This window comes from Astyanax mexicanus, chromosome 12, assembly GCF_023375975.1.
Source record: "Astyanax mexicanus isolate ESR-SI-001 chromosome 12, AstMex3_surface, whole genome shotgun sequence".
Classification (NCBI taxonomy): Eukaryota; Metazoa; Chordata; class Actinopteri; order Characiformes; family Acestrorhamphidae; genus Astyanax; species Astyanax mexicanus.
In genome coordinates, this window is record NC_064419.1 from 12,233,792 (window position 1) to 12,355,687 (window position 121,896).

General features: G+C 38.6%; 1 protein-coding gene across 2 annotated transcripts; it reads left to right on the forward strand.

Moving 5' to 3' along the window:
* Positions 1-23,218: 23,218 nt before the first annotated feature.
* On the forward strand, positions 23,219-120,892 carry prickle2a (prickle homolog 2a). Of its 2 annotated transcripts, none has more exons than XM_049485733.1 (8): positions 23,219-23,595; positions 86,206-86,359; positions 108,905-109,018; positions 112,839-112,976; positions 113,885-114,088; positions 116,048-116,234; positions 117,746-118,696; positions 118,886-120,892. In XM_049485733.1, the coding sequence occupies exons 2-8, from the start codon at positions 86,225-86,227 to the stop codon at positions 119,770-119,772; spliced, it is 2,616 nt and encodes an 871-aa protein (XP_049341690.1). In that variant the 5' UTR covers positions 23,219-23,595; positions 86,206-86,224; the 3' UTR covers positions 119,773-120,892. The 2 variants fall into 2 exon arrangements, with proteins under 2 accessions (XP_049341690.1, XP_049341689.1); XM_049485732.1 differs by having other exon boundaries at positions 23,220-23,595; positions 86,203-86,359.
* Positions 120,893-121,896: the final 1,004 nt, after the last annotated feature.

The following is a 121,896-nucleotide window of genomic DNA, read 5'->3' on the forward strand; positions in this document are numbered from 1 at the left end:
CCTCCTTTAGGGCAGAGTGAGAGAAGAACAGAAGCACCTACAGCACCAGACGTGATACTTACAGCTAACTTAGTACAACACCTGAAAAAGCAACAGAACCAATTCATTGGAAAAAAACAAGGCCAAATATGGTAATCACCAACAAAATGGAGAGATGGAAACAGAGAAATTATGATGAGCTTTAAGAGGGTTAATAAAGCTAAAGATACAAAGAGAGGACAGGGAATTTTTGATTTTCAAATAATTGTTTTCTAAGCAAAAAATTTTTTTTGATATTACAAAAACGTAGTATGGGAAAAAAGATCAACATTTGACAAAAATAAATCTAATGTAACATTTATTGCAGCGACATATTAACTAGTGTTTTAAAGTTGGGCTTAACGTATCTTTTGAAAGCAGGCAGTAAGACAGCCCAGAATTATGGAGGCCACTGTGCTCTTGGTCATTTCAGTACAGCGGAATTTTTGGTGGCCTTCTCCAGATCTTTGCAGTCACACAACCCTTTCTCTGAGGTCTTGGTCTTTGCTCTGGTTTGTGTTGTCAGTTGTGAGACCTTAGATATAGACAGTGGTGTGTCTTAACATATAATGTCCAATCTATCCACCACAGTCACTACAGAGTTCAATCAAGTTGTGGAAATATCTCAAAGCTGATCGAGAAAAATGCCAGGCCCCTGAGCTTCATGTGTCATAGCAAATGATCAGTATCGAGTACAGAATGTGTGGGGAAAACCTTATTTAAGCTCCAGACCAGAGCTAAACAAATTGTGACAAATGTAAAAGTATCTAAAAAGTTTCCATTGTAGCATAGCAAGGTTTCATGTAGTGCTTTTTTCCAAATGGATTCAGCTCTCTAAAAACATTAAGTTCATCAATATATTGTCATGGTGCTTCACGTGTCTCAAAGGATGCTTATGATCCTTCATTTTTCATCTTAATAAATATTTTTCATAGCCTACTGCCATGACATCATTCAGCCCACCCTGTTTGCAATAACCATCATCTGGACATTTTCAAACCATCAAGGCTAGCTCAGTGTATGCATGTGTGTATATGTTTGTGTGTGTGTATATGTGTGTGTGTGGTGAGTATGAGGACCATCTGACGAATGATCACAGAGCGGATTGTGCTGGACCCATTACAGTGTTTGAGCTAGCCAGATGAAACAACATGGCTTAAACACACATGCTGTTCTCCAAGCACAGTAAGACTGGAGCTGAGAACCAACTGTCGGGTTCAGAAGTGAGCTTTGGCTGTGTTTGGCTGCAACACTTGACCATGTGCTGTCAAATGGGAAAATAAAAATAATGTCTCTTAGAATTTGGGTTTTTATGATATGTTGATGTTATTGTCATACAACAGAATGACAGTGAGCAGATTACCCACCAATATGATACAAATCCTAACAAACCTTTAAATATTGGAGGCTAATGCTGTTCCAGTGATGTTCATATCTTGATGCAACAAGTGTTTTTTAAGGTGAAAAGACTTGACTCAAGGCAGGCTAGTTCTGCACTGAGACTCTTGTTGGGCACACTGCAAAATCTTATTTTTACATCTTATTTTTTCTCTGGTAAGATAGATGTAAGAGTTCATTTCTTATTTTAGAAATAATTATCTTATTCAGTCTAACTTAGCATTTTCACCTTATTTTAAGTAATTTGACTCAAAATATGCACAAAAAGTCAGCAGATTATTATTTTAAATTTAAGCCACAAGTCTTGCTTGATTCAAGACTTACTTTACTCATTTTTATACTTTGTGGTTGCTCATTTTAAGAAATCTTACTAAGAAAAATTACTCTTATGCCATTCGCAGATTTTGTTCAGTGTATACGTCTTTTGCCAGTGGATTATTTGCTGTGCAAAGCCATGCTGTTGGGATAAATGCAATATGCGGTTTAGCATTGTGTTGCTGAAATATACAAGACCTTACCTTAAAGGGACATCTAAAGAGTCTGAATGGGAGCATATGTTGGAATAAAACCCTGGCTAGCACTGCTGGGGCAGTATTAGCATTAGCCGCTAAGCGCTAGCTCTTTCGCCTTATAGAGGCGAATACTATCAGCCTGCAGCCTGCTGCTAACCCTGGTTAGCACTGCTGTAGCCTGTGCATTTACCATGTTAAAACAAGCTATGTGGGACAAACCACTAGCTGATACCGCCCTGGCTTACCGGAACACTCACGGTTCCTTAGTCTAGCCCTGTCGGGCAGTATTAGTGCTAATGCTGCTGCTAAGGCCAATGCTGCTGTGGAAAACTAAGCTTACTGTTAATAAACTGAAGCATATTTTATTTATTTATAGTTAGAGTTTATATATAATATTTTATCTAACCAAAGGAACTCTCTTTTCCTTAGCCCAGAGACAAATGTGATTGTGTTGACAAAATTCTTTCTTTTTGCATAATACAGCTTTAAGCCACATTTGTGCATTTCTGGAAGTGCTTCTAAACCCTGATTTTCAGTACAGAATCACGTGTATTTGTATTGCAGTGTCACCTGATGGCCTAGAGATCTCCAGAATTCAATATTGATTGTCAGCCTTGTCCCCTGAATACAAGGATTTTTCCAGAGTTTCTAAATCTTTTAATGATATTATGGGCTGTACATGGTGGGATACCCAAAGGGCCCTATTTTAGCGATCTATAGGTGAGCCATCAACCGCTCATGGCAGGGCCTGCTTTAGGGCATCTTTGCTATTGTAATAACAAGAAAATTCTCCTTGCACGGCTTGAAAAGCAAAAAAGGGGTGTAATAATTCTCTTAATTAATCATGGGAGTGTTTTGGGCGTAACATGAATTAAACCAATCTGTTTTCAATTGCCATTCTTTTTAAGAGCCAGTTGTACTCTGATTTTGGCGGATTGCTATTTTAAAGACGCAACGCTGGGGGAACAGCAATGTTATTTTATTTAGTATCCTGTTTTTTGTTGATTTAAAATTTGGATCTTAAATCCTGCGCAAGGCGTGTCACGCTTTTGCAAGTGTCAGAAAAGCTGATGAGCTGGATTCAGACATTTAAAAATATCCTGTTTCTGTGCTTTATGAAGCTCTTGGGTGGATTTAGTTGTATGTTTTGGGTCATTATCCACCATCTGTACTGTAAAGTGCCAGTATTTGACTGCATTTCACTGAATCTGAGCAAGAATTATAGCTCTATACTCTTATATAAGACATAATCCTGTTTCTTTTATCAGGTCACATCATCAATAAACACCACAAACAAAGTGCTTTAGGTCATGAGCTCTTCCATTTCTTCTCCAACCTCATGTTATTTCTTGATATAATCAGCCACAGAATCTTGTTCAGAACTAAGCAGGCTTATTTTAGATGTTTCTATCAGTCTAATCAGATCTATCTGTTCCTGAGTGTTTTTCCATTTTTAGAAAACCTGGCATAGCATTAAAAATATGAAATAAAAAGACTATATATAGAATAAAAAAGAAATATCCAATATGTGCAACACTCAAATCTAACAGTCAGAGTTTAAAGTATGGATGCACAGATCCGATATTAAGTATATATGTAGTAGAAAATCGTAAGGTATGATTGGCTAAAAACAATGCTAATACATACTTGATTTTCTTCTGTTGAAGCCATTCGGTTGTTGATTTACTTCTATGTTTTGGGTCGGTGTCCTGTTGCATCATCCTCCTCTTATGAGCTTCAGTTGGTGGACAGATGGTCTTACGTTTTCCTGCTAAATATTTTGGTAAACTTTGAAAAATCATTTTTCCATTGATGACTGCAATCCGTCCAGGCCCTGAGGCAGCAAAGCAGCCCCAAACCATGATGCTCTCTCCACCATGTTTCACAGTTGGGATGAGGTTTTGATGATGGTGTGCTGTGTGTGTTTCCTCCCAAACAACTTAATTTTGGCTTCATCTTTCCACAGTATATTTAGCTAGTAGCGCTGTGGTACATTAAGGTGCTCTTTTGCAAACTTCAAACGTACAGCAATGTCCAAAAAAGTCCTCCCATAAACTCCATTCTTGTTCAATAATTTTCTTATTGTAGATTTTTCAACAAAAATGTTAGCACATGCCAGAGATTTCTGTAAGTCTTCAGCTGACACTCTAGGATTCTTCCTCACCTCATTGATCATTCTGCGCTGTGCTCTTGCAGTCATCTTTACAGGACTATACGCCTAGAGAGAGCAGCAACAGTGCTGAACTTTTTCTATTCGTAGACCGTCTGTCTTACCGTGGACACAAGAACATCAGCTTCATGCAAGTCAACAATTCTTGAATGAGGTCTTCTGAGAGCTCTTTTGTGTGAGGCATGATTTGTATAAAGCAATTTTTAAGAACAGCAAACTCAAAACTGGTGTGTATTATTTTTTAAAGGGCAGGGCAGCTTTAACCAACACATTCAATCTCATCACATCCTGGATCTAATTAGCTCTTAGAAAAGTCATTAGCCTGGGGGTTCACATACTTTTTCCCCCCTCACTGTGAATGTTAACATGTTATGTTCAATAAAACCATGCAAACATATAATTGTTTGTGTGGTATTAGTTTAAGCAGAATGTGTTTTTCTATTGTTGTGACAATAGTAACAAATTTAATGACCAATTTAAGCAGAAATCCAAGTAATCCCAAAGGATTCACATACTTTTTCTTGCAACTGTATATTTCTCAACCTCAGCAAAAATAATCAAGTGAGAAGTTAATTGTAATCTAAATTAAGACACGTTAATGACATGAGCGCAGATGTGGCTGCTCGCTTGTAGCAGGCATGATTGGACGGCTGGGTGCTACTGAGGTTGCCTCAAACCAGCCAGGATCTCAGAAGCACTGGCATGCCTTACAGCAGCATTGGCACAATACTGAAAACCCTGCACTGCTTGACTGTGTGATCACTGTGGCAACTGCCTGAACGGCTTAATGATCCCACTCTGCCTGGTCATGCTGCTGTTCCAAAACATCCTCAAGAATGGTTCTTATCTGGGGGCTCCTCCACAGCCGTGCGGTGTTGGATGGGGGTTCAGAATTCGCTGGCACCAGTTCATCTGGCTTTTCCTTTTGAAGGTGACCCAGCAAAGTCTGACTCACTTACTGAATAATTTGATTTGAGTTAATAATTTAGTGGCAGCACTTTTTAAAAAGAGACATTTAAATGAAATTGCATATTTCAGTCCACAGCTTTATCCCAGCTTTATACCAGCACTGTGGTTTTAAAAGGAACATCTACTTGATATCCTTATAAACAGGCCTAAACTGTTGATTTAGTAAATGGACACAGTCATATAAATAAATCATATACTGTGAAGGAAATAATTATTTGATCCCTTTCTGATTTTGTAAGCTTGCCCACTGAAAAAGACATGAACAGTCTATAATTTTAAGGGTATATTAATTTGAATAGTGAGAGATATCAAAAATAAAATCCACAAAATCACAATGTGTAAATTACATTAAATTTATTAGCATTTTGCAGAGAGAAATGAGTATTTGATACCCTACCAACCATTAAGAGTTCTGGCTTCTAGAGATGAGTTAGACACTCCTAATCAACTCATTACCTGCATTAAAGACAGCTGTCTTAAATTATCACCTGTGTAAAAGACTCCTGTACTCAGACTCAATTAATCAGCCAGACTCTAACCTCTACAACAGGGGTAAGAACAAAGAGCTTTCTAAGGATGTCAGAGACAAGGCTGGAATGGGCTACAAAACCATAAGTAAGACACTGGGTGAGAAGGAATCAACTGTTGGTACAATAGTTAGAAAATAGAAGAAATACAAATTGACTGTCAATCGGCATTGATTTGAGGCAACATGTAAATTCTCCTCTTGTGAGGTATCCCTGATCATGATGAAGGTGAGAGATCAGCCTAAAACTACACAGGGGGATCTTGTTAATCAAGGGCGTAGGAGCGGGTTTGATATTGGGGGGGACACATTTGCTAATATGAACCAAAGCCCACCCAATAGTTTCCTAGAAAAACATTTGCAGAATTACTTTTAATCCCAAATAATCATTTTTTTCTGTATTCTGTTTATTATTAGTTACATCCAAGTAAAGGTGATTTTACAACCTAAACATGTTACTCCACATTACATTTACTGTTGCTAGAAAAAAATATACGTGAAAGGTCTGAATTATATACATATGACAAAAACTGATCAGTTATCACCTAATATTTAAAATAATAGAACAGATTTGATTATTATTATTATTAATTATGTATTGTATGTTGTATATTTACATTTTCTCCAAACTGACTAGCATTGTGTCCCGCACTTTTAATTGTTTCTACTGAAAGCACTTCTTATGATGGTGTCCTTTTATAAAAAAGAATGTCAGAAGTTTTGTCAGAAGTTAATATAAACGTTAGACGTCGGGACATGTGTTCTTACTGTAAACTACAAATGAACAGAAGTCAGATTAGATCAGTGTTTCTTAACCCTGTTCTTACATATTCTATTGCATACTCCCACTGTTCTGCATATTGTAGAGCTTCCTCTGATTTAAATGCACATAATAAAGTAATTGGTGGTATGATGTGCCTAATACACTGCTGGACATACATAATTATTGATTTATGATCCATAGGGGGTAAGAGATTTTAACAGGTAAACTCAGTAAAGGACTGTTTATTAGCTAATCAGTTGGATTTGGTGGAAAACACAATTTTAAGGGCAGTGATGATCAGGGTTAAGAAACTGCTTTAAACTACCAACATAAAGTACTGTACTAAATTCTAGCTATTATCTTCATCCAGCCTCTAGCTGACTAGTTATCTAAATGAATGAAAATTAAATAGTTATTAGCTAGTCAGGTACAGGGTAAGCTGAACATTATAGTTTTGTTTTTCTTAAACTAAGCTAATTCCAAAGTTAAGCTAACTGACTGTCACAGGCTGTATTTTATTAAGCGCAGAGTTGGTATGTTTTGATTAGTGCATTTTTAACCAGCTATCAGAAACATAGCAGTTTACCTGGTTAGCCTACCATTAACTTTCTTTTAGAAAAATCGCTGTATATCCATATCTGGTTTAAAATAATCTGCTGCATCCCGATCGCGCTGCTTAATCTCACAGCGGGGGAGGGGCTTCCCCCACCAGCACACTCTCCTGCGCACACCGCAAAACCAGCAAGCTGATTGGCTGTTTCTACTGAGAGGCAGAACTTAATTCCTGAACCGGCTTCGTGATTTCCCATTTACTCAGCGGTCACCTGTCTCCTCATTAATAGTACAGCTGATCTAAGCGAAACCATTTTATTTTGGGGGGGGACGAATACACCTTTTTCTAATATTCCCTCTAATAATCCCTCCCGGTTCCTATGCCAATGTTGTTAATGATCTCAAGGCAGCTGGAAGCACAGTCACCAAGAAAACCTCTAGTAACACACTATGCTGTAGTGGGTTAAAATCCTGCAGAAAGCACATGTGCAGGCCTGTCTGAAGTTTGCCAGTAAACCTGGATGATTCTGAGAGTGATTGGGAAAAGGTTATGTGGTCAAATGAGACATAAATTAAGATATTTGCCGTTAATCAACTCGCTGTGTTTGGAGGAAGAAAAATGCTGACTATGACAACAAAGAACACCATCTCCACTGCATGTCTCTCAAGCATGAAGATAGAAACATTATGTTTTGCGGGTGTTTTTTTGCTGACGGCACAGGACTACTTCATCGCATCAATGGGACAATAAATTGAGCCATGTAAAAAATCCTGAGTGATAACCTCCTTTCCTCCACCAGCACATTAAAAATGGGTCGTGGCTGAGTCTTCCAGCATGACAATGACCCAAAACATACAGCCAAGGCAATAAAAGAGTGTCTCAAAAAAAGCGCATTAAGGTCATGAAGTGGATAGGCAGTCTCCAGACCTTAATCCTTAAAAAAAACTAATGGAGGGGGCTGAAGCACTGAGTTGCCAAGCGACAGTCTCAACATCTTAATGATTTAGAGATGATCCGCAAAGAGGAGTGGACCCAAATTCCTCCTGACATGTGCCAAACCTTATCATCAACTACGAGTAACATCTGACTGCTGTGTTAGCCAACAAGGGTTTTTTTGCCACCAAGTATTAAGTCATATTTGCCAAAGGGATCAAATTCATATTTCCCTTTGCAAAATTCATATCATTTTATATAATTTAAACAATGTGTTTTTTTATATTCTGTCTCTCATTGTAAAAATTTACCTACCATGAAAATTTTAGACTTTTCATGCCTTTGTCATTATTTGGTTCACTATATATATATATATATTGAAAGTTAATTGTAAGGTAGAAACTATACATTTGATGGCATTAACCACTGTATCAATTGCCTAATGCCCTCAGACAATGACTGGTTATGAATTGAACGAAACGACAAACTTGAGCAATCAACGTCCCTTTAAATTCTGTCATGATTAATGCAGGAAAATACAACAACACTGTTATCAGAATCCCCCTCAAGGGGGCTTCTCCCACTGGTTACTGACAGTAGCCAGTCAGTCAGGTTCATCTTTCCTGCAGCCGGCAAAATAGGAACCTTCAGCAATCAAGAAGTGATGGAGTTATCAATCAGGAAGCCAGAAAAGAAAGAAAAAAGAAAGAAAGAAAGAAAGAAAGAAAGAGAGAGGAAGAAAATTAAAAACAATAAAGCAGTAAGTCAAAATTTACACTACATAAATTAACCCTACATGTAGCAGAATATTTTAGATAACATAAACTCCTCCTCCATATGGAGGCACATTATAATTCAGTTTAAAGTAGTTCACCGTTTACACTGGACTAAGGCCAGACTGGCCAAATTTGTCCAAAATTTGATTCCAGTATGTGAGAGATGTCAAACATAAATAGCAACACATGCTCACATTGGTTTTGTCCAAAATTGTCTGTCTTTTGGAATTTTGTCTTTGACTTTTTTTCAGGGGTTTTTGTGTAGCCAATCCAGCCTTCCCCTATAACCGCTAAGGAGGTTAAATTAGGAAAGAATTAAGGTGGTTGCTTTTCCCACATATTATTTAAGTGGAAAGACAAAAATCCTCCTTCTTTTAAAAACTGAGTATACGACGTAATGCAATTTTGATTATATCTGTGAATTTATTTATACATTTTTTTCCTTTTGGCTTTTCTTTGAACAAATAAATGTACTTACATATTTGTGGTTAAATTTATATATTATGTGTTTACTTAGTGAAGAGACAAGTTCAAGATTGATGCAATGTGGCAAGTAGAGGATTACGACTGGAGACCTTTTTTTTTAGGGGGGGTTGGGGGGGGGGTTTGTTTTGGGCTTGAACTGAACTTTTACAAGCTTTTACATTGAATTGTCAGAGAGTTGCACTTCGATAGTCTACCTATTCTTGAACTCATTCACTTGCAGACTTGTGAATGCTTTTACTTCAACCAATCAGACTCAAACATGCACTCAAGATCCAGAAACACACCGTGTGTTGTTGAGAGCGTGTTTCCTGCTGATTCAATGAAAGAGCTGAAAAACTGAAAAGAGTCATACGCATATTTCCTGTGTCGTCCGAGCTCAATTCACCCAATTTTCGTAGAAATGACACTAGATACAGGCTGTGGATACGCTGCCATTATTTTACATTTAGACAGAAAGTGTCAGAGAATAAAGAAAAGAAGGAAAGTGAGGAAGTGCTCTGTCTCTTTTCAGCGCGCCACTTACTGTATGCTCTTTGTTTTCTGACGTATTTATTGTTCCTTGCTGCAGCAGCCTTGAGACACTCTTTGTGACCATGTGTGCGATTGTGTGTGTGTGTGTTTTTGTGTGTGTGCACCCACGCTTTTGCGCATGTGTGAAAATTGTGCTTTGCAGCTGAGTTCCCAGCAGTACTTGTTGGTAGCAGGCAATATCTAGGATAACACTTTCTCCATCCCCTCCTGTGGTTGACAAAAGAGCCTCTTTCCGGCACAGACCTCCGCTCAGGATTCAGGAAGGAACACTGCGAGACGCGGCTAAAATCATTGCTTTTGCCTTCAGATGGCTGAAGGTGCGATGATGGCTTTCAGACGTCCATATGGACCAGGACTGTGACGTATTTACATGTTAAAAGAGCTTGCTTGCTTTTGAACGCTATCTTACACACTGTTACACAATGTTCATTGCTATCTTACATCTTACAAAAAAATCTATTTTTAAGCTTTCTGCCTGTGTCGTTTAAATAGCAACAGTGCTTCTGAATATATCTACACTGAGGGGCATGGTGGTCTGGAAGTGTATGCCGCCCTTAGTCACAACGCGAAGGCTGAGGTTCCTTTCTCACAGATGTTTAATGCAGAAAGTGTACAACACCAACATCTACACCGTAAAACTAAAAGTAAAATAGTGAATAACATAAAGTCCATCAGTTTCACAGTCTGATAAAATAACATATTTCGATAATTATTAATGAGGCTTTAGCATTTTTTAGCATTTTTTTAATAGTAGTATTAAAATGAAAAGAATATTTAATATTCCACTTTTGCCTGCTTGTGGTCTAAGAGATTGGTCCATCTTTTCTCTTTATCCAATTTTTTATATGGATGAAGATATAAAATAAACAGCAAGGAGACATCCATTTCTCCATGCAGAGGATAACAGGAAGAGGAAGTGACATACACAGAGGTATCTTGGGTAAAATAAACGTAAAAAATTATTTAACTCAAATATGTGACGAGTTAGTGTACACATCTAATTAAGTACTGAACAAAATTAAAATATTAAAAAATACATTAATTACATGGATCCAACATTCATAAAATACATGAGAAACAAAAGAAAAAATAGGTCTTTTTACTGCAAACACAAAGTGTTTAGGTACATTTTTGGTGTATTGCAATCTTGGCGGCAGAAAACTCAGTTGCACCACTGACCGATTTGAACCCTGACAACAACAATCACCTGTCATATGTCCATACCTATCTTAGCTACATAGTTGCACCGTATGTGCAATCCTTCAACAATAAACAGAATTTTAAATAAAATAGCATTGCTGTTCCCCTAAATGAGCTGCTCACACACCTTCACAGTATGAACGAGTAGGTCAGTGCAGAAGCGCGGCACTCTTAAAATAGTAATCCACCAGACTTAGAGTACACCTGGATCTTAAAGAGAATGTCAAGTGACATGCTGATTGGTTTATTTCATGTTATGCCCAAAACATACTCATAATTAATTAAGAGAATTAGTACATGCTTTTTTGTTCAGTTTGAGCCGTGCAAGGTGTACTTTTCCTGTCATTACAATAGCAAAGACGAACACACCCTAAATCAAGCTGTATGGTAGGGCCCATTTTTTTAAGGTTATAAGTCTTGAGGTGAGTTATAAGTCTTTTTAAAGATGCTTAGGCTATTATTTCAGCATTAGTTCTCCATCCAGTAAGCGTACAGTAGCAGAAATGAGAGTCTTTACTGCCTAAAACCTGTTTGCTGTAGAAAAATTGAATTATTGTGTGAAAATACATGATTCTTTTTTCTAAAATTAAATAAATATCCTCCCACAGTAGTTAAGATAAGTAAAATAAGAGCTCCTACAGGACACTTGGTGAAGCTGCCTGTTTCCTCTCAACTTCACTTAATAATGAAAATAAATCAGTAACAGGAATCAACCCAAATTCTGCAGGTTTGAAAATTGATGTAAATCTAGACACCCATAAGGAAAGTAAAGATTTGGAGGACGTGAACTGTATTTTATTTGTATTCAGGAAAATATTGATTTCTAAATAAAGTAAAAAAAAAAAGAGACAATTTTACGATTTTGTTTATTATATTTTTTTACATTTGCAGATTTACTGTTATTGACTGTTTTTCTATACTTTCTATTACAATTACAAGTATGCTTTTCAGTAACAATCCTTATCAAACATGAAAACTTTTTTATGTAATGCTTGAATATAAATCCTAAATTTAGTGGTGTAATGTTAGGTAGACCATTGACAAAAATCCTGGCCTGTTAAGGGTTTAAAGTGAGTTTTTAAAATACTTTTTTAGCTCTATTCATTCGCATTTTTTGAAGAACACTGAACAACTTCTCAAGCGCCTTCAAACATTTTGAAGTAACACTGTTCTTATAATAACAAATATAATATGCCACACTTTATAGAGTAGCATTTTATAAAGAGAAGACATTTTCATATTTTCATCATTAACCACATGTTGAAAGGAATCTACCAGAATTAAACATTTATTTCCTGGTATCACTGTTAGCTAATAAGGTAACCAGTAAAACATAAACCTGTTCAATTCAGTACTGGCTAATACTACTTATTTGATAGTAAAGATAATTTTTACTCACACACAGCTAGTGTTTTGTATGTGGGCAGGTCAGTTCAGTTTCACAGCTACACTGTTAATATGACTAATAACACAGATGACCAAGTGAGTTCTGAAGGTAGGAGGTCCACATGTTCGTTTGATTGGCTAGTATTATGAGGAATTACACTCATTGACAAAAAAAAAAATAACACGGCAAGAAGGAGTTGTTAGAATGGAATGAGTCTCTATCTGAGTGAACATCATAATGAATACAGTATTAGAGTTAAAGGATACGTTTGTTAGGAAAAAAATTTTACAGCTGAAAGAAGGCTCTGCTTTACAGTTTTTTTCCCCATCAAATGTATCTCTAATACTATAATCTTTATGATATTCCCTCTTGATCTGCTTCTAAACTGAATATAAGATGGAAGCAGGGTTCTGTATTGCATTCTGCATCATATTTGTCCACAGATGGTGCAGCTGGGCCTTTAGATCCTACACACTGATAGGTAGTTGTAGTTCGCATTGATTGGACGAGCATTATCCTGCTGTAAACGTCAGTTAGCAGCTCTGCCATCCAGTCTGAAGCAGTCCAAGTCTGTCCTTCACAATACCACTGTAATGCTAAGCTCAGCACTATCAATAAATTTCTACTTTCTGGTCTATTTTCATACATAAGGTGCACTTGATTATAAGGTGCATTTTGCAACACTAGTAAGAAACAGGGGTGTCACCATGTTTTCCTTCTAATTCAGCAGGTCTCACCGCTGGGTGGCAGTGGTGGGGTTGTAAAGTGCATCCATTTATTTAGAGTAAGCTTAGATTCCTAAATCTCTCCAGCACTAAGACTGGATCATTAGCGTTAGCCAATAACTGCTAGCACTAGACAGCACTTCACTGAGGACTCCTGAGTGTTCTGGTAAGTTAGGGCGATCCAATTTTTGGATTTTATGTGCACCTTATAGTGTGAAAAATATGGTAAACATTCACCTTCATTTCGTGTCTAACTCAGATATCCAGATATCCCAAGTTGCAAACATTTATTGCAGGAAGGTACCCCCAGATCTGGACTTGGACCCCAAGCCATATATATATATATATATATATATATATATATATATATATACAGGGGTTGGACAATGAAACTGAAACACCTGGTTTTAGACCACAATAATTTATTGTGGTGACGGACAGTTCTGGTGGAAACAGGAGAGCTGAGGTGCACATTGAATTCTGACGTGATTTGGGCAGTCGTGGTTTTATGTTTTTTGGATACAATATGGGTTAGCACCCGAACATCCCTTTCAGACAGCTTCCTCTTGCGTCCACAGTTAATCCTGTTGGATGTGGTTGGTCCTTTTTGGTGGTACGCTGACATACATATATACACATATGCTATAATCACCATTGCAAACTGTACAGTGTATTGTTTTTACATGGATATACTTTAGAGTAGTCAGAGGTGAAATGAGTTTTGATGGGAGCCATGATGCTCCTGAACGCATCCCGCCCACACTAAATGATTGTCTGACTCAGACTCTTTGCAGAGAACAGACCAATCAGAAACTTCTCTGTTTTGCATGTGCTTTGTGAATATGCACATCAGGAGAGCGCCTTTCTCTCCCTGTCCCTTTCTTCCAGAAGATTTTATCAGACTTGCAGGCATCAGGGAGCCGTTATTGAAATGGTAGACTCCTGCGACTTTCGGGAGACTTGGGAAGTCTGCTCTGAGAACTGACAACACTAGATATTAGTCACCAACCAATCATCGTCCACATTCTTGCGTGAGTTCATAGGTCATCGTGGAGGAGGAGCAAAGAATCTGACAATCATGGATATTGGTCAGCGCCAGTGAGCATGCCGCAGAGCATGTCAAACTAGGCCATAAAACAAACGGCCTAAAAAAAAAACGAACATGCTAGTCTTTTCATCGGATGATTTCCAATACCTTTTTGACTGTCATACTACATAGACCTTTGTTGCTCATGACACTGAAATGCAAAAGCGATGCAAAAAAATGTCGTCTCTGACTAAATCAGGTCTAAATCGGGTCTAAATTGGGTCTAAATCGGGTCTAAATCGGGTGAATTTGTTATTTTAGTTCCGGGCATAAACAGGCGATGGTGGCTGACTGATGGATGGCCTGGATCACTGTTTTTTAACAGTTTTTCTAAAAATAAATCTAAACAATATGAGCAATCTGTTAACAGTATCTGCAGAACTGTAGTGGTGATGGTGCTGATTGCACATTCCAGTCTGCTTAAGTACAGTTTCACTAACGCCAGACTAATCAAACCCATTCTGCAATCACCAGAACAGCCATTCTATACAGCTGTTATTGTAGTGTGTCATTTTGTCAAATATCTGATTAGATTAAATCATTTATTTATTTCTTTTTAATAATGATGGTCATGATACTTATTACTCGTAAAAGGTTTTTTTTATCTAATAGCAATATTTTTTGTTTGCTGCTATAAATGGACTGATTATTACATTTTGCTGATCTCACAGACCTGTATTTTACAGCGTCTCTCTCAGGGTAAGCCTTGCATATTTCATCAAGACAATTTCAAACCACATATCTGCTTCCATGATTAGGACAACATTCTTCTCCTAAAACTCCAACTCCAGGAGGTGCTACACAATGTGATGCTAAACCATGGCAGACATATCCTTATCTTGATATTTTGAAATGCTGTGCTGCTGTTAATTTCTAAATAAATGAATGTTGTTGCATTTATTTTTACACAGCACCAAAACCTTATCCTCTTTAAAACAGAGACGTAACATCTATTCTTCCTCTTTTTCTCTGTACTATATTCTACTATATTTCACTAGCTTTGAAAACAAGAGCAAAATCCCATTGCCACCTGGCCTAGCTGTGATTGCAGTCGAAATGGGGGTGAGAGGAACACAAGGCCTCTCGCAGGCAGAGTTCAGGCAGTGAAAATAGGCAACAAAACTACACTTCCCACGTCCTGAACACCCATGTCCCCAATGCCTCTACCAAAAAACTGCTTTTTTTTGGAAGAGTAATGTTGCCAAATGTCAAAATGTTCCTCTATTTCTTTTTTTATGTGCTATTTTCTTAAATGTGAAATTAAATACACCATCATTTTTTTATAATGGAAAATGCAGAATACCATTGCCTCACCACATTCATCTCTCCTTCTTATTCTCTTTATTTCATTTCTTGTCTCTCCATCCCTCTTTATACTTATCCTTACTCTCCCCCTTTCATTGTTTTTTATTCTCTCTTTTATTTTCTATCACCCTTGCTGTCTTTCTCTTCTTTTCTGGGTCTTTTTCTTTTCTTTTCCTTTCACAGTTCCTTTATCTCTCTTTTATATCCTCTTTTCAATCCAATCTCTCCTCCAATATTTTCTTTTATAGCTTTTTCCTGTCTTTTTCTCTCTCTTACTTTCTTTCTTTCTCCCTTTGTCCTGTATCCTCTTCTATAAACTTTTTTAAACCGTCTCTCTCTCCTCTCTTTCATTCCTGCTCATTGCCCCTCCTTCTTTTCTTCATTTCTTAGTATCTCATGGTGCTCTGGTGAGTTTCAGGTTTAGGGCCGTATTTGGATTCTGAGTGGTTCAGTGTTGAGTGGTGGAGTTTGGGGAGGGAGAGAGCAGAGCTGGACTGTGTGTGTGTGTGTGTGTGTGTGTGTGTGTGTGTGTGTGTGTGTGTGTGTGTGTTCACGCGTGCTCGTGTTTGACAGCACAGATAATGGACTTACACACGAGGGGCTTGCTGACATTATGAAACTCACTTAAACTACCGTGAGCCATCAAATTCACAAAGGCCACACGTCATTCAGCTACTGATAATCACAACTGCTGAAGAACTGAAGAACTCTCTCTCTATCTCTCTCCTCATCTCCCTCGCTATCCCCTCTTTCTCTTTGTTTACCTGTCTATTTCTTTCTCTCTTCCCCTCTTTTTCTTTCAACTCAGTTTAAAGAAACTGTATTTATATGGTCATATCTGTCAGAACACACACAAGCACACACACAAACACACACCTACAGTGTTTAAATAATATCAGTTATAGTTTTATTTTGAAGTTTATTTGGAGTCAAAATGTGTTTTGTCTTTACGACTTTACTATGATGTTAATCATCATAAATCATTTAAAATCTATATTTTAAGGAAGTGTTTAAGAAAACAACAGCCACAAACTGGAAAGTCAATTTTGTAGATAAATGTTGAATTGTTGCATTCCCGAACAGCCTTTCTCATCATGCAAATGAGTGTTGAATACATCTAAAGGCTTAGGCCCCGTCCACAAGAATCCGGATATTTTTAAAAACTGACTTTCTTGTCTCCGTTTTGGCCTTGCATCCACGTGAAAACAACATTTTCAGTCACCGAAAATAGAGCTTTTCGAAAACGCCTTCCAAGGTTGAGATTTTTTAAAACTTAGCGGAGAGGTGTGGACGGGGAAAACTGAGCTTTCTGAAAATGCTAAGATCTGCACGTCTGCTTTTTTTACATTAGCTTAGCCTGTTCAAAATAAGCCTGAAACACGAACAATGACTGGATTGGTTCTGTGATTTACGGATTAATAACAGCTTAATTTAATGTTATTTTAATGTTTTTTTTTTATCACAAAACCTTTCCGTACAAATCTTTCTGGATCAGGCCTGGACCAACAAACACTTGGTGGGACAGTTTTGAAAATGAAGTAATTGTTACTGAGGAGTGGCGAGAAAACCTCTGAATGTCTGCAGAAATCCTGTTCATTTTAGAGTTTTAGTGACTTCATGGCCTTGTCCATCTCGACTCTTGCTGTCTCTTTTTACCTTCCTTCTTTTTTCTCTCTTTCTTTTTATTATTTCTCTTTCTCTTACTGTTTCTTTCACTTTTGTCACTTACTTTCTTTCTTATTATTTTCCATTCCTTTTCTGTCTCTTACTTTCTTCTTTTCATCTTTTTGACTCTTCTGACTCTTTTTACATTCATTTTCTTTCTCTTTATTTCTATTTTGACTCTTGCTCCCTCTTCTTTTTCTAACTAGTTTTCTTTCTCTCTCTAACATTCCCTTTCTCTCTTTCTACTGGGTTTTCATGATTTACCTTCACAAACTCTTTCATTTTATCCTCCCCTCTTAATTGTATCTTGTATTATTTTCAAACAGTCTCTATCTCCTTTTGTCTCTTTCTGAGAATCTTGCTCTCTCTTACCGTTCCTTCTTTTTTTCCTCTCTTTCTTTTTATTATTTCACTGTTTCTTTTGCTATTTCTCATTCGCTTTCTTTCTCTCTTTTTAAATTCCTTTTCTCTCTCTTTTTCTCCCTCTATTTCTAACTCTTTTCATTCCTTTTCTCTCTCTCACTTTCTCCCTCTCATTTGACTCTTCTGATTTTTTTTACATTCCTTCTCTTTCTCTCTATTTCTTGCTCCCTCTTTCTTTTTCTATTCCTTCGCTTTCTATCTAGTTTTCTGTCTCTCTAACATTCCCTTTCTCTCTTTCGCTGTTCTCATTATTTACCTTCACAAACTCTCTCTTACTTTTACTCCCCTTATAACTTTCTCTTGATTTTTTTTACAGTCTCTCTCTCTCTCTCTCTCTCTCTCTCTCTCTCTTTCTCTCTCTTTCTCTCTTCTTTTGTCTCTCAATTATATTTTTGCTACCGCCCATAGGCAGAGTCGACACTGTCTGGTTAACTAAGGAGGAGCTAACAGCATTGTTTACACAGCTAGTGTTACAGTTTAGCCCGTGTCTGTCTTCTGTTTCTCCCTCGTTTGGTCTCTTGTGCTCCTGCCCCTCTGTTTTCCTGTCAAGTGTTCCCAGCCATGTGCTTGTGTTGTTGTTTTTGTCTCCACCATAGCTCCGCCCCAGCCCTGCCCTAGCTATTAGTGTTCTCACCTGTGTCCTGTTTGTAACCCCGCCCCCTCGTCATCCCAGCCCAGGTGTTTCTCACTCCCCTCCTGTATTTAAGCCCCTCTGTTTGAATGTTCAGTGTCGAGTCTTTTGTATTTTGTATCCTGTATTTTGTATCCTGTATCCGATATCCTTAGTCTGTATGTATCCTTGCTGCCCGTATGTTTCCTAGTTTTAGTTTCTTAGTCTGTGTTTGTTAGTTTGTTATTCCAAGTCTTGTTGTTTTGCGTTACCCGCGTTTTATTTGTTTTGATTTATCTTGTTTGTTTAAAATAAATATCTTTGCACTTACGTCCTCCTCCTCCTTCACACCTCAGCCTGACATAAGACTCGACCTAAAAATGGACGTAGCAAAGTGGAATGCCACGAGGAAGGCAGACCTGGAGTATCTCCGGTTCCTCGCGGAGCTAATTCGGGGGGATGAACCGCTCCCGGCGCCTCTCCGCGGGGTGGAGAGTGTCGGCCCAGCTCCAGCTAAGCTAACTAGCATGTTAGCTTCACCGCACTCTCCAGCCCGGCCGACTTCCAGCACTCCAGCGCGGCCGGCTTGCAGCTCTCCAGCGCGGCCGACTTCCAGCACTCCAGCGCGGCCGGCTTCCAGCTCTCCAGCCCGGCCGACTTTCAGCACTCCAGCTCGGCAGGCTTCCAGCTCTCTAGCCCGACCGGCTTCCAGCTCACCAGCCCGGCTGGCTTCCAGCTCTTTGACTCCGGCTCCGGAAGCAAGCTCCGGTCCGGTGTTTACAACCACGCCCACTGCTGAATCTGCAGCTCCTGTCCGGATCTTGGCGGAAGCCGCACTCTCAGCTCCCGCTGAAGCGGCTTCTTCGCCAGCGGTGCCAGCCGCCTCCAAGCCCGCGGTGGCAGCTGCCTCCACGTCAGCGGTGCCTGCCGCGCTCACGCCAGCAGGACCCACCGCCTTTGTTTCAGCGCTGCCCGCGGCTCCGGCCGCCTCTGGATCAGCGCTGCCCGCGGCTCCGGCCGCCTCTGACTTTGTACCCGCGGTGCCTGCCGCGCTCACGCCAGCAGGACCCACCGCCTCTGTTTCAGCGCTGCCCGCGGCTCCGGCCGCCTCTGGATCAGCGCTGCCCGCGGCTCCGGCCGCCTTTGACCCAGTTCCCGCAGCCCCGGCCGCCTTTGACCCAGTTCCCGTGGCCCCGGCCGCCTCTGACCCAGTTCATGCGGCCCTGGACGCCTCTGACCCAGTTCCCGCGGTTCTGGCCGCCTCTGACCCAGTTCCCGCGGCCCCGGCCGCCTCTGACCCAGTTCCCGTGGTTCTGGCCGCCTCTGACCCAGTTCCCGCGGCCCCGGCCGCCTCTGACTCTGTGCCCGCTGTTACCCCAGTTCTTGTGCCTGGGGGTCCAGCCTCTGCTCCTGTGCCTACTCACAGGTCACAAGCTCCTAGACCCGCCGCGCCTGCTCAAGCTGCACCCGCCGCGCCTGCTCAAGCTGCACCCGCTGCTACAGCCTCAGCTCCAGCTCAAGCACCAGCAGCTTCTGCTGCTCCAGCCTCAGCTCCAGCTCAAGAACCAGCAGCTTCTGCTGCTCCAGCCTCAGCTCCAGCTCAAGCTCCAGCAGCACCCGCTGCTCCAGCCTCAGCTCCAGCTCCAGCGCCTGCTGCCCCAGCTCCGGCTCCAGTACCTGCTGCCTCAGCTCCAGCTCCAGTGCCTGCTGCCTCGGCTCCGGCTCCAGTACCTGCTGCCCCAGCTCCAGCTCCAGCACCTGCTGCCCCGGCTCCAGCTCCAGCACCTTCTGCCCCAGCTCCAGCACCAGCAGCTCCCGCTGCTTCAGCTCCAGCACCAGCAGCTCCCGCTGCTTCAGCTCCAGCACCAGCAGCTCCCGCTGCTTCAGCTCCAGCACCAGCAGCTCCTGCTACTTCAGCTCCAGCACCAGCAGCTCCCGCTGCTCCAGCCTCGGCTCCAGCTCCAGCAGCTCCCGCTGCTCCAGCCTCGGCTCCAGCTCCAGCAGCTCCCGCTGCTCCAGCCTCGGCTCCAGCTCCAGCAGCTCCCGCTGCTCCAGCCTCAGCTCCAGCTCCAGCAGCTCCCACTGCTCCGGCCTCAGCTCCAGCACCAGCAGTGCCTGCCGCCCACGTGGTACCCACTGCTCCAGACCCTGTGCCCGCGGCTCCGGCCGCCTCTGACTCTTTGCCCGCGGCTCCGGCTGCCTCTGACCCTGTGCCCGCGGCTCCGGCCGCCTCTGACCCTGTGCCCACTCCCAGAACTTTGTATGCCCCCAGGCCTATCCCCAGGCCTGCTCCCAGGTCACGGGCTCCTAGGCCCGCCCCAAGGCCCCCGGACCTCTGCCCAAGAACTGTGCCCAGGCTGGCCCCTCTAACTACCCCACAGACTTTAGCCAGTCCTGGGCATCCCCAAGTTTTGTTTATTCCCGTGTCTCTCCCTGTTTTGGTCCCTGTCTCAGTTTGTGTCCCTGTACCCATCTCAGTCTTTGTTTCTGTTCCTGTCCCCATCACCATGTTCTTGTCCGTCCCTGTCCATGTATTTGTCCCAGTTCCCCTGTCCAGTTTTGTCCAGTCCCCGTCTTCTGTTCGGTCTGCTGCCCAGTCTCCGTCTCCTGTTCGGTCCCCTGTCCAGTCGTTTGTCCAGTCCTTGCCCCATGTCCAGTCTGTGTCCCCTGTCCAGTCTCAGCCCTCTGCTCGTTCGTTTGTTCAGTCTCAGCCCCCTGTCCAGTCTTTCGTCCAGTCTCCGTCTACTGTCCAGCCCTGTGTCCTGTCCCCTGTCCAGTCCCAGTCTCCGTCCCCTGTCCCGTCTCCATTCCAGGTCCTGTCCCCGTTTCGTGTCCAGTCTCATGTCCAGTCTCAGCCCCTGTTCAGTCGTTAGTCCCGTCTATGTTCCCTTCCTCTGTTCCCTCTCTCTCTCGGCGCCCCTGGCAGTGGCGCCGTTGAAGGGGGGTTATGTTACAGTTTAGCCCGTGTCTGTCTTCTGTTTCTCCCTCGTTTGGTCTCTTGTGCTCCTGCCCCTCTGTTTTCCTGTCAAGTGTTCCCAGCCATGTGCTTGTGTTGTTGTTTTTGTCTCCACCATAGCTCCGCCCCAGCCCTGCCCTAGCTATTAGTGTTCTCACCTGTGTCCTGTTTGTAACCCCGCCCCCTCGTCATCCCAGCCCAGGTGTTTCTCACTCCCCTCCTGTATTTAAGCCCCTCTGTTTGAATGTTCAGTGTCGAGTCTTTTGTATTTTGTATCCTGTATTTTGTATCCTGTATCCGATATCCTTAGTCTGTATGTATCCTTGCTGCCCGTATGTTTCCTAGTTTTAGTTTCTTAGTCTGTGTTTGTTAGTTTGTTATTCCAAGTGCGTTACCCGCGTTTTATTTGTTTTGATTTATCTTGTTTGTTTAAAATAAATATCTTTGCACTTACGTCCTCCTCCTCCTTCACACCTCAGCCTGACAGCTAGTTAACGTTAGCTATTTTGTGTAAGTAACTGTAGGTTTAAATCGTATCTCCACAGGGAGAGCGGTTTTCTTGGCCGCGGGACCGCTCGCTGAGGGTCTGAGGTTAAGTAAATTTTAAGGGTTAACTTTATCTAGCAATCAGTGTTATATCTTTACAACTAAGACTGTATCTCTGAAAACATTTTGTCCTTTGCATTTTAGGGCTATTTGACTGTGGGGGGAAGGCTGCTGCAGAGCTGTTAGCCAATCAGATGTTATATATATTTGCATGTATGAATATTCATGAGCAAGAGCGAAAACCTGTCGGCTCACATGGCATTTATTCATAAATTTTAAAATGACTAAAAAAACGATGGAATAAGACCTTTAAAAAAACTGTACTGTACATAAAATTGAGGAGTGTTTTTAGCAGGGGTGAGTGTATCATATGCAAAGAATTGAAGGTACATTTTTACTTTTTACATTTTCCCTTTACTACAAACTCTTTCTCTCTTCTCTTTAAATCTCCTCTCTCAACTCTCTCTCGTCTTTTCTTTTTGTTTCTTTGTCTGTTTCCATTCCTTCTTTCTTTCTGTCAATCTTGTTTTCTGTCTTTTCATTCATTCTTTCTTTTTTTCTTATTATTTCTCTTACTGTTTCTCTCACTATTTGTCACTCACTTTCTTCCTGACTCTCTTTCCATTCATTTTCTCTCTCTTTTTCTCCCTCTCTCTTTTTGACTCTTCTTACATTCCTTTTTTTCTCGGTCTCACTCGTGGTGTCTCTTTTTTAATTCCCTCTCTTTCTATCTCTCTTTCTAACATTCTCTTTCTGTGTTTTCATTGTTTACCTTCATAAACAATCTTTCTTTTACTCCTCCCATCTTAACTGTTTCTTGTATTATTTTCATGCAGTCTCTCTTTCTCTCTCTCTCTCTTTCTAGCTGTCTCTATTTCCATTCCTTTTCTCTCTCTTTTTCTCCCTCTCTTTTTCTGACTCTTTCCATTCCTTTTCTCTCTCACTTTCTCCCGCTCTCTTTTTGACTCTTCTGTCTCTTTCTCTCTATTTCTCAGTTTCACTCTTGCTGCCTTTTTTTTTCTATTCCTTCTCTTTCAATCTATTTTTTTCTTTTTCTATAACATTTCCTTTCTCTTTTTCTACTGTTTTTATTATTTACCTTCACACTCTCTTTTTTACATACAGTCTCTCTCTCTCTTTGTCTTTCTCTTCTTTTCTGCTTTTGTTTTTGCTGTCTTTATTTCCATTTCTTTTTTTTCTCTCTTTCTTTTTACTATTTCTCTTTTTCTCACTCGCTTTCTTTGTCTCTCTCCATTCAATCTCTCTCTCCCTCTCTCCATTCCTTCTCATTCTCTCTATTTCTCACTGTCTCTTTCTATTTGTTCTCTTTCTATCTAGTCCTCTTTTTTCTCTCTTTCACACACACTCTCACCCCTCCCTCTCAGTCTCTACACTCCTCCTACACTCCTCTTCTCTCTTACCTCTTCATGTCCATCTCTTTTATCTGGCTCTTTTTCTTCATTATACCTCCATTTCCCCCCTTCCTTCTCTCTCTCCCTCTTTCTCTCTTACATTTTCTCTCCCTCTCTCTTTCTCTCTCGCAGACACACACTCTGAGCCCCCTTGTGCTTCCAATTAAAGTCATTCAGCTGGCCTCTGATTGGCTGAGAGCAGATGACTCACACCTACAGGGCTTTTAGAGTTGGGAGGGTGCTCCTCCATCTCTCTCCTACAGGAGAGAATGTTTCACATCTACCATCCATACACACACACACACACATGCTTACACACACACACACACTCACACACAGACACACAGACACACACATGCTCAGTCTCTCTGAGGCAGACACAAGCTGAGCTGAGCGAAGCGTGAGAGAGGGAAAAGCCGCAGAACTAAAGAAAGACCACCGCATCCCCCTGGGCTTTCACACAAGAGGAAGAGTTCAGGCATCTCTCTCTCTCTCTCTCTCTCTTTCTCTCTATCTCTCTTTCTCTCTCTCTGTCCCTCTATCCCTCTCTTCAGCCTTATCACTGTACTCAGCCATCACACATCACAGGAGAGACAGCAGGACAGACAGAGCGAGGGAACAACAGCAAGAAGAAAAGGAAATTGGTGAGTGTGTCTGTATGCCTTCCAGCTAATCAAACTGCAGCATGGTTTGGGGGAGTGTGCGAGTGGGTGTGTATGCATTTGTTTGTATTGGTGTGTGTGTGTGTGTGTGTGTGTGTGTCGTTGTATGTGTGTGTGTGTTTATGATATTATGTGTGTATAAAATACAGTACACAATGTGTACATACAGATATAAGTATACGTAACATGTATAACACCCTTAACCTCACTATACTGTATATAGTATACAATACGCTATATATAAAAAAAAACATGGCAACAGGCAATGGTAACATGTTTTTGATTGACAGCAATAACACGTCCAAATACATGCACACTATATGGACAAAAGTATTGGGACACCTGCTCATGCATCGTTTCCTCCAAAATCAAGTATTAAAAATGAATGTATCAACTTTTTGTTGGTAGGCTTTCTTTGTTGATGTTATTTTGGAGCATTGCTGTGAAGATTTGACGGCATTCATCTATTCATCTATTCATCCATCTCTGCACCACATCTCCAGAAGTACTGGAGGAAGGACCTTCATTCAGGAGAACGTAGTTCCACTGAACGGGGGCTTTATACACCTCTAGCCCATGCCTGGCAGTAAACATCGAGGTGTCAGTAGGATTATGTACTGTATATCTGCTTCAGAGAGTTCTGTTCTATTGGCAGAATTTCTCTTCAGGGGCTAAACAAGCTGTGGGTGTGCGTTTGCACATTGGTGTCAGCAACAGACTTATGCAACTTAGCTAAAAGTAACTGAAAAAAAAGCTAAATTATGCTCTGTGTGTTTATTTCAAGGGGTGTCCATAAATATATGGACATATAGTGTATATTTAAGCAATATATAGTACATACAGTAAATCATATTAGTGTATTACCTAATGTATGAATGCAATATACATAATAGTGTATACACACACAGAGACGCACAGTAGCTAATATATTGTTATAATAGTGTATACACACAAACACACACACATGTAGATAATACAGTGTTACAATAGTGTATACACACAGAGAGAGACACACATAGGTAGATATAATGTTATAATAACGTATATACACAGAGAGAGACACATAGGTAGATATAATGTTATAATAACGTATATACACAGAGAGAGACACACAGACACACACACAAACACACACAGATAGATAATATAATGTTATAATTGTGTATACACACACGGATAGACACACACAGGTAGTTATACAATTATTATAACATACACACAAACACACACAGACACAGAGACACATACATGTACATCATATATTGTTATAATAATAATAATATATTGTTATTGTCTACACACACAGGTAGATATAATATTATAATAGTGAACACACACACATATACACACACTAACAGGTAAATAATATAATGTAATAATAGTGTATTAGTGACGTTTCAGGTTCAGATTTGCTCCAGTGTTTGATGATGTTCTTGTGGTGCGTGGATGATGGATGCAGCTGGAACCGCAGTGTGATGATGCTGCTGCTGCTGCTGCTGCTGCTTCTGGGTTTTGCTGAAACATTCAACTGGTTGTCGGGGTGGGAGTGTCTAGAAATCTCCAGAAAGTTTTTCAGGAAAGCTGTTGTGGCGCAGTTACAGTTCAGTCAGTGTGTGATGCAGAGAGAGAGAGAGGGGAGGGCGGGCGAGCGAGTGTGTTGTGTGTGTGTGTGTATGAGGGTGTCTATGCATTTTAGTGTGTGTGTTTGTGTGTGTGAGGGGGAGTCACATATGTACATGTGAGCGTGGGAATGTACACATACTGTACATAAGACTGCGTGTGTGTGTGTGTGTGTGTGTGTGTGCGAGTTTGTGTGTGTGTGTGTGTGTGTGTGTGTGTGTTGGCAGGTGCATACGCACATATATATTTTTGGGTCTGTGTGAGAGAGAGAGAGAGTGTGTGTGTTTGTGTGAGCAAGTGTGCACTATTATTTGTGCTTTTCAGCATAGTTACGTGTGTGTGTGTGTGTGTGTGTGTGTGTGTGTGTTAGCAGTTGCATATGTAGTACCTACCAATTTTGTGTAAGGAGAGGGTGCTCTCTCGCTCTCTTTTTGGGGGGGTCTATTGGTGTGTGTGTGTGTTTGTGCACTAGTGTGTGTCTACATTTCAGCACAGTTGTGTGTATGTGAGTGTGTGTTGGTTCTAAGCTTTCTCTGCTCTGCCAGAGCGTGGGTGGAAACTGAGAGATCTTGCTGCCTATGAGTGTGTGTGTGTGTGTGAGAGAGAGAGAGAGAGAGAGAGAGAGAGAGAGAGAAAGAGGGAGAGTGATAGAGTGTGTGAAAGAAAGAGGGAGTGAGAGGGTGAGAAAAAAGCGACAGTTGCAGAGGAGTGAGAGATGTATGAAAGAACAGTTGAGAGGGATGACTGTTAAAGCAGGTCTCTCTCTCTCTCTTTCTCTTTCTCTCTAAATCTCTCCTCTTCCTCCTCCTCCCTCTCTTGTTCTTCTCCTCCGCACTCTTCCCCTCTTTCAGCTGGAGGGGTATCTGCCTGGCTCTCTTTCAGTTTTTTCTCGCCTCTCTGTTGCGAGACTGAGCTACAGGAACTGACCGCAGACAGAAACCAACACAGTGACCATAAGATGACCAAATGACGCAATACACCAAATGTCAGTGAATTAGTCAAATCAGTTGATATGTAGGTGTGATTTTGTTCTGTCTTATCTGAACGGTTTCTGTGTTCTGCGAATGTCCTTCGAGATTTTTTTAAAGAGTAAAGAGCCATAAACAGCATTTTCTCCATTTAAATGAAGAAAATGAACAGTACTGTATATCATTATTGTCAGAAAACAGCTTTCTATCTCATAAACTGCATTTTTATTCATCTGTTTATCATGACATTTTGATACAACATTAATGACAGCTGCCAGATTGAGAGTAGAAGTGGGATAAAATATCATTATTGCGGTATATCATTTTTTTATGTTTACAATGATTATGATTTTTATTACAAGAGCATCTAACAGTTTTGTGTCAGTCAGGGTCATCACCTGGCCTGGGCTTCCGGGGCTTCAGCCCCGAATGATTATCCAGGAGCCCCGAATCGTTTCCCTCTGCACAGCTGTATTATTAATGAAGAGACAGGCCACTTACTGCTGTGTGAATGCGAAATCTCTTAACACCAATCACGGTGCTGGTTCAAGTATAAAGTTACGCTTTTCAGGAGAAACAGCCAATCAGCTTGCTGGTTTTGTGGAGCACGGAGGAGAGTCAGTGTGTTAGCAGCAGGTTGCATCTAGCTGACGTTAAAACAAATATGTTATACATATGATAATACAGTGATTTTTCTAAAAGAAATATAAAAGATAGCTTATATTTATAGCTGATAGCTGGTTAAAAATACACGAATAAAAAAAAAACACAGATCAAACCCACTGTGTGCTTAAAAAAATACTGTGACTGTGACTCAGTTATCTTAACTTTAGAATTAGCTAGCTAGATAGATAAAGATTAGATAAAGATAAAACTATATATGTGGTGTTAGTTGATGTCACAGTCAAAACTTCATAATCCTGGCTGCTGCGTCTATTAGCATCATGACTCCAACACTGCCATGGTCAGCTGTTAACATTGCGGCTGTATCTGTTTAGACTGAAGCACCCCAACCTTGCAGAGGCTATAAGGCTATTAGCATCGCAACACTAACCCTGCTAATCCCGAATGTTAGCACATCAGCTGACCTGCTTCTATTCTAAACATCCAGGCTGCTCCAGATCCAGATGTTAGCATTTGAGCTTTTCTGTTCCAAATTTCAGAACGATTATTTTTTCGTTTTAACATGTTAGACAACATTATTGTTTTAAAGGTGAATTTACCATTTTTTTTACTAGAACATTGTTACACTCAACCTTGCCAATGCTGATTGTTAGCATTGTGGCTAACCCATATTAACACTGCTTGAACCTGGGTACAGCTTTGTAAATTCCGACTGTGAATACTGTCTATGGTAGCATTGCTGCTTTAGCCATGCTGAGCCTGGCTTTTACATTATTGCTAATCTCCTCCCACCCTGCCAAGCCCAGCTGGTTGCATTGAGGCTATCATGCTGCAAACTTTTGAACAATGTATTGTATCAGAATAATAGTGGATGACTTAATGTATTTCATATAATGCATTTAATATATTTTACTTTTGAAACTAACTGAACTAAGCTGAATTAACTCATCAAGTACTCTCAGTTAATGTTCAGAGTTGGAGGAATGTTTTCATGGTTTCTTTTTCTTCTTTTGTGAAGGTCTACGTTTAACAGAGCAGGATTAATAGCTATGAACACAAATAGCACAGATCACAACACAAGAGGATGTGTGAATTTATTCTCTGCTATAGATGCCTTTACTCCACTGTATCTTTACAAAGATGTTAGTTGTTTGAGCTGTATTTGTATAATGTTTAAAATGTTGTTGATTTAATCCACGATTCATGAGCATTCTGAAATAATGGCTCCCAAACTGTGGAATGTTTTATCATAAGTTATTGAAAACCAAAGTAATACAAGTAAATGCATGTGGGTACCAGGGGATGTCCAAATCCTTGGCTCTTAACTCTAGAACGCCGGGTGATTTTTTACTCGCACAATATTTTCATGTGATTTTTATTGTGTTGCTGCTGTCTGAGCTGCATGGGACTTTGGGTATCTTTAGGGCTCATTGATGTCATTAATATTATGGTTGATCCCCTCATCCAATTTTTTTTTTTTCTAGAGGCATGCGTTAATTATGGTGTTACTAATTTTAACGTTAGGGTTCTGGGGTTAAGAACTTGCCTGGTTTCATTAAAGGCAATTACATATTTTCACTGGCATACAAACCACAACAATGAAAAGAGGAATATGAGTGCTTGAATTATTGGTTGCATGATCTCTCAGTCATGGAGAATCTGTTGTTTGTCAATGGCGTCAGAAAGTCCTCCACTGTTTTATTATATTGTGCATAGCGCCTTTGTTGCTAAAATTAAAAGTGCGTATAATATAATGTAAAGTTCATTGTAACAGCTGGATAGTGAGCTACACTTTAGATCTGTAACTTTACAGCAGGTATGACTGGCACACACACACACACACACACACACACACCTCGGGTCTCTTTATGACTGGCACTCACAGACAGGCCAGCTACAGGATTCACTGGCAGCCCCAAGTTAACACCACATCCCAGAGGACCCTGATTGGCTGAGTTGCTAATGACGGCTGATTTGATTGGCTAATCTGCTAATAACGAGCTCTAAGAGAAAGAGCAGCTCTGTGAATTCTACAGATTTGAGTCTGAGCTCCCTTGTGCGTATGCACACCCACGTTTTCACACATACAGCAAGGCACTCTCTCTCACACACACACACACACACACAGGAGCACACACACAGGCGCACACACACGTACGTCACACTGTCCATAAATATGAAATGGTATTACGCACTTGACGCTCCTATTCCAGTCTTCAATTTTGAACTAATGATGTCATCCTTGCTTCCAGGTCCCTGTGTATAATGGAAGTGCAGGGAAATGATTGAAATTTAGATTGATGACAAACACAATCCATTATGCACAAACCAGAACGTGTGTGTGTGTGTGTGTGTGTATATATATATGTATATGTGTGTGTGCGCTTAGCTAAGGGCACATTAGCAGCTCTGGCTCATTTAAATTGACTGGGAGCTTGAACCACAGAATCACAAAAATTAGAGGTTTTCGCTTTGTTTTTTGCACATAGTTATATCATACACACACACACACACACACACACACTCCAATCCCTCAGTGCCGATCTGAACGATTTCTGCTCTGGCTCAGGTAGGGGGCCACGTCACTGCGTGGAAAATGAAAGGTGCATTGTTCTATGTCTCCCTCTCGCTGCACTGTTTCTATTTTTCATCTGAAATTTTTGATGCTGGGTGCTAGCCCACTGTGAAATTGCGTCATGCCCGGGTGGATTGTGAGCAGCCAGTAGGAATAAGGTCTTAATGTCCGTCCTCGTGTTTACCGAGAGCCGTGGACTTCACATTACAGACTAATCTGTCCTTCTGGCAAAGTTTGATTTGTTGCAGCGAATCCGTGTCTACAGAACTTTACTGCGCCATTCAGGAAAGAAATGAGTTCAGAGAATAGTGAGAACAGTATAGGAAGTGAAGAAGTAAATCAACATACTCTTAATACTTAAATTAAACGATTCAGTATTGGCTGTTGCCTCAGGTTTACATGCTGTAAATGCTGCAAATGCTGCAGTGCATCAACACATTTTTTTACATATTAATAATATGTAATAATACATATTAATTGTATAAGCATAATGGTGGATGAATTACTTTATAAAAGATATTAGTATATGAGTGATTGGTGGTTAATATTCTGTATATTTGACAGAGGTGGAAAAAGTACTGAAAAATTATAATTAAGTAAAAGTATTTTTACCTTGCTAAAATTCTACTCAAGTAAAAGTAAAAGTACCCATCTAAAAATCTATTTGAGTAAAAATAAAAATGTACTCAATTTAAAATTACAGTTACATAGTTACTTTTATTTATTTCATGTACAAAATTACAAATCATAAATTAAATAATTATAAATTAAATAATTTGGACCTTTCAGGCAGTATTTGTTCAGAGCACCCCATAAAACATTTTTTAAGAACAAGTGACATAGGTTTCTATGATCCATTTTTTTCTTTACTGTTAAAAAGTTATGGTCATACAAGTGACCATAAACCGTATTTTTATAGTTTTACAGTTCATTATTTTATAACTTGCCATTGCTGTGCTTTAACTGCTATTTACATGTTTTTTTAACATTCAAACAGGCTAATGTTTAATGTTCCCAATAAAAACTTAAGGAATTAATAAAAACATGAAAACATACAAAGAATTTTTTTCGGTGCATGCGCAGTGCCGTAAAGAAGCACATATTGATGGGTAGCATAACTCGACAGAAAACCGGTTTCCCAGAGCCGCACACACAGACCCCAGGCTACACATCTGATTCACACAGCGTCTCTCCTGCTAACCGTAATAAACACTGCTGGAAAAAGTTCAGCTGCGCTGCCATGGAGAACAAAACTCTTTTTTTAATTCAAACAATTTGTTTTTTTTTCCCAGCATTTCATTTTTTACTCAGTAACGGGGAGTTTTCCAAAGTTACAAATTACTCATAAAATCTACTTAATTACAGTAATGTGAGTAAATGTTATTAGTTACTTTCCACCTCTGATATTTGATACTAATTAGTGATGAGACGATGCACTTTTTTCAGCTCCGATTCGATTCCGATTTGGGTTTATAATTAGTACTATGATTAAGGTTACATAATGAGGCTGAAACAGACCACACAGCCCTATTGAAGAGTATACACAAGTACATTTAATGTAAATTGATTCCAAAGTCATTTATTTGACACACTTTATATAGAAACACACAACATTTTTCTTTCAAATTAAATATTTTATTTAATTTTTTTGCACTGGTTACGCAGGAGACTTTTAGTTTGACACACAGCATATTGGATTAGCTGCAATGCTAACTAGCGGTGCTAACTGTATTACCAAACTAAATAATAGCTGTTTTTACCAACAGATGGGTGTGTTAGTGCTGGTTAGTGTTTGTAGATCCTGTGGTTTTATAGGATATGAGGATTATGACTATAGTTTACTCCAGTCTGTAGTTTGTAACTTTACAACACCAGAATGCAGCTGCTGTCAGTTCAGTGCTAGCTAGGCTAACAGACTGCTGGTGTTAATCTGTTTACCCCTCGAATGCTGACTTCACGTGTACCGCTCTGCTGTTCGGTGTTTCCAAAGTCAAAACTCTCCAGATAATCAACATTTTTTATAGACAAACAGCTAAAGTTACTCATTCAGTCACAGACTGAAGCTGCTGGGGGTTCAGGATAAACTGTGGAACTGGAATCCGAATCGGTAATGTGTTTGCTCAAGCTGTGGACTGGAATATGGATCGATAAGTGGAACGGCCTCGGCCACCTGATATCCGATACGCTTGTTATGTCAATATCGGCCCCGATAACGATATTGCATTGGACTAATTGACCAATTTCATCTGCAGCTCATGTACTGATGCTTTCAAACTAACTGAGCCAAGCTGAACTACCTCAACAAGTACCTTTACTTGGTATATGCAGTTGTAGGAATATTTGGATGGTTGCTTTCTTGATGCACTCAGCCATCTTGCGTGTGCAGTGCAGTGTGGGTAGACTCCGTCTTGTCTCTTGGTGAAGGTCTACGTTTCACAGAGCAGGACTAATGGCTATGAACACAAATAGCACAGATCACAACACAAGAGGATGTGTTGAGGAAGTTTAAAGAGGACTTTATTCTCTGTTATGGATGCCTTTACTCCACTGTATTTTTACAAAGGGGTTAGTTGCTTGCAGCTGTATTTGTAATGTTAAAAAGCTGAATGTTGGACTTAGCACCTTTAAATATTGGTGATTAATTCACGGTCACTGTGGAATGTGTAGGACTGGTGGTATGTGAAGCATACCAAGGATATAATGCATAAAAACATTAAAACCAATATATGTGGGTAGCAGGGGATGTCCTGAAAGTCTTTTTACAGCATTTCTTATCAAATTTATAACATTCATGTATTGTGTTTCACATTGGCATCAAGATATCCAACATCATTACTGCATACTGTAGTTTTTGTGCATAAACATTCTTTTTTTTTTTTACATATTTCTAAAAGAAAAAACACAATTTTACAGTTTCACAGAAATTCACAAACAATATTTTTCACTGCAGGTTCATTAACCCTATTCATTTGATTATAGCACCACCACGTGAGTAATGAAGCAATAATTTTAGCAAGTCTAATTTGTGCTAAGAGAGCTAAGAGCCCTGAAAAAAGCTCTGGAAAAAAATAAGAGACCACTTCAGTTTCTGAATCAGTTTCTCGGATTCTGCTGTTTATAGGTTTATGTTTGAGTAAAATATAAAATTGTTGTTTTATTGTTTTATTCTATAAACTACGCACAACATTTCTTTCAAATTCAAACAAAAATATTGAAATTTAGAGCATTTATTTGCAGAACATTAAAATGGCTGAAATAACAAATAAAGATTCAGAGCTTTCAGACCTCAAATAATGCAAAGAAAACAACAAAAACATATTCATAAAGTTTTAAGAGTTCAGAAATCAATATTTGGTAGAATAATTTTTCATACATCTTGGCATGTTCTCCTCCACCAGTCTTACACACTGCTTTTGGATAACTTTATGCCTTTACTCCTGGTGCAAAAATTTAAGCAGTTCAGCTTGGTTTGAAGGCTTGTGACCATCAATCTTCCTCTTGATTATATTCCAGAGGTTTTCAATTTGGTAAAATCAAAGAAACTCTGTATGTTTCAATAAAAGTATCGATATTTGAAGCCAAGAGTCGATACTATTGAAACGATATATTATGATGTAGACCCCTAGTCTACATCACGTCCCACCCGACCCCAAACAGAGTTCAGTCCCTGCAGGCCGACCGTCTCTGGTTCGTATGAGCAGGCAGCACTTTTTCCTACTGATAACTCCATTACTGCTAGACTGCTGACAAAGGAGAAAAGCAGCAATATTGGATTTGCGGCAAATAACATCATTTTCGCCATCCACGTTCATCCAGCGACGCTGAGCCGCAGCGTTCGGCTGAACAAATTAGATCATAGTAAAGAAAGGCTGATGATGTCAGAGTGCTGACTTACATAACTTATATCAGGCTGACACGACCATGGGTGTGGTCTGCATGATCCTTGGGTTTGTGGTTTTTCTTTTCTCTACTTCTGGACTTTTTTACTTAAAGTGGTAGTCCATATTGTTTAGTTTCCAAACTGAAAGCAGAACCATTTCTGAGTGGAGAAGGGGTAAAATATTGTGTTTAATGGTACCAATGTGCTGGAATGATCCTTGCTAAGCCTAATATATTCATTCTAAAAACTGGGGTGTCGGGTCACTTTTCGACGAAGGAGTAAAGTTTCTGACTGAGCATGCTCTCTCTCTGACTGAACATAACCTGGAATCGGATTCATCCGCTCTGAAAGGAAACCGCATCACACCCGCCCAGTTTAAAATAATTCTTCTGCATGCTCTGTGCAATTACCCATTCTTACCAGAGATGGCATCAGCTTTAATACTACTTTAAGAACATCAGCTTTAATATTAGTACTGAGTTTTTTCTACTAATTATTATGAGTTGCCAAAAACATTATTACTCAGCTAGATAATAAACTAGATAATTAGCAACTGTTTTACATTTCCCAACATGTCTGTTTTTTTTCTTCTTTATTAACCACAGAAACTCACAAATTAATCTAGCACTGATTTATCTTCAGAGAGTTTAGTCCACTTTCACACGGACATCCGGTGACTGTGAAAGCTCTTCCCATGCAAGAGAGCAAAGTGTTAATAGACCTCACAGTCCAGAAGATGGCAAAACATGAATATTAGCTTCCATTTATAAAACTGGGTTTAATTAAAACTTTGTAGCATGTATTTAGAGTGATACCAATAAGATATAACCTATTAATCAATTCATTAATCTAAAAAAAAAACATCAATTTTGACCAAGATGGTTTAAAAATGTCTCTAATCACTGCTCTCAGTTTGGAACATAAACATACCTCAGTGCTGCGTCACTAATATAACTGATCCTGAATCATTGCATTATATAAATAACACAGTATGTTGAGTCATGAGTTGCAGAAGAGTTACCTAAATAATGGAGCTGTGAGAAAATATTGATATATATTTAAATGTATATCATTTGAAGAAACACAGTATTGATATTTTGCAATACTAAATTGTTTTTTTTTTTTCATTTTTTAGTGTTCTGCATTGTAGATTAATACTAAAGTCTTTCAACCTGTGAAGAAAAACATATACAACATATACAACAACGTGTTAAACAAACCAGAATATGTTTTACGTTTTACATTCTTCAAAGTAGCTCCTCTTGCTTAGATGACAGCTTTGTACATCTGCCTTGTGAAAAGTTATTTATTTGAATTTCTTTCTCTTAATGTGTTTAAGATCATCAGATGTAAAGTTGTGAAGAGGTAGAGTTGGTATACAGTGAATATTCCTATTTGAGTAATGTTCTAATCCATATTATGAAGAGAACTACTTAACTAAATAAAGAAAAAAATTACTTTAAGAAATGAAGGTCAGTCAATCTGAAACATTTTAATAATTCAAAATAGTATCCTCAAGCTCATTTACCGCAAAGACACTCAAGCGTTATAATGATGAAACTGGCACTCATCAGGACCGCCCCAGGAAAGGAAGAGCAAGTGTTACCTCTGTTGCACAGGATATGTTCATTATCAGAGTTACCAGCCTCAGAAACCACAAGAGTATTTTGCTTTGTTTAAAAATATATATAAAAGTTATTAAAAAGATAAGTTATAAAAAATAATAAAAACATTGAAAGTGAAGGTTTCCAAACTTTTTACTTCTACTGTATATGGTTACTTAGACCAAACAATGGGTTGTTTTCAGCTGTTGTTGGAATTAATCATTATTGAATAAATAACCAAATAAATGACTGTTCTAATTGACAGCAAAATTACCCAGAAGGCCGGGAAATTTTGCAAAACTCTCATAAAAAAATATAATCTGATAAGTTTCTTACATTCCTGCCTATTATTCATACAGTATTATGTTAAATGAAGCATGGTGGCAAGGTAGTGTTAATTTATTTAAAGGTTTTGAACAATAGCATAAGCTGTACTTTGCAGCATATACTAAATGGTAATATAGTATAACCTGTAGACATTTAAATAATTTGCTTTTTCTAGTACTGATACAGATTTCAGTGGTGTGTATTTAAATGTTTTTTTACGAATTACTGATAGTAAGTGTCAACTTGATTAATGTACATTGCAGTATTGCTTGTTTAAAGTGTTGGTTCTTCACTTTTTGGCGTTATGCACTTTATCAGAGCACAATACATTAAGACAATACACAAGAAAATCTTGTGTAGATTTTTTTTCCCTTAGCAGAGTGTAGCTCTGTTAAATGTTTAATGTAGCATTATGTGAGATTTAGCATTTCTTGCTTCTGGGCTCCTCCTACAGTCAGAATGTATTCCAGAATTCTTGACTTGATTTTCAAGTACATGCACATATTTGCACATGCATTTCTGGACAAGCTGACAAACAAAGAACAGTGAATTTGACTTGGGTTTTGTAGCTTTATTCACAATACTCTCAAGTGTTATTCACATTTAAAATTATGCTTCACTGACATACTGGTTTTACACCATTTGTTTTGTTTTTAACACATTCTTAATGGCTTATAATCAGTTTATGTAATTTATGTAATTTATGGTGGCACCGGCCTCACTCAGCCCACCTATAACTACACTCTGCACATGTTTCTTGGTATCTTAGGAAAAAATGTTGATCTCCACCCACAAACACACATTTTCTTGAACAGACTTCAAAAAATATTCTTGCAAATGTGGCCTAATTGGTGCACTTGTAGCATCCATCCAGCCGTGCAGCAAACGGCGGTTAGAACCCCGGGATGATTTTCAGGGGATTTTATGCACGCTTCCACTGAAATCCCAGGTGGCCTTCAAAGTGACAGGGAAATCCCTGAGGAGCAAAGCTCAGAAGACAGGAGGTATCAGTCACAATCCATGAGCCAAATTAGTAGAGAGTACACATGTGCACAGACTCACACACACCCACATTAACACCAATGCCCCAAGGACATGGAGAACAAATTCAGAAATGGCCGCCAGATGAAGATACACCCCCAATCTCCACCACCCTCCCGCCAAGCTGGACAGCTAACAGCTGCAGGGGCGCTGGGTGGAGAATGAGGGAATGTGAGAGACTGAGAGAAAAAAGAGAGAGAGAGAGAAAGAGAGAGAGAGAACGAGCACAGAGGGTGCAGACTTGCCAAGCTGCCCCACTGGTGGTAAATTAGGGTGTAATGAAGGTTGTTCATCTCTCTCTTCTTCTGTCTCTCCTTCTCACTCTGTTGTAATCGCCAGTGAGCTCCAGCTCTTGGCAAACCAGTGGATATGCAAACTAATCCAGCACAATCCAACAGTCATGCAGACAAACACATTATCAAACACACACCATTGTTACTGATGTCCAACAAAAGTGAACGTGACGTTCTTTTAAACTTCTTTTTTCAATAGAAAAACGAAACTGACTAAACTGATTCATCTGTCTGTCTCAATGGAACATCACCGTTCATAATAGAAGCTGAGGACTTCCACCAAAATCTGATACACAGCTCTGGAAACAAATTAAGAGACCTCTTCAGTTTCTGAAATAAATAAATAAATCAGCTTCTCTGAATTAGCTTTGAATTAAATGAACATTGTGCTTTTAATTCTATAAACTACAGACAACATCCAAAAATTCCAAATAAAAATATTGTCATTTAGAGCATTTATTTGCAGAAAATGAGAAGCGGCTGAAATAACGAAAACACAAAGTTTTAAGAGTTCAGAAATCAATATTCGGTGGAATAACCCTGGATTTTAATCACAGTTTTCATGCATCTTGGCATGTTCTCCTCCACCAGTCTTACACTCTGCTTTTGGATAACTTTATACCTTTACTTCTGGTGTAAAAATTCAAACAGTTCAGCTTGGTTTGATGGCTTGTGATCATCCATCTTCCCCTTGATTATATTTCAGAGGTTTTTAATTTGGTAAAATCAAAGAACAGCATCATACAGCATCCACAACGCCAGAGCACAATACATTATTGTGTAGCATAACAAGAAAATATTGCGTAGATTTTTCGCTTAGCAGAATGTTGCTGTGTTAAATGTTTAAAGCAGCATTTTGAGTCAGAATAAGCATTTCTCACTCCCGGGCTCCCCCTACAGTCAGAATGTATAATTCATGCTTTCCTTGAAGCTCATTCTTAAGTACATGCACATGCTTTACACATGCATTTCTGGACATGCTGAAAAATACCGGACTGTAAAGATGACTTGGGTTTTATATTATTATTTACAATACAGTCTGCTATTCTCTCATTCATTCAGTTGAGCATTAAAATGACTTTTGAGCTCAGCTGTTATTTTAGGGTACAAACAAAGTTTCTTTGTCCCTTGGACTAAGCTTAGTGATATTTAAATGTAAAATAAATATCAGTGCTAGTTAATGTAAATGTCAATGTAAATATTATATATTAGGTATTTCCTCTTATTTGTGGGAAGAAAACAAAATAATAAACAGTAGTTTGAGACTTGAGCTGACCACCGAAAAACCTTAGAAGAGCGTAAACTAATTCAGAATTTTTAATAATATGGTTTCACATCGACATATTTGATGTCGGTATCATTCCTAATCTCACAGTTCTCACAGGCTCAGTGTACAAGTGAAAAAGCAGAAAAGTGACATGCCCTACATGCAGACATTAACCTAAGAAATGCCTTTTGATCCCCACTGTGTACCAGAGTCACAGCAGTGCCATAGTCTAGCACCCAATCTGGTGTGGTGTCTGAAAGCCAAATTCTTCTGCTTGATTATGCAAAATGACCTTATGGCATGTCTGAGGTCGGATGGAGCAGCTTTCGGACCGAGCGCTGGCTGACCTGAGGGATGGAGCAGTTTCTCATAGCAGCAGAAGCATGCTGTTGTGGGAGAGCCGGGCGAGTCGTGTGCATGCTGATGAGGAAATGATGAAGTGCTCTCCTGTTTTTTCTTTCTGAAATGGCCTGTACTGGTAATTAAACTCTTCCCCATCTGTGTGCGGCGCACTGCTGCTGCAGTGTTTACCCCTGTCTATAGCAGAGATTCTTAAACCTTGTGATCAAAATCCAACAATGACCAAAATACAACTTCCAAATTTCACCTACAATCCATTTCACAGGAACACATGTTCCACACATACTTGTGTAATCCACACACATATCCCTGTTCTTTACTCTTCTGTTGTGTGGAGTTTTCCCGCTCTTTTACAGTCTGTAAATTAGTATTATAGTAAGATGTTTAATTGATTATTGTTTCTGGTTAATACATTATTTTATCCTACTGAGAATCTCAGAATCAGGATTTACACAGAGGAAAACAAACAACAAGTGTTAATTACTTCTTAATTTCTTGGCTTTTAATGTGTTTGAGAGTATCACTTGTAAAGTTGTGAAGAGGTAGAGTTGGTATACAGTAAATAGCTCTATTTGAGAAAAGTTCTAATCCAGATTATGGCAAGAAACTACTAAATTAAGTAAAGAAAAACATGAATTAAAAAATCCTCAAGCGCAGTCGCTGCAAATACCATCAAAAATGTAGGTGTAGGTTGTAGGTGATGTAGGTTGCCATCAGCTGCCGGAGCCCTGAGAGAGCACTATTGGCTTTGAGAGGCGCTCTCCTCTCATCACTGCAAAGGGTGATGTCGATCAGCACAGGGCGTCTGTGAGCTGATGTATCGGATCTGAGTTGCTACGCTTTCCTCCTAGCGCGCTGTGATGCTACTTGACAATGCTGCATCAGCAGCAGTTAGAAAAGAGGTGATGGCTGACTTCACATGTATCGGAGGGGGCATCACTAGTAATAGGGGGAGTCATAATGAGTGGGTTGGGTAATTGGTCTTGTAAATTTGGGAGAAAATGGGGAATTTTTTTTTTTAAAAGTTATGATAATGATGAAACTGGCACTCATCAGGACAGCCCCATGAACGGAAGAGCAAATTCATTTTACAAATTTGAGTTTTCAGCCTTATAATCCACAAGTTAACAGCTTGACCCCAGATAAGAGCACTTAAATGCTTCACAGAGTATTTTGGTTTGTTTAACACTTTTAAGTTACTAAATGATTCTATATGGGTTTCTTCATAGTCTGGATCAGTTCACTATTCATTTACTATGTAGAAAAAAAAATACAAAACATTGAATGAGAAGGACAGACCGACAGACAGACAGACAGACAGACAGAAAGACAGACAGACAGACAGACAGATAGATAGATATCTGTATGTGCTTTATTACATTATATAAACTTTTATTGTATAAGAAATTAAAAATAAAGATTGTGATAAATGATTCCAAACTTCTGATTGTTAGTGTAAACCCACACACACAGCAGAGCTCAGACGTCCTTCAGGTTCTGCAGCAGTGTACTGCCTGATCCTCTGGGTGGCTGACATTTACAGAGTGCTGTATGTATAGGCCCGTCTGACCTTCAGGGCTCGCAGATAAATCCCCGTCAGATTCGTTTTGATACATAATACATGACACACATCAGACGGCCATCTTCACGGTGCAGCGCGGTGCGGGCTCCAGGTCTCTGAGCGTGTGCTGAGTGTCCACTCTCCTGCCTCGCTCACTTCTACATCCTGTAGCGCTGAGGGAGAGGTGTGACAGTAACATGCTAACCTTCCTGTTCTCGCCTACATTTCCCATCTGTCCCTCCTCTCCAGCCATCTGGCCCTTCCTGGACTAATTGGCCAATCAGCTACTCTGGTGAGAAGCACTTGTATTAGATTGTTTGTCCCGTGTAAGCAATTTGGCAAATCCTGCACAATTATATTAAAAAAGATGTGAAAGCAGAGGACATGTGTTGGAATGGGATGCTAATAGTTTTGGGCTGAACAAAAAACAAGCATTGGAATTGTAAACAGGTTTATGATTGTAGGGGGTGGTGGAGTGGGGGTCATGGACGGCAAGTGTACTTAATTTGTTTTTTTTTATTTCTATTGTCCAATCTAGTATGTAAATAGTCAAGAAATTAATTGTGTTTTTTAATTCACTGCAATAAAAAAGAGGTAAAATTGATTCTTCGAACTACAAACAGTGTTAAACAAACCAAAATACACTGTAAAGCATTTAGGTGCTCTAAGGCTGGTAACTCTGATAAACTTGTCCTGTGCAACAAAGTCCTGATGAGTGCCAGTTTCACCATTATTAAGTTTTCGATTGTCCTCTTTAAGCGCGACTGTGCTTGAGGATACTTTTAAAGTTCTTAAAATTCTTCTTTTTGTATTCACTGACCTTTATTTTTTCTTAAAGTAATTTTCTTCTGTCCTTGAGTTGAGTAGTTCTTGTCATAATATGAATTAGATTGTTAGTCAAATAGGAACTAATATTCACTGTTTTCCACCACCTGAAGCTTTAAAACTTTAAGAGGGCCAGAAATGATTAACTAGCTAGATTTGCCACAAGCTTATGTATCTCACTAAGCTTTTTTAGCCAAAATTTTGTCACAGTTCAGAAGCCCAGTGCTTTTTCATTAATCAGGGCAACACTACTTCAAGGAAGCAGCACATTTAGATGAACATTTAGGGCCTGATGACACTCATAATTATAGAAATTACATTATTAAAAGGGAAAAAAGCCATTAAAATTCTAAAATACAAAATAGTACAAATCTCCACTACAAAAATAATACATTTTATAAACGATGAAAAGAGTTTGAGCCGGAATAAATATTGCTCCTGAGCACAAAACAGAGAAGTCCACAACCCCAGTCCAGAATAATACTGAACTGCAGTAAACTGCAATCACTGGAGCAGGTTTGATAAGGCCCATTACTGGACGTCATTGTGAGTGTGATATATGGTGGCAGAAGTCCAGTAGAAGCTTTATAGTATAATAAAATCAAGTGTCTATCACACTTCACAGATAAAGAGGGCAATTTGATCTTAGCATAAAGCTGACAATAATAACTATCATAACTGTCACCATTAATAATAGTGCCCCGTGATAAACAGAGCCCCTGGGCCTGAGTGTAGAAGCTGCCAGTGCAGATATTTTATCACCCTACAGATCACAAATATGGAAAATATATCAATGCTGGGTAATAAAAATTCTATTTTTGTTGTATACTCTCTTAAAAACGCAGTTCTTTAAGGTGTTCCTAAGAGAAGGCCATTGTTAAATATAGGGCTCCTGACAGCATGAATGCATAAAAGGTTCTGTTTGCTTAGATTATTTTCTACAATGAAAACCCTCATCTAACCTCTTCTCTAACTTATTAGTGATGCACCAAACTTATATTATGTGGCTGAAACATAAACAGAACAAAATACTGCAAGAAAAAAAGTAACAGAAAAAAATAAACAAGAGTGGCAGAAAAATGATATAGAATATATTTTTTTCTGTATAGATTTAATAGCATTAATGTATTTTTGTATTGCTTTCAAATAAAAAAAACTACAATGCAAAACATATATATATATATATTTAAATGCTATTCTAATCATAGATTTAATTCTGCATTGCTGTTCCACCCACACATTTAGCTAGATACCTCCATACCTCAGTGCCATGTTATTCATAAATGTACCTCAGCAACATGCTAAGCATTATAATTAAGCAATAATATACAAGAGGGAGTGCTATAATGTGTAATACTGGCCATAGTGAGAGTGCGTAGAGCAGCACAGCAGTGCCAATATTACACATTGTAGCACAAATCTCAAGTGTATTGTTGCCGTTATACCACAGATCCATTACTACTGTTTATTGAAAGATTTTCAATTAAAGAGGATGAGAAAATATGATCTGTTTGATTATGAACACTCTGCGAGTTCAAATATTTTCATTGCTGCTCTGTTTGTAGTTGCGCTGTATTGTTGCTAGGTTACCTGTATGTGGCGGAGTAATACATGGAGAGCTTCGGTTACAGAGCATTACCGGCTGATAATGGCACTCACAGAATGCCCCTCAGCCAATCACATTGCAGGGTTGGGAATAACTGTAGTATAATTGATGCTAAAAGCTTTCTTCATTTTGGTCCTCCACATTAATCCCCTGATCTAAACCAGATGAACTGAGATGGTGATTTAAGGTGATTTGGGATGAGCTGGAGCTTCACAGCGTGAAGGAAAAGCAGCAACTATTGTTCAGCACCTCCAGGAACTCCTTCCTTCAAGATTCTGAGAAAACTATTCCAGGTGACTCTCCCTCACGAAGACCCTGAGATTAAAATACCAAGAGTGTGCAGATCTGTTCTTAAAGTTTTACTAGATAGATAGATAGATAGACAGAGAGACAGAGGGAAATTCTGGCCATCCAGTAGCAGGTATACAAAGTACACAGACATTAAAAAAGAAGGATGAGATATAATGATACAGATAAAAATATAATAAGAAAAAAAAGTATAAAAGTAGAGTCTTTTGTGTGTGTGTGTGTGTGTGTGTGTGTGTGTGTGTGTGTGTGTGTGTGTGTGTGTAATGGAGGTAGTGCAGTTAAACACAGTAAAACAACAATGAACACCAGTTACTGTGCATATTAAAAGGATAACTGATGTCAGCCATACAAACAGTGAATGTACGAAGTTATGTATTAATTCAATTTAATTGCTGCGTAGAAATGATGTACTAAATGTGCTACGTAGGAGAATCTAAAGAATAAAACATATTCTGGTTTGTTGACACTTTTTGTGCTCCTGTATAGCTTTAATATAGTCTTAAATATTAAAATTACAATGTAAAATAATTACAAAAGGAAAGAAAACACACAGAAATATGAGATAAGAAGTGTGTCCAGACTTTTGACTGGTACTGTATGAAATAAAAGACTGTATTCATGAGCGAAAAGGAAATGAGGTAATTGTGTAATATGTATGCATGCATGTATGTATGTATGTATAAATATATCTCGGTGTGTGAGAGTGTGTGTGTGTGTATGTGTGCAGACATGATGTTCTTGCGGTAATTATGCTTACAGCATGGAGCTAAGTTCACTCATGAGTCAGAGACGTAGGAGAGAACAAAGCGAGGAAGGCTGAACTTCAGACTGCAGATGTGACGACAGTGGTGACAATCTGAGACGATGATTAAAGCAGAAATTCTTTATGTGCTCGTTTCATGGACACGGATTAAGCGAGGCCTGGGATTAAGTTATACCGTCAGGGGCAATTTTACACTGAAAACCGCGTTTAGGCTGAGATCAGCTTTCAGCTATCGTCAGAAAGACCAGAAAAGAAGCAAATTCTTCTGGAATATGATTGATGTTAATTTTGGTGTAGAAATTAATCATTATTCATGAAGCTGAAGCCAAGACTGTTCAAGGTGCGATGGCTGAGTATAATTGTCTTGGCTGAAATAACCCACATTTGTTATAATAACCCACCAAGGGCCGTATTTTAGCAAACTTCAGGCAAGTTGTCAATTGCGCACCAAACAGCTGTATTTAGGGTGTGTAGTGTGTGTCTTTAGTATTGTGAGGGTGCAAAAACACATTAAAATACACTTTGTGCTGCTTGAAATGTGCACTATGTACTAATGAACTAATTCTCTTTAACCTAAAACACTAACGTTAAAATTAGTAACACCATCACTAATGTTGGGTATTCACTGTATGGCGGTATAAACAAGTTTTGGAACCCTTCTTTAAAATCAGGTAATCATTAACAGGTAATGGCCTAACAAAAAAATGCTCCTGAGAACGTGGTCTTTGGTCCACCCATTCCTTTGACATGTGATTTAAACACACAAACACTAACATCAGGTAAATTACATCCATAAAATATGTTACTCTCTATCACTAACGTCAGATGAAAATCAACCGAACGCATGCCTCTTAAATAAACCACAATCAACCATAACATTAATGACATCAATGAGCCCTGAAGCAACCCAAAATCCCATACAACTCAGACAGCAGCAACACATTAAAAATCATATAAAAGAAAATGTGCAAAGTGGGTGAAAATCAGCCATTCTAGGGTTAATTAATTATGGGTGTCATCGGTGTGTCAATAGTAATTCCCTTTAAGAGCCAGGTGTGCTCTGACTTTGCTGTGTTGGTATCTTAACAGCGCGGCGCTTGACCTACGCATTCATGCAGTGAAGGTACGCCAGCAGGTAATTTACAGGAACAATAATGTTATTTTATTCTTTATTCTGTTTATTGTTGATGTTAAAGCTGGATTTGCATCTGTGTGTGTGTGTAAGAAGTTGGGGCCAAGATAGAATTGGGCGGCTGACTGTTGACTGTTGTCAGGGTTTTAATCAGGCAGTGGAGCACTTGTGTTTCCCACCACCAAAATAACACGCCAGAAAAAGAAACACGGCAGAAACTTACCTGAACACACCTCACTTCCAGACCACCACACCCGTCAGTGTAAATTTATTCCTAAACTCTGACGCTATTTTTTAACAGCGTGGGCACTAGATGTGAAAATAGAATGTTGACTGGGTGTAAGATAGCAACAAGCATTGCAACACAGCATGTGATGGGTGTTTATTTGTTGCTGGTGACCTGTTGCAGCAACCTTCAATGGGTTTCCACGACTGTAGAAAACATGGACACCATGGTTTTAGTCCCTTCTGTTCTATTAAATAATGAATCCAAAATTGCAGACCAGAGGCGGAGCCAAAATCGGCCACTCATTTGGGAGATCCACCCACTTTGGAAAATTTGCTCTTTCATTCATTGAAACCTGTAGCAGAGATGCTAGATGTGTGGTGGCTTTACTTTTGAGAGTTTGTGCTTTCCATGTTTATAAAGTCACTAGGGGCTCCCAAGTTATTGTACTTATATAGGCATTTGATCCAATTAGATGGTTCGAATCCTGTTTATGGAGCTTGCCATCGGCTACCGGAGTCGCTGTGCTTTCCTCCGAGTGCGCTGTGATACTACTTGGCAATGCTGCATCAGCAGAAGTTCAAAAAGAGGTGCTGGCTGACTTCACATGTATCGGAGAAGGCATGTGCTGGTTTTCACCTTCCTGGTGTTGGAGCATTACTAGTGATAGGGGGAGTCCTGATCAGTGGGTTAGGTAACTGGCCATGTAAATTGGGGAGAAAATATAATTGGATCTGCTCTGTTTGTATGATAATCCCTGTATTTACAGAATAATACAATTTAGGACATAATAAGCAAAAATGCCATTTGCAGCAATTATAGATTATTAGTTTTACCTCTTTAAACACAAAGAGCCAACAGTGTCCTACCCAATCTAATAACATACATTTATTACAGTTTATTACAATTGCTTACACACTAAATTAAGATGCATAGCACAGTTATTTAAACTGACACATGATCTAAACACATTTTCTGCTTTACACACATTTTACAATTTAAAACTGTAAATTATAAACAGTTTCCTACATAACACACAGCAATCTGATATAAATTCACGTTTCCATATCAAAACACTGACGTTCAAAATTACATATCAGCTAATCTGCCAGTAAATAAGTAAATACCAGGCCAATGATTAATTTTGATTGTTTACCCACAAATACTGATACTTGAGATACAATTACCACAGCGTGTAACTCATGCAGCAACCTCCTGAACCAGTACTGTTAAACTATAAGCACAATTCCTGCTTTATACTCAAATTACAGTTCTAAAACACACTCTTTTTTAAACACTACACACAATTTTCATGACAAAACACACCGTTATTTTTTTTGCATATTTATCCTTATCAATTTTGTTCTATTCTCTTTTTATTGTGTTCTTTTATTATGTTATCTATTTAATTTATATTATCTATTTTGACAACAGCTCTTGGGTGTAACCTGGATTGTGAGATCACAATTTTGTTCCACTTCATGTACCACATGTGATGCGAATGACAATAAAATCTCCTTGAATCCTTGAATTCAAAACTCTAAAGTTAATTACTCTACTGTACCCACTGACTCGTCACATGGGCAAACACCTGACACAATCAGAAATCAGAGCTTTAGCATGAAAGAGAAACAGGTGAGCTCATCCAAACTTGAGCAGGTACACTGTAGCATTCAACATCCGAAATTCATACATAAGCAGTGGCGATTGCTCTAAGACTGCAAGGGAAGCTCAAATGTAAAAAAAATAAGTGATTAAATATATACTGTTGTATGTACATGTCACTGATTAAATATGCGCTACAACACGCTGAACTTAGTTCAGAATCAGCTTCTTATCACTGGGACCATTCGGCGCCCCCAGTTAAAAGCTTTTTTAGTCATAACGCATAATTCTGCAAGCTGGGACTATGTTTCTTGGTATTCATGCATAACATTATAAACAGCTATTAATTCATTATGATCACAATTCATGATGCATAATAAACATGACTATGATGGATTACACATTTTTATAAATATGTAAAGCCATGTTTATAATGCCTTATGAATGTTTTTTTTAGAGTCTTATAGAGATGATATTCATAGAAAAAGTATTAACGAAGATGTTTGGTGCAAAAGTTTGATTGTGATATGATTGTGGTATGTGCTTTTTTTATATATTTTGCAGGATATATGAGGATATATTGTGCAGTTTGGGTGTTGGGTGGTCTTGTGAATTGTGTTAAGTATTTTGAGAAAACAGGCCTAGTTTACAAAATTATGTTTTAGCAATAGGAAAAAAATGAATTTAAAACTATTAATAAACTATTCCATCCTGCTGGTTGATTATCACTAAACAGGGCCGAAGGGGCGCACAGCTATAATAAACTTCAGGAACAGCACTGCAAGAAAGAGCTGTAAATGGATCGTGTGAACTGTAAACACAGTCATCCTCCAAACAGAAGCGTTCTTCTGAGATTTAAAGTCTACTGCTTCTGATTTCCTGTGATGCGCGAGTGTAACACTGCTGCACTGCTAAACGTCAGAGAGCCACACCACAAGAATGTCAAAATGTTCCTTATGGGTCAGGGCATCTGCCGGCTCTTGCAGTCCGCTCCTCCACAGTCGATATGTAGAGTGGCGTCGCTGGAGCACTTTCTATCTCTGTTTCTGCTCCGACGCTTCCCACAAGGAATTGCAAATGTCACGCTTGGAAGTACGGTGGCTCTCTTTGAGCCCTGCTGTTAGAGTCCTCTCGGCTTGTGGGATGTCTAAATATCGAGCCAGTCACATGACCTCCGAATAGCCTGGCTGAGACTCATCACTGTAATTAGCGAGTGTGGCTGGTGTCGTGTTGACGGTAATTGAGTTAACGCTAGCACTAATGTTATTTCCTAGGTCCTGGGTGTGGGGCATGAGGTCAACCATCTGGCCTTTTCTTATAACTGTGCGCTCAATTGAAAATCACTGAATGTGACAGCCTGTAGAGAGTGTGTGTGTGTGTGTGTGTGTGTGTGTGTGAACTTCAATTGATTTGTTAGGCTGTTTGGGGTGTTTGTGATATTTTATTGATCTGTGGTGTGCCGCTCCAGCAGACCTTTGACAGACAATGCTGCAATGTAATTTGATTGTTGCCTCTCGTGTTGGGTTATATATATATATATGTGTGTGTGTGTGTGTGTGTGTGTGTGTATGTGCGTGCGTGTGTGTGTGCATGAATCGACACTAAATTCTTCTCCATGGAAAAGTGGCAGCCGACATTACATAACCTGCACCAGAACTGTGTGTGAGCTCAGTGTGAGTCTTAGTGTGATTTTTTAAAAATATATTAGTGGTGCCAATCGATTAAAAAATGTAATCAGATTAATCACAACAATATTCTGTGATTAACTAAGATTAATCGGACGGGCCAGGACAGATTACAGTGGAAGTTTGGGTCAAACTTTGTTGCGTAATTAATTGCGTAAAAAAACAACATATTACTGATTTCAAATTAATATATATATATATACAAATGAAATAAAGTACTCAGCATTACCTACCACGCTTCACAAACTGGCTGTGATTTCTAGCTAAAAGATACAAGCTGCACAAGGTTAGCTAGCTGAGCTAACTTAGCCTTAGCCTTAGCCTTAGCATCTGTTTTTTTCTCTGTGTATTTTCTGCACATGTGACTTGAGTAGCACTGCTGATGGATGGATGGATGGATGGATGGCAGTGCAATGATTAATACAACAATTTGCAGGGATCAGCATATGATGAAAATACTATAAAAGCAAACCTACGATTTGAACATATGAGATTCAGTCCTCAGCTCAGCTCTCTTCTGGCCACACTGAGAAGAGCTGGAGAGCCTGATGGCTCTGGGAACAAAGGATCACCTCAGTCTGTCTGTAGAGTAGAGCAGCTCTGTGACAGCAGCCTAACACTGTACTTTTGTCCATAACTCTGGTGTGAAGTGGGTGCCCACCATCATCCATAGTGAAGTGCAGTTTGTGCAGTGTTAATAAATATTTTCAATTTGTAGTTTTGTAAAGACTATTTAATTTATTTGTCTTTGGACAAATGTTTCGTTGTGTTTGATTTTGGTTTCAGCCAAAAATATTCTTCGTTTTGGTGCACCCCTACTGATTACTGCTCTATATTTAGCCTCAGTGATGTCACACATGCCGAGTTCACATCCCACCATGCCCTGCATGTGGCCTACCCGGGAATCCCACGGACACACCGCTAACGAGGAGCAGATTTCCTCATTAATTAATCCCCTTTGTCAACACGATCCAGGAGACGGTGCCCTGACATTTAAAGTTATTAATAATTCGCAACAGTGGAAGCGCATCAGGAAAGCACGCGGGACACCTTCATTAAACTCAGTGTAATTTCGTTTTAGCTGGAGCTTGCACTTTCTGTTTTTAGATGAAAGTCTGAGGTCAGTCTCCTTTCGTTAGGAGTTTTATTAGTAAACCGCTTCCGTTTGAGCGAGGCGGCGCTACTGCAGACCTCGCTGCTTTGTGAGCGCCGAGTCTCCGAGGGCTGCATTATAGAGAAACTTAGAAACTGATGTGTGTCATAACAGCCTTCAGTTGCCATGACAACTAGCGCAACCTGTCATCAGTCTTCTAAATGCATATTCTACTGCTGTGTGAAAAAAAAAGAAATCTTTGGCATTCCAGTATTCCAGTATATCACAGTGCTGCGTAGAGGTGCTCCTGTGGATCACGCGTCTTCACCACGGACACGGCGACTATTTAAATCAGCCCCAGCCTCTCGTCTGCAGCCGTCCAGAGAGACAGCAGCTTCACAATGCCGATGTATGGATCTAATAATTGGTCTTCCTTCATTGTCTGCAGCTTGATGTAAAAAGAACAAGTGACACTTTGAGACGACAGGCCTTTGTGCCGCAGCACGACGCTGCCACTTGTTATTAAAAGCTCTTTTGTTAATTGGAAGCATAAAAGCATGGAAAATCAAAAGGCAGGAAAGTGAATCATGAGTGTTTAAACACTTCACTTCTGTCTGTCTGATCTATAGGATGCTTTCTGTACAGACCTGATGGATGGATGGATGGATGGATGGATGGATGGATGGATGGATGGATGGATGGATGGATGGATGGATGGATGATGGATGGATGGATGGATTGTTGAATGTTGGATGAATGTAAGGATTTATGGATGGATGGGTGGATGATAGATGGATGGATAAATGACTGGATGATTGGATGAATGGTTGAGTGTTGGGTAGATGGTAGGTTGATGGAATGATGGCCTGCATAACCTATAAGTAGACAAATGGGTAGATGGGTAGATTATATAGAAAATGTATGTACAGATTAATGGACGGACAAAACATAGAACATGGATGGATGGATGGGTGGATGTATTGGGTGGATGGATGAATGTTGGGTGAATGATTGGATGATGGAATGAGGAACTGAGTAACCCATAGAAGGATGAATAGGTAGATGAATGGATGATACAGTATATGGATATACAGATTAATGGAGGGACAGAACATAGATGTAAGGAGTAATGAATGGATGAATGAATGACTGGACGGTTGGTTGGATAGATGAATTGTTGGATGCTGGGTGGATAGTAGGATGATTGAATAATGGCCTGAATAGCTCATAGAAGGATAGATGGATAGATAAATGTATGCATTAAGTGATGTGATGTGAATTGGGTGGATGAATGGATGATAATGTGTAGGTGTAGGGAGGAATTGAGTTGATGTAGGGATGGGCTGGGTAACACATGGATGCAGAAATTAATGAATAAATGGATGGATTGATAGATGCATGGATGTATGAATGAATGGTTGGACAGAAGTATGCACTAGCTGTAAGGATGGGTGGATGACGTTCTTACATATGGAGTTATGTAGAGATGAAAAAAATTATGGATGGATGAATGGTTGGATGTAGAGCTAATACACAGAAAAAAATAATGGATAGATAGACAAACAGATATCAAAATGGATGGACAGGTTGATGTAAGCAGGAATTGATGGGTAGATCAGTAGAGTTATGTAGATGGATTAATGGATTGATGTAGGAATGAGCTGATGGATGATTGACTCTATGGGCAAGTAGATGGATTGGTACATGGATGGATGGATGGATGAAAGGAATTATGTAGATTGATCAATGGTTGGATGTATAAATGAACTGATGGATAATTGGTTCTATGGGCAAGTAGATGGATGGATGGATGGATGGATGGATGGATACACAGGCTCATCGATGAATGGATAGATGGATAGAGGGATGGTGGACTTGGACAAATCGACGCAGCAGCTGTTGTGGTGTAAAAAGTCTTGCAGGCATTTTGTTTCTGTTTAAAGACTTGTTATTGGTCAGGAGCCAAGCCATCTGTCTGCAATATTATTCCCCATAAAAACAAAGCAAGACCAATTCACAGAGAGCTTATCAAGCCTGACGGCTTCTGCTGTGCCTTAGTGATGTGCTGCAGTTAGCTTGTTCCTTCTAAATATTTTAAAGGACAGTTCAACCATCAGTGCTTGCAAGAGTACGAGTAAATAAAAGCTAACGCTAGATTTCAGCATAATGCTGTACCAGGTTTAAAATCAAGTTTTTGATATATTAAATATTCCGGTGAAGAACAGCAGAAGAGCTTGAAAGAAGCTTGCGATGCTAATACTACCATTCTGTTGACAAAAAGGCCTTAACGAGGCTTGATAATCCAGTCCAATGACATTATAGTCAAAGAAAGCTAATAAAAAATGCTTTCTGAGTCGCTGCGAGGAAAATTCCCTCTGCTTGTTCTTAATGGCACGCATATGCAGCAGATAAATCGCTCACATATGGAGATACTACTGCCTGTTCCCTGATCTGAGACCAGCCTGGGAACGAGCTCCCACGCCTGTTATCAGCCAAGGGGCCTTGGATTTGGGAAGATGTATTTGGATTTATGAGAGGCTCCGTCTCTGCTGGAGGAAACTGCCGTCACGACCGGCCCGTCTGTGCAGCCGAACGCAGGTATGTAGCGGTCAAACGGGATAATGGCTAATATGAAATGCCATTTCGCGGATGACAGGACAAGAGGTGGAGAGCTCTATGTGGCCGAGGCGCTCGGCCAGGGAGGTAGCATGTGTCACTGTGGCAGTGAGCGATCGAGGTTCAGAACCGGGCTGTTCAACTCTGGTCCTGGAAGGCCGGTGTCCAGCACAGTCCAGTGAGTTGCTTGCTCAAGCATTGCCCCTATAAAACGTTTTTTATTAGGGCTTTAGATGGGCTGTATGGGAATGCTTTGATAGAACCAGAGAAGGCCTTTTAGAGTCAGTCATTCATGTACACTGTAAAATATGACTGTGTCTGTAGTGCACTACAGTCAAACTGGGTCTTTAGAATAGTCTTTTAATGGTCACAATAGCAGCAATTTGTTGGTCGGTACCAAATACCACTAAAATGTTTAATATTCAGTAGTTCTAAAAATGTTGCTGTAGTTTAGTTAAGCCTGCCTCTACAGCTCTGGAAAAAAATAAGAGACCCCTTAATAATAATGTTTTTCCTTCATTTTACCAAATTAAAAACCTCTGGAATATAATCAAGAGGAAGATGGATGATCACAAGCCATCAAACCAAGCTGAACTGCTTGAATTTTTGCACCAGGCCAGAAGTGGCATGAAATTATCCAAAAGCAGTGTGTAAGACTGGTGGAGGAGAACATGCCAATATTATGTAAAAAAGTTATTGATATAAAAGTGATATAAAAGTTATTTCACCAAATATTGATTTCTGAACTTTATGAACTTTTCTTTGCATTATTTGAGGTCTGAAAGCTTATTTTTTCTCACTTTCTGCAAATAAATGCTTTAAATTACAATATTGTTATTTGGAATTTGGGAGAAATGTTGTCTGTAGTTTATAGAATAAAACCAAAATGTTAATTTTAATAAAAAATATAGCTATAAATAGAAAAAGCAGAGGAACTGATTCAGAAACTGAAGTGTTTTTTATTTATTTTTTTTCCAGAGCTGTATATTCACATTCAATTTGGTTACATAATTTATTGGGTTTTTTATGCAGTAATTAGAAAATCTGTCTAACCTAAAAAAATGTTAAAATTGTCACTTTGAATGTGGAATTAATGATCTGTATAACATGTGTAATTAAATTACATTTAATGAACCAGTTAGTAGTAAACAAAATGGGAAAGTCAGATGTTGGGTTGGGTTTTTTTGTAGTCAGATTAATGTTCATAGCAAATACCAAATAGCTACCTTGTCTAAAAGTAATCTGTTAACCCATAATTTACTGTTCTTTAGCTACATATAACAAATTACATGTTATTATTAATATTATATGTAACAATCTACATATTATGGCTCAAAGTGTAATATGGCACATCCCTACACAATATTTAAAGCACAGTGGACGCCTATGTTTTCCTAGTGTCCTCTTTTATTTGGGAAACCAGAATATGGTCATCCTCACTAGCGCTAGTTGCTAACCTAGCATGTGAAGTGGGTGGAGAGAGAGAGGGAGAAAAAGAGAGAGAGAGATTTTAAAAAGTGCCTAGCAACAAGAGTGGTTTTTCAGTGGTTGTGCAGAATAATGAAGCCTCAATGTGAGATGCTTTCAAGCTAAAAAAAGTGTGTGTGTGTGTGTGTATGTTTGTGTGTGTGCATCTGTACAGCCCCCTAATGCGTCTTATCGTCACAGACTGAATCACCATTAGCTACAGGAAGACATATCTCAATGTCAATTCATACAGGGACGACCTCGTTCCTCTCGCCCCGTCCAACAGCTTCCAATCTCACATGACTCATGCGTGCCACCTGTTTCTGCAGCACTATAGGGAACAGATTTGGCATGAGGTGCGGATTCGGCATCACACCTAGCAGCATAAGAGCGCGCAACAAAATGGAAACCGTTCTGCTGGTTTTCCCCGTTCCTTCCTCTCGGCACCGCATGAGCGCAATTTGCCTGTTGAAAGGCTGCGTTCCTATTTCAGGCCATCCCACACACTTGTGGTGACACACACTTACACACATACACACACTCTCTCACACACACATGCACACACACACAAAGTCATTGTGTGCGTTTACCACACATGGTAAGAAAGGGAACTGAAATTTGTCACTGCTTAATTACAGTGTTCTGCTGCCCAAGGAGATGTTTCTTTTCTCTTTTTATTTATTTATTTCTATCTATTTTTCACTCGCTCCAGAGGACGATAGGAAAACTTTCGCCTTAGCTTTCAGGAACCGTCTCATGGCAATTAGCACATCAAGGAGCGGTGGAGAGTTCAAAAGCAGCTCAACTGCAAGTGTGTGTGTGTGCGTTTGTACGAGTGTGTGAGAGAGAATAAAAGGTGGTTGCCTGTATTCATCCTCATGAAATACTGAAAGTATTTTATATGCAGTTATGCAAGGTTTGCTCCTTATGATGCACTTTATTCACATAAGTATTGGTGGATTAAGGTGATCGTGGCTAGAAACACATCTACACTTGTACACACAAAATGAATGCTATTTAAATTAGTGGTGTCAATCAATATATTCTGTGATAAATCATAATTAAAGTCAGGATTATTTTTTTAGGTACTCTAGATCCTTCTTTACTGTTTTATAATATCTCAGGATAGATTTGATGATTTCAAATAAGAATATCGCAATGAACAGAGATAAACTGAAAGTGACGAAATGTGAGATGAAATGATGTGCGTAGTTTAGAATATGTAGTGTAGTGCTAGAACATGTCAGTAGTGCTATTCTAATAATAGATTTACTTCAGTAGTGATATTCTGATAATAGATTTACTTCAGTAGTGATATTTTAATAATAGATTTACCTCAGTAGTGATACTCTAATAATAGATTTACCACAGTAGTGCTATTCTAATAATATATTTACCTCAGTAGTGCTATTCTAATAATATATTTACTTCAGTAATTATATTCTAATAATAGATTTACCTCAGTAGTGATATTCTGATAATAGATTTACCTCAGTGGTGATATTTTAATAATGCATTTACCTCAGTAGTTCTACTTTAATAAGACATTTACCTCAGTATTGCTATTTTAATCATACATTTACCTCAGCAGTGCTACGCTAGACATGTGTTCACTCAAGTAAAATTTACACAGAGAAAGTATAATGCTGAATGACTTCACATAAATTAGTAATTATTCTGTCTTTTCACTTATTTGAAAGTACTTTTTTGACTATTTTCTGGCCCAACTATTTTCAGTTGCCAAATATTCGGTGCATTCTGATTTAAAATATCAAATACACTAGTCTTACTAAGTTTTAATCAGAGATTATCTGTTGATTGTGGTATGAATCAAATATGTCATTGTGAATCTCTACACTAAAGACATAATTAAGCAAGGGTGGACTGAGGAAGCCCACAATGGTCAGCTGTGGATCTTTTGTCCTCTGTTTTTGAGAAATTGCAGTGCTGTGGCTAATGAAGCCCGCTCATAAATATTAGCCTTACTTAAGCATTCTACTGCCTATCAACAGAGAGAGAGAGAGAGAGAGAGAGAGAGAGAAAGGGATCGAGAGATTGACAGAGATAGAGAGATGGAGTGAGAGAGAGAGAGAGAGAGAGAGAGAGAGAGAGAGTAAGGGAGTATGGTGGTTGTACATCTAAGTTTTTGGCAGTGAATAGCTCCTCTGTTCCTGCAGGGAAAGTATGTGTGTGTGTGTGTGTGAAAGATTGCTAACCCCAGCGCTTTATTCACTGTTAGCATGGATGGCAGCGCACAGCTTTCAATAAGAAAAAGTGCTGAGCTTCTGCACTGCTGAAGGGAGCAGAACAACCCAGCGTATTTGATTCCTTTCCAGTATCACTACAGTATGACTAACCTCCATCTCTGTTCTATACTCAGTGCTGCATTAACGTGACTCACACTCATCCATAATGGATTACCAATTTGAAACACTCGATGACATAAGGAATTAATCTGAATTGATTTGCTTGACGATGGCGAGAAATAAAAGGCCATCGTCCATGAATCATTTATAAAACGCCAGCATCTTTTTAATCTCTCTCTCTCTCTCTTCATCCCTCTCTCTTGTTCACGCCCTCCTTAAAAAGTCTTTGTAGATCCTGTGTCGACGATAATAATGTGTTGTATATCAAATTGATTAGAAATCCTCCCACTTGCTCTCTCTCACAGACTCACAAACACACACACACACACACTCACACACAAACACTCACACACAACCTCACACAAAGCTTTGCAGTCTCACAGAGGTCATGCGCTTTCAATTGAGGCCTTGTTATGTGTGATCCAAATAAGCTGCGTTCAGAATGAAATGGATGTGATTGGATTAGTGTTGAACAGGCCTGTGAAGTGAGCTGCTCACTCTTTCTCATTGCGAAAGCAGCGAGAGTGCCGACAGCTGGATAATTGCTAGAATCTTAACAAGTTAATATCAATATGACAAATTAATATCAATATTAATATCAATAGAAACCGCGAGCAGAATGCTTAACTTCCACCTGCAGAGGCAACAACTAGCCTAGCATTTAATTTGCTATAATAAAGATTTTTTTTTTCTGCACAGAGATCTATGAAGGTCATTTTTGTATGACCATGACCATCATTTATCAGATTTACATTGAAGTAAGCCAATCAGCCATAAAATTAAATTACCTGTGTAATATTGTATAATTCGTTGTTGTATAATTGGTTCCTGGGGTAATTTTCTCTTTTATTCCCATTTGGAACGACCATTACAGGTTGAATTACCTACGGTTTTCCCTGAACTTCGTGGTCCTCCGGTAATTTTATTTCCGTCCGGACTCACATCTTTGAGTTTCGACTCCTTGCGTTTTATAAAATACTGTAGCTATTTTTCCACTGTTACACACCGTAGTTACAATTTGGGAATGCGTTTCCACGGAGATCCAATTAAAAAACACAACAGTGAGAGATAATTTGGCTTCGCCCCAAACCATAATAAGTGTCAGTGTCTCTTCTCTGCTTCAGTGTCTTTTAGATCGCTTAGACACCGCCATCGTGCTCCGTGTAATATCACGTGACAACACAATGTCATGTGCACTAGAAACCCAAAAAAAACTCACTGGTCCTCCTGTTTTTTTTTTCAACTGCAGTCCGGATGCAAAAGTTTTATCACTGATTAGAAGTGAGAAATATTTTTAAATACATCCCCCTGAGAAACTAATCCCGTCTGGATAGGGCTTTACATATCTGCCACCAAGACGTTTAATTAGCAGTAGATACTTTAAAGCAGCATTATGCTGTGCTTTAAAAGTCTGCTAAAGGACATGCTTTACACATGCATTTCTGGACAAGCTGGGACATACAGAATCATCACTAAAAGTAACAGCAGCATACAGACTGCAAGGTAGAGTGATATTACAGGATTTTAGACAAATTACTTGGTTTTTTTTTTCTAAAAGAAAGAAATTTCCAGCCTGCATTTAGGGCAAATTTGCACCTCTCTACAAATTTGCTAAAAGCCTGCCAATTTTAAGAGGAATGTAAAATGCTGATCTTCCCAGATTCATACATGGTCAACAGTGTCGAAATCTGTTGGGTCCAGGTCTTCAGTTCCTCTAAAGCTGGAAAATCGCAAATATCACAACAAATTCATATCAATATTTGAAAGCTTCTGTCTGTCTGTCTGTCTGTCCATCTGATTCCCTCAGAGACATCTCTGGAGGACCTTAAATACATTGCAAAGAGCTTTGAACACTGCAGGGGGTACATGAGGAGGATGGATAGGAGTTTAGGGGGGGTATCTGGGGAATAAAGTGAGGTATCATCATTGGGGGGTTGATAGATGTCACCATGTACTGTAAACCGCTTATATGTTCTTTGCAGAGACGAATGACCATCAACTCTGTTCAGTTGTTTGAGGGTTACAATGTTATCAGTGTGATCAAGGGGAAATAGAGGTTAAAGTGTGACTAAATTAGCCTAACAAAAGTGCATTCTACATGAGAGAAAACCCAAACCCAAAGAAAGCACTACAATTTCTTATAGGCAGAATCTCTCACTGCCTCTTGACTTCTCTGGCCAGGTGAAACCTGGTATCAAAGGAATGAAATGGGTCCCTGAGCCTCGCTCTCCAAAATCCAATCTGATGTTTGGCAGGAGAGGTATAGCATTGAGGTGATGGAGGCTCCCGGGGTTGGTTTGTTTTTATTTGGGAAGGTAGCAGAAAGAGTGAGTTCCCTCCATCTTCATTACTCTCCCGCAGCGCTCGGATTAAAGACGCATCTCCTGTGCTTCCTGCCGCGGCATCGGCCGGCTTTGTTTCCTTGCGCGAGGATTGCAGCTGCGCAAAGGTTTCCACGGAGACCCGAGCTCCATGGCGACCGGCGCAGAGGCGTGCACGAAGAGAGAGGAGGATGAATAAACAGCGATGTCTCAGTAAGAGAAAGAGAGAGAGAGAGAGAGAGAGAGCTAGAGAGAGAACTAGTCAATGTAAATTTGCATCAATCTCAGCCTTGACCCGACATCAACTAGTCGGTGTAAATTTGACATGTTCTTGACATGAGTTTAGACTTTTAGACTCAATCATGACCACTTAATGTAAACCTGATTCAGTCTAGAAACTACAGACTTCTAAACTCAGTCTTGGCTCGATTTCTATTATGTCATGGTAAATTCAGGAGTGGACTGGCAATCTTTGCATTATGGAAAAGTCCAGAGCGTCCATCAGTTCTGTTCAACCAAAACAAAACAACTAACAACAGTAGTGGTGCTAATATGATAATTTGTCCATTTGTCAAGAATACTATGAGCGATGTCGGGAGAGAGTCCCTTCTACCCACCACAGGACGAAGAGAAAGAGAGAGAGAGCTTCTACTGATCAATGTAAATTTGCATCAACCTCAGACTCGACTCAACTTCAACTAGTCGCGTAAATTTGACTTGATCTAGACAGTTTAGACTTCTAAACAAGTCTTGGCTTGATTTCTATTATGTCATGGTAAATCCAGGGGCAGACTGTCAATCTTTGCATTCTGGAAAAGTCCAGAGTGTCAGTTGGCTCTGTTCAATAACCAAAACTTTAAGTCTAACAACTAACAACAGTAGGTGGCGCTAATACGATCATATGTCCATTTGTCAAGAATACTAGGAGCAATATGTGGTGAGAGTGCCATCTAACCACCCACCCAGAGAGAGAGAGCTTGAACTCAACATCATCTAGTCAGCGTAAATTTGACTTGATCTTGACAGTTTAGACTACAAGACTCACTTTTTATTCTCCACATGATCAGTTTAGACTTTCAGGCACAATTTAAACTATTCAATGTAAATTAACACCAATCTAGGCTTTTAGAATCAGCCATCACTCAATTTCGACTAGTAAAGTTAATCTTGACTTGTTGCAGACAATTTAGATTTTTAGACTCAATCTAGACTCAATCATGATTACCAAATAAAAACCTGACTCAATCTAGAAACTAGAGTTCTAAACTTAGTCTTGGCTCGAATGGTCATGGTAAATCTAACTCAATGTAGACAGTTAAGTCTTCTAAACTATGTTTTGGCTCGATTTCTAGAGAGCTCCAGCTGATCAATGTACATTTGCATCAATCTCAGACTCGACTCGACTTTAACTAGTCACCGTAAATTTGACTTGATCTAGACAGTTTAGACTACTAGACTCACTCTTGACTCTTCACATGATCAGTTTAGACTTTCAGGCACAATTTGAACTATTCAATGAAAATTTGCACCAATCTAGGCTTATAAACTCAGGCATGACTCAATTTTGACTAGTCAATGTAATCTTGACTTAAACTAGATCTAGTTTAGACTTTTATACAGTGTAAATTTGACTTGTTTCAGACAGTTAATGTAAACCTGACTCAATCTAGAAACTAGACTCAGTCTTGGCTCGATTTTTATTAGTCATGGTAAATTTGACTCAATCAATTTAGACTTCTACACAACGTTTTGGCTGGATTTCTTTTTTGTCATGGTAAATCCAGGGCTAGACTGGTGATCTTTGTGTTCTGGAAATGTCGGCTCTGTGTAATAACCAAAATGTATTACTAACAACAAACAAAAAATAGGTGGCGCTAATATGATTATTTGTCTATTTGTCAGGAATATTAGGAGGAATGTGAGTAGAGAGGGTTACCTACCAACCCAGAGAAAGAAAGAGAGAGAGGGCTTCAACTAATCAATGTAAATTTGCATCAATCTTAGACTCGACTCAACTTTAACTTGATGGTGTAAATTTGACATGTTCTAGACAGTTGCCAGGGGCCAGGGGCAAGTATTAAAATTAACAACATTAGGGGGTGCTATTAAAATAATTTGTCCATTTGTCAAGAATACTGGGAGAGATTTTGGGAGAGAATCCCATCTACCCACCCAGAGAAAGAGAGAGAGAGAGAGATGTAGCTCTAACCCCCTTAATCATTAATACATGCTCAGCGAGCGCCGGCACTGCGAATGCCACAGAGCGGCGGTGTGTGTCTGTGCTCAGTGGTGGGCAGCGTTTACACAAAGTTTAACAGTGGGTAGCCGAGGCTCGAGCCGGCACCGTGCCCTCCAACCGCCTGCAGGGCTTTAGGCTGCGGCTTGCAGCCGCGCCGGTACCTCTGCGCTGGCCTCTAAATGCCACCAGCTCTTGAGGTTCATTGTACAAGCGTCAAAGAAAACTTTGTTGGCCCTGAAACGCCTTTTTATATGCAAGAACAAAATGACAGTGTGGGCGTTTACAACAGGCCTGGAATAGTATTTTTTTTTGAAGGAATGACTCTGTGATCAAATACAAAGGATCTTCAGGACACAATAGGCCTGTGCTTCATAATGTATTATATTTAATATTATATCTACAGTGACTTCAGTCTTGAGGACTCAACAATGGAGGACTTTGGCCTTGTCTTGTTTCGATCTTGGTCTTGACCTTAGGTCTCAGCACAATAAAACCATTTTTTCTAGGATATACAGATAGAAGGGGATCAACAGGTCAAACTACCTTTAACATGATTTTAGGCTCAATCCCATTTCTAATTGCATAAATAATAAATACCCTTGTTTTCGAGGGTAACCTTTCCTCTTAGAACAGAGGTAACTACAATTAATAAGGGTGGTCTTGCTAATTTTAAGGCATCGTATGTCTCCAAAAAGGGTAAACACTGAAAAATCTGGGAAATGTTGTGTTCTTTTAGAATTTCCTACCTTTTTATTACCAACTATTATTTAGATAAGCTTTATTTACTGGGATTATAAGATGTGCCTTCCTTTAACTGTCTTACATTTCACTAATCAGAGTCTTCTACTTGTTTAAGACTTGATAAAGGTAGTCTTACCAACAACAGCCAAACTCCAAACTAAACCAAACTCCAAACTGAATTCCTCTGAACATTTCTGAAACATTTCAGTAGGTTATGTAAGTAGACTGGCTTCAATATGGCATTTCTATAAGGCATCATCTGTTTTAGGAGGCAACTAGATGATGAGCAATACTGTACAACGCAACAAATCTTACCAAATGAAAGATATAGTGTCACTAATGAGTCCATAAAATACGAGCAGGTGCAGTTGTAAACATCTGCTGCCAACGTGGAGCTGAAGCTAATGAGCGCCAACCAAGGTTGAGCTGTGTTTGATTGTAGGTAAGGAATGCAGAGTCAGCAGGAATCACTACCCGAGCAGAAGGATCAGTGATGGAGGCTAATGGAGCAGGATAATGGAGTAGTGAGTGGTGGGGGGACCATAGAACAGGTCCAGCAGTGATAGACACTGGAGGTAGTTTCGTTGTTGATTATGGAGGGACCCGTAAGTGCCAGACAGACAGAGAGGAAGATAGAAAGCGGATCAGAATTATTTTGTGCAGCAGAAGGTCATCAGCAGAAAAAGCTTTCAGATCTTCCAAATCTACAGGTCATACTGTTTTCCAGAACCTTTTAGCAATGAATGTTATGAATGATCTAACAATGAACTAGACAACATTGTGGTTTGATACTAAAGATACTACTAATTTGAAAATGTACACAATTGACATTACAAGATCATTTAAAATCATTAAATATATAAAAAATGTTCTAAGAACATCCAGAAAAACGTTCTTCTACTAACCAAAAACTATTAGCTGGGTTCCAGGTCTTTAAAAAATGCAATGTCCTTATATTTCTCTGAAACTGCCAACATAGGCGCTTCTGCTTAAATAGTATATCAGATTATAAGATACACAGCATTGGTAAGAATCACCAGTTCCAGAAATGTTGGGACACGGTGTAAAATGTAGATAAATGTTAATAAAAATATTACATAACATTTGGCAGACGCTTTTGTCCAAAGCGACTTACAATAGTGAAGTACAAAAGTAATAGAAGATAAAGGTAAAACATCTTTAGATAGGGCTTTAAGGAGGTCGAAGGAAAATAATAGGATAGAGTAGTGAAGGAGGGGAAGAAGGAAATGAAGTTAGAAGTAGTTAGTGTGTTAGAGGGGTCAAGAGAGTAAGTGTTCTGTGAAGAGCTCTGTCTTCAGGAATTTCTTAAAGATAGAATAGATTATAGAATAGATTAAAATGATTTGTAAATCTCTTAGACATGTATTTTATTCAGCGCATAGAACATACAGTATATCAGATGCTGAAATTAGGACATTTTACCATTTCGTGAAAGATATTCTAAACTCGTTTAGAACTTGTCAAATAAAAGTCTGCAATATGAACAATTTGCAAATAACTTACATAACTCACAAAATAAATCAGATAAGAATGGTTTAAAATGTATAAATAGGGGAGTCGCCTGCAATTTAATAAGAGCTCCAATGATGCTGGCAAACTATATACAGTTGCAAGAAAATGTATGTAAACCATTTGGGATTACTTTAAATGTGTTCTGATCACAACAATAGACAAACACAGTCTGCTTAAACTAATACCACACAAAAAAATGATATGTTTGCATGATTTTATTGAACACAACATGTTAAAACATTCCCAGTGCAGGGGGGAAAAAGTATGTGAACCCCTAGACTAATGACTTTTCTAAGAGCTAATTGGAGCCAGGATGTGATGAGATTGGATGTGTTGGTTAAAGCTGCCCTACCTTATAAAAACACACACACCAGTTTTGAGTTTGCTATTCTTTAGAAGGATTGCTTGATGTGAATCATGCCTCGCACAAAATAGCTCTCAGAAGATCTACATTCAAGAATTGTTGACCTGCATGAAGCTGGAAAGGGTTACAAAAGTATCTCTAAAAGCCTTGATGTTCATGTGTCCATGGTAAGACAGACAGTCTACGAATAGAGAAATTTCAGCACCGTTGCTGCTACTCTCTAGACGTGGTCATCCTGTAAAGATGACTGCAAGAGCACAGCGCAGAATGATCAATGAGGTGAGGAAGAATCCTAGAGTGTCAGCTGAAGACTTACAGAAATCTCTGGCACGTGCTAACATTTTTGATGACAAAGTTACAATAAGACAAACATTGAACAAGAATGAAGTTCATGGGAGAACACCACAGATGAAGCCACTGCTGTCCAAAAAAAACATTTCTGCACATTTGAAGTTTGGAAAAAAACACCTGGGTGTTCCACAGCACTACTGGCTAAATATAGTGTGCATAGCTAAAACCAAATTTGAGTTGTGTGGAAGTAATACACAACGCTATGTGTGGAGAAAAAAAAGGCACAGCACATCATCATAACCTCATCCCAACTGTGAAACCTGGTGGAAGGGGCATCATGGTTTGGGGCTGCTTTGCTGCCTCAGGGCCTGGACGGAGTGCCGTCATCAACGGAAAAAATGAATTACCAAGTTTATCAAGACATTTTGCAGGAAAACTTAAGACCATCTGTCCACCAACTGAAGCTCAACAGAGGATGGATGATGCAACAGGACAACGACCCAAAACAAAGAAGTAAATCAACAACCGAATGGCTTCAACAGAAGAAAATACTTCTTCTGGAGAGTCCTGACCTCAACCCAATTGAGATTATGTGGCATCATGAACTCAAGAGAGTGATTCACACCAGATATCCCAAGAATATTGCTGAACTGACACAGTTTTGTGAAGAGGAATGATCAAAAATTCTTCCTGACCGTTCTGCAGGTCTGATCTGCAACTACAGAAAACGTTTGGTTGAGGTTTTTGCTGCCAAAGGAGGATCAACTAGTTATTAAATACAAAGGTTCACATACATTTTCCACCCCCACTGTGAATTTTACCATGCAAACATATAATTTTTGTGTGGTATTAGTTTAAGCACTCTGTGTTTGTCTGTTGTTGAGATCAGAACACATTTATTGACCAATTCATGCAGAAATCCAAGTAATCCCAAAGGGTTTACACTTTTTCTTGCGACTGTACAAATATAATATTCCAGAAATCATCTTTTAGAGCCAGGGAGAGAGAGGGAGAGAGAGAGAGAGATTTAAAGGGGGGGGGGGGGGGGTTGAACCAGCTATGAGCAGAAATGAATTTTTGCAGAATGGGATGTCTGTATGTGTTGTATTTTCTATTGTGGAAAAGTATGGGTCTTTTGTTTTCTTGTTTTATTTACATTTATTCACATTTTACACAGCATCATGACTTTTTGGGAAATGTAGCGTTTGTCTAGTAGCATTGTAGCTGCAGCACGGCATCAGCAAAACTCAGCAAGGCTCGTACAGTTCCAGGTTTGGTAGAGTAAGAGCCAAGAGAAAATGAGAGCTGGAACAGATCTAGGAGCCAAGACAAATGAGTGTGTCATTGGAACAATTACCCAACATTTATAAGAAACATGGTATTTGCAATGTTTCTGGATTCAGAACTTCGTGAGCAAACGCTTCAGCGGGCGCAGGGACACTGAGAAGGACATCGTGCTTCTCTAATCCCTTCCTTTAGCACCACGGCAGGCCACTCAATTCCTCTCCCAGAGAGGCAGTATGCCATAAAACCTCCCTAATTTCTGACAGGGGAGTATGTGGGAAAAACACACACTGGAAATGAACCCTGTGGTGCTGATGCAAGACCTGTCATACTTGGCAGAGGAAATAAGCAGGACACAGAAACATGAAGGCAACAAGACAGGGCCAACAGATGCTGCAGGATAAGGGCTGATTACAGCTGTTATTTCGTGACATCCTCAAAACTCGCTCTGCTGTTGACGGGCTCTCCAAATCCCAACCATATTTCATGGTATGAGAGTTTGCTTGGAGCCACAGAGGGTTATCTATAAACAGCTCCCTGCAAATACTAACCTTTTCTGGTAGATGGGTTTGAAAGGTCAAAGATGGTTTTCAATGTGTTGGAAAACTGCTGGTCATCTAGGTGAAAACATGCCCTATGCTTAAAATTGAAGTCCCACTGGTGGAGCTCTTATCCATCCTCTACCCCAACAACAGGAGGGTAAACAACACCCATAGAACCAGCAGAACCACCAATAACACACACAATCCCTCATAAACAACATACTTCCCCCTATTAACCCCAAGTGCCTACTGAGCTTGAGAAGAGTTCCCTGGTTATCATGTAGGGTAATATGTATACCATGAATATTGCCAAAAGTATCCTGTGCTGTGGCCTGCATTGTGTTTGATGATGTTTGGCTTGGATGGAGCGGCTCAGCCATGTAAACTCTTTTTTTACCATGAGTCTCTCTACGCTCTAAAGTTATTGAGCTAATTTGAAGCTACAGGAAGTTTCAGAAAGTTGGTTCATCTGTACTGCACTATGCTCCTCAGCATCTGCCGACCCCGCTCTGTAATTTTTCTGTAGTTGCTGTCGTTCCCAGTCTCTTTCACTGTGTTATAATATCACTGACAGTTGGCTGTGGAATATTTAGTAGTGAATAGTGAAATTTCATGACTGGACTTGTTGCACAGGTGCAAGTTCACTGAAGGCGCTTTTCCACCGGCATGGTGCCGGTGCTGGTGCCAGATTCGCGAACGGTTCTTTGCGTTTCCACTGCGAAATCACAGGTTCTGGACCTGAAAAGCCGGTTCCGTTCTGGCCCCACAATCTTGCTGGTCTGGAACCAGCAAAACTGTGAACTGGCGTTGAAGCGTCTCCGGGGAAAAGTTGTTTACAAACCTCACCTCTATTCACAGCTAAGAGCAGCAGAAGCAGTTAAATAAATGAAAATAAATCAACAGTGGTCTATTGAGGATAGCAGCACAAGTTTCAAGAGGAGCTCTGGTTCCGCTGTGTTGTTTTCAGATCGCCCACCGGCTTCTATTGACCCACACATTCATATACGTGCTGAGTGACTCCTTGAAGCAGTGGAAACACGGGCCGGTTCTTAAAAGGTTTGCAGGCTCCGGCACCAGCACTTTGTTGGTGGAAAAGAGGTATGAGAGTTCACTGAGCTCCTGAGAGCCTGAGACCCATTCTTTCACCAATGTTTGTAGAATCAGTCCCAGCATTCCTAGCTGCTGCTTTTATACATCTGTGGACATAGAAGTGATTGGAACACCTGAATTCACTGAGTTGGATGGGTGAACAAATATTTTTGGCAATATAGTGTATGTTGCATATAATTTTGATCATGCAAATCAAGCATGACAATCAGCAACCTTAAACAAAAACATACTTTATGCCGATCAAGAGCTAAGTTAGGTTAGGTTTACCAAAAGCTTCATAATGAGCGGCACTGCTAAATCAAGTTAAGATGTTCTTAATGCTAACATGCTTTTGGGAAACCTGGACCTGATCAGCTAGGCCAGGCTGATTTTTTTTTCCAACAGAGGAATATGGATGTATCAAGATTTCTAAGCAGAAATTACACCATTAAGCTGCGTTATATAATTTTATACAGTTTTGCAGAGAAGTTAAATAAACAAAACAAAGTTCACTAAAAGCTACGCTAACTGCTGTTTTTCTGCACGTGCATGTCTGCAAGTCATTAACAAATTCTGCTCAGTATCACTAGAAGATAATAGGCTCTGTCTATGTTAGTGCCTAATGGCAGAACCTTTTCCAAATGGGAGAGGAAGACACTTCTAAACACAATACTCTTAAAACCACATTATAGTCATTAAACATTAGCTTTATCGCAGCCGATGAATATTTATGAGCTTTTGCTAATCCATGCAGTGCTTGCATCAGCAACTAGCTGCTGGTGTAATTGGAAAAGTATTTTCATCATTTCAACACTCATGTTTTTTAAGGTCACATTAGTCTTCCATTACATAAACAGTTTGCTGCCAGTCTCAACAAGCTAAAACCCTGCACACTGTGTAACATGTGTTACAAAATACACATATATGTACACCAGGGGAATATATATATATATATATATATATATATATATATATATATAGCTGTGGAAAAAAGAAGAGACCACATACGTTTCTGAATCAGTTTCTCTGATTTTGCTATTTATAGGTATATGTTTGAGTAAAATTATTTATTTTTTTTTATTCTATAAACTACAGACAACTTTTCTCCCAAATTCAGAATAAAAATATTGTCATTTAGAGCATGAATATTTGGTGGAATAACCCTGGTTTTTAATCAAAGTTTTCATGCATCTTGGCATGTTCTCCTCCACCAGTCTTACACACTGCTTTTAGATCCCTTTACGCCACTCTTGGAGCAAAAACTCAAGCAGTTCAGTTTGGTTTGATGGCTTGTGATCATCCATCTTCCTCTTGATTACATTCCATCGTTTTTTAATTTGGTAAAAATTAAGCTGCTATTTTCCCCTTTAACAGATAACAGGAGCATTGTTTTAATGTAGAATCTGCTATTTTAAGGAAAAATGCTGCATAATGTTTCTTTAAAGATAGTACTGGCATTAAGTAGCCTTTACACACTTTTAGTAACAGTATTAACAGTTATAGGCGTAGTGGGGTGGACTTGTACATGTCTAACTATGTAAGGTCAGCCTGCTTCTTGTAGAACAGTTTAAAAGCAATTTGAGTAGTTGAAGGAGTTTAAGAGCATTCACATCACTGGGCTAGGGTTAGGGTTCGCACTGTGTTCAGCACCTACATAAATGATTTGTTGTTAAATGTCTCAAATTACAACAAAATCTGCAGGAACTGTGCGAGAATATTTCAGCTACATTGAATGGATTATTGTAGGGTACCATTAGGAACCTCTAAAACTCAATGCTAAAACATCTAGGATCTTGCATTTAGTAAAAATGGCTGTCTGACCCCAAACTGAGAGACACTACTACTCTATATGTGAAGCTCAACAGATACACTTCCAGTCTAAAAACAGCCCAATTGTGGAAAACAAATGAACTAAAACTGATTTTTTTTATTTTTTAAACAAACAATTATTTGGTTAAGAGCTTACAGCTGGTAAGTCACAATATAAATAAACTGATCTTTGGAAATTGGTAATTGCACTCTCTACTGAAGCATTTACACACTTACACACAGCATATTCACATTTTCATTATAATCACTATATAACTCTGTAACTATTAAAAAGTATAAGCCTTTTCTTTAGAGAAATCACAGATTAAGTTTCCTACACCTTCAAAAGACTCTTGGAAACTGGAGAAAACTGCTACAGGAAGAGGCTGAGTCTGGCTGACCCACATGGCTACAGCTTTAGCCTTTAGCTCAGCTTAACATAACATGAAAGTCTCAGTTTCAGCAGTAAAAAAAGATGAATTAAAGGTCTGACAGGTGAAGTGCAGCAATAAAGACATTGGTAAGATGAGAAAATTAAAAAGTAGTTTGTCTGGGTCATACAGAACTGCAGCTACTAGACTAATAAACAATAGGGGTGTTCTAGTCCTGTTGACTGGTAGTGTATTGCCCATATCAGTCTACATTTTTTATAATTTATTGTTCCCGGCATCTTTTAAACTTCTAGCATTGCTATATATAATACTGAGGCTGAGTTTTGATAACGTGTCCTATAATATCCCACTTTTTTGTTGTGATGTGGTTGGCCATGGTACAGTGTCTGTGGCTTCAAGGCAAGCAGCAGTGTTTGGACGAGCATTGTCCTGTTGGAATAGTGCACCAGAGTGTGCTTTCACAAAAAGGTGGGGCAGTTGTACGAAACTGCATGTGAAACTCCATGACTTCAGGCCTAGTGATTGTGCAACATGGAAAAAAACAAACCATTGATCTTGGTGCTGACCATGGTTTCTCCACATAGCGATTTGTTGGTCATCTCTATCAAAAGAAAGTGGGAATCATCAGTGAAGATGACCTTCTGCCATTCTTACTTTATGACTGTTTGGCACAACTATCCACCAAGTTTCATTCCTGTCTGTTGCTACCATGCTTATGACAGCATGCCAGTGAAAAACCATTCAGTAATCCCATGTACTGGAACTTTTTAAAAGTTATTTTTATGTCACCGGGGAAAGGACACACACCAAATGACAAAATACTTTTTTTGGGGTATTTTATTCTGATAGATCCCACCCCAGGGATTTTTATGAAATATTGAATATAAAATGTATATAAATTATAAAACAAATATGAAATAAAAGCAAAATAAAGACAATCAGCACTTGCTGAGCAGAAATATTAGTCTCAATGCACAACAACACTGCACCACCTATCTTTGACTTACTGCAACTGCAGTGTACAGATTTATAGACTTTTATCAGAGCTTGTACTCAATTGTACTCAAAATAACAAGAATAAAATGAATACACTGTAAAACCCTAGCTTAGAACACAGTACAGTATTTGGTAGTGGCACTAATTACAGAAAATAGATAAATAACATTAATACCACCTTAATACCATTAACAGAGCTCGTTTTATATTTGTTTTTAAGCTCACCTCGATTTACTCAGCTTTACTCAACAAGATTTGAGCATTTCATCAAGAGAACTTGGACAAACAGCTTCTGTAACCCAGAAAAATACAAGGCTTGACCACGAGGAGCACACTACCCCACAGAAACAATGCCATCTGCCCGCATCTGGTTGTGATTCATTCAAAATACATGTTTAGAAAGGCAATATAGGCATCTACTTCTGTTATAGGCCAACTAAACCTTATATTGTTCAGTATTTCCTGATTTTTACCTCTTATTTCATTAGGATGGCTCTGGATGGATCCTAAAATGAAGCACCACCATTCACTGCAGCTTGAGCCTCCTTCTCTACCATGCTCTTAGCTCCTCCCTTTCCTCTCTCAGGGTGACAACACTTCTGATTGTGTTTCTTAAAGTTACAGACACATTTTAAAGGTGTATACTCAATTCACCACCTGGCTACATTTAATTTAAAAACTTTTTTTGGTCTTGTGTTTTTTCCTCTTTTGGTTCCATGTGCTTATTTTCTCTGTTTTCCTGTCTTGTGTTTCCAGCTATGTTCTCTTTAAGCACATGGCCTTGTTTTTTTATTGTCCTGTCTCCGTCATAGTCCTGCCCTAACCATTAGTGTTGTCACCTTGTGTCTTGTTTGTAACCACGGCTCCTCGTTACCTATCCCAGGTGTTCCTCACCCTCCTCGTGTATATAAGCCCCTTTATTTCAGCGTTTCTTGTGGGGCCTTTTCTGTTAAATATGCCATGTTTGCATGTCAGTTTTTTTTTTTGTAATCCCAGCGTTGTTTTTTCTATTCAGTTTCTTGTTTTCTTGGCTTAGTCTTTGTTATTGTCTTTAAATGTTAGTTTTCCCAGTCTTGTTTTGAGTTGTTTGCTTTTCCCATTGTTTTCTGTTGATTTTGTCCATCTTGTTTGTTTAATAAATTTGATACCTGCATTTACGTCCATCCTCTCACTCTTCCTGTGTGACTATTAATTCAGACCATCATTTAACTTTTACATCAAAATAATCAAATTGTGACACAGGATAAACGTATCGAACTAACTTTCACCTCTACTCGTTAATGATGTTTGTTTACATGGTGTTTATTAACGGTACTGCACATGCTCTTTTACGATGGCTGTTCTCCTTCCTGAAATGAAATATGATTGGTAGGCTGTACACAAAACACAGCTGGAAATTAACGGAGCCTTTCAGGATGAGGGCCTCTCGCTCAGCCGGTAAAATAGCCTCCAGGGTGTCGTTTTAGTGCTGATTGCTCGCATGGTCACGCGAAGGGTTAATTATCGACTTCCATCCAGTGATTACTGATGCGTTATGAGACGTTGTGGTCTGTGTGTGGGCCTGTGAGTGCTTTCTCGTCACCAGACTCATTATTTTTTCCCACCTGTATTCCCACAAGTCCCACTCCTGTGCTGGAGATGACTTGTCGAGATTCACCTCCTGTTTGTGGAGCAATTTGGAAAGAATCTTGTCTACAGGGTTTGCAATTAACTCATAGTTTAGCACAAAAAGTGAAAATTTCAATAATAAAATAAATAACATTACATATTATTACTTGAATATGATCAAATGTTCAGCTATAAATGCTTTAATATCATTAAATGGGCTACATCAATAAGCGAGTATCCATTAAAACCATGGAAACTTTCTAATTTAAATATTATATACCAACTTATGGCAAGCTAATGTTAGCTACAATCTTGTAATATACAGCACCAGTTAAACGTTTGGACTTTGGACATTTTTCCTACATTGTAAATGAATACTGATGTCATCCAGACTATAAAGGATTACATAAGAAATCATGTAGGAACTTAAATGTGTTAAACAAAACAAAATACTGCTAACTCTGATGTACTTATCCTGTGCAACAGAGGTGACTCTTTCAAGAACTTAAGAAGTAATGGGTAATAAAATTATTAGGTTAGCATAACTTAGAACATCAAGTTATTACTACTAAAGAGGAAGTTGATTTATTTCTAACGTAGTTCAGGGGGAATCACTACACACTGATGGTGTGTCAGAAACTGTTGGACACACCCAGTATGCAAATAGATTGTGACAGAAGCCAATGGAAAAGAAGCTGTTAATAGCAACAGACTAAACTCAGTTATTATAAGTTGGTTCAACTCAAAGATCTCAGTTTGAATGTATATAAGTGCCCACAAATCATTTGAGTTAAAAAGATTATGGGTTTACAGTGTATGGACCAGAATCGTATAGTCTTATAACGTCCAGTAATTTAATTCAGGTTCTGTTTGGGATCCGACAACAGTCGAGTTAATTGGCATATTTTCTAGGGTTTCCTAGAAATGTCTTCACTAGAATGCAAAACTTTATTGGACTGCTTGTTCACCAGATTTGGGACAACATCTTTGGCAACCTACAAGTATGCAGGATCAACAGCTGTCCAGCTTCAACATCTGTGGGCAAATGTGCTGCAATATACCATATGGAACCTGTGTACCTCCAGGTCCAACTGTATGTTATCCAGGCTAGAATCACCATTTATTACATCTGATATAACATCACTAAATCCTGAGGATTACAGTGTGGTTACAGTGTACTGTATATTATAGTGTTAGTGTGAAACCTTACCTTGGAGGATCTCCTCAGGTCATCCCAGTTGCAGTGAATGTAGTTCAACCATCATTCCAGAGAACACAGTTCTCCACTCCTCCACAGCAGCTGAGTGCTGGGGGCTTTGAGCTATACTCACCTAGCCCACGCTCCTGCTAATCTGCTCTCATATCTATCATCTGTGTAATCAATGGGTGAAGCTTATAGCTAAATGCTTTAGCTAAATGCTAAATTCATTAGAAAAGCTGTCCACAAACATTGGGACGCCTAGCCTAGTGTATCCATGTTCTCGTGTCTTTGCGTTGGAGGACGCTGCCTCGCCACAAAGAGTTAACCTGTTAGCAACACAGCTAACGGTGCTTCAGCTGAGAGAGCCTCTTCTCACGTTGCCTTTTACATAAATAAGAGTTCTCTCTCTCTTTTTTTCCCTCTCTTTTCTCTCGCTCTCCTCACTCGTCTCCTGTTCGCTCTCACACACACCCACACAGAAGCAGTCAAATCCACTGGCAGAGAGAGAGAGAGAGGCGGAAGAGGCAGGACACGTGAGAGAGAAAATCGTTTCTTTCAGCACGGCTTTTGCACCTCTCTCTCTTTTTCGTTCCCTCTCTCTCCATCTCTCTCTCTCTCTTTCTCTCTCTCTCTGAGTCCTCTGGTTGTTTGTGGGATGCTCATGAGAAGATCTAAAGATCTAAAGCATCTGAAGCAGGTCTGTGTCTTTCCTCTCGCCTTGATTCTGTGTTGTGTGTCACGGTGAGCTTTAAAGTGATGTGGTGGAGAGCAGACCCCGCTGATCACTGCACTGCGAGGGTACTGAACCTTCTCTGGGCTTTGAAAGGTGTAGCACCAGGCCACAGCAGAACATAGGGAGTCAGTTCTTAGATCTGTTGTTGTTGTTTTTTTGGTAGTAGGTAATAAGTTAGGTAATGTCGGTTAAGATCATATGGTGCAAACAATAAGATGTTAACGTTGTTCTATATTTTAGTAATTAGAAGACTAATGAAATACCTGTATGACGTTATGTTTCACCACAATTTCAGTGTTAAAGTTAGACTGTAAGACTATAGACTGTTCAGACTAATATGAATTTGCTCCAGAATTGAAGGTCAGTCCCTGGAAGATCACTTTTTTAAGGACTAGCAAGGAGCTGACGTTGATATGGTCTGATGCAACACACACGAGTGTTGTATAATCATGGACAGGATGGTCATAAATGCATGTCACAGTATTTTTCAAGATTCTGACGGTTTCACTGAATATCACAGTATTTATATATAAATATATATATATATTTTTTTTTTCATAACTGGGCTTTAATATAGGTTGTGAGTTATTGTACTGTTTAAATTAAAGCTTTTATTATTATTGTGTTTACTTTGTTCCACAAAATTAAAAAATATATGAAGAAATCAGAATTTATTATCAGAATGAACCTGTATACCACCCAGCACTAACTGTTCTATAAAGAATACGTTATTTTACCTTCAAATAAACTAAGATTTAAATAAAGGTATTAAAGATAAACAAAATTTTGAAGAGGATCAGGAACACCTGAACTCCACATTTATTCTACAGTCAGTTATTTATGCAGTCTAATCAATGGTGTTCTATAAAGTCGATTGATAGAACACATGGTGTTGATGTTTAGTTTGGGTGTGAGTGTATATTTCCTGTTTGTTTGTTTGTTTGTTTGTTTGTTTGTTTGTTTGTTTGTTCATAAAATATGATGTGTTTGATTTTGGTATTAATAGAGCTGTTGTGGGACGCAAGACTAAATTCATAGAATTCTGTCCATAAAAGTATATTGTTTTGTATTGTAAGGGTTTGCGTCATCATAGTGTTTGTGAAAATACCGGTTTCTGCTGGTAGAATTACTGTTTAATGTGATTTTCAAATTGGAATTGGTACATATCGAGATTGTTTATATTTCCATATAAAAGCTGCCAGAGGACATCTCAGAAGACAGGCTTGTGTTTCTGCCAGAAACCTGTAATGAACTCTGTTATGTGTTAGTGATTTTCATATTCATAGCTCATTACTTGTTTAATATAAAAGCTACGTATATATAAAAGGGAGTTGTTTGCTATTCTTAAATCATTTGCTAAACTTAAATATCTAAGAAATCTGGAGTTAATTGGACTTGAGGGAAAAAAGTGAAACACTCAAATAACCGACCAACAGGCTTACAATGCTAGAGATAGGGGCATATTTTTACCCATGCAAAGAAATCACTATTTTTATACCATTAACAAGCTCAAAGTAGCTCCACACTTTGCTGGTTCCAGAAACAAGGCACTGAAAACACTTTTTCTATTTGTTTGTGCTCGTCAGTCGACTTATCGTGACTTAATTTCAAGATGGCGATGAAGTGTGGAGCTACTTTGAGCTTGTTAAAGGTGTAGAAATAGCAATAGGCTAAGCACTGTCACTGTGATCAGGAGATCGCTGGTGGCCATCAGCTGCCGGAGCCCTAAGAGAGAACAATTGGTCTTGGTCTCTCTGGGTGGGTAGATGGCGCTCTTTTCTCTCATTACTCCTAGGGTGATGCCGATCAACACAAGACATCTGTGAGCTGATGTATTGGAACCGAGTCACTGCTCTTTCCTAAGAGTGCACTGTGATGCTACTCGGTAATGCTGCATCAGCAACAGCTTGAAAAGAGGTGGTGACTGACTTTACATGTGCTAGTCTTCACCCTAATTGTGTTGTGATGTCACTAGTGATGGGAAATAGACAGCTATATAGCAGCTGAATGGGTGGGACAATTGGCCTAGCTAAATTGGGAGAAAAAAAATAGGAGAAAGTTTAGAAAAAATCTATGTGCAACCCTATGCCCCTATCACTAGCTGTGTAAAAATATTTCAAAAATAGTTGCATGGGATGGATTATCGCTGGACCCGATAAGGAACTTCTACAATCCCAACAATTTTTTAATCATGTGTAGTTCCTGGTAACCTTTAGCTTCCTCCTGAATAGCATTGCAGACCAACACTTACTTCAGGGTGCAGCAGTTTATTTGATGGTGAGCGTATACTAAATAAAACTTGAAATTAGTAATTTTTTTCAGCAGTATTGTTATATCACCAAGAATGGAGTTATGGCATAGGATGAAGACTATAGAAACGCATTAGACTGAGACATTAACTCAAGGTTTTCAAGCTGTTTTAGGAAGCTTTTAAGTGATAAATCATCTATAGAAATGGAGTAGCGGTGCCAGTTTTTCTCCATGTCCTCCTGCAGGGAAATCTATCATAATATACAGCAGATTCTCTAAACTCTCAGAACCGTTGTCTCTCCGGAGCCTCAGACATATCTGGCTGCTCCAGTTGCTTCAGTGTTCCCAAAACCTCATCGATCTGATCAGCAGGTGTGATTGTTCTGGAATTTAGGACATTCTCAAAGCAGTCCTAGCAGGAAAAGACAGCAGGGTAAGATGATCAAAACCTGCAGAGCTGTGATTCCCAACCCTGGTTCTGTAGAATCCCCCCCTGCTCTAAACACACTTACACATACACACACACATTAGCATCATGTGGATCTGGTGTTTTCCCAGATAACATGTTCACATGGAGCCTGTATGTTAAGCCCTGCTGGTGGGAATCAGAACGTTTTGTCCACAGGTTCCATGTGGGTCCTACATATGAATGCCCACCAGGGTCCATAATGGGAGCAGATAGGAGTAAATACATGCTCTATTTGGACCTAGATGGCACCCATGTGAGATTAAAGATGGGCTGTAATTTAGTATGTGAAACCCAACTGGTATCCACTAAAAACACATTTACAAACCACCCAGAGTCCATGTTACATCTGGAAAACCCACCTAGACCACGTTCTACAAGTGTGTCACACATCATGAGCATGTTGGGTTGGGATTGTGGAAAAAAATACTCTAAAATGAGCGGATGTCTAAAAAAACGAACAACACAACCAGGGTTCAGTAGCTCCTCCATTTCCACTCGCTGTTGTGTTTATGCGGATCTCCGTGGAAACAGACAAATAGCTATTTTATTAAACGTGAGGTGATGAAATTCAGAGAAGTGAGTCCGGACGGGATTAAAATTACCAAAGGACCACAGAGTTCAGCGAAGGAAAAATAGATAATTTATCCTGTAATTTTCTCAGAGGACATACAGTACATGGTCATTCTGGACGGGAATAAAATCACAGAGGATCCAACATAAAAGACAAAATTACCCCAGGACCCCCTGAGAAACTAATCCCTTATACGATTGGCATACTCTAGAACATGGAAACGTACAAGCGTACTAGAAGGTCAAAATATGTATCTGTTAGCAAAATGCATAGCTTCATGTTGGCAGATCTGGAATCGATTTTTATCATTAGAGTCATTACATTTACCTTTAGGTTATTTAGTAGACTTCGAAAAATATTCATAGCTAATTTTTAGATAAGTGAATGATAGCGTTTAGAACCCTAGGAGACCCTTGGGTGTCCATTAGTCCTTTATGTTTTCAGGATGCTGTTGGTAGACAAGTCTGAGTCCAGCTATGACACTGAGATGTTTAAAAACTCCAGCAGCACTGCCGTATCTAATCCACTTGTTTCTTTAGCACAATGCACACTAACACCTTGTGCACCATCACCATGCTAATCAGTGCTAATAACTGCTGTACTGAGAATAATGACCCACCACCCAAATTATTATAACTGCTCTGTGGTGGTCTATCCTGTCAGGTCCTGTGTATTAAAGAACAGGGTCAAAAATAATAAAGTATGCAAAGAAACAGATACATTCTACTACAGTCTACAGTCTGTCATTATAATGCAACTACGAAGTGATCTTATATGTTTAGTGGAGCTAATAAAACAATGAGTTTTAATAATCTAAAGAAAATGTGTGGGTCAAAGAATAGGAAGAGAAGTTATAGCACTATCATATACAGTTATATACAGTATCATTTTAAGAAGACAGAAATTTAAATGACAGATTATATTAAATTAAATAATGTAATGTAAATCAATTATAACTCTCAGACTTTTGTTTATGCCTCTTTTTTATCCCTGTGTTCTTGAGTTATTTAGAAAATTCTAACCTTCTTTTGAGAATGACGCACTAGGAAAGTTGCTAGACGGTCACGGAGTGGTCCCAGGTTCAGACGGTCATAAAACTGTAATGACGTTCGTAAAGCTTTTAGAATCTGACCTCCCAGATCAAGGTCGAACAAAACACAAAATATGTGTTACCCTCAGTGATGTAGCAGAGGCTAAACACACGTAAACAGCATTTCCTCACCTATAATAAGAGTTTCTCTTTCCTGCCAGCTCTCCCTTACTTCCACCTTGGAGCTCCATTCACTAAAATGTAGCATAATGCTAGTGTGAGGTTCCATCAGAAATATAGATGTTTGAGTCATTTTCAACAACTCCCTGAAACCTAAAGGAAACCACACCTTTGAATCTATTTTAGTGATCAATAGGTGAGCCATCAACCCTGCATTACACAGCATTTCAGTGCGTCTTTGCTATCGTAATGACAGGAAAAGTATGCCTGTACTAATGCATGTACTAATTATCTTAATTAATCATGGGTGTGTTTTGGGCATATGTGAAATAAACTAATCACCAATCAGCATGTCCCTTTCCACTCCCTTTAAGAGCCAGGTGCGCGCTGACTTTGGTGGATTGCTATTTTATTGGTGCGCTTCTCAGCAGAAGAAAACTGACCTGCTTGTTCATGCTGTAAAGGCAGCTTATTTTTAATTTGAACAGTAATGTAATTTTAATTAGTATTTTGTTTAATATTATTGATGTAAAAGTTGGGTTTGTGCACTGCAGGGCATTTATGTGTATATAACAAGCAGGGATGTACACATGGCACTCCTGCATAGCTTTGATAGGTATGAACATCTGACTTTTTAACAGGGTTTAAATCACTCAGTGGCGCACCTGTGTTTTCCGCCAATAAGAAAGCAATATGCTAGAAATATACTGAAACACACCTCACTTACAGACCATCACACACATTGGCATAGATATATTCACAAGCACTGTTACTATTTAAACAGTGTTTAATATATTTACTGTATCCAGTGTTACTTCACACTTAGCTTAGCTTAGCTTAGCTTTACACTGCACACCTATACATGCTGGTCTGGAACACAGGACCCACTTTTTCTATTTACCAATCAGAGGAGATAACATTCTCACACGGCTTAGGTTGGTGCGTTTAGGTTTTTGCTTGTGTGAAAACAAACCAAACCAGGGGGAAAATGCTTATCAACTGATTGGGACCAGTCAAATCAGCTCTTTCTGTGCAGCAACAGATTCGGAGCTTCTGTCTCTGACTTTACTTTATCTACAAGGTGTTTTAACTGTAGGTAGGAGTGTCTAGTATAGTGACTAGTACAGTGTTTAAAAACTCCAGCAGCACTGCTGTATCTGATCTGCTCATACCAGCACAACGCTCACTAACACCTCATATACCACCACCATGCTCATCAGTGCTGAGAATATAGACTTGTGGTGGTCACGTAGGGTCCTGACCATTGAAGAACAGGGGGGGAAAGAGTAATTCTAAAAATTTTAAAGTTTAGTTAAGCTTGAAAAATTCTTAACCCTCTCATGCATGAATTATAATAAACTCAGTCAGGATTTTTTTTCTAAGTGTTTTTATACATCCTTAGGGATGTAAAACAAGGTTTGAAAAAAATATATATTCTATCTTTATTCGATAAAGAAATATTTATCTGTCCACTCAAGTGTACTTCATGCATTTTTTGTTGTAAAAAAAACACAAATGTAATTCAGTTATACAGTTGTAATATGGTATTCTGTTGGAATAGTGGAACTGAGGAGGATATTGTGACACAAGAAAATGTCTCTGAACCGTAGAACCTTATAGAATCTTGATTGTGACTGGTATTATCATACTGTATTCTTGTCAAGTCTCTGAACTGTTAAGTGAGCATATTCTCTTATAGTATTTTATAGCATGTATCATATTTCCTGTCAAATCATGCTTGTTGCTAATTTCTGAGACTATTTTCTATGATGGTTGCCAAAGCAGACAGGGCACAAAGCTACAAGACACTGCATGCAGATGTACTTGGTTCTTCGTGTGCTGGCATTTTATACTTTCTTGAGCTGGGGCCAGTGGTTTCCAGGGGCATACTGGATATTGGGGTGCCCTTAGTTTCATCAGCCTCATCTCCTTCATCTCCGTTCCTCAGCCTCAACTCCCTCAGTAACATTTCCAGACTCACCTTCACTATCACTGCTTGACCCTACTTCTCTGCTTGCAACTGTCTGTACTGGCAGACATTCCTCAATTAAAGAAGTTGATTTACAGCCAAAACATTAAACAATATGAATTATTTTAAAAACAACACTGGAAGTAATTGACATTGCATTAAAGTTGAAAAATAGCTAATGATGCATGATGTACAATTAAGTGGACAGATGATTAATCTACAATTCCCTCAAATATAAAATCAAAATTTCGAAAATCTTTACATAATATGTCACCTTAGATGTTACTTGATGTAATTATATATTTTTTACCTGCAGTGATATAATTTTATAAAAGGTAGAAACAAAAATAGCCAAGGTGTTTGGTGGTTTTCTCTGTCTGTCGGCCATCTTGATTTCATTGACTTCTTTTTCCCATTACAATGACCAACCAATGGGATTTTTTTGTATAGGATGATGCAATAGCTTCCACTACAGTGGACTATATGCAGCAGTGCCCAAAATTGCAAGCATATTTAAAGAAAAAACTATTTTAAACAGCTGTACACTGTAGTGACCTCTATGCATGAAAGGGTTAATAATGGATAATGAGTGAAGAAACAAGGAGGTATTGTGGTGGGTGTGGGTGAGTGTGGTTCTTCATGAATTACAGTGTCTTTATGCCATCTGGTTGTGTTTGAGAAAACACAGATATCCTAGTTCTCCTCTATATTTTGCCCATAAACATGCTTGTGTTTGGCCCTGATCACTCTGTATCAACAGGTAGCCTGGACAGCTACTAACCCACCCTTTCCAGTGAGTATTGTGGTCGTCCAGCCATGGTTGGCTGTGCCACCTCACTGGGAACTGAATTCGGGTTTAGGTGTTTATGTGGATCAGTTTGCCCAGAGATAAATTAAAAAATGCTCAGTGTTGCCAGGTCAGGCAAACTCCCAACTGGCCAGCTTGCCACAATGATGAAGTGAGGGACACTGCCATCATTCTGTCCCAGTTGGCCTCTCTAGCGTGCCTGACTGTGGACAGCATGTGCGAGATGTATCTAAGCCCAGTTAAGAGGTACTTTTCCACCAGGGCCATCTTTTGACTGAATGTATTTTACTGTATTACCTAGGGTATGATACACTCATTGACAATTGGGCAGTTTCCCAGACAGGGATTAAGCCTAGTCTTGGACTACACAGTATTCTGAACAGAGATGCTCCATCGAAAGGAACTAGGCTTAATCTCTGTCTGAGAAATTGACCCTATACATGTGAATATAATCATAATATAGTCAGTGTAAATTATAATAATAGTAAACTAGTAAAAGTACACATTAACTCCTGAACATGCATTGTTCCATGTAAGAGCTATAGGTGTTTACATTCTAAAAAGGACACTTGGAGAAACTACCTGTTCACACTCTACTCCCCTTAATAATTCCAGATCAGTAACAGGAATCAAACAAAATTCAAGTTTGAAAATAGACATAAAACTAAAAGGTTTTCCTGATTTGTATTCAGGAAAATATTGTTTTTAAAATAAAGTTTAAGAAAGAGCCAATTTTATGATTTTATTCATTATATTTTAACATTAGCAGATTTAGTTTAATAATATTATTTTGATTTTATATTAATAATTATGCTTTTCAGTAATGTTCCATATCCAACATGAAAGCTTTTTAGGTAATCCTTGAATAGAAATCCTCAAGATTTAGTGGTGTTATATTAGGCAGACAATTGACAAAACTCTATTTAAGGGTTAATGAAGAAAAACTATCCAATTATAGGGTGATTCTAGCCTGGATAACATACTTTTGGACCTGGAGGTACACAGGTTCCATATGGTATATTGCAGCACATTTGCCCACAGATGTTGAAGCTGTGCAGCTGTTGATCCTGCATACTTGTAGGTTGCCAAAGATGTTGTCCCAAATCTGGTGAACAAGCAGTCCAAGAAAGTTTTGCAGTCTTGTGAAGACATTTCTAGGAAACCGAGTTGTCGAGTTAATTGGCGGAACCTGATCCCAAGCAGATCCCAAGCAGAACCTGGATTTAATTACTGGACGTTATAAGACTATCCGATTCTGGTCCATACACTGTAAACCCATAATTTTTTTTAACTCTGTTTTACATAAAATTGGATGTTTCTAAACATTAATCAACTATTTTGAGTTAGTTGGACATTTGTGGGCACATATACTGTATATTCAAACTGAGATCTGAGTTGAACCAACTTATAATAACGGAGTTTAGTATGTTGCCGTTGGCAGCTTCTTTTTCACTGGCTTCTGTCACAATCTATTTGCATACTGCGTGTGTCCAACAGTTTCTGACACTCACCATCAGTGTGTAGTGATTCACCCTGAGCTACCTTAGAAATAAATCAACTTCCCCTTCAATCTTTTTTTAAGGCAACCAGTTTCCTCAAATACAGAGTAGCAGTCATTCACTCATTCTTGGCACCACTGCAAACCAAGGCAATGGTGGCTAGCTGATGGGTGGATTAGATTGTGGTAAATTTGTCAATTTGTGAAATGACCATCCTGCTTTTCTCAGTCCATTGATAATCCCCCCTCTTAATTCTCAATTCTGTCAAGTAGAAGAGAAATGTAAATGCATGCTGCTTTGTGAAAATCATACGATCTTGTCCATTCTGTTGTTTTTATAGAATAATGTATTAACCATCTTTAAAGCACAGCCATTGTTGCCTGCATAGAAAAGCAATGCCAGGTCTTGAGCAGAAACACATGAGCCTGAGGTCAGCAGCCCAATATCTATGGCTAAGCCCCCAGTATTCTGGCATTGGGCATCTGACACTATTGGGAGGAGTTGGAGTAATTTCTGTAACTATAAAATAATTGTCCGATTGACCATTCAAACATTTGTGAATAAATTCAGTTAAAGGCAGAAGGCTTCGACAAGGGTAGAAACTAATACTGCAGCAAACAGGGACAAACTCCATACTAATGTCCTTGATATACGCAGGAATGCCGGATAAACAGGTTCCTTTTAGCATTTTTGCAAAGACCATTACGTTTACAGTATTTGTAATAAAGCAAGCAAACCAATCAATTGCCTAGGAACCTGAGTTGACCTGGGTTCCCCAGACAATGAGTGGTTATGAATTGAATGCAATACCTTTAAATTCTCTGACAGTCATTGCAAGAAAAGTACAACACTGTTATCAGAATCCCCATTAAGGATTGGGGATCCCCTCCTACTGGTTGCTGACAGCAGCCAGCCAGCCAGGTTCATCATTCCTGCAGCCGGCAAAATACGAACCTTCATGAAGCAGAGTTATTTATCAGGTAAAGCCAGGAAAGAAAGAAGAAAATGGAAGAAAAGAGAAAACAAGAGAGCAGTCAGTAATATATATTTTTTCTGGATAAATTAGGACTTTGTGCACAAATGTTGTAATTTTTGCAGCAGGTAGAATAGCAACTAAATATATAGGTAATGTTTATGTTAGCTAGTTTAGCTACCTGCCTGGCAGCCAGTGCGAGTAATGAACTAGAACAGCAGGTTTTTCTTCATTTTGCTTGGGGTCCAAAAATGCTTTGAAACGGCCCTCCAATGGAGTCAAAAGTCACAGAACAGAGGAGAAAATATTGTAACTTACATAACCCAGCAAGTATTGAGTGAGGGGGGTCTATCTTAGGCTATGTCTGGAACATGGCCGCCATCTTTCTGAAGTAAAAGGGTGTTGTGTGTTTTTTGACTCACCCTGTATAGCATTGTTATACTATAAATATACTTTTAATAGACAAGTTTTGCACAAATCTATCTATAGATGGTGTATGCAAAAAAACTTACCTGATTCCATAGAGGGTTTAAAGCAAGCTGATTGATTCATTTGTGCAGAGGTCTTGGACATTACCTCATTTCTTTTCATACTATTCTAAAATTCAGAAAGTATTTCCATGTGGGACTCATGATAAGTACATAAGTAGAACGTGGGCTAGGTGTGCTCCAGATGGGCATGTTCTCTGGGTGGATTTGTTGCTTGTCACTAGTTGATACTCCCAAACTTCCCAAATGGACCACATTGTTACAATCAAACTTAATGTGCAGTGTACAACCAAGATGGCACCCATGTTTAACCCCTCCTGGTCCTATCACTGACACTGATGGATGAACCTAATTGATTCCCAGTTGGCTGACCCATACAGGCTACATATAGAAATGTTAAAAATGCTGTAAAATGACTATAGAAGCCTGTATCCCATGAGGAAGACTGCAAGTGCTGTAGCTAAGTGAATATACTAACTAATTTCTTCCCTGTTTTAAAATAATGTTAACAGTTTTTCAAGGAAATTGTTAAGTTAAACTAAATTGTGCTCTTGGTAAAACTAGAGCATCAGCCCAAAAGTTAGCCTTTAATATTGCCTCAGCAGCAGGAGCCTGCTACCCTTTATATGCTAGACCTTTCCTGTTGCTGCGATGTACCTGATCCATCAGACCTTTCAAGATTACTCTTTAATTAGTACCAAATTTTCTGCCCTCCACAGTAATTGCTGTTTAATTTCCCTGTTTTCCAAGAATCGTGATAGTACATAAACACTCTCCTCGGGTAATGGTGGCCTATCTGCGAGGTGGTGTCCTCCCTCTCTCACTCTTTCTTTTTTAATCACTCCTTCTCTTCCTGTGTTGCTTCTGTGGCTCGCAGAGAGTAATTTAAATGCAAATGCATATTTCTATTCTCATGCCTATCCTGTCTGATTGCTGAGATCAGAACCTGTTTGATTGGCCCTCAGTATCATTTTTATGCGACACTATTTGTGTCCATCTCTATATCAGCAAGTGATTTTCTGTCCATGCAGCGAATTTCAATCAACAATCCATCTTCAGCCTTTTCACTGATCATACAGTCCCATTGCTACAGGTGTAGAGCTCCAAGCCTAGCATCACCTAGTCATGCAGTCTGACTGTATAACATTAGTGAAAGGGTGGGGGATTCTAAAGAGCTCAGTGAATTCAAGCATGGAACTCTAATAGGATATTCCACCATTAACTGTAAGTGATATTAATAAAAAGTGGAAGCATTAAGGAACCACGGTGATGCAGCCACTATGTAAAGTCAGACTATGTAAAGTTACAGACTCTATAACCACTGCCTCTGCAAAAAACTGGGAGCTTCATGCCGTTGGATGGAGTGGTGCATGACACACCACCACTGGACTCTGGTACAGTGGAAACATGTCCTGTGGAGTAAACGATCAGACTTCCCTATTTGATTTCTGATGGACTAGTTTGGGTTTATGTGTAACCTACCTGACTGCATTGTGGCAACTGTAAAGTTTGGTGAAGGAGGGATAATGCTATGGCTTGTTTTTTGTATTTTAAGGGTTGGCTAAACCCCTTTAGTGTCAGTAAAATCTTAATGCTTTTGCAAACCAAGAAATTTTGGATGGTTAAGACAGTATGCTTCCAACTTTATGGTCTAAGTTCGGGGAAGGCCCTGAAAGGCATGGTTGAGGGGGTGGTTTCGTGTGAAAGTTTAAACTTTACAGACTTTTAACCTGTGTCCTAATCTTTATTTTTTTATATAAATTTATTTCTAATTTTTCCCATTTTCTCCCCAATTTACACGGCCAAATACCCAACCCACTCATTAGGACTCCCCCTATCACTAGTAATGCCCCAACATACCAGGAGGGTGAAGACTAACACATGCTTCCTCCGATACATGTGAAGCCAGCCACCGCTTCTTTTCGGCTCCGGTACACCAGTTCACAGACACCCTGTGCTGCAGACATCACCCTAGGAGTGATGTGGGAAAAGAGCGCCATCTACCCACCCGGAGGGAGCAGGGCCAATTGTGCTCCCTCTGAGCGCCGGCAGCTTGATGGCAAAGCTGCATGAGCGGGGGTTCGAACCTGCGACCACCTGCTCATAGTGGCAGCGCTTTAGACCGCATGACCACACCTTTGGGGTAAAATTGAAATGGAGATTGCTAGCCAGGTCCTCTTGTCCATACTGGATGAATTGGCAACACGCTCCAAAAAGGGGGAAAATACTAAATAATTTAGTATAATATTACAATGCTTATGGATTAAGAATGAGACCCTATACAGTAAAATCCCATGTAGGTGTAATGTATGTACGTTTCTATACAGCTCTGGAAAAAAATAAGAGACAACTTCAGTTCCTGAATCAGTTTCTCAGATTTTTCTATTTATAGGTAAAAGTTTGAGTAAAATAAACATTATTGTTTTATTCTATAAACTACGGACAATATTTCTCCCAAATTCCAAATAAAAAAATGTATTTATTTATTTATTTGCAGAAAATGAGAAATGACTGAAATGACAAAAAAAGATACAGAGCTTTTAGATCTTAAATAATGCAAAGAAACTAGTTCATATTAATAAAGCTTTAAGAGTTCAGAAATCAACATTTGGTGGAATAACCCTGGTTTTCATGCATCTTGGCATCATGTTCTCCTCCACCAGTCTTACACACTGCTTTTGAATAACTTTGTGCTACTCACTCCTGGTGCAAAACTTCAAGCAGTTCAGTTTGGTTTGATGGCTTGTGATCATCTATCTTCCTCTTGATTTTATTTCAGAGGTTTTCAATTTGGTATAATCAAAGAATCTCTTCATTTTTAAGTGGTCTCTTATTTTTTTCCCAGAGCTGTATTTATATATTTATCTGTTTATGGCATTGTATACAGTATGTAGATGTAAACAGATCAGTCAAGCAGAGTGTATGGTCTAATCTTAACATTTAATGAACTCGATGCTCTTGTGGGAAAATCAGTTTGAAGTGTTATCATGTGTCGTACATGTACACTCACTTTTATAGCTGCATAATCAAATCTAAACATCATTACTGGACGGCAAGAGCCATTAAAGTAGTGTGGTGCTGACGGAAAAAGACTAATGGACCGGATACAACAACTGCAGGCTATCTTCAAATATGCATTGTGGAATGTGAACTTAAAAATGGTACAGTAATGAGGAATCGATGATGAATCCTTTCCCCTGTATCTCTCTCTCTCTCTCTCTTTCCCTCTCTTCTCTTTCCTCTCTCTCTTTTTCTCTCTCTCCCCAAACATATTCAAGGCCCCTGTGAATATTTAATGGGCTCTAAATGAGCAGATTGGTCACATCTGTCTGGCATGCTATGTTTTATAGGCTAGTCATTATGAGCCCTGTCTTTTTCCTCTCTGTCTGTGCGCAGTAGGGAGTGGTATGAGGCGGTGATGATGGCTCTGGACATGGAGAGGACAGTGTCTAAGCTCATGTTCGACTTCCAGAGGAACTCAACCTCAGACGACGACTCTGGCTGCGCTCTGGAGGAATATGCGTGGGTGCCCCCGGGCCTCAAACCAGAACAGGTAAGACGTCTTCCATACAAACACAAACACACAACATACAACATACACAGATATATAGGCCTATATAGATATTTATATACACAGGTGGGTTCATAAATATCTGGACAGGGACAGTTTTTGAAAATTTGTGGAAATTTAAGCTTACTGTAGATAAACAGAAGTGATTTACTCACCCACATAAATGGGGCAGAAATCTGTGTAGATTAACTCTTTTTTTTTTTTTAAGAATTAAAGTTTTGGTTACTTTGCCAAGCGGCAAGAATTGGCATTACTTGGAAGTACAAGGGTCCCCTATTTTCGGCCACCTTCAGCTTAAAATACCCTATATTCACTGGAAAATACATACACTTAAGCTTTTATTTGAATAATAACAAATCTTAACCTGATATTGGTGGCTGATAATGTGTGTAATAATGCGTATTTTCTAATCGCTGGGCTTATTAATTGTGTGGGCCGCGTCTTTGCCTGCACCGCCTGTTGGAGACATGGTGTTTCTCCAGTGTGTCTATGGGATCCAGCAGCTCCCAGGGGTGTATAATGACATTGCATTTGTCCTGTGCAGGCATCCATACTCTGATTACATGAGGAAAACATGGCAACACCCTTCTTCATTTAGAATTAGGCTCTGTAAGTAGTATACAACATTACAACATACAAAATAAAAAATAGAAAATAGCCGTTGCTTTATAAAAATGTGGTGCACGCTCCAAATAGTTTTTACTTACAAATTTAATTTTTTTTTTTAATGTTTGTCTAAGCAGGAGGGTGTCTCGATTGGCAGAGAGGAAATGGAAACTGTGCAATAGGTGGAACTGGCCGAAAATAGGCGACCACACAGTACATCAACAAATTGTATCTAATGCAGTAAAAAAGAAAAGATAGGTGGAAGTAGATCCCAGTAACAATTAGCAACTGAAAGCAGCTGGAAAAGCATTTTGATTTAGACAAAATTTTGTCAAATGAGATCCTGATATATATATATCCCAGTCCAAAAACAGCTTTGCCAGGTCATTCAAAGAATCCTCCACTGGGTTTTGGAATAGAATGGATACTTTAAAATAAAATAAAATAAATCAAAGTTTAAGGTAAGACGACATCCAAACATAGAGGCTTCAAAGTTCTGACTAATGCAAGACAATAAGACTAAACTTCCTCTGTCTAAAACTCAGATTATCATATTTTAGCTTCCCCCACTCTAAACTCCAGTCTGTTCTACCCAAATCCTCGAGGTTGACTTGACCTAAGATGATGACTGGTCTCAACTTGTTCGATTAGCCTGTTCTAATCTCAAAACAGACTCTATATGTTTCTGCCCATTGCTAAATTGCATATGTGTGAAATATATTTCACACATATCTCAGATAATTTCACACAATACTGATTAAATGTTCAGTTTTTGTACCAACATAAATAGGAGAACAGGTCTTGAAGCCTATCTCAATCATGGTTGCATACTGTATAAATCACTTAAAAGAATTAACCTGAGATAAAAAATATAAACCTGGATATTGATCATGCTAAATATTAATTAAGATCAAATACTGATTATTTGATCTTAATCAAAATTTAACACAATACACAAATAGACAAAACTCAAAAGCAAAGGCTGACATGGGTTGTAATGATGGGGTCTAATTTTAAAGCTAGAGCTGGTAAAAATATTAAATCTCAGTATTTAAAGGCATTTTTACAATCCTCTGTTTGATTAATAAAGCATATTCTCAATACCATGTAAGCCCCACACAAGCATGTTGGCTGGGCTGTGATGTCAGTGGGTTAAAGACTAGTTTTCTTCTTCTTTTTCTAGTTTGTTTTTCTTTGCAGTGACTTCCTCTGCAGCTGTTCAGTTGCTGCTTGTTTATCTCCATTAAGTTAAAGTCATGCTTTGCTGGCATCAGTCCAGATGACTGACTTCAAGGCAATTTAGGATTCCATTCCATTCGTTGCCTTCAAATGTTTTTGCTGTATGTTTTAAAGGATCTGAGTGCCAACCTTTTAGTTTTATAGCACTTTCTCTAACCATTGTTTGGTAGTGTAGGGTCATTGTCTTGCTGCAAAACCCACATTCTTTTAAGATTCAGCTCACAGACCACAGACTGGTATAATTCAGAATCCCTTGTTCCATCAATGACAGCAAGCCATCCTGGCCTGAAAGCCGCAAAACAGGCTCAAATCATGATACAACCACCACCGTGTTTAACAGATAGGATATGTTTTTTTTTATTCTGGAATGGAGTGTTTTTCCTTTCTCCAAACATAAGACTTCAGATTTAAAATAAAAAAGATATATTTTAGCCTCTTCTGTTCACAACATATTGTTCAAATTAAACTCTGGTTTGTCCATATGATCTTTAGGTTATAATCTGCCATGCAGGCCACTGTTGTTTAGCGTTCTCTCAATTGTGGACATTAAAATGATTCCAATGTGCGAAAATAAGTTTGTAAACAAAGAAGTACTTAGAAGTTTTGCTGCATGACCCACATTCGTTTAAGATTCAGCCTACAGGCAGATATCCTGACATAATCTGGATTAAATCAAAAGTCATTAATCAATTAATGGTGGCAAGCCACCAGATGCAGCAATACAGTCCCCAACCATGATACTACTACCGCCACCATGTTTCACAGATAGGATAAAGTTTGCTTTGTTTATTTACAAACATTTATAAACATAATACTTCCCATTTAAACTAAAGTTATTTTTTTATATTATACATTCAAACAGCATTTTTCTAGTACTTTATGTGTTTATGTGATCTTTAGCAAACTAAATATATATATATATATATATATATATATATATATATATATATATATATATATATATATATACCTAATTGTACTTAAACCATATCGAGAAATGTCAAAGCATACTGTAAATATACTAACAGTTTAATAATATAACAGATTTATGTACTTACCAAAATCATATAAAAAGTACAATAATATTATGCTTTCATCAAATGTTTGAAAGTAAACTTTGATCATCACTTTTTAAAAAGTACAATATAGTGTATTTAAAAAAAATAAACTACTATGAAGTACACTTTTACTTTAATGTAATTAAATATACTTCTAAAATACTAATTTCCAAATATACTTTTGTACATTTTTAGCAAAGTGTGTTAAAAACAGCTGTTACTGTAGTTCACTTAAAGTGCAATGTATCAACTTTTTAGAAAGTAAATTAAATAACTACTGCTCATTAGAAACTTTTAAAGTAAATTTGTAACACGCTAAAAATTGTAGTACAGTATATGAAAATATATTTTTATACCCAGTTAGGCATACTAGAAGTGTGCTACTTACAAAAGACAGGAACATAAAGCATATTTGTACTCTAATGTAAATATATTTAACATCAATTCTTAGTACATTTGTAATATACCTGGTGTTTAATAGTGATACACTTGTAATACATATTAAATGTATTATAATTTTACTGCAAGTATATTTAATATATGAAGTTACATACATGAAGTAGTATGTTTAAATGTTACTTAAGAATATTAAAAATAGTTCCATTTTAGTACAGTTAAGTACACTTAGCACAATTTAAGTAAGACTTTTGTACTATTTTTATACTGTAATTAAAGTATACATAAGTACAAAAAAGTTGTTTCATTTTATCACTCTTTAAATAAACTGATTAATAATGTGGCTACAAGAACACTTTAAAGCACTGTAACATAATAATGCTTAGTATACTATATTTTTTCACAAGCAGTGTCTTTCTCCTTGCAACCATGCCATGCACATCATTGTTGTTTAGTGTTCTCCTGATGGTGAACCCATGCACATTAACATCAGTCAATGTAAGATAGGCCTTCAGTTGCTTAGAAGTTACCCTGGTGAAATTTGTGGCCTCATCGAATATCACACACCTTGAACTTGCAAAGAAGTTTTCAGCCTAAAGAGCATCAATAACTCTTACTCTAAGCTCCTTAGAAATCTCTTGCTATGTTTATGCTGTGACACACTTCCAGAAACATGTGTTGTGAAGATCAGACTGTCTTTTTTCAGATAGATCCTTGTTCTTTACATAAAATTTTACTTCACTCATTCAAAATTGAGTGTTCATCCTATTGACTAAAAAGAAAAAAAAAACTTACTCTAATTTCACCTTTAAAATACCTGCTATTCCTAGAGGTTCACATACTTTTACTGCTTACAGATATGTAATATTGGATCAATTTACTTAGCAGGTCTAATATTTGTTTGATGTGATGTGAATATACTCTTCTATTTGTGCCTAAGAATGTTTTTTTAAGCCTGTATTCTTACGCATGCACACAGGTCACAGCCTGAGTAAAGAACAGCTTGTTCTTTTTCATTCCCAGCTGAGATAAAAGATATGTGTCCCTAAAAGACCTCTGTGGGGACAGATAATAAGATTTTATAATAAATGAGACAATATTTAAATAATAAAAAAATAATACTAGTGGTAAACATGTAATCTGGAAATGAAAGAGATCAAAATGAAATTTTGTGTGTGTGTGTTTGTGTGTGTAAAAGAGACCCTTGGAGACGGCAATGGTTAAACATGGCTGATTAGCTGCAGAGCATTTCATGGTTGGGCAGATGGAATGGGAACATCTTGTGTTAAAGAATGACCCCACACCACTGATCACACACACACACACACACACTCAGACTCATCACAAAAATGCATGTTTCTTACAAATGTGGCCTTATTCATGAGAGAAATTGTTAATATTATAAACAGTATATGTTTTTTTGCCAGGAAACATTAAAGAAGCAAACACAAATTTAATGCTATGCTTATATACAAATTATACTTTTCAAATAATGGCTGCAGAAATAGAGAGAGATCTCACATGAGAAGCATCATTGGCTTTCCATCTTCCAAAGGATGCTATAAATAATGTGTTTGTAAATGAGATACGAGCGTAAATCTCACACAGGTTCACAAACAAAACATCCATGTTATTTACATGAAAAGTTCCTTTCATTAAAGATAAAAGCTTAGCCCAATTAGAAATCTTTATTTTCTAATGTATGAAGGAAGAACCTGCTCTCAGAGATTAGATTACAGACACGATTGAACAAAAAAGGTAATTACATGCAGGATCCTATTCAGAAGCTTCATGAGAGACAAAAGCAGCAGAGTAGGAGGATCTTTCCAGCTACACAATTCACTTCTACACAAGAGAAACTGCAAACAAAAGAAGGAAAAAAAACACAAAATTACAGTAGGTAGATAATTCCGTTAGGAGTGCTTTTATCAGATACGGAGCAGAGTTTTTTTGAGCCTGACCAATTACATTTTTTAAAAATCAATTCAGAATGTAATTTTTTTATTCAGTGTCAAGCAGTGACAAAAAGGAAAAAAACATGAACATTTAAAGAAATTACAAAAAAATCCTTTAAATTCAGCTTACAATAAAATACAGTCATCACCAAATAAACTGTTGCACCCAGAAGAAAGTTTCAGTTCAGTTCTATTCACTCACAACTTACACAATTTAATTATGTAACTCTGACGAAACACTTCATGATGAGTTCACATATTGCTATTCCATGACTTTTGGCATGTCAATGTAGTTTAAAAAGAAAAACATATACACACAGTAGGCTTTCTGTTATGTTATATTTTTCAATCAGTAATGTGGTAGTGTTTAATTGTCTATGTCTTTATGTCTAATACATTTTATGTCTTGCTTTAACTAGAATGTTATTCTTTTCTGAAATTGTATTTTGTACATTGACTATGAACAGATGACACTTTAGCCTTTAGATAGATCAAGCCTTTAGATGGACAGGGTCAAACACGGTTAATCCAGCAAAGAGAAGGCTTAGACTAAAAAGTAGTGTTTAGGATACACAAGGATCAGAGGAAAGTAAATAAATTAATAGAAAGGGAAAGTATACAAAACTGCAAAAAGAAAAGTATTGCACGTTATTATTGCACTTTGTTTAATATTATTACACTTAGTCCACATGTTGCACGTTACCCTCAGATGGGAGGAGAGCTGCTCACACCAATAATGCACTAGAACAGCCATACTAATATCAAATAAACCATGGCATCACATGGCATTGTAGTGGAGTCTTGTGTAACCAGAGCTAATCTGCATTATTGGCACCATCAACCGTAGCCAGGAGTCCAAGGGAGCATAATTGGCCTCGCTTGCTCTCTGTGGGTAGATCGGCCCTTCCCCTCCCCCTCCCATCACTCAGCGCAGTGCTAGCCAGTGCAGCGTCTGTTGGCTGACATAACAGAATTGGCACATAGTAAAGAATTGTTTTTTTTTTCTTTTGTAAGTGAATTCAGCTGTTCAGTGACGTTTCATCAACAGCCGGCTTCATCTTCCCAGTGCTGGATGCATCATGTAGTAGAGGGAGACCAAAGGAGTGGATTCAATAATTGCTGGAATTGATAATGTTTGGTATTCCAAAGTGAGTGTCCACAATAATGACATTGTGTGGAGTACAGAAGGGATTCTAGGGTCAGAGTTTTAGTAGGGGGTTGAGCACCCAACAATACTAGTCTAGCACCTAGATTACTGGTAGGGATCTATATTTTCATTATTAAACTTTTGTTAGCGATTTAAACATTTTAGCCTATCAGAGACAAACCTCTGTTTAAAAATCCAACAAAAACTTTATGCTTTCACCTTTAGGGCCCCCCTAAAACCTCCCTCAACCGGCCAACTTACACATAAATTACTAATTACATAAAAAAATACATATTCTCTGTCTCTCTCGTTCTATGAGCTTAATGCACATTAACAGCCCAAAAATACAACAGCTACAAACGACAAAATCAATGCTTAATTTTCCTACAAGTACAGCTGGCCAACACATAGCACTCACTTGTATGCCTATAAGACACCAGGTCAGCCAAAACATTAAGTACACACAAAAACTCACCAGTCAGACGACCTATCATTGTGAATTAGTTTCACATTGAAGGGCAGCCTTTAAAAAGGCTTTTTAATATAATATGATACAATATTTGTCTCATTTACCGTTGCAATTCCATTATAGTTCGCTAACTATTAAACTAATCCAGCATAAGCTCCGTTTTACACTAAGCAACGCATAGAGCGCTGAGAAGGGGTTAGACAGTATGGCCCCGTCCCCGTAGTGAAAATCATGATTCTGATTGGTTAGATTGTCCTGCAACTTTACTAATATACTTATTACTACACCCTTCTCAAAATCAGAAGAAGGGTCCCCCAGCAGACACAAGGTGGCAGAAGCTATTTTAAAAAGCTTTGATTGGTTAAAACCGCTGTCAGTCAGATAAGAGTCCTGTAGCAACTGAAAAACACAGATTAATGCTTTGAATTACTTACTGTTGTTTATTTTAGTTAATTTATAAAATATATGCTTATAGTTTACAATAACTCTTATATATATTTCCTGATTAAATATTATCTAATGATTTAAATGCACCTATTGTCACCCCTTCTCTGAAGGGTTAGAAGGGCCTCACTGCACACCACTGATTAATATCATAATAGCTTATTGTTGAATATCAGTATTAGATAGAAATGTGTAAGTTGAACAGTTATTAGCACAGATAAACAAAAGATGAAAAAACAAAATCAGATGAGTGTGACTCAGTACAACTGTGGATTAGAACTTGGAGATCTGCACTGAAATGAGAACCTGCAGTTTGGTGGCTCTCAGGCAAATGAAACTTTAGGCCTTGGCTGTGGTCGAAAATGAATTAAAGTGAAAGGAAGGAACACGCGATTAAAAAAGTAAAAAAAAGTGTGGGTCATTGTAGCTGTGGATGAGAACTTGGGGCCTTGGACTGAATGAGTGCGTGCAGTTTGGTGGCTGTGGGGCAAATTAAACTCTAGATTTTGGGATAGGATTAAACAGGTAGAGTAAGAAACAAAACAAGTGTGGAAAACAACAACGTTAAATTATTAATGTTTTTGGAAACATGAAATAGCATATGATCCAAAACGGTGTACATCAGACGAGCAGGAGTACAGTAGACATTTTCACCATATTCATTCTTAATGGGGAAAAAAAATGATGTTATTTAGTTTATATAAAAAGCATGTGTTCATTTAAAAGCTGTATATAAGCACGGATCACACAGTGGAGGGGTGTTGATTAGTGATCTCAAGCTTCAAACTCAGATTCAATCTGAATCGAGTCATTTGAATCTCAGTGTTTTGATACACTGATTCAAAGTCTGTGTCTAAACAGAAAAATCCACATGACTGTCCCAAAACAGCTTTCATAACTTCACACAGTTTCAAAACGTTTCAAATCTACTTGAGGGTTTAGGTTCGCACCAAATAAAGTGCAAGCAGCTCAGAATGTTTTGTCCCCTAATGTGAAAATCTGATCTCTGCTCTCAGAACTGCAACAACATTGACACACTTTAAAAGTGATTCAAAATATTGTAACAGGTTTTTTATGGAGGAAAAAAAATCACACATGTTGCATTGCTTTATTGTTTATTTCTCATAATTTGTCAAACCTTTAGCATTTGTGAAGGACCTGGAAGGATCTCAAAAAAGACCTGGATCTGCTGTTAGTGTTAGTGCTGTTAATCATTTTGAACTTAAAGCATAAAAGTGCCTGATTCTTATTGTCCAGCAGGTTCAGTCGTTGTGGTGGATGATGATTCAAACGCCTTACAGGATCATTTTTTTTTCCGAATCAATTGATTCATTTGACTTAGCTCACTAAAGCCCCACTTTTGCCATCACTATTGGAAACAAAATCTAACTATAAAACTAAATAGAAAATAATAATTGTAATACCAAAAACACAGCATGACCCATAACAAAGGAATACATGGGGAGTTAGTAGAGCTGAGCAAACAAGGAAAAGTATGGATAATATTTAAGCTATCTCAATTACCGCATTTTTGCGCTATAAGGCGCACCGGATTATAATATTATATTATAATATTAATTATATATGATATATAATATTATATTAATAAACAACTATTTTCTGGTCTATTTTCATACATAAGGACTGGATTATAAGTCGCATTTTAAGAGAAACTATAAGGAACTTCTAATTTAGCAGGTCATGCCGCTGGGTGGTGGTGGGGGGTAGCTAACTAAGTTAAGTAAAGCTAAGCTAAGCAAACAAAACTGTAATAAAAAAGACTTTCTTTTAAAGTCAAACTAGTGCTGAATGTTAATCTACACAGATTTCTCTCCTGACAACTGTTTATTTTGGGGAGTAAAGCGATTCCGTTTATTTACAGTAAGCTTAGAGTCCCAAATTTCTCCAGCACTAAGACTGGAGCATTAGCATTAGGGGGCTAACAGTTAGCGGTTGCTAATGCTACCTGACAGTGCTACACTGAGGAATCCTGAGTGTTCCAGTGAGCCAGGGTGATATTAGGTTCATCCTACGTAGCTTGTTTTAACACTTTAAACACACAGACTATAGTCCGATATACTCGCCTCTGAATGGAAAATGAGCTAGCGCTGTATTTAGCGCCTAATGCTAAAACTGCTCCTGCAGTGATAGCCAGGGTTAGCAGCAGGCTACAGGCTGATAATACTCACCTCTAAACGGGGAAATAGAGGCTAATGCTAATGCTATTCCAGCCTCGATACAGAAGAACTATACTGAAACTCCTGTATAAAGATGTACTTAAGCAGAGTGGCTTTAATGCTCCTTACAACTTGACGAGTAGAATTCATACATAAGACACACTTATAAGGTTCATTGACGATTTGGGAGAAAATTAAAGGATTTTAAGTGCAGTTTATAGTGTAAAAAGATGGTACTTTGTACAGTGTTACAATGAGAAAATATTTAGAGTACCAGTCAAAGATTTGGATACATCTCCCATCTCATTCAGTGTGTTTCTTTCTTTTTATGATTTTTACATTATAAACTTGAAGACTATATTAAAACTATACAGGAACATAGGCTGAATTATTTAGTAAACAGTAAAAATATTCAACAAACCAGAAAATGTTTCACATTTATCTTTGAGGACAGATCTGCACACTCTTGGTATTTTAATCTCAGTGTCTTCATGAGGTAGATTCCCCTGGAATAGTTTTCTCAGCATCTTGAAGGAGTTTCTGAAGGTGCTGAACAATAGTGAAGCTCCAGCTCATCCCAAATCACCTCAAATCACCATCTTAGTTCATCAGGTTTAGAACAGGGGATTAATATGGAGGAATAACACTTTTTTACAGTTTACTACATAATTCCATATGTGTCCCTTTAAATAAGAAAGTATGTCTTTCAGAACTTTTGACTGGTAGTGAATATGGAATCGTATTAAGCAGAGGATCAATAATCTACAGTGAGCACATGTTGGAATCAGTCCTCCTGACTCTCTTCACCGTACTGCTTCCATTGGAAATTCATTTTATAGAATCCACCAGAGGTTAGAGGAGTTCTAAAGTCCACCGACACGGTATAACTAAATGATGATTGCTCAAGGTCGGCGGCTCCAAGAAGGATTTGCAGAATTAGACATCCCTGACAGACTGTGTAATACCACTTAGAATATCAATGAGTGAAAGTGACAGTAGGTAATACCTCTGAGCTCTGGAAGAGAAAAGAAGGGATGACACTGCAAACACGCTACTTCCAAGCACTGCTGGTCTAAATACGACTCACGAAAGGTTGAGATAAAACAGTCAGCAACAATAGAGAGCTTCATTTATACACTCTATACTGGGTCAGGTTTTCTTTCACCATGAATTACTGAGATTGTATTGAATCCCAGCTTGCTTTGATAGTGGCCTTCAAACTGTCTGAACTGCTGGATCTGGTGTTTCTCATCTTCCTCCTGACAATATCCCACAGGTTCTTTATAGGGGGTTCAGGTCGGAGAATAGGCTAAAACAGTAATATCATGGCCAGCAAACCCTTTGGTAGTAATTTTGACACTGTGGGCAGTTACCTGCTGGAGGTCCTGCTGGAAAAGGAAATTGGCATCTCCGTAAAATCTCCAGGTTGATGGCTGCGTTGACCCTGGACTTGATGAAACACTGTGGAACAACATTGAACTACACTTCTCTCCCATGGCAAACTAACAGCGAGTAAAAATGCCACACTGGACTTCAGACACCTTAGATTCTCTGCCTTTTCAATCTTCATCCAGACTGTAGGCTTTAAACCTTAATTTCCAAATAAATGCAACATTACTAAATTTTAATTAAACAGAGCCCACAAGCACAATGTGCTAGACGTGATGACGTGTGCTGCCTTTTAAGATTCCTTATCGATTAAAATGCTGCCGAACGAGAGAGCTGCCTTTGAAGGCAATAACTACCTAGACAGAGAAAAAGGAAAAGGGGAGGAATGTAAACAAAAGCTCGCCAAAGAGGCTTTTTTTTTTGGTTTGTTTGTTTTATTATCGTTCAGTATAGTTCAAACAGCCTCACAGGCCAGATGTTTTCATGCTTACCGCTTGCTTTCCGCATGCATACATGCTTTCCGACACCTGGCTTAGAGAGTGGTTGATGATATTAAAACATGTCTCCACACTTGTTGTTTTAAAAATAACTTTTTACATGTCATTCTTTGCCCAAGGATGTATGAGGAGGTGTGTAATTTGATGTCCTCATAGGGCACGGATGTAAAAGCCTTCAATAAAAAAAAGCAGGCTACAGGAAATAGCACATTTTATTTCAGCTATTAAGGGCCAAATTGGGGGTCCATTAAAGGGCTCAGAGAGTGTTGCTATTTGTAGTTCCATATGGCCTTTTATACAGAAACAAATCAGGAATAAATTGTTGTCATCAGCAGAAAAGGTGTGTATAGACCTGAAGACTAATATCATTAATAAGGAAGATGAGTACTGGGCTCAGTATTGAGCTTTGTGAGACGACAATGATCATTTCTGAATGCTGAATGTTGATGAATGTTTTGTTGGTGAGTGTTTTTTGAGTTTTGGGGGAAAATGGAAAGCCATTTACAAAATTGTTTGTGCTGAAATGATAGAACACACACACACATTTCCATTCATTCCACACAATTACGCTAAAAAGTTATCATTGTTGAAAGCGAATAAGATTCATCCTTTGATGGCCAACAGGGGTCAAAAATGGCCCATCTGAGATTTCATTCACTCAGCCGTTTTTACACCTGTAGGTGATTCCTATGGTCTGGATAAGTTAATGAGTTTGTTTGTTTAAAGCATGATCAAGAATGTAAATATAGAGAGAAGATTCTGTGTTTCAGCACGTATATCTGCACAGTTTAAAGCTGTTTTAATACAGAACGCTGAAAATGCTGTGCTTTCAAACACAGTGTTTTCTATAGGACGTACAGTGCACATGTACAAATAGTAAACGGAGTTGCAAGGCTGCGAGTAGTAAACGCAGCACACACAGTGCGTGTAAACAGCATGGAGCAGAAGAGATAGTGTTTGTTTATAGCTGTGATAATTAGCCTTATATGGCTAATATATCAGTTTATACTGAGCCTTATCAGGAGTTTAGCTCAAACAAAAGGAGTATATTTGATAGATGAGTCGGACTGACACCAGATCATGTTGGATGTTCTCACCACAAGCGAACCGCTTTAGATTTCATTTGGGAACAGACCGAGATCACCTCCTCTAGCAGGTCCGGTTCTTTTGTTTTCCACCTGAGTGCGATTACTGTTTTCACACCTGCTCAATCAAAAAGGGTACAATCAATCAACCTTTATTTCCACTTGGTAATACATTGCGGGTAACCTTCATTTTCAATGCAGCCGAGCATTTACAAAATTAAAGGGACTGAAAAATAAACTTAAATAAGAAAAAAAAAACAAGCAAACAAAATAAGATTTAATTAAGAAGAAATAAAATAAATCAGAATTAAGGATATGCAGTTAGGCTAAAATGTAAAGCAAAACAATAAAGAGATCAATAATTCAAATAATAAAATATAAACACAATTAAAGAAATAACTAAAATAACACCAACATTATAAAATAAGGTAAATTATAGAACTTGAGTCGAAAAATAAAAAGGTAAAATGGTAAATATAAAACCAGTAATAAAACAAATTACAAGGCTGGAAGGTGAAACTGATTAATTGAGTTAAGGTAGCTGAATACTTTTGCAAGTCTGACACTTTTCAGATTTTTATTGAAAAAAATTAAAACTATGCATAATTATCATTAGGCTTCATACTGTAGTTAGAGTATGTGCTACTTTGTGTTGGTCTATCTCTTAACATATTTAATCAAATAAATGTTTGTTTAATTAAGTGGTTGTTAGGTCGTAAGGCAAAATGTGAAAAGTTTTGAGGAGTATGTTAATGACTTTTCTGACAGCCGTTTGCAGCAGATATACCTAAGGCTGATTAGATTACTCAGGAGTTTCAGTAATATTAGTTTAAAATTAATTGTTCTGGATTCTTTTTTTTATTTTTTAGGTGTTTCAAAGGAAAGGGGTATGAATACTTTTGCAAGCCACTCTAACTACTCTGCTAAATAGCTACGGACGTACTTAGAATGCCGTCTCTCCTCCAAGCTTCAGACGCAGAGCGTAGTTCAATACTCTCGCTGTCTTCTGTCCGTATCTCGCTTTGTCTTTCTCGTGTGCTTTTTGTCCCTGATTAAAAAGTGTCATCCGTAGAGAGATCGCTAATCAGCGGAGTCACATCGTTATCAGCTAATGTTTCAGACGGTCCAAACCAATTACCTCCCTCACCCAGTGAATATACCGGGCCTCGGTTGCCTGGATACAGCTAGTCCTCCTCCAACAGCCCACCGGTACAGAGCCGAGTTATGAGCTTCCATAGAAATGAAGCCAAAGACCAGGCCCTGATACAGTGTGTTTACAAACATACAAACACACACACACATTCAGCACATTCACAAACACCAGCAGGAAATGAGTCTTATCCAGAATCATCATCATCCTGACACTCGTTTAAAGCTGAGTCTCAGGGAGGAAATGTCTCAGAAGCTAAAGGTGCGTTAGATAACACAGATCACGGCTGCAAACAAGCAATTATACAAACATTATCCTTAAAGCTTCACAGAAATAACAGAACAAACAGAAAATAGAATAAAAAAAAAAACAAGCTACAGTGATTTGAAAAAGTTTTTATCGCCCTTGGACTTTTTGAACACATTTTGTCACCTTACAACCACAAACTGAATCTTCTAGGACCTGGCATGTCTAGACCACAACACTAAATTTTGCTCTACAAAGGCCTGGTGTCCTCTTATGAGGCCATTATACTGCCACGTAGTGGTGGCCGAAGTGTTTAACATGTTACAGTTCCCATTTTGTTCAGAAATTTAAATGAACAGTAAATACAGTAAATGTTTATGTTTCTTTTCTTTATTATGTTTTTTCTATTAAAGCAGCACTTTTATTGCCTGATAGTGCCTGAACACAGCAGCATTATACACAAGATTGTGCCCCTTTGAGCAATATCAATTTATATCAATATATATATATATATATATATATATATATATATATATTGATATATATTGATATATATTGATATTGCTCAAAGGGGCACAATCTTGTGTATAATGCTGCTGTGTTCAGGCACTAAATACATCTTTTACACATCATTACTAATCATGAATTCAATGTGTTCTATTGAAATATAGAACTACAGTCCTCATATGTGGACATAATTTTTCTCAAAAACTACATCATGTAAAAATTAAATTATTTGTTTTTACACTAATCAGGTGCCAATTAGCCTAAATAGCAAAGAGAAATAAAAAAATGCATGCCATGCAAGAGTTCAAATCTTAGGAGAGTGAATATATTTTTATATATATTTAGAGATTTTAAGTGATAAACCAACACAAAGTAGCAGATAATTGTGAAGTGGAACGAAAATGATACACATTTTTTTTTACATTTTAATCAAATAAAAATCTAAAAAGTGTAATGTGCAAAAGTATTCAGCACCCATTACTTTGAAACCCCTAAATCAAATCAATCAGTATGATCAATTCAGTACCTTAAAAAGTCCTAACTTAATTATTAAATAGAGTGCAGCTGTGTGTAATTTAGTCTCAGTGTAAATACACCTGTTCTGTGAAGGCCTCAGTTAAGTGTTTTTTTAGAGAACACTAGTGAATAACAAACAGCATCATTAAGACCAAGGAAGTTATGGAGAAGCAGAGATATGTTATACAAATATATACCAAGCTGTGAGCATCCCAATGAGCACTGTTCAATCCATCACCCAAAAATTAACCCGGAAAAGTATTCTACAACTGTCCCAACAAACCTACCAAGACATGGCCATAGTTCACCCAAATTCACAGACCAAGCAAGGAGAGCACTGGTCAAGCAAGCAGCCAAGATGCCCATGGTCACTCTGGAGGAGCTGCAGAAATCCACAGCTCAGGTGGGAGAATCTGTTTCAGACTGTCCAAACCAATTACCTCCCTCACCCAGTGAATATACCGGGCCTCGGTTGCCTGGATACAGCTAGTCCTCCTCCAACAGCCCACCGGTACAGAGCCGAGTTATGAGCTTCCATAGAAATGAAGCCAAAGACCAGGCCCTGATACAGTGTGTTTGCAAACACACAAACACACACACACATTCAGCACATTCACAAACACCAGCAGGAAATGAGTCTTATCCAGAATCATCATCATCCTGACACTCGTTTAAAGAGTCTCAGGGAGGAAATGTCTCAGAAGCTAAAGGTGCGTTAGATAACACAGATCACGGCTGAGTGGAACGATGAGAGAGAAAGATGCATGCACTCTCTTCTTCTATCTGCTATCTTATATCATTATGCTGCTTAATTGATCCTCACATTGATCCTTTATAACGTATGTGATAAGGAAGATGATACACACACACACACACACACACACTCTTGTCATTTCAGCTGGTGTATAATTGTCTTGTCAGTAAATGAGGTAGTATTAGTATTATTAGAGTTTATGCTTCAGGATGAGGAGTCTGCATGTATATAAATGTGTGTAAGAGAGGGTGCTGCATTTGAATCTTGCCTCATCCTCTATTCATGCACTGCAGCTTTAATGTACAATCAATTCCTGCTGAGATAACAGTGATTTTCTCGCCCCCTCCCTCTGACGGCTATAGAAATTGCTCTGGCCTTTTCACAGAGCAAATGCTCAGACACGTGCCTACACTGTCTGCCTTCAGCTCGCACTATCATTTTTAATATCCAGCCTACCGAGTGCTCGACAGTGCCTTCTTTATATCCACCTCTGGTTTACAGTATCTGAGCACATCGACTGATTTGTGTTGGTTGTCTAAGGTAAATGATCTCAAACGATGATCTCAAACAAATGATCTCTTTCAAGAATTTCCCCTCGGGGATCAATAAAGTATCTATCTATCTATCTATCTATCTATCTATCTATCTATCTATCTATCTATCTATCTATCTATCTACTGTATCTATCTATCTATCTATCAACTATCTTTGATAGTTTTTACTAATTCTTATAGCATCATCAGCATCCTAAAAAATGTGCAGCTAAATGCATGAGAATATGCTATTTAGGATGCTGACATATTGCTAGCATCATAGGCAATGTGGTAAAAATATTTAAAAAGATATTTAAGGATATTTTTTTACATTTTACAATATCATCTATTTTCTTGTCTATTTTCATACAATAAGGCACACTGGATTATAATGTGCATTATGCGACACTAGTAAGGAACAGGGGTGTCTCTATGTTTTTCTTTTAATTCAGCAGGTCTCTCTGCTGTGGCGCCTAAATAAACAAAACTGTTATTCTTAAAAAAAAAACTTTTTTTTTAAGTCAATTTACACAGTACTTCAGTTAATTTACAGTAAGTTTAGATTTCCAGATTTTCACTAAGCAGCATTAGCTGCTAACCACAGTGCTAGCAGGATGTAAATGCCACCTGACAGCACTAAACTGAGGAACCCTGAGTGTTCCGGTAGGCCAGGGAGATATTAGCCAGGCCAATAATACCTGTAAACGACACTTAGCGCGATTAGCAGCTAATGCTAATAATGCTTCAGCAGTGCTAGCCAGGGTTAGCAGCAGGCTACAGTCCGATATACTCACCTCTGAACGGCAAAGGACCTAAGGCTTAGCATAGTTAGCAGTTAATGCTAATACTGCGCTGGTGTTTTTTGGGACAATTAAAGGATTTTAAGTGCACCTTATAGTGTATATATATGACTTGCATCAGCATGCGAACACAAATGGTTGAATCATGTTGGTGTTAAATTATCATAAACATCGTAAGTCTCATACAAATCTGTCAGAATCCTTAACAAAGTGAACATGACCTGAGCCATATGATATTTTGACTTTTTTTTTGCAATATTTCCATGATAAACAACATTTGCAATATTTTGAGACATAAAAAATGTATCAGTATCTGAACACAAATAACTGATTCATTTTGGCTGTCTAATTACCTCAAATTATCTTAGACTATTCTATCAGCATCCTAAAAAAGTGACTGTAAAAAGACCAAACATTGATGGAAGCAAGGTGGGCAATATGATGCAAATATTGTATCACAATATTTAAAGACATTTTTATGATGCGCAATACTTATTGTGATATTTTTAGACCTAGACAAAATGCATCAGTAGTGCAAATGGCTGATTCATGTTGTTGTTAAACTATCTAAAATTATATCATGCAAATCTGCCTTAGTTTAATAAAAAGTGACTTTGTAAATGGAACAATCATTGGTGGGAATATTGTAAAAAAAATATTATTTAATGATATGTAAAGACATTTTCAAAACCTTCCATACAGTATTTATCACAATATTTTGATTTGCATCAGCATCAGCATCTGAACACAAATAGCTGATTCATCTTGGTGGTAAATTATCTCAAATGATCTCAAACAAATCTGGTAGCATCTTGAACAAAGTGACTGTAAAAAGGACTATATTATGGGCGATATTATACAAATATTGTATCATAATATTTAAAATATTTTAATGAAACACAATATTTCACCTAGACTAAATGCATCCGTACCTCAGCACAAATGGTGAATTCCTGTGAGTGTTAAATTATCTCTGTGTTAATTATCTAATTTAAATCTGCCAGAATTCTAAAAAAAATGACTTTAAAGTGACCACACATTGGTGAAAGTAATCCTGGGCCATGTGGTGAAGTATATTGCATCAAGATATTTGAAGTAGGGCTGTCATCATTAACATGTTAACACATGCATTTAATCTGGAAACTTCAATATGTTTTTTATTCAAATTAATCACGTGACAAAATTGACTGAGTTTGGTGACGCTTTAAATAGTGACCCATGTAATTATGAGTATAATCATCATGTAATGTAATTCCTGCTACATATTCAGTACAGAGTTGCCGTTTTATTCCCTAATGCCATTTTTCTAATCTCTCTGTCTAGCCTGATCTGCATGCAGCTATGAGGATTTTAGCACAGTGAATGAATGTGATAATCATCTGATAATCAGCTGATGAGTAGCATCCTGAATTGATTTTAATTAAAAAAAGTGTAAAATCAGAATTTACCCATGGTGGTGTATAAGTGACTGGCTATATCTGAATACACGTAAAACTGTTGAGATTATTTTTTTGCTGAAACATTGCTTAAAGTCCATGTTTTATAGCTCAAGACTTATTTTCAGTGATCTATTGGTGAGCCGTCAACCGTGCACCATGCAGCTTGATTTAGGGCATGTCTGTGTGTCTTTGCTATTGTAACAACAGAAAAAAGTACATCTTGCGCAGCTCAAAACGTCCAAAAGGCATGTACTAATTCTCTTAATTAATCATGACTGTGTTTGTTTTGGGCGTAACATGAAATAAACCGATCATTGTGTCACTTGCTTAAGAGCCAGGTGCGCTCTGACTTTGGCAGATTGCTATTTCAGCAGCGCAGTGCTTGCGCTCTTCTCAAAAGAGGAAACTGTCCTGCTCATTAGAACTGTAAAGGTGCGCCAGCAGCTTTTTTTATGGGAACATTTATGCTATTTTATTTAGTATTCAGTTTATTGTTGATGTATATGTTGGGTCTGTGTGCTGCAGTATATCCACACTGTAAAACCTAACTGCATTTCTTACTGAACTACTTAAGTTAACATAACTTAAATCAGGGGTGTCCAAACTTTTTTTGTTGGGGGCCAGAAGAAGAAATATATTTGAAGTCACGGGCCACAGACTCTGTAATAAAACAAATAATGAAATATACCTCTTTAAATAATACTTTTTTCCTGATTATTTTCATTTACACACCATTTTAATTGACTTACTCTCTTTATCTTTGACAGTGTTGTGTAAACTAAGATTTTTCAAATTGTTGTTTAATTTCATGATGTCTCTTAATATTAATTGGCACAACTATTTTATACATCCAAATGGAGATCTTTTGAGTTGAATCATCTTATAATAAATGAGTTTAGACTGTTGCTATTAACAGCTTCTTTTCCATCGGCTTCTGGCAAAATCTATTTGCATACTGTGTTTGTCCCCAGTCCCGACAAGGATTAGTACAAGTCACTTGATTTACTCAATTTTACATAACAATAATTACTTACACTCATTTAAAAAAATATTTATGCTCAAATTGTTTGAGTTATTAAACTTAAATGGTTTAAGGCAATCCGTTTCCTCAAATAGTTTGAGTTTATTTAACTTGTCAAGTTTTAGAATGCTCATGTTAGTTTTACAAGTGGGGGGTATACACTCGCTGCGCATGCAAGGCGCACCTGCGTCGCTATGATAGGTATGGACGTCTGACTGTTGACTGTTGTCAAGGTTTAAATTAATCAGTGGAGCACCTGTGTTTTTCACCACTAAGATAGCAATATGCCAGAAATGTACCTGAACACACCACATTTCCAGAACACCACACCCACAGTAAAGATTTATTCATGAACTCTGATGCTAGGTGTGAAAGTACACTGTTGAAAGGACCCCTACACTCCTACAGTAAATCATCTGTAGCAAACATTTTTAGACCCTTTTCTTCTAAACTCTACAATCTGCAAATTTGTTTCTTGACCCAAACTTAGTCCCAAATCTTCCCACAAAAAAGAGGGAAAAGAGAAGCTCCAAATTACACTGATTCGTTCTCTCTGAGGGCGTGACAGCTTGATTGCACGTTTCTGGTATAATGACTCTGAGGCATTCTGAACAAGGACAAGGTTGAAGCGGCTGTAGACAGCTGTAAAGACAGAGAAACAGAAAGAGAGGGAAAATGTAGAACGAAGAGCAGTGTGATGCATCATCAACATGTCCTTGGATTTGTGCTTCACATTCTGTTTTTTTTTTGTTTGAGTGAAATGTGACTGCTGAGACACATGGAGAACCTTGTCAAGAAAAAGCGAGCAGCTATTTTGCTGATGTGAACAGAAAATCACAGCGGTTGCATAAAATGGTCTGAGTCAAAAATGAGAGGCTGTATAAACTCTTATTCTTAGTCTTATTTTCCACCAAGACAAACTACATTTTAACCCTTGTGTGCTGTTCATATTTTTGTTACTTTTTTACTTTGTTACTTGTATTTAATTCAGCAAAATTAAGCAATTTTACATTAAAATGCTTTACACATGCTTGCTTTACCTAAACTGCAAGCAATATAAACAGCTTACATGGTTAATATTTGCCCTTTACCTTTCTTATGTTACATTTCTTTCAAAAAGTGCTACTCTTTTTTTATTAGTTTTTTTTTTTATAAAATGTAAAAGAAAATGAATTAAGCTCAAGATATGAGTAGAAATATTGTTTAGTTTCAAATTTACAAATGAAGCAATGTTTATTAGCCCTTGGCCAAACATACTGTATGTAATATAAATGTGTAGGGGGGGAGGGGGGTGTACAGTGTGTGTTTATTGAAAATGTGTTTTGATATATGTTTTTCACAAAAAATGAGCCAATGCCAATGAATAAAAAATATATTTTTTAGTATCATTTGATGAAAAATGACACCACACAAGGGTTAAGCAGAAAGTTATATTTAATACTGAAAAAAGTGTTGTTTGAAATTGAGAAAGATGACAAAGACTGTAGGACCTGTTTTAAAGATTTTCCAATAATCTGAAGAACAGTTCACCTAGACAAAGAACCGTTTAAGCCTCCAAATGGTTTATTGACCTGTTTTGTTTTTATAGAGTATCAGGTTTAAACTGGAGGCATTCAATAGGATTTAACAGCTCTGGAACAAAATGAACCCACCTTCTGCTGTGGATACATAAAGATGGGTAAAAGAGAAAAATGTTCTCTGGAATGAGAATCTTTCAGTTTATTTATTGTCTTTCTCAAACTTAAGGCTATTTACAACAGAAACAGAAAAAATAACAATCACAGCAGACATAAATACACTTCCACAGCAGGCAAAGGAAAGAAAATCCTCAAAATGTGGTGTGAACTTCTCAGCTGGTCCAGATTGACTGTGATCTTTATGAGAAGCCTAAGAGTCTCAGAGCCATACAGATTCATGCAATGACAAACTGTCATAGGCAACAGTTTATTTGTTTGTATCGTACACCCCCGTACACCATTAAAATATTCCTAGAGTCCAGGAACAGCACAGGTCCGTGTCCTCTACTGAGACGCACAAAGCGCTGTGTTGCTAAGATGCCAACGCGCCAAAGTCAGAGCACACCTGACTCTTAAAGGGAATGGCAAGTGACACACTGATTGGTTTATTTCATGTTACACATAAAACAGTACCACTTTAAAATAAGACTACCTTTATAAAAGGTTTATAAATGATTTACTATTAGTTTATTAATGGTTACTAATTAGGTTGTAAATGCCTTAAAAATCATTAATAATCAGTTATAACATACGTAGAAAGGGCAACAATGACCTGTTGTTTGACAAATAGTGAACCCATAGCCATCTATATTGTTGCCCTTTCTACTCTTTCATGTGTTATAACTGATTATTAATAATGTTTAAGGCATTTACAACCTAATTAGTAACCATTAATAAACTAATTGTAAACCATTTATAAACCTTTTATGAAGGTAATCTTATTTTAAAGTGGTACCCATAAAACACACCCTTTTTTAATGCAGCCAATTGTTACATGCCTTTTGTGCGTTTCAAGTCGTGCAAGGTGTACTTTGTGCGCCCATACCAAAGACACACCAACTCCAATAAACAACACCTAAATCCATCAGCACTTTCTGCAATTGATCAATGTGCTATAGATCACTAAAATAGGGTCTTTTGCTAAGTGCGGACCACGCCTAAAGAAGTAGAGAAAGAAGAAAAAGGGGAGGGAACTGCGTGCTTGACGAAGCGTGCAGTTATACCCCCCCCCCCCCTTTTTTATTTAATAAGAAGTGAAAGAGTAGAAAAAGGGGGTTGTTGGGGACGTGGTGGGTTGCGAACTTTCGTCACGAGAGGTAGTTAGTTAGGGCAGGTATTTATAGGACGGTTGATTGATACGGGGTGGAGTTAGAACGAAGAGTTCGGCGTGGTCCTTCTCCCAAACTTTTGTTATTACATAACATCATTTAAACTTAATTTGTATTATGAATGTATTGCCTGTTAAAAAAAACTTGTACAAAAAGCTTTTATGCTTTTTTTTAATTTTTTTTTTTTTAAATTATGTCTGTCTGTGTGTGTGTGTGTGTGTGTGTGTGTGTGTGTGTGTGTGTGTGTGTGGCAGGTTCACCAGTATTACAGCTTCCTGCCAGAGGATAAGGTGCCCTACGTCAACAGCATCGGCGAGAAGCATCGCATCAAACAGCTCCTGAACCAGCTGCCCCCTCACGACAACGAGGTCGGTGGTGTTTTTTCTTATTTGTGTCACTTTGTCTTGGTTAGTGTCACACCTGAGGACATCCATATACATCCATATAAAACAACACTGACAAAATATCCATAGTGAAACAACTGTAAGACCCTCAGCAGCACTTCAGGGGCTTCCTCTCCCAGATGTTCTGCACAAATCTGGATAGGTAATGATAAATGTACAGAGCGTGTGTGAGGAGCGCTAACTCCTGAATGGATCAGGCTTACACTCGGTCTCAAAGCACTTAAGAGATTCACGTATTCAGGCTGGGATTCGCTTACATCTCTTACAGAAACTATTGCTTCTATGTGTGTGTGTGTGTGTATATATATATATATATATATATAGCAGGTCTCTGAGGGGTTTGGGGGTTCAGGGCCTGTCTGTAGTAGAGTAATAGTGGTGTGATTTTTCCTATTTGCAGTTAAAAATTGAACAGTAGGGTGATGACGTTTTTGTAAAGTGTGCTAACAGGTTACACAGTCTCTGGGGTGTCGTGCGTCTGTTTGGGATATTAGAACATGCATAAATGATACACGCTATAGAAACACTGTGCTAAAAAGCGATCAGATAATGATATATACACTATTTCTGAGGCTGGTAACTCTGATGAACGTATCCTGTGTAACAGAGGAAAATCTTGTTCTTCCTTTCCTGGATCCTGCCCTGATGAGAGCCAGTTTCATCAGTTTTACATTTCTGATGCTCTCGTTTGCGAGTGCACTTAAGGATACGCTGAAAGTTTTCAAAATTCTTCTTTTCAGACTGACTGACCTTCATTTATTCTTTACTTAGTTAGTAGTTCTTGCCATAATATGGAATATAGAACATTACTCAAATGGAGCTATTCACTGTATACCAACTCTACCTCTTCACTACTTCACAACTGATGCTCTCAAACACATTAAGAGGTAAGAAATGAAAGTAATTACCTCCTCCCAGGGCACAGATGTTAACTGAAAGCCATTTCAGGTGATGTAGAGAGGATGTGCAAAGCTGTCATCTAAACAAGAGTGCTACTTGCTACTTTGAAGAATATAAAACATAAAATATAATAGCAGTTTAATTGATAACTCACTTAAATTACATTACTGAGAATAATGATGTAGATGATGTGGATGATAATGATGATGATGTGGATGATAATGATGATGATGATGTGGATGATGATGAGGATGATGATGATGAGGATGATGATGATGTGGATGATGATAATGATGATGATGATGATTATGTGGATAATGATCAGTGTTGGGAGTAACGGCGTTAAAACTAACGGCGTTACTAACGCAGTTATTTTTTTCAGTAACGAGTAATCTAACTAATTACTCCGACTGTAACTATAACACCATTACTGGTTAACCCCTCCTCTTTCCGGTGAACTTGAGCTTCTGCCCGCTGTGCCTTGGCGTGGTGAAGTGTGGCACAATTGTGACGATTTGCTGCTCTAATCAATTCAGTGATTGCAGTGGACAGGCCAAGTTCCGATTTAAGGAAGTTAAGCTCTTTTTAGCTGCTCCGGTTTTTGTGGTGCTGCTGCTTTCTCTTTTAGAGCTTAGATTCTCTGCCAGAACCCGACCTGACCCAAAGACCGTCCCAAAATCGGGCTCCTATTTTTATTTTATATAAAGCTCTGGTGTGATAATCACAATGTTGCTAAGTAACCAATTATTATTGTTCACTAAAGCGAACAAGCAAATATTTCTCTCTCTCTCTCTCTCTTTCTCTCTCTCTTTCTCTCTCTCTCTCTCTCTCTTTCTCTCTTTCTCTCTCACGTTTATTAGATTGATCTCTCTGATGAGATGTGTGAAAACTAATAAAAACTAGCAAGCCCACCCTAAAAACAAATTAAAACTTACTGAATCAAACTATAATAAAATGAAAAATGTAATCACGTAGCTCTGGGGGCACGTGAACGCCTCCGCGTTTGACTTGCAGCACTGTGTGTAGCTGTTCTTAAAAATCATTTTAATTAAATAATAGTTTTATGCTATGTTTCAGTGTTAATTAACATAATTCTGATTATATTTCACTCATTCAATCAGCCCGAAAACAGACAGTTTATGGTTTGGGTTGGCTCGGGCTCATAATGAGTTCATGGTTCGGGCTTGGGCAGAACGTGCACGGGCTCCGGCTGGGTCGGATTTTTTGGGCCGATCTAAGCTCTATTCTCTTTTGGTGAAACTGTTATATTAATACCATTTTAACGGTCATTAGATTGTTGTTTTTGTCCATTATTTTGTTTTGTTTATATACATATTTCCTTTGAGTGTGGCTTGGTTTGTTTAACTCCATCCCCAGACGCGTTTTTTCCGTTTTTTTCAGTATTACATGTTTTAGTAATTTTCTTTGGTTCTGTGAAGAATTTTTTTATTTCGTTATTTTTTGTAATTCGTTAGATTATATTTTTGTCAACATTTTGGGTTTATTATCGTTTGGTATTTTTCTAATAATAATAGTAAATACATAATTAATTTCCTTTTTTTTGACAGGCGAATAATAAAAGTAACACGATAGTTACTTTTACTGGTAACTAGTTACTTTTATAGTGGAGTAACTCTGTTAGTAACTTAGTTACTTTTTTGGAGAAGTAACGAGTAACTATAACTAATTACTTTTTCAAAGTAACGTGCCCAACACTGATAATGATGATGTAGATGGTGATGTGGATGATGATGATGATGATGATGTAGATTATATGATGATGATGATGATGATGATGATGTAGATTATGTGGATAATGATGATGTGGATGTTAATGATGTGGATGATGAGGATGATAATGATGATGATGTGGATGATAATGATGTGGATGATGATGTGGATGATGTGGATGATAATGATGATGATGTGGATGATAATGATGTGGATGATAATGATGTGGATGATGATGTGGATGATGAGGATGATAATGATGATGATGTGGATGATAATGATGTGGATGATGAGGATGATAATGATGATGATGTGGATGATAATGATGATGATGTGGATGATAATGATGTGGATGATGAGGATGATAATGATGATGATGTGGATGATAATGATGTGGATGATAATGATGAGGATGATAATGATGATGATGTGGATGATAATGATGATGATGTGGATGATAATGATGTGGATGATGAGGATGATAATGATGATGATGTGGATGATAATGATGTGGATGATGATGTGGATGATGAGGATGATAATGATGATGATGTGGATGATAATGATGTGGATGATGAGGATGATAATGATGATGATGTGGATGATAATGATGTGGATGATGATGTGGATGATGATGATGATGATGATGTAGATTATATGATGATGATGTAGATTATAGGATGATGAAGATGATAATGATGATGATTATGTGGATAATGATGTTGTGGATGATGATGTGGATGATGATGTGGATAATGATGATGTGGATGATGATGATGATGATGATGATGATGTAGATTATAGGATGATGATGATAATGATGATGATGATAATGATGATGATGATGTGGATAATGATGATTATGTGGATAATGATGATGTGGATGATGATGTGGATGATGATGTGGATAATGATGTTGTGGATGATGATGTGGATGATGATGTGGATAATGATGATGTGGATGATGATGATGATGATTATGTAGATTATAGGATGATGATGATAATGATGATGATGATGATAATGATGATGATGATGTGGATAATGATGATTATGTGGATAATGATGATGTGGATGATGATGATATGGATGATGATATGGATGATAATGTGTATGATGATGATGATGATGATGATGATGTGTATGTCTGAAGGTGAGATATTGTAACTCTTTGGATGAAGAGGAGAAGAGGGAGCTGAAGATCTTCAGTAATCAGAGAAAGAGAGATAACCTGGGCAGAGGAACCGTCCGCCCTCTTCCTCTCACTATCACTGGAGCTGTTTGTGAACAGGTGTGAAATAATTCAGTAAAGAGAAACACTCTTTACACTCTTTAGTCTTTACAGCACTTGGAATTGACTTACTTGTTTTGCCTTTTTTAAATGAAAAAATATATAATGTTGCGACAAATAATTCATGATGGTGGGAAAAGATAGCATAATTCAAATAGCATTAGCCTGCCCATATTAGCATTTGCTTCCTATTATATTAGAATAGAATGTGAAGCTTTCTATTATTACCTAGAGGCTGAGAGTTCTGACTTTCAATTTTACTTTGATATTAAAATGCTGGTTGTTGTTGTATACCTCTCCTGATGGTGAATGTCATGTCAATATTTGGCTTTCAAGCTAAACAGCCTACCTAGCTACCACCACCATGTTTAAAAGTTGGTAAAGTGTCGAGATTAAATGCAGCATAATGCACCTTTATTCCTCCAATAAAAAATAAAAACAAAAACAACAATATACATTATTAACATAAAATCACTTAAAGCCCAAGATATCCATAACATTTATGCCCCTGATGAGTGTTTGTGTGTGTGAACACAACTGCCCTTAATCCAATAAATTGCAAGTAACAAAAATAATTTAGTAAATTACGTTTACTTTTGTTAAATTCAATAAAAAATAATTCAATATATTAATTTCATCAATATAATTAAATTCACTTTTTCAACCTTTGTGATTTTGATTGAATAAGAAAAATATATAAAAAAATTTTACAGAATGCTTTACTGCAGTTTTTCTTCTTCTTTAATAGTGAATATGCTTTAATTTGTTTGATGAATGTAATTTTGTTAAATGTAGCTGAATACATGATTTACAGTAGTCAATACGTAATACAGCAGAGCTGCTGCCAGTGAATTGATACCTTGTGCTGTGTGCAGTTTTATATATTGCTCTGTTTTTGTGTTTCTCAGTGTGGAGGGCAGATTAATGGTGGTGATATTGCGGTGTTCGCCTCCCGAGTGGGCCACGGACTGTGCTGGCATCCTCACTGCTTCGTCTGCTGTGTGTGCGCCGAGCTGCTGGTGGACCTCATCTATTTCAACCAGGACGGCAAGATCTACTGCGGCCGCCACCACGCTGAACGGCTCAAGCCACGCTGCTCAGCATGCGATGAGGTCTGTACCATAACTCCAGCTTTCTGCCACAGATACTGTAGTTCCCATGCTCAGAGAAAACCCCTGGAGATTCAGTTCATGGACAGACATCCTGAAATGTTCCTGTAAAATTCTCTGATATCATTCAGAATTCAATGTTTCATCAATGAAGGCAAAACAGGCCCAAACCATGATACTACCACCACCATGTTTCACAGATGGGATCAGGTTCCTATGCTGGAATACAATATTCTCCTTTCTCCAAACATAATTCTTTTCATTTATTTCGGTTTTCTGGCTTCTCCACATGATCTTTAGCAATATTCTTATTTATTTATATATATATATATATATATATATATATATATATATATATATATATATATATATATATATATATATATATATATATATATATCAGAGAGGCCTTCAGTTGCTTAGAAGTTATCCTGGGATCCTTTCTTACCTCATCAATTTGCCTGGTACTCTAAACATAGCCTAAATTGAACCAGGTTTAAGGCTTGTTCTGAAGATGTTCTTCTTCACCAAACTCTTCTTTAAGTATTCCTTCACTAATATTCAGGCTCTTATAGTAACTTGGGCTGCGTCCAGAAATTTGTGCTACTCCTCCTTCTTTCCTACTGCTAGAGAAGTAGGAGGTGGAGGAGGAGGAATGGAGAGAAGGAGCAGTAGTAATTAGGGAAATAGGATTACTGATATAAAATTATGTTAACTACTGATAAATGGGGCCAGTCACAACGCTCCCTTTCAGCTCTTCTTCAGCTCTGCTTCCGTTTATTTACAGAAAGCTTAGATTCCCAGATTTATCCAGAACTAAGGCTAACTAGCTAGCTGCCCCAAAACTACACTGAGGAAGCCTGAGAGTTCCAGTAAGCCAAGACGACATTAGCTAGTGGTTTGTCTCAGAGCTAGCACGGTTAGCGGGTAATGCTAATGCTGCTCCAGCAATGCTAGCTAGGTTTAGGAGAAGGCTACACACAGATAATACTCACTTCTGAACAGGGAAATATCTAGCTTGTTTAGCGCATAATGCAAATACTGCTCCAGCAGTGCTAGCCGGGGTTAGCAGCAGGGGGTTTCTACACATTCACAATACAATTCAAAAGACATATATCTTTGGTCTTCTTGGTATTTGGACAGATGACAAGATGGCACCACAAAATTAGTTTCTGGGTCACAAAAGAGAGGAGGAGGATCAGTAAGAGAAAAGAGTAACTTTTTGGGTTTCTTGGTTTCTTCAGCCAATCAATTGTTGATGCCACAAGCTGTCTGTCTATCAAGTAGAAAATTACTGTATTTTTTGCACTGTATAATGCTCTTAAAATCCGTTAATTTTCCCAAAAATCGTCAGTGCATCTTTTAATTCAGTGTGTCTTATGTATGAATTTTATCAGTCAGGTTGTAAGGAGCAGTAAAGCCACTCTGCTAAGGTGCAGTGTAATACAGGAGTTCCAGTAAAAATCCCCAGCACCGGGACTGGAATACCTTTAGCATTAGCTGCTAACTGCTATTTTTCTGTTCAGGGGTATTATCGGCCTGTAGCCTGCTCTAAACCCCAGCTAGCACTGTTGGAGTGGTTAGCCGCTAATGCTAATGCTCCAGCCTTAGTGCTGGAGAAATTCGGTAAAATAAATGAATGTGCTTTACTTACCCAAATAGCTTTCAGGAGAGAAATCTGTGTAGATTAACATCCAGCGCTTGTTTGACTTTAAAAGAAAGTCTTTTTTTATAGCAGTTTTGTTTACTTTACATAGCTTTACTTAACTTAACACATTTACTTAAAATGCGCTTTATAATCCAGTGCACCTTATGTATGCAAAATAGACCGGAAAATAGAGGTTTATTGATAGAGCATCTTGTAATATGGTGCATCTTATAATGCAATAAATTTGGTGCGTAAGTGAATATCAAATAACTACTCTTTCTTTTCTCTCTCTTCTTTCCTCCCACCACATGTAGATTATCTTTGCTGATGAGTGCACAGAGGCAGAAGGGAGGCACTGGCACATGAGGCATTTCTGCTGTTATGAATGCGCGGCACCACTAGGTGGTCAGCGCTACATCATGCGAGAGGGACGACCTCACTGCTGCAACTGTTTCGAGTCACTCTACGCAGAGTACTGCGACGCGTGTGGAGAACATATAGGTAAATGTTTATTACTGTTTATTATGTCGATTGTCTTATTCCAATATTAGGTTACCACTGCTCAAGCAGCAAACGGCATTGTGGGAAATATCTGGATGCCGTGAAAAGAGTCCATTCCATTGGACATTCCATTTGTTTTTGTGTTTATTGTCTTTTTATATTTCAGTTTTCTCTTGTAAATAATCGAACACGGTTGGTAATTCCAGTCTGATGTTGTTGTTGTTGTTATAGCGTGTCTCCATACAGCGCACCCCCTTGATAATTTATTGAACGATTTAGAATGTTGTTTTCTCTAGATAAGAAGCTGGAGTTCAGCTGCCGGTTGTCTGAAACACATCAATGTTATGCAGTGCAATAAATAGGCAGTGCTGGCAAGAGCATAACATTGTCAGAGCAGAATTTTAAACGATTGCTGCTAGCAAAGAAACTAAAGGCATTACTTGTCTGAATATACTAAGATATATTATGAGAGTTATGGTGTTCTGTAATGTTCTCAGAGTTTTCACATTGGCTAAACTTACTGTAAGTTCGCAAAGTTTGAGCCTGTGAATTCCTGAAGGAAATTCTAGAATGAGCTGCTATCATTCTGGTAATCACATGGTAATTGAATTTTTCCCACTAGATAAAACACTAAAAGAAGAAAAATTATGAATTGGATTAAGCTCCACATTAAAATTCATTGGCCAATAGGAATTATAGGGTCTGAATGAGGTGACTGATAATATTCAAGATCAAAAAGTAACATTCATAGCCCCAGAAATGTCCTTATCTTCACAAACCTTAGAGTGTTTCAATACACTGATCATTCAAAAATTAATAGCTGCACCCAGAAAGTTTGGTTTTATCTTGCGAGTGCTGAAAGTTTACTCTTTCAGAAAAGGTGTGTGCTATTTCTACAGGACAATGTTCATCCAGATACTGCTGGCATCTCAAGAGCTTGCCTTGCCTTGAAGTCACAGATCCTATGCCATGGCCAGCCACTTCACTAGAGCTATTTCTAATTAAAAATGTGTGAGATGCTATTGGATATGCTGTTAACCTTCCATCCCTACTGCAATATCTGTAGGAACTGCGTGGGATTAGTGGATTATTGCAGGACACTATTAAATTAGGAGCATCTGTATCTATGTTTCATGACACTACACATGCATTGAACACTTCTGTGTGTGTACTTTGACAGCACCCCTGGGAATAAGGGCATGTAGTCTGGAGGCTCAGAGAGACACAAAACCCAAATGGAAAAAATGCCCTCCACCGCATCCAAACAAACTCAAATAAACATAATCAATGCCCCTTTGGGGAACTAGTCGCTTTATTTTAGTGTCTCTTAAGTCCGTGTTGCGGCAGGGTCCCCATTCCATGACACACAGCCCTGGTTTGTCCCAGCTGGCCAGCGTTGGACTGGGACAGACCGGGGCAGCGCGCCATGGCATGGGGTGCCTCTATCCATGTGTATACAATATATAAAAAAGACATGCAGCAACTGACCTGTATCTCTACCCCCTGTTCAGGCATAGACCAAGGCCAAATGGCTTATGAGGGTCAACACTGGCATGCCACCGAAGAGTGTTTCTGCTGCGCTCGCTGCCGCCAGTCTCTGCTGGGTCGTCCCTTTCTGCCCAAGCAAGGCCTCATTTATTGTTCCCGCCTCTGCAGCCAGGGAGACGAGCCCGACCTGTCCGACTCCTCCGACTCCGCCTTTCAAAGCGCCCGCTCCCGCCAGTCACGCCGCAGTGCTCGAATTGGCAAGCAAGGGACCAAGAACAAGGCAGAAGGGGGGCGGCAGCAATCGACTGGCTCGGGATCAGCCACAGGTGAGCGGCATTCGACAGATGGGGACTCCCTCGCCGTACAGATGGACTTGCTGAGCGTGTCGAGCCCTGCTCCCAGCCGCACCCCTAACCGCACGCCAACGCGGACCCCGAGCAGGACCCCAAGTCGTTCTCCAAGCCTGAACCGCAAGCAGTCTGTCTGGATGAGCAGGGATGAACCGTATTCCTACGAGTCCAATAAAAGAGATCCGTCCCCTTCCCCGAATGCTCATCAGCTGCGGAGCCAGTGTAGCATCCGGACCCCTTATCCACCCTCTCCTAGTCAGCCAGCGAAGGTCGTGAGCCCTCCCGAGTCCTGGCACAAAGAACAACAAGGGAGCAACCCCAAAAAGCCTCCAGTTATGGCTGCTCTGAGGGGGCACTCTTTTAACGAGAACTGGATGCATCACGGTCAAGAACCTGAGTTCCATCCACCCAAACTCAAGACGCAGATGAGCTTCAACGAGGTATCAAGTCGGGGTGCAGCTTTTCTAGACAAGAGGAGTGTGAGCGTACAGGGCTTCCCTAGAGACATGCGCCCCCCACTTCTGAGGAGCAGGCACCACATTGGTCCCAGTTTTGGTGAACTGACACCTCTGGAGCAGACACCACGAGGATCTGCGGACTCGCTGGCCCTTTCCTACGCTACAGGTAACTTGAGCACACTCCTAATTTTTTATTTATAATTTTAATTAAAGCCTTGGTCATTGGCTTGGAGTATTTCCTTTCAGTTGTTTTCATGATCAAATCTTGTTTTTTTTTACAACTTTTTACAAGTTGCATAACATGAAGAGGGCATCTCTGCTTTGTACAGCTTCTGATCATTATGTTTCTATGCAGGAAATTCTTTGGATGGGACCACTAGGCGCCAGGAGCATCTTTCCCGCTTTTCAATGCCTGACTTAAGCAAGGACTCCGGGGTAAATGTATCTGAGAAGAGTGCCATGGGGACTCTAAACTCATCCATGCAGTTCCGCAGCACTGAATCCCTGTCATCAGTCCCAAGACCTCTTGCCGATCTGGGAATGCCTGTCAGACTAAGGTATCCTCCGCCGCTCTACTGGGACTCGCCTCGAGGGCTAAGCTTTGATGAGCAAGCCAAAGGGCGAATGGGCCTTGCGGGAAGCATGGGCAATGTTCACGTAGTGACACCGCGGCCGCGGCGAGCCAACACTCAAGACTCTCCGCGGCAGCAGAGGCCGAGGCAACACCACCATCGCAAGAGTCACAAGGGTCACAAAGGCCACCACCGCTCCAGACGCTCCCGCTCTGACAATGCTCTTCACCTGGCTGCTGAAAACCAGAACTACCCTAGTGACCCTGTGCAGAGGTTCCGCGACGACTTTCAGAGGCTGCCCTCGTCCAGGATGTCGCGTGATCCTTTTGGGGGAAATTACGCATACAGGCAGCAGTTTTTCAGGCCTTGTCCTCGGACCACCTCTGATCTTACCCTGCAGGACCCTGGGGGTCCGAGACAAGGGCAGTTCCTGGGCAGGTATGGAGAGCTGGCCGAAGACGAAGATCACTTTTGCTCCACCTGCTCCTCTTCGTCTGAGGCGTCCGACGACGAAGGATACTTCATGGGTGAACCCATCCCCCGGCCTGTGCAGGTGCGCTATCTCGACAACGAGGATTTGCGACAGCGTTATAGCCCCACTATGATGGGTGGTCACTCCCAGCTACACACACGTAAACGCCGGAAGAGTAAGAACTGCATCATCTCATAAGAAAGAAAAACTGTGTGTGTGGGAATGTTTGGGAATGTGTGTGTATGTGTGCGTCGGTCTGTCTGTTTGCGTACGTGTGTGTGTGTGTGTGTGTGTGTGTGCGTGTGTGTATCTGAGTGTGTGTGTGTACTTATACTAATAACTTCTAACTTCTGAATGGATTGTACACTTATTTACGCATGATCAAATTATAACCGAGAAAACTTGATCATGCCCTCTGGACCTTCTCTCCTCTGTTTACTGTGACAGAAGACTGCACAAAGATTTCATGTATGAACAATTACCTATTTGAATATTACATAGAGTATTGTATATTCGACAACACTTAAGTTCACTTGTAGAAACGTGCAATAAGAATGTGCAATGTACCTTCTGGTTCGGCTGGAAAACGAGTAGCGAGGCTCAGCGCGCGCCGGACTGTTCCGAGACGAGCGATACCGATACTGGTTGGTTATCATAACTGGCTTTCATTATTGTATTCTAATCTTTATTCAGAGTTGTCTTAAACTTAAGGTCATTTGTGTTACTGTAAATGTGAAGATGACTGAGAGAGTACCAGCTCAGCCACACGGCTTAGTGAAGACTGAGGGGACTTGGCTTTAAGTGCAAATCTTATCTACCCCGGCTTCAACGCAACATTCCCCTTCACTGTTCTCTCCTTAAACCTGTCTTTCTTCTCCTCTTTTAGCACACACACACACACACGTGAGACCCAGTTCATATAACCCTTATAAATAACACCATATGCTAGTTGCCATTGTTCTAATTGCTTGCACCCTGTCTTATTACTGACACTTTAAGATCACTTACATTCGCTTTTGGGCATAGCAATGTTTGGTATAGTCCTGTTTTAAATGCAATATACTTTCTTTTCCAAAGTCCTCATTTTAATAATGCTATCTTTCGATTCTATGTATGTACAGTGATTTTAAAAAGTACTATAAGTTATGGCTGTAGTATTGTAAATGTTCTGTAAATATAGTCGTAAATATTTCTATATTTTGTAACTTCAGATGCATTATTTGTATCATATTGTAGAGTGTAGAAACCCAAGCTGACTGCATGTATCCCCAGTTCATGTCTTGTATCTGAATTAAATAATATTTCAATGATCAATAAACAGTGGCCTTCGTTTCCTTTCACATCACTGAGCACTGAGTGAATTGTGGAGATCCAGAATCCACAGATCCAGAATCCGGGGTGAGTAGCATCTGTTCATTTCTACAAGCAGTGTAAGCGTAAATTAAAGAGTAATATAGAGAAAATTAATATATATTTGTATTTTCTTGGAGATAAACACATTCTAACTAACATAATAACATGTTAATAACAGGTTGTACTAATTTTCCCTTTTTTATTATATTATGATTTTATTTACAGAATGTAGCTGTGCTGGGTCAGTCCTTTAAACAGTTTAACATTTAGAATGGTTTAATTAAGAATTTTAAATTCCATATATCTAATTCTGACCTGATTTATAGAACAAAATGTTAGTAATAGGTATAAAATTGTTGTTGTGGTCTTTGTACTACATCAGGATTTTATCTGATTTAATATTCAGAAATAAGTCTGGACTCTTAATTATGGTTTAAAATGGTGATTAACATACATATTATTGCTTTAATTATTGAGATATTAGAATGCAAAGTCTGTAGCAGGTAAATAAATAAAAATTATTGGTTCCTCAAAATAACATGAAGAGGATATGAGGAGGCTTAACCATTAGAAGTATTAAATGCAGCGTTATTTCATTTCAAATTGCAAAACCCTCCATTTAACAACATTATAAATGTATTATCTCAGTGCATGCATGGACATGCCTCAGATAGCAGATGGTGGAAACTCATTTCTTACCCAGTTTAGTCCTGATTTACTACAGAGCTGTAATGTATCACCATGCAGAGTTCCATCACACCTGATCCACTTAAATCAAGAACTTTCGCAGCATCTGAAGCCAGGTGTGAAATATATTTAATCCCAGATCTGCAGGAATGCTAAATTAGGAACCCTTGCTTTTGACGTTCTAAAAACATTAAAGAATCATTAAGGATTATATTTTTTGTGGGAACTCATAACATAAGGCTGTATCATTATCTGATATATAGGAAACATGCAGCCTCAGCC

Bases quoted from the DNA above. Each gene is read 5' to 3' on its own strand.
- prickle2a (XM_049485733.1), top strand. From the start codon at position 86,225: ATGATGGCTCTGGACATGGAGAGGACAGTGTCTAAGCTCATGTTCGAC. The intron at 86,360-108,904 runs GTAAGACGTCTT...TGTGTGTGGCAG, and splicing joins CGGGCCTCAAACCAGAACAG to GTTCACCAGTATTACAGCTT. The intron at 114,089-116,047 runs GTCTGTACCATA...CACCACATGTAG, and splicing joins GCTGCTCAGCATGCGATGAG to ATTATCTTTGCTGATGAGTG.